We start from the raw sequence: 130,291 nt of genomic DNA, 5'->3' as shown, positions 1-130,291 counted from the left end.
TGCTCTCAGTGCTGATGGCAGCAGATGTAACTAGGAGTACTTACTTAGGGCTGTGAGCATTGCCTTGCGTGAGCAGGGGGGAAGAAAGCATCTTAAGCACCCCCCCTCTTTCTGTGAACGTGGCCACAATATCTTTATTATCCCAGCCTGGCACCACTGCTTCTCAGATGGATCTGAGTGCACAGCACTAATCTTCAGATCATGGACCTGCTCTCACATGGTATCCATGTGTGGTTATTAAGGTAAAACCATGAGAAAATCTAGAACTGTTGCAACAGGGTTAAGTTCTCAATATACAGTAAATTGTATGGGAGTTTGGGAAAGATAGTTTCAGTATACATGCAAAGCAGTGAGAACACAAGCTTCCTATTTGGCAGAGTGTCCCAGGAGAAGCAGAGGGTGTTCACAGGATACAGATGTTCAGAAATCTGTCACCATTACACTGTGACAGGTATATGAAATTCAACCAGCAGGCCTGAGTTATCAAACACTGGGTTAAGAGCATCCAATCATTATTCCAGGCCTTCTCTTAGTTCAGCTTCTGGCTTGTTCCCAAGCTTTTCCTCTGAACATCACAACTACAGCGCTTGCAGTGGGAGCTTTAAAGCTGATATCACCAGCACTGTGCTTCTTCCCCCCCTCATCCCCACACCTCTTTCTTTCTTCCTTTCCTTCGCTTTGCCCAAGTAGGTGAAATATTTGCATTAACTTAAAGGGAAAACATTGGCCTTAAAGAGTTTATCTGTCTTCCTGTCTGCTTCTTGTGGTTCCTTATAAAGCCCTTTCCATAGCTGAATCTGAAATAAGTCAGATGGCACAAATGCTCAAACAAATGTTGGAGGCTGATAACCACGTAAATAATCTGTTACACTGACACAAAAGGAGGCACTGGTAAGCAGCTGAACGTTGCTCGCTCTGCTGTTACACAACCTGGCTGTTTGCTGCTCTCAGACGTATCTCACTTCCTGGTTAGGAAGAGTTCAGCTGCCTAAATTCAGGGGTTAAAGAAAGGTCTTACCTGGAAAATCAGTTCAACTGCAAACGGATCTCCTGGGACTTGGGGGGATTTATTTTAGGCAAAAGCAAGTGGTGTGGCTGGCTGTCCTTTACTTAGCACAGGGTCGAGGACTGCCCAGCTCCCTTCCTGGGGAATGTCCTTTCTCTCAACTTGCTTCCACCCGCCTCTGTCAGACTGCAAGAGCTGAAAGAGGAGGAGAAAAAGAAAAAAAGAAAAGGGTGGAGCACAAGAGCTGGAGTGAGCGAAAAAGAGTGACAGCACTGACTCCATCCACATTCAGAACCTGGTCTTTATTAGAGCAGAGGTTGCCTGACATTTTCATTTGTCTCATGCTGCCAGCAGCAAATCTCGGGCTAAGAAGAAAAGGGGGAGCTTTTTTGTTTTGCTATCTAGCCAAATGCACGTGAGTGATATAAACTTACCCTGGGTACTGGCTTACTGGTTCTTTGGGTACGTGGGAAAGAATCCTTGCATTCATTCTGTCTGAAAAGCAGTGAGATTTCTGCATGGGGTCTTGCACCTGTAAGCCCCTGCCTCAGTCAGCCCACACCCTAACTTCAGAGTTTGCTTAATTCACACTTTTTAATTTACATGCTTGTTTGCTTTTTTTTTTTTTTTTTTTTTTTTTTTTAATTTTATTTTATTTATTATTACAGCAGATTTTGCAGAATGAAATTTCACAGGATAAGGCTGGGCCAGCAGTGTGCCTGCTTTGATCTCAGCTCAGTTTAGCATCTAAGGATGCTGTGGTGGTGAATATGAAGTGTGAACACGTGGGGAACTCCATCCCCTCAGTGTGCTTCACACTGCTTTTCTCTGTACACGTTGCTTGCATTCTTCCAAGTTAGGACTTATTAATTCTCAATGTACACGGATGGATTCTTCTCTGTTAAGTCCCTCCTTCATATTTAGTATCACTAGCAAGTTTTGTTCAAGCATTGATTTATTGTGATAACTGGTAGAGATGGTAAATCAGACCCAAGATGCCTGTGGTAACACAGCTCCACTGCCATATCAAAATGTGCCTCTTTATCATCCCCTCAGCATCCAGTGTTTCACCCAACCAGACAGAACCAATGCCCAAGGTGAGAGATGCTCACCTTGTAGCATTGTTACCTGCCTTTCTTGGGCTCCTCTGGTCATGTCCAACCTGATGAAAAGAGAAGCCTCACGTTCCCTCTGTAGAGCTTGCTGTACATGGGCTATTCCATTCTCTTTTCACATGTCATTTCAACAAAGAGCAGCCCAAGTACAAGCAGGGAAACCAGTAGTGCTGGGGGGAACCATACTAAGAAGAAGTCCAAGGTCCCATCACCGCACTGTGCATGCAAACCCAGCCACAATCCTTGCCTGGAGTCATTGCTCCTTTAAAACCAAGAGTTCTCATCCGGTACTGCTTGCACCCAAGGAGGTCAGAGGACTAAAGGTAAGATAAGGTTCTTCTTAACTGGAAAGCCCTACCACAGACTTTCCATTTCAGCTCTGTGTCATATCATCATGGCTCACTCCAGACTTAGCAGGCCAATAAAATGCAATTACTGCTGCTGTGTAGCATGGCCATGATATGCATAAAGCCCCACTTGAGTCCGTCCTCAAAAGTGACAAAGGGCAAAGCCCAGCCCACGTCACACAGAGCACTTGACCAGCGATGACCCATAACTCAATTTCCCAAACTTGGCAGGAGCTGAAGCTCGTTGAGCATTTTCCAGAAGAGCATCAATGTAATTGCACATAGCTTTTATTTATTTATTCATTTAAACTGCCGCCAGCATTTAATTTATTACTGAAATCTTTCTCTCATCCTGACTCTCCGGAGAGGCTGCATCAAATATTCCTCCCTCCCCCCTTTAGCAGAGCATTACATGCTGCAATGTTTGCTTGGAGAAATACAAGCATTAATGCACCCTGGCTAGGGGAGTGTTGTGCAATTGAGTGTCTACTCACCGTTGAGCAGCTCCCACTGTAGTGCCCTCTGCGATGGGCTCTGTAACAAAGTACAGATTATTATGTTAGCTGGGTGCTTAATATAGAAATGGTGGGGTATTTTACTCATCTAGCTGGTCTGGGGTGGGAGGAAAGAAAAGAGGCTTTTAAACTAATAGAACATCTGACATGTTTTAAATGGAATAAAATCTTAAATTCTTACACAGCTTTCAATTCTTCCATACTGCTGAACTCTCAGTGGCTGCTCAAAATAAAATGCTACACATCCCAAGCTGAGCAGTGTGCCCTATCCCACCATTTCCAGAGGGATTTTAATACCTGTATGCCACTCTAATATGTGAGTAGTAAATAATATTCATGGCCTGCAAGCAATATTTATAATGGTAGAGCTCATGCTTCGTATTCATTGCCTTGATATTGCATATCAAGCAGCTGTGGCTGCGTACCTCCTCTTTGCATCGCTCACATGCAGTCTGGGTGCTGCAAGGAGTCCTCCGATGGGCCAAGGGAAGAGCCTGCAATGGCAGCAGTGACTTTTGCCCGTGGAAGGTGGTAGCTGTGCTTGAATTGCTTGGCTTTCTCTTGGCAGAGAATAGACAAGATCTCAGTTTGAGCATCTCTATCATCTGAGACATCTTTCTGAGAGCTGGTGAGAGTCAAAAATTCTCTCTTCTCTTTATCTTTACCCTGCCAATATGAGGTTTTTCACACAAGCTAACACCAAGCATGCTAATGCAGACCAAGAAGACCACTCTGGCCTGCAGGGCCTTTCGGTCCAGAGGGTTTCAGCATAAATCTCTTAAATGCGAGTGGTCATAAGTCAGTTAAACTCCATTTCAGGGGGAACAATAAGCTTTTCTACATGAACGGTTTTATCTCATTTTAAATAGCTGCTTTGATGAAAAATATATCCATTTACGTGGCTTTTATTTTCCCATGGATCACGACTGCTGTGGTGGACAGGACAGAGTTAGATCCTCAACAGCATGTGTCCCCAGCACCCTGGGCCATCCTACAGTTCCCTGTGCTTCTCCCAGCTCCAGCATGAGTATGGGGAAGCAGAAGTTGTCCTCCATTTCACAAGCAGTGATCACACCCTCAACGCATCCTTCTTCATCTTGCCAAGGCTGAGTGGAGGGGCATGATGGAGGTTGTGCTGAAGACTTGTCTGCCACCCAGAGAGGGGTTTGGTGGCCACAAGGTGGGAACTGGGAAGGAGCAGAGCTCATGTGTCACTTGGCCAGACCCGACTGCTCATGCCCATCTGTCCCACAGCAGTCTCGCTCTGGCCAGGAGCTGCTGAGCATCCTGAGTTCTAGCAATGGCCATGCTGGGGGAAAAGAGGTGCCAGACAGGTAGGTAGGGAGCTCTTCCTGAGCTGGGCAGGCCCTGGCTGGTCTCACACTGCATTATTGGGGTTATGCCATTGGCAAGCTTGCATCCCTCTCCTTACCACCAGCTTCCCCCTCAGCACAGCCTACAAACGCACTGCCCAAAACACTCCTTACCAATTGGGATGTAAAGTCAGCATCAGTGAAGTCACGTGTAAATATTTTCAAAGGAGAAATATATCTAACCAGAAACAAAACCTGAAACCACGGCCTGGACATCCCCATCTGCAGCCACCCCATGGCAAATCCTCCTGGTGCAGTCTATCCCCATAACCACTGTCAGCCAAGAGAGAAGATTTCTTCCCATTCAAACCATTGGAGCTTGGGGGTCCTCCTGCAGCCTGCTGCAGCTCACATACGTGGTGCTGCAGGTGCTCAGATGTCAGTTTCAAATCTCAGCTCTGCAAAAAGCACGTGAGCTCCCTCCTTCCCTCTTCATCAGACCATTGCATCCACTGCCTCAAAAATACTGCAGTGCCTTCCAAAATCAATACACAATATGCCCCCAGAGCACCTTTGGAGACCCAGGGTGTTAATCTTTCTCTCTTCATTTCAACATCCTACCTAGACACTGGATATATTCCATTCTCCCAGCTTTTTTGTGCAGATATATACACTTCCAAGATTAAGCAGTTAATAAATGCCATCACGTTAAGCTGTAATTGCTGAAGGGAAGTGTGACAGTGTAATGTGTAATGGGTCTCAGCGAGGCTGGACCCTGAGCTGCTTTCATTTCACATTTTCTAATGAGAGCTGTTGGTCACGCTGTCAGAGCCACACAGGGCATTTCTTCCCCTGCTTCTCTGGCACAGAGCTGCAGTGGGCAAAATCCACAGCAGAGCCCATGATCAAAGGAGGAGGTGTATGGGGCAGTACTCATCCCTGAAGGACATGGTTGAGATTCTCTCCAATTTCCCTCCATTTTCACCATCATTGGTAGCAGCAATAGCAGGGCAATGCTTTTTGCACGGATAGAAAGGCCTCATCTGACCATAAAGCTGTTACATTGGTCTTAATACAAAAACCAGAAGAGATACCTTTAAAATTAAATCACTGATCACTTGCAAAAACTCTGTACTGTTGCCAAATGAGTATAGAAAACAGTCCGTGACCAACACACGCAATCCAGCTGTACAGGTGTGACCTACCTGCACAAAGAGGGCCTGCAAGGCACCAAGCTCTATCATTGTCAGCCTCTATCATTATCAGCCTGGGTATTCAAACCTGTTTACCATGTGCAAAGAATATTTTTGCAAAACGTTTCAAGAGGAAATTACTCACAGCTAATCCACAGGTGCACTGATGGAAGGAGAAGCATTTACCATAAGGAATACTGTGGGGAAAAAACACTGCTGTGAGCGGGATATAAAGCAACCAAAAGAGCATCTCAAAGGGAAATAGTCTTTAATTGGCCTAAACAGAAAATATACTGGCTTTAATTCATGCGTTTTCCATATAGAGATCTAACTTGTATTACAGGAAAATATGCATATATAGAAATACACACACGCATATATTAGCTGTGAAAAACGAAATCCCCACCTGGCTCTCAGCCTGCTTCTCCAAAAAAATCTCCTCCAAAAGAAAGCTGCTGTTTCAGTGAGAAGGCTCTCGTTGAGTTCAGGGGGAATGACACTCAGCCCTATTTCAGGCAGTCAGCCTGGAAACACACAACACGAGGAACAATTACATGAGTTCTGTCATTCCCGCTGCTCAGATATTTTAGGTTTTGGAAAGGTAGGTGGGAGGGAAACCTTTTATCTCCATGAAGAGCAGGAAACAGAGATGCACAGTGACAGCAGAAACTTGCATCTTCAGAAAACACATTCATTGTAATTCACTATCATGCATCACAGAAATCATGCACGTTTGGGATGACACCACTGTCCTCCTCCCTGTTGCTGAATCAGGAGCAGGGAAAAAACAGCGGAGATGCTCTGGGTTCACAGTGCTACCCCCCAGACTCACCCGAGGTGGTTTGGCTGCATGAAGGAGATCTGGAAGCAATGGGGATTCAGAAGCATGGAGCTGGTCCTGCAGGGGTCTTCTACACCAGCCTTCAGCGTTCAGTAGCCCCAGTGCAAACACAATCAGTATAAATCATGAGCATGGAGCTGGGTGTCTGCAGAGCGATGTATTTTCCTGGTGGAGAAGCAAAAAGTGGTGGAACAGGGGTTACTGTGGCAACCTGCAACTCTTGCCTCTCCTCTCCGCTGTGCTCAGGAGCAGTGCTGAAGGACATGGATGTCACATCAAGGTGGCACTGCAGGGACTGGGCCAGCATGAACAGCACAGACACAGAGTGGGAGGTATGCAGCACCCGCAGCTCCATGGGAGAGCAGGCACCAGGGGCTGCAATGGCTCCGTGCTCCAACACCTGCATTGCTCTCCATTGCATCCTCTGAACATGTTCTCATTTCCCACATCTCCTCTGCAAAATGCCATATCCTGCCCTCTGCAGCACCACCTCCAGCCCCTGACCCACAGCAGCATTATTTTCCCAGCAAGTATCAGTTAGATCCTTGACCACCCAAACTTCAGACTGGCCTTTACTGTGAGGTGACGAGTCTGGCAGCACCACTTCTGTACGTTTCCAGCCCATAAGGTAAAAAGCAGCTAATTTCCATGCTGCATCATCACGCTGTCACAAATTAATGCTACAATCCAGGTCACTATTTCCTCCCAGGCAGATGCTGAGAATGCTGTCATGCTGGAAGATTGTCACCAGCCTTCCCAAAGCAGATATTCAACAGGAGCTGTAGTAAGAAACAGGCATTGAGAAGTGGCTGGAGGCCACGTCTTTGCCCACGGAAGAACAAGGCAAGCACTACAAGCAACCACCAGTCCTCATGCTGTTCTTTTGCCAGTTTTTACCCGCTTTGCTATTGTTCTTAACCAATTCCTACCTTTACCAGCTTAACTAATAATTTTATAGGCAGTATAGTATTGTGAGCTTTACTGCCATGCAAAAGCTCGAGTCTCAGGGCTCATTACTTCCCTCTAGAAGATCACAGCAACCCAGTGGTTAACATGGCTGCCATCTGTAATTTCCTGATGCTGGTGCTGAGAGGCACCAGTGCTCAGAGGCAGCCGAAGTATCCCATCTTTGAATTTGTCTCTCCCTTATGCACCTGAGATCGGTGGCAGTAAATATGCTGCTCTCTGGCAATAACTGAGAGCTGCACGGCTGCTGGGGACTCTCCGAAAGGCCCCTGCCATTGAACAGGAGCTTCCTCTGCAAATTTATCAAAGGCTCTCCTGAATGTTTCATTGTAAGAAAATTTGACTGCTTGTTTACGAGGCCACAAAGCTACCCAATTTCAAACCACAAAAATCAATGTGCTAAGTGCATCAGTTACCACTCTGGGTTGCTGCTCCTGCTAACCCCACCGTCATTTTCCATCACTTTGCACAGGGTCAACAACTTCTCCTAATTTAGCTTCATCTGCAAACTTGCATAAAACACCTTCTAATCCTACATGCAAATCAAAACACAGCCCCAGAGCATGCTGCAGAGACCAATGCTGCAGCCCCAGCCATGTCTGCAGTGATACCCTGTTGCTGCTCATCCCTCTTTACCATCCCTTCAGCCTTGGGCCAGGGCTTGGAAGAGTTGCGCCCATGCTGTGCATCCCTATCATTGCACAGCTTTCATTTTGCTTTCCTCCCCTTGGAAACCGTTGTGTGTTCTAGAAAGCTGCACATCATATATTAGTCCTATTCCCAGCCTCAACAACATCGAGGTGATTTTAGAGGAACGCGCTATGATTTAGTACCATCAGTAAACTCTGCAGAAGCAGTGAGAAATACAACCCCAGCCACGATCCACACAGAACCCACCCACAGCCTCCCCAGTGCTAGCAGCATCCCCTCAGCCCTTTAATTCCCATCATCTGCCCCATTTGTATCCCGCCTCACTGCTGCCCTTGGTTAACGATCTGATTTTGCATGTTATGTGTTCAAAACGCTCCCTGGCAATAAATGTTTAATTTCTTTCGCTTGTGGCACCTTTGTGAAATATTTATGATCACTAGATGTCACTGTAATTTTACTGTCTCCAGCCTTACCGAACCAGTGCGATTCCCCATGCTCTGCTTGCTCGCAGCTCCTCGTGCAGAATGCATCAGCGATGCGCCCAACAGCCAGCTGCTGCCCTGCTTGGGTGTCCTGCATGGCAACACAGCACAGACCTCATCCTGGACTTTGCCTGCGTTCTCCCAGCACTGCAGTTAATCACACAGGGGTAGGAGCCCAGGTATGTCTGCAGAGCATCTTTCTGTTACCTTAAAGATTCTTACAGAATATATTTCTTCCAAGTCAGCTCAAGCGCACACTCTCAATTTCCCTAAATTGTTACTCCTATGATTTCTGAGTTGTACACATCTTTTGCTGTATATAATTTAAATGTTATGGGCCACATTCCTATAATCCATAAACATGCATGGGATCTTTTAAATTGAAAGCAAACAAACAAACAAACAAAAACAGTAACAGAGAAATGTATAGGAATACCCACACCTTGACCACATGTCTCTGTCTGCTGATGCTACACAGGTCACTCACCCCAACCACATCCCATTGGGGAACGCACTGAAAGCAGGACTTCCAAGAAAAATCCATTCTCCAGAATGCAGCATGAAGGTTCCTGATGCAGAGCTGGTGGCTGAGCTGTAAAAACAAAGCTCTTTGCTGGCATCTTTTGGTGAGTGAGGAGAAGGAGCTGAGGGTCAAATGTTCCTGTTCCAGGAGAACTCCGCAGTCAGGGGAGGGAAGATGCTGGTTTTCTCTCTAGTGAATGAATGAACAAAGACATGGAAAAGTAGGGGGAAGAAAATCAGATCCTTTTTGGATAAGGAATCACTGCCACAGCTGAAAGTATTGCAGGGAATGAGCAGTGGGCAGAACAGCAGGCAGAGCAGCACAGAGCAACACACCAGCTTTTGTTGCTGCCTCTTTCACCTGTCCAACATTATTACTACATCTCAGGTGCTTGAATGCATTACATTCTGCAATCAGCACTGTCTCACCTTTGATGAGCTTTTCTATTTGGAATTCATTATAAAGAGCTTAAATGAGCAGCAATGCTTCTGAACAAGCGCTTTATTTTTCCATGTAGCCACCAGAAGAGCTTTGTTGATTCCCCTGAGGTCAAGCTCTTTTCATTTTCTCTGCCAGCCACAGTATAAAAACTCCTACATTTCCTTTGAATTCTGTTGATTATTTGGAACCACTGAGTGCTCTCTTTGGAAACTCTCCGCTGCAAATCTATCCCACTATGATGCACCATATTTTGCCTAATGAGTGAGAGCGACATACAAATCAGGAGCTAAAGGGATTTGAAAGTGCTGCCAATGAATTTAGAAAAACGTTAGGGCTATGCTGCTAATCCTGAAAATGAATGGGAACCTTGCCCATACAACCATCCCTGTGTTAGGGGAGCAGCAGGTAGGCAGAAGCAGCTCTGTGCTAATTGGAGACTTATTAGTTCTGAATTAAAATTAACGTAGAGTCACAGCAGCACTTTGCTTGGGGCAGGAGGAGAGTTTTTGAGGTGAGCACCCTAATCCCAACCCTATCCCTTGTTTGCACTTGTCAATACAATGCTTTAATGGGCACGGTGATGATGGGCTGATGACTGGACTAGATGAGCTTAGGGTCTTTTCCAATCTTAATGATTCTATGATGCCAGCTCTCCCTTGGAGTTCCTCTGCCAGCAACAGTGCTGGAGAGGCTTTCATCAAGATAACTGATTAAAATGGTGAGGAAGGATAGAGAAAGCAAAGTGCTGAAGTGGCTAAGTAATGAAAATGACATCCTGGATCAGGTTTTGTATTTACAGCAGACTCTCCTCAAGTTTCTCAAACTCTTAAGGAATTTTATGAATTTTCTTACATGTTTTGAAGGGTTATAAGTTATCTAGGAATCTGACTGTGCATACATAAAAAGCACTGGAGCAGCTCAATTAAAGGTGGAACGTCTTTAAGCCCCATTAAACATGGGCAGCTCCCTGCTCATAACATCTCTTGTCAGGCCATTGGCTTACTTCTGTGTAATTTGAGCCAATCAGGAGCCCTTTCAGTAGAACCCAACATAAATAATTATCAGTATTAAGTGAGAGACTGCATATTGAGAACTTCCTTCACCCACTTCTTTTTAGTGATTGAAAAACCAAGTTAAGATTACACGGAGCACAACTCAAAAGCTATGCGAAACACCCTTACACAGGCATTAGCGTAAATCATATTTTTTAAGCAGATTTAATTGCTGTTTACCCAGCAGTACCCCAGAAGACTAACTTAAACAATACAGTGCCATGAATTCATAGCACAGATTAGTTAAAGCAGATGGCGAGCCCGTGTGGATGCACTCCGTCAGAGAAAACACAGCCATAATTGGATTTATTTTAATTCACTTATCCTTTGACTACAGGAGAAATGCTAGTAACGTTGCTCACGCAGACAAGCCATGAGGCTAGGGCTTTCAAGGAGCTACTGCCTTCATTGTCCACCACGCTGTGTTAAAAACTGGACCTCAGGGATGGACTCCTTCCACCAAGAAGCCACAGCAGAGCCCAGCTTACAGCTCACCCAACCAAGGCCCTGTGGAAGCCACCAAGGATCCGAGCCCAAAGGGATTGAAATAGCCCATCTCTAAACAGTCACATGAATACTGAATCAAGTGGCAGCCAGAAAGTCTCGCTGTCTCAAAGCCCCAGTTTCTCCCCCAGCCATAAAACCTGCCAGGCAAACTCTCCTCTGTTTCATCACAAACCAACACGCCTTTCCAAAAATTAATTTGTTTTTGCTTGTTCTGGTTGCAATCATTGCTTGCGTTCTTGAGAGTTTGCAAACATGCTTGAATTAAATTATGGGTCTGGTCGCATAATTACATCCTGCACAGTTTTAATTCATTCTTTGCTCCAGTTTAATGTCCTGGCTTTGTGCGCAGCATGCTTAAATGTCCAGAGCCACAGCATTCTCACCCTTTATGCCATTGCAAATTCCCTGCAGCCACTAGATGTCACCACGATTTTATTTGCTTTCTAGTCTCTACCCAGCTGGTAAAGTTAAGAACACAGGAAAATAATTACTAATTAATTACAACAACAACAAAACACCTACCATAATGAACACTTTGCTTAGAGAGAGGAAGAAGTGGTCCGGACTCCTGCTTTTATGCATGCCATCTGTGAGAGTACCCATCCTGCACACAAGGATACGACTTTAATTTGTCTCTTGATGGAAAAAGGACAGTTTTATTTCTTGATGATCCAATTTCCCCAGCTAGACATGAAGCTAAAATTACTTTTTTTAATACGTTTACCAGAGCACTATTTAATTCTCCAGCCTCGCTAGCTTGAAAATTATTCTCCCACTCAGTAATTCTGCTGGAACAAAGCAGCTGACAGCCAGCTGCATCACCTGGGAGGGAAGTGGCCAAGGGAAGAGGTGGTGAGGAGATGAACCAAGTGGCTCCACCACACCAGCCATAATCTGGAGGATAAGGATTAGAAGTGGTGTGCATGATCCCACAGAGCTCCACTTTGTCACACCTCACAAGCACAAAGTCACATAGATGCAGCGCAGAGGTGGAACTGTGGGCCCAACGAGATGCTTGTGCATTCTCACCTCCTTAATTACCCAAATGTCCAGCAACATTAAAGTCCTTCAAATGGGCCTGAGGCTAATAATCCATCTCCTAGATCATGCAGTAATTTGTCAGATCGCTGTGAGACTGCCTGACTGTGGATAAGCCCTGAATGGCATAAATTATTGCATTCCAAGAGGGACTCCTCATTTAACATTTCCTTCCGGATTTCCCAAGTCAGCCCTTACCAGGAATGGCACTAACCTTACCTCTGCCCACCCTGTTTATGTTGTTTCTTCTCACAGAGGTAAAGCAACACCCTCCCACAGCAATAACAACAGGGGATGCCTGTGTTTGTCTTAAGGATCATCCTGTACCTCCAACAGCACCTATTCTTTCAATCTTTAGTCCATTGTCTTCCAAGAAAAGCAAAACAAAGCAGGTCTTACTGCTCTTTGAGTCGAGTCTGTTATTTTCAGTTTTGTTTCAGAACACATAATATAATTAATGTAAGAAATAAGAGAGGCTCAGAACTTCATCCAAAGGTGCAAAAAAGATCTCGACTTCAAAATATTACTATCCAAGTTGTTCATCTTAAGTCTGGTTTATGATTACTTTTTCCAGCAGTGCTGCTGTACGTGAAATTAATTGCACCTCATGTACTTTCTGTAGAGAAAAGGATGAAACATATTATGCATTTTATCAGTACTTCTTGCACAAATATATAAAGAGCAAAGGTTGCTTATTTTAATTTCTTTCATGCAAGTATGTCTGCAACTGTCACTTTATAACTTGCTACTGATTGTAAAGTTGATGCAGGTTATCTTTAATTTCAGAGTTTTCCTTAGGAAGTAGCCTTCTTCTAGGATTAACGAATTAATTTAAATTTAAAATTACCTCTTTTAACAAAATATCTTCAGTTCTCTCTGATAGTAAAACATGTGCAATACCCAGTGGAACTGGCCACATCTTACTTTCATAAGAAAGACAAAAAGAAGTGTGGCTCTATGTAGGTCAAAGTCTTTCATGTCTCATTTCCTCTACTTTTCTCCTCTCTCCTCTTGCTTCCCACACCACCCTGCTCACAGATAAGAGATCCATCTGGCAGACAGGGTAGGTGGTCCTATACCCACATACCTTATCCCTGGTAAGAGGTGATGGATGCTCCCTACAACTCCCTGACAGGAGGTTGCAGTGAGGTGGGGGTTGGTCTCTTCTCCCAGGTTACAGCGATACAGAGAGAAGGAATGGCCTGAAGTTGTCCCAGTGAGGCTCAAGTTGGATATTAGGAAACATTTCTTCTCAGATAGAGCGGTGATGCAGTGGCACAGCTGCCCAGGGAGGGGAGAACCTCACCAACCCTGGAGGTGTTCGAGAACCATGGAGATGTGGCACTGAGGGATGAGGTCAGTGGGCATGGTAGGAGTAGGCTGACAGCTGGATTAGATGACTGTAGAGGTCTTTCCCAACTTTAATGATTCAGTGCCTTCCTGTATGCTGATCACACTGCTGGGTGAGAGTGGCTGTTGTTGGGCTAACTTCTGCCTCAGGCAGGAGATGATCACCTCAGCAACCTGCTGGCAAGTCTTATTCACAATCTGCCCTTAAAAAAGAAACACAGCTTCAATGACAACAAATGGGCATTTCCTTCTCCAATAGATCCCCCCTGTCAAAGTCTCAGCGCAGGCAGATAAAGGATTTGAGAGCCCAGCTTTCCATGAGAACCCCAGGCCCTTGGATGCTTTGGCCTCCCCCAAAGCCAGTGCCAATGTGACCAATGGGTGTTGCAGAGGTGACCGGTGCAGAGGCACCACCACTGCCATGAATAATGCAATGGGGCAATGGCACCTTGCTATTTCTCAGCCTTGTTAGCTTAATATAACTTGTTTATCTATTTACATTAAGCCCGACACCTCAGATGCCCTGATGTATTTTATGATACTTTCTTGCTTTTGATGGTCCTATTTATGATTCAGCATACAGTACTCCAGTAATCAATATTCTGTCTGGTTGGACATTTTATTTATCAACAGAGCCACCATATGAATTCAGTTGGTTTCCTGGAGGTCAAACATTTTTCATCTTCTCCATGAGCTAAAGAAAATTGAAAGATTTAAACTGCCTTTGAATTCCTTTGATTAACTCGGGGAAAATATCTCACTTTTTTTTTTCCCCCCCCAACTCAGAATGGGAAATGTGTTCTCTATAAATCTGCCTCTTTCTGACACATTGATCTCTGCATAATGGCTAACACCAAGTGTTCAGGCATAAACTAGAAGATGAAGAAAGCTATAGAAGAGGTATGAACAATGCTTTTATCAGCCCTCATCAGCGTAGACACGTAGACATTCTGAGTGAGATTTAAAGAAAGAAAGTAAAATCAGTAAGATCTGTATAATTAATTAGCTATGAAAGAATCTGGGAATTGCACTTCTGTGCCAAGAAAACACCTACACTGCATCAGTAAACATTACACAGTGTTATGTACTTACGTCTGTATCACTCCCTCAGTTGGAATGAATTCTCTCCACATGTGTGTGTGTGATGCCATCACCTCCATCAAGCTGCTTTAAAAGTAAGAGGAAGCCCATTGCTTTCCACACACAGGGAGGACAAGAGCAGCTGAAAGCCAGATCTTAGCTCCTAGGCACCTCCCCTGCACAGCTCTGCAGGGCGCTGGACTGCATGGGCAGGGACAGCAGCAAAGAAACCCAATGACTGAACCAATTAATGAAAATATAATAATGAAATTATACTCTGGATCGCCCTCATATAATGTTTTCCTGTTGAATCTTTGTTTGTAAAGTTTTAAAGTCACATCTTAAGAAGTGCTTATGATCCACATAAAGTTGCATCATTTAAAATAAAAGCACGTCATAAAGCCCCTTCAGTCAAACAAGAATATTCCCATACAGACACACTTGCATTTGGTGGCTTGTTCCTAGTTTTTGGATTTGTTTCAGAATTGGTTTAAGATTAATTAAAACAAGCCACTCTTTCAGTGCCTTGCAGCTTGCACTCGTTTAACTAAATTAACTCAATGGGGAAGGCAGAGTGAGGTCCAGACAGTGCAGTGATTAAGAAAGACACGAAGGGGTGGCAAGAGCAAAAGCAGCTCCCAGCTTTCACACCTCCATTGCAACAGTGGTTGTGTGCTACTGAGGTAATATGGCCAGCCTGCAATCAAGGAAAACACTTGAGAACCCAAGCTACTTGTGGTTGGAGGTGAGCAGTGTCCTGGCAAGCAGAGCAAGGCGACCTTCATCTCACAACGTGAGATGCAACGTTCCAGCAATGTTTAGGAATGTTTTTCTTAAAGTACAGTCCTTCACCATGTTAAAATAAAGCCTTCCACTGAACCCGTAACAAACATCTCCTGGTGAGCTGACTCACAGCTCCGTGAATCATCGTACATTCAATCAATCAGTGACTGCTTGCTTTTTTTTTTTTTTTTTTTTTAAATAGCAAATGATGTTGTATGTTATTAGTTTCTTGGCACCTTTTACCAGGCTTTCATCAAAGCAAAATGCTGATGCAATTAGCAAAGGATATCAATTTATGCAGCAATTCGCATTATCCCTCAAAGCTTCATTAGCCCCAGAAGCTAACGCACTGGAGAGAAAATCTGGGGAAGCACTCTGCTACCTTCTGCAGCTCAGCCCATCTGCACTACTGCAGAGTGCAAAGTGCACCCCATCTGGGGAAGGAGAGCTGGCAGCACCCAACTCCAAGCACTGGGGGGCCAGAACAAGGACCGAGTTCTGTCCCATCCACCCCAGTTCAACCTACTCATGTATTTTGCACGGATCCAAGACTTGCTGTGGACACACAGCAGACTCAGAACCACTGGGAGGCTTTTCACAAGGAAAACAAACGAAAAAAGAACCAGCACATTTTCTGTCCTAGAGGCACCCCGCAGCTCCAGCCTGTGTGTAATGCTCTGCTGCCATCGTGTTGTGCCCTGACCTCCTCATGCTTCTCCTCTTGTTCCCTATAAACACTCCTGAGGTCAACAAGGCATTGTAATTGCCCCATTATTTCCTGGAAAAGCCAACGTCAGCAGATGCTGGTGGGATAGAAATCTCACTCAGCTGCCCTTTGCCAGGACGATAATGTGGTCTTTACAACTCTGAACACAGCCATCTCTTTATACCTGTCATATTTGGCCTCCAGATTTCTTTCTCTTTTTCCTTTTTTTTTCTTTTATACTTTCAGCTGAATAATTTTTATTACGCTGATCCACATAGGCATCTGCCTCTCCACAGCTTTGAGTACAAGCCTTGCCCTTGACTGCACAACATAATGAAAGCCTTTAGGTCACAGCTTTTAGAACACTTGATATTGCTTTTTCTTTATGGAAAGAATAAATAATGTTAACCTCTCTGCTAGTGGAGAGCAAAAACAGGAAACAAAAGGCTCTAGGTGCATGACAAACCAGCTGGTATTGGACTTGGAGGACCCCAAACCCATTGACTAGCTTGCACGACTCGAAACAAAATTAAATCATCTCCCAGTTAGCTGAATAACTGAAGTGCATCAGCAGATCTCCAGATAGATCCTTCAAACAGCCACAGCACCTGTGGCTGGGTGAAAAACTGCCTCTGCTGGGGCTGCTCTATACAAAACCCCACAGATGCTGCCCCAGGGCTGGCTGGAGGACGTGGGTCACTCTCATGGTTTCATGGGGCAGGCACAGTTCAGCTGCGCTGGCAGCAGAGCAGGTTTCCTCTGTTGACATCTTCAGGAGCAGTAAATATACTTGAGCCACGTGCAAATCATTAGGCTCAACAAAAAGGATCTGATCTTTCACTAACTAGAGGAGCTAGAAAAAGGAGACAAACTCTTTAGCAGGGTCTGCTGTGATTGGATGAGGGGAAGTGGTTTCAGACTGAAAGTGGGGAGATTTAGACTTGATATAAGGAAGAAGTTTTTTATAACAAGGGTGGTGAGGCACTGGCACAGGCTGCCCAGAGAGGTGATGGGGATTTCCCACCCCAGGAAACACCCAAGGTCAGGCTGGACGGGGCTCTGAGCACCTGATGGAGCTGGAGATGTCCCTGTTCATTGCAAGGGAGCTGGACAGATGGCCTTTAAATGTTCCTTCCAACTCAGATGATGCTATGAGTCTATGATTCTATGCCTATGCCAGCAGACCACACTGCTCTACTTATAGGTCTACAGTAGATGTAATATCTATGGATTTATGGAAAATTACAAGAAGTGATAGAATTTAAGTCAGAGTCTCATTCCTGCCTGGTGTAAATGCAGTACTGAGATATATCAGAGAGAAACTTGTTGGAGACAATTTTACACAGATCCAGTCCTTAGGACAGTTCCCCACATACATCTTACCCACAACCAACCTGTGTCAGCCTGGCTCACTTTCTGTAATCACCCCTGTTCTCTTGAGCTGGGGTCATTGCATTCTACACAAACAACTGTGCAGCTTTCTGCCTCAGTCCACACAGCCAGAAGCTGGCCACAATGTTCATTAGAAGACCTTACCAAATGAAGAGGGGCAGCGAATGCGTTCCTCTGGGAAGGTGCCACCTCATCTCCCATGGTCTACAGGAGCACGGACAACTTCTTGTACTTCACTGGGTTGATAAGTTCAATTCCCAGCTAGAAAAAAAGCCACAATAGTCCTGATTGGAGCAAAATGAACAGCAGAGAAAAACTTTCCCGCCCACTTTTTGGGAAGCGGTCCTCCCTCTCAACAGACCCAAGTGAAACAAAAAGAAAACGGTGCACGTGTTCTTACATATATATGATATCTAATACCTCCCATTAAAAGAATAAGAGTGCTCTGAGGCAAAGACCACCTCTTATTCATTACTCCTTTCCACATCCTTCTACCTTACTGCAATTTTCCAAGAAGAGGTGAAAAAACATACAGTGCAATTAATTGCACTATTTAAATGCCTATCACAGCATGAATTATTGTCTCTCTAAATTTTTTCTAGCAGCTTGAGAAACAGCAGGAATTAGCAGAGGGGTTTTTGACTGAACCTTTCCATTTAAACAGACTGCTTTCTTCTGGCTTCATGTTTGCAAATGCAAGCAAGACTGCTAAAAAAAACACAGTGTTATTGCCACGCCAGAGATGAGAACAGAGCAGTGATGGCAGCATTAGCATGGGGCACAGTAGAAATGCACTGAGTTCCAGCTCTCATGTGTTATGTGAGCTCAGGTACATCTCATACAGCCAAACCTGAGAAGCAGCCACATGCCTCAGTGTGAAGATCAGCATCCTGTGGGACTCACGGGCAGGAACTGGGAACTTGCCTCTCTGAATTGTAGGTTCCCAAGTCATCTGAACTTATTTGAAATTTCTGGCAGGTACAGACCTTTAATTTATGTAGATCTTAAATTTAATTAATGACTATTGTAGAAGAGCAAGCAAAAGGAGCACATATTGTGCTTTGGTGGAAATAGCAGACTCCAAGATGCTCTACAGTCTGTATCATGGGCAGATGATCCCTTGGTCTGCCTGGGCTCAAAGAAACTAAAGCTCACTCTCAGCTCCTTGCAGGGGAACAGTGGATCTTTTCTGAATCTTCATAGCCAAAGTTCAGCACTTGGACATTCAATCATCACTCCCTGACCACCTTATGGCCATCTGCACAGGCACCCATCACCTTTGGATGACCAGAATTCTACCTTACTGTAGCCAAGTGGTGTTTCTGCAGGAAGGAAAGGATGTCAGGCATTGCAACGCTGCAATCACAGTGTAATTCCCAGCCTACTTTTTCATGATGGCAGATTGCAACACAACTATAGCATCTCCTGCTTAGCTGCAGAACAACTTGCCCTTCTATCTGCATAAACTCTGTCATTGTGCAAGTCCTCTGCAGCAGCTAACATGAAATCATGGAATATTAAGAGGCTACCATTCACATTCCTGTTAATCTCTTCAGAATTGATAGAAATTGTATTTCTGGATAAGATCAAGCTTCTTGAAAGAACAAAAGTCAGTGATGGGTAATCAGGGAACCATAATGGAAATATCACGTCCTTGAGAGAAACTCAGTCTCCCCAGAGTGCTTAATTGCCTTTCAGTAAGAGGCTAAGAGGTACAAACACCTACAAAAAATATATCTAATATATCTAACGACTGAACTCACACCACAGTCCTATGTGGAGGATAATTCTCACTCAAAAATGCAAAAGAGCCTTCAAAACGGGTATCTCACAGGGTCAAGAAAGAGAACATGAGAGAAAAATCTTGGCCTGACAAAGACTTGAGAGAGAACGAAGTGAATGCTTCATCCAATTAAGAAACACCAGGCAGTCACTATATAAGAAGAAAAAAAAGTTTCAAGGTAAAAAAAAAAAAGTCAGTCTACAGGTACTTAAGTGAAGACATTAGCAAATCACAACTAAAATGAGATGCTTAATTAATCTTCTTTGATAGAGATTTTCTACACCAGCTACATACAACCTGAGGGGTGTTAATGGCAAAAAGAAGGAAACCAAGAACCCACTGCGAAGAAAGGTGAGAAGAGAGCTGTCTCCATCTTAATGTTGATGCCAGTGAGTTAGGACAAGTCCCTGTTTCCTCACATCTAGGTGGTTGGTTGGTTTGGGTTGGACATTGGCTTGGTTTGGTTCAATTTATACCTATGTCATCTGTTCAGACATTATGAACCAAGAGCTAAATTCTACAGAGGAACTAAAGAGTTTCAAGCCTCTTGTGTTTCCCAGGTGAACATTACATGAGCACAAAAGAAGAAGCTTACTGGTCTTGGGGCTTGCTTTCCTCCAAGTAAAATACTTTGTGTTCAGGATTAATGAACAAGGAGATCTGGCAAGGCTCTGGACAGCCATCTGCACGGCTTCATTTGTGTATCCTGGGAATATTGCACAATATCTTCTGAACTGAATATGAAATATGATTTCATTCGCAAATTCAAGCCCTGTAATTTTTTTCCCCTTGGATGCCATTGTTTGCAAGGATCCAGATTTTAATCAGAACATCCTGTGAGTCCCATTCTAAGAGTTTCTGGCAGTAACCACTTATTCAGGGTGGGAATATTAGTTGCCTCAGCTCATTAAATTCAGCTACAGGAGGAAAGGCTGGGAGGCTGCAAGTAGGTTACATGGTTGGCACTTCTTTCCTTAGCCCAGACAGAAAATTCACAGAGGTAACACCTGTTGAAACTAATTAAAGTTTTAAGTTGGGACAGTGTGTACAGCTTACCAGATTGCAAACCAGCTCCACAGCTCATTCAAATTGGCTCCTATTGCTTTTATCATTAGATTTATGTTCATTGAGTGAACAAGCACCAGCTTTTTTAAAAAGCCCAGACTTGCTCATTGCACACCACATCCTATAGACCTACTCACACAGTGAAAGTGAATTAGTGCTGGTCTGTTATCAGCAACTGGACACACAACCAGTGTCAAATACGTGTAAGAAAGGGACAACGCTGGCTGAAGATGAGAAGATGGATGAGAAGATGGCCAATGAAGGCCTGGTTTGTATCAGAAATAGCATAGGACCAGGCAGGTGATTGCCCTCTTGTACTCAGGTCTGGTGGGTGCTGTGTTCAGTGACAGGCCTCTCACTACACAAAAGACATCGAGGCCCTGCAGCATGTCCAAAGGCTCAGGTTGGGTATCAGGAAACATTTTTTCTCAGAAAGAGTGGTAATGCATTGGCACAGACTGCTTAGGGAAGCATTCAAGAACCATGGAGATGTGGCACTGGGGAACACGGTCAGTGGGAGCGATGGGAACCAGCAAGGGTTGGACTTGATGATCTTAGTGGTCTTTTCTGAACCCAGTGATTCTATGATTTCAGCAAATTAATGTTTCAACAAAATGCATGATACTGAAGCTGCCAAAATTGACACCTCCCTCTTCTTTCCAGAGCCAGCAGATTACCTGGAGTTTGGTCACCTGCACATCACCCAGTTAAGTCTTACAACAGCAATGGTCTCACAAAGACTATAAATCAGCATCAAAGGCATTTATGTAAAGTAAAACATATAGAGATATATGTATATATGTGGGGTTTTTTTAGGGATTCTGGAGATTTCTTCCTATTATTCTGCAACTTTTCTCCCTATCCAAAGAATGTGAGAAGATTCACTGCTAAAATCCAGGTGTAAATACACTGTAAATATTTAGCAAGTGGAGTAAGTTGTCTAGTTGTCTAGGGTCACGTCACTCCCATATACAAGAAGGGGAGCAGGGAGGACCCGGGGAACTACAGGCCGGTGAGTCTCACCTCCGTGCCTGGGAAGATCATGGAACGGATCCTCCTGGACAACATGCTCGATCACATAAAGAATGAGCATGTGATCCGAGACAGCCAGCACGGCTTCACCAAAGGAAGGTCATGCCTAACTAAACTTGTGGCCTTCTATGATGGAGTGACGGCATTGGTGGACGAAGGGAAGGCGACTGATGTCATTTACCTGGACCTGAGCAAGGCCTTTGACATGGTCCCCCACCACATCCTCATCTCCAAATTGGAGGGAAGTGGATTTGATGGGTGGACGACCCGATGGGTAAGAAACTGGTTGAAAGGCCGCAGACAGAGGGTGGTGGTCAATGGCTCTATGTCCAGGTGGAGGCCGGTAACAAGTGGTGTCCCCCAAGGGTCTGTCTTGGGACCGGTGCTCTTTAACATCTTTATTAATGACATCGATGAGGGAATTGAGTGCACCCTCAGCAAGTTTGCTGACGACACCAAGCTGAGTGGTGCGGTTGATACGGTGGAAGGAAGGGATGCCATTCAGAGGGACCTCGACAGGCTGGAGGGCTGGGCTCGGGTGAACCTAATGAGGTTCAACACGGCAAAGTGCAAGGTTTTGCATTTGAGCCGGAAGAACCCCAGGCACCCGTACAGGCTGGGAGGAGTGGTCCTTGAGAGCAGCTCGGCAGAGAAGGACCTGGGGGTCCTGATGGACGAGAGACTGAACATGAGCCAGCAGTGCGCTCTGGCAGCTCGAAAGGCAAATGGGATCCTGGGCTCCATCAGGAGAGGGGTGGTCAGCAGGGACAGGGAGGTGATCGTCCCTCTCTACTCGGCTCTTGTGAGGCCCCATCTGGAGTACTGTGTCCAGGTGTGGAGCCCTCAGTACAAGAAAGACATTGAGATTTTGGAAAGGGTCCAGAGGAGGGCGACTAAGATGATCAGGGGGCTGGAGCACCTCCCCTATGAGGACAGGCTGAGGGAGTTGGGCTTGTTCAGCCTGGAGAAGAGAAGGCTGCGGGGTGACCTCATTGCAGCCTATCGATAGCTGAAGGGAACCTACACCCACGAGGGGAGTAAACTCTTCAAAAGGGCTGACAACAGCAGGACTAGGGGAAATGGATCGAAGTTGAAGGAGGGAAGATTTAGGTTGGATGTTAGGGGGAAGTTCTATACAAGGAGAGTGGTTAGTCCCTGGAACGGGCTGCCCAGGGAGGTTGTGGATGCCCCGTCCTTGGATGTGTTTAAGGCCAGGTTGGACAGGGTCCTGGGCAACCTGATCTGAATGTGTGTGTTTGGTGGCCCTGCTAGGCAGGGGGGTTGGAACTACATGATCCTTGAGGTCCCTTCCAACCCGGGTGATTCTGTGATTCTGTGATAGTTAATATGCTGACAAAGAGCTGTTGGCTCTTGTTGCTATCTAAACAGAGTTACCTAAACAGCCAGGGCTGAGCAGGCAGGAGCACGTTCTGCTGTCTGAAGGGTGATTTTTTTTACTGATGAGTGTTTTCCAGCAGAGACCCTCCACTTCTCTCTGAACACTAACACAGTTTGGACCAATCTTAAGCTGCACGTAACAAAAAGATAGCAACCAGCTCTACTGCCTGAAGGGGCTTGGATTGTCAAAGTCACCCTCAGTATGCGTAGGGAACAAACAGCACACAGGCATGGAGGGGCCCCAGGAGCTAGCAACAGGCACTGAAGCTTCCCAAAAAACACCAGTGATATTTGGCATGGAGAGACTTCTGCAATGTTTAAGTCACTTATAGGACAACCCATGGGAATTCTAGTTCATCAATGGAAAAAAATTGACAGTTGACTTATATTCTTCATTATTAAAAAAAACAAATTGCTGCACCAGGAATTCATCACATGTGGGAACTTCTATTAAGAACCAGGTACAACCCAGGTTACATTCAGGAAGTCAATCAGGGTCAGTCCTGAGGTGGTTCCACTCAGTGCATTGCAGCATGCCAAGAAGCAGAGGAGGAAGGACCTTTTTTTACATCCCCCCCACAGCAAGACCAAACAGAGGCTCTGGGGAACCAGTTCCCACAGTGCCACACGTGATCCCAGGAAATGGAGCCCATCAGACCTCGATTCACAAGCAACCAGAGCCAAACTCTGTTTCATCAGTGCTGTTTTCCTCCTTACCAGTGCTACACGCTGCCAGAACATTGAGCAGTACTTGAAAGCAATTCTTACATCTGCTCCCAAAGTGCACCAAAATTAGTGCAGATGTTGACCAGGAAGATTAAGAAGCATCTGGCACTTCAAACCAACTCCCCTGAAAGGGTGGGTCTGACCATTTGCTGCAGGTTCTGCATGCCTGCACTGCAGTCAGGTACACTGAAGGATGTAAGAACTGTCTCTCAGCTTGCGTAGTCATCCCCACAATCCTCCCCTCACAAATAAGACTCAACTGTCAGACATTAAACCCTTAAGAAAAGGGTACTGAGATGCCAACACTACATATTACCTCTCAAAGGCTCAGATAACTTCAGGGTGCACATCTGCATTTCCTCCCTTTCACCTGGAGGAAGTCTGACATCTCGCAATGTTTCCAATAGACTTCAAAACCAAATCACAAATTAAAAGATCCACAGAAATAACAACCCTCAGCACTGGCGAAGCCATCAGCTGCCCCAGAGCAGGAGCTGCATCCGCCTCCATCACATAAACCCAGCTTGCTAGGCTGCAAGCATTGCCTCATGCATGGCGCATCCATCGCATCGCCCTCAGCCACGCTCAGGCACCCCCTGCTGCTGGATGCTCAGGTTTTGCTGACGCTATTGCTGTCAGGTTGCTGTGTTCTACCCCTTGGACACAGCCATTCATTACGGAGCACATGGGTCTGTCGCCACATCCCATTTGCTCTCCACACCATATGTTAAAGCAGTAGGCACAGCAGAATCATTAATCTTCTTAGGTTCAGCACTTTTTTTAAAAAAAAAAAAAAAAAAAAAATCATCATCCTTTTCCTGTCCCTGAGAATACTTGAGAAATACAAAAGAGAGATGGCATGGCCCAAAGTGATGCTTGCAAGTGACTGGATGTCATTTCCTCCTGTTTTTCCTTTTTGTTTTTCTTTAGTTCCAACAACTGCACTTTCTGCTCAAACATCTAATGCAACTCATCTGCAATCATAGTGACAGCATTTGGAGTGAAGGGAAACACATGATCGCACAGTAACACAGCACTATTTCTGAAGAGCCCACGAAAGAGCCAACTCCCACCATGAACTTTTAATGCAATTTTTCATGATAAAACATTTTTGAAAATGCTGAGTTTTTAAGCCTCTTATTCCCTTAATTTATGCCCAATGTGCAGCATGATTACTTTGCTGTATATACATTAAAACAATAATTATCTTATTTGCTCTACTTTTCCCCATTCATCTTTTTTAATTAAATGAGCTCTTTAAGGATTTCGTCCTTCAAGCTGTGAATTGTGTTTGTTTGAGAAATTAAAGGCATTAAGATGCTTTCTGAGCCATACAGACGTTATTGCTATATAACAGTGATTTCTTACACCTGTTCTGGAAAGGTAAGATTCTCCCACACAGCAGTGGAATAAATCACCCTTGGGTTGCTCTCAGTCAGATGCACGTCTTCTTTTTCATCTTGTTGGCTTTGCACTCTGTGCCATGCATGCAACAGAGCTTTCCACATGCGCGCATGGCTTGGTGTCAGCACTTATTGCTGACAGTGCATGCCCGTAGGGAACATGGCACAGATGACTTCTACTCCCCCAGACTACTGTAATGGAAATTACTATGGCTGAAGGGCAACACATTCCCGCGGGGCCCATTATGAAAAGTACAGTGCGATTTTCTTCCCCCCCAGACAGAATGCAAATAATCCAGTGCTGCCAGCCTTGCGTGGGCTGATGAGCTTTGGCCCACAGCCAACATCCCCTCCCCACTCCCAGGTATGCAGGAACAAACAACCAGGCCCTTTCATCACCACCCAAAGCCAGTGGGAGTGCATTGAGCTGGGAGCATTGCTGAGCAGCTGCCCCATCCCTGCTGCCAACTCCGGTCACGACATCTGTCCCAGGGCTTTGGGGAATGGGATGCTATGAGAGCAAGTAACACTAGAAGGGCTTTGAAGGGGGTAATTTTATAACCACTCATTCAGTCTCTTCAATAGCACTTTCTAAAGTCAGGTGTTGAGGTGATAGAGAAGGTGTGTTAGAAAGAGGGCAGGTCACCATGACCCAGAGCATGGCATGCCAGCAGATCTGAGCCTGCTCAGGCCCTTCTTTCTAGCATCACCACGCTTACTTACTTCCTACACTCCTCTCACTGTCATTTGTACTTACTGCCCTCATGTTTTCTTTAGATCTTTCTTTCTCACATCCCTTGATCTTGGTTTCAACTCTCATCTTCTATTTTGAAATAGTTCAGCACTCTTTCCACAGCCAAAGGCAACAAGATGGACAGGCATATAGACTTAGGCTTGTTTAACCTACGTAACCCAGGCATTAAACCTATGTAGACTATCTATATTACAGCAATTACTTCCACTAAGGTTGTTAATCTAGATTCATTACTTTAGGTTACGATGACCTATACAACACGCTCAAAACCCATTTATCCTATTTAAAGCTTGTCTCCTGCCATGAAATGTCAGCAATGTTTGTTTATGATTTGGGCACGCTTTAAAAATCAAAGTAATTACCGCTCTTACAGTGGTAAAAGCCCACCACAACACCTGTATACACTAATAGCTATAGCCCTAATCCTCCAGTTGGATGATGAATGCAATGGCTAGTGAAATACTGCTGCCTGCGATGGTGCCTGCATACCAGGGAGTTCTGCTGACAAGTTTCAGCAGGAATGATTACACCTCAGGCAGCTCAGGATTCAATGCATTGGATGGCTCCTGGCAGTACCATTACTTTCCATTTATTTATCCTAATACTTCTAAGTGATGGAAAAGAAGGGGGAAAAAAAAGGAAGAAAACTTGTTAATCTGTGTCACCTTGCAAGAGTCAAGACCTCTTGCCTGAACACTTCTCCTTTGAAGAAATCTAAGAAATCTGCCCAAATCTATTTCAGAGTAAGTCTTCTGAGTATTTGTGTTAATGTGATGACTCCATTGGTTCTTGGAAGTCAGTTGGATTCCCAAAGTTTCGCAAAACACAGCCATAGAAAATCAAGCAAAACTTTTACCAGAAAGGTTCCCAGAAGTGGTCTCTCTGCCAAACTCATTTTTGCTCCAAACATCTGTAAGTTCCCAAGGACTCACATACACAGATGGGTGTTGCCAGTTCAAAAGAGCAAAGCATGACCCGTTTTAGTTCTGCATCTGGTTTTGGATTATTTTGATATTACCAAGACCTGAGAGTTCCCTGCTAGCATCCTCTTGACAAAGAATGTGTACAGCAGAATGCGACTTCTTAACTATATGCAAAACCATCCTTCTGCAGGCCAGGGCACTCATTTATAGGAACTTAGAAATCAACCTCTCTCTTCTCAGGATAACAGGGAGACAAACTGGCAAAATATGGAGATTTCTCCAACATTCACATGTGCTTTCTGGTATGAAGTCATTCCAGCAGTCACTTATGTTTTAAATCACTCCACTTAGAAATAACTAAGCTTTTGATCACACACATTAAATGAGAAAAAGCAGCTTCTTCCTCCTCATTCCTGTGTTTAGCCTCTACTAATGAAAAATTGGCTTTAGGATTGTTACATAGAGATGGATGTTATGCTGTTTTTATGGCTTTGGCATGAACTACAAAAGTCCTGCATAAGCTTCACCAAGGTACCAGCATCAGGCAGCCAGATGTGGAGCAGCAGGTCTGCTCACCCTCTTACTCAGAGCATGAAAGCATCTTTGGGATTAATTCCCATTCCCATACAAGTTAATAACAATTCTTAGCAACCCACCCCGGTTCTGGGTGCATAAACCACTAGTTTTACCCAACCCCAAGTCCCTTTCCAAAGCCCTCATTTGAGCACCGTAACTCTCAACACTTCAACTGCCTTCCTTGCCTCCAACCACACACACAGCCTCATGCACCTAGAGATGCAGAGATGGTCCCTCAGCAGATGGCCACAAAATCTCACTCACCACAGCTTTCTCCCACAAAGATGCCTGATATTTCACTGTCTTCTCAGGTTGCAGTGCAAAACTAGAAGCACGTATCAGACATGCTGTCATCAAGGGGCCCATAGAGAGGGAACTAGAATAAAGTTGTTATTAAAAAAATGAAGACTTTATAACTCACCTTTTGTTTCACCAAGGCTACATATCTTAAAACCAATTGCTCACATTAACCAAGACAAGATGTGAGCCAGAGAAGTAAATGCAGACTAGGAGAATGGGAGCCAGAGATGGCCCAGGTAAGAAGTGGCAGGTAGCATTTACTCCTCAGTCGCAACATGCATTCCACAGGCTAGAGCAGAGGGAGGTGTATAAAATGTTTTTAAATCATGATTTTTGCTGAATATAACCTCTTTTAAACTATATACATAGGGCTTTCAATATTTACTTACCTGATTAAGTGTTATTTGTTATCCCCCACTGTCGGGCTGCAGCCACATTCTTCAGTTTTCTGATGCTTTTCATTAGACTTGAATTTGAAAACAGGCTCAAGTTATGAATTTAAGTAGATCAACCATCATACCATTTCCCTTGTTCTCCTCCCACTCCCAAAATAGCTTCATCCCTTAAGGAAGGGAAGGAGCACAGCATCTGGACACTGGTCCCTGAGAGCAGGAGCTGCATCCACATTAATACAGACACAAGCACTTTGGCCACAAACTCCCTTAATTTATTCTCCTGTTCTCACAGCCACCAGCCATTTTCAGCTTGGATTATTCTCAAGTTAAGCCATTAACAACAGAAAAATCACCTTTATTGTTGCAACTGTTAAACGACGAATAATTCAATAATATGTTACAACAATTATCCTTAAAAAACAGAAGTACAGTCCCCATAGGAATGAAACACTAGCAACCTTTGAGCCCACAATCACTTGGGACTGGCTAAAGCACCTTCCTCATTAGGTGAGGAGGTATAAAATAGCTATTTAGAATATAAGTTTCCCAAGAAATAAAAGTTAAAATAATTTAAAAATAAAAATCAAATCCTACACGTGAACACCTAGTTTTATAGGTCTGCAACACAAAAGGTAATATTTCTGTTAAGGAAGCAAAGGAGAGAAATATTTGCATTTTATAACTGCTGCCAAATAACGCAGCAGTGATTAAGGATTATTATGAATATTGCCACATAAAAAGTGAACTGGCTGCCAAGGGGAATTTGGGTTTATAATGTTTGCAAGCACCTAAGGGCCAAACTCCAGCCAACCCAAGTTACAGCTCAACTGATGCAAAGTGGAAAACAAACACCTCCATCCAGGACTGAGACAAGACGACGCGTCAGGCAGTTCCCTCACTCTGAAGGCAGCCAGGATTCAGCCCTTGCTGGTTGTAGCCGTCCCCAGTAGCGTACAAGGTCAAGACAGAGCCAGAAGAGTCAGAGCAATCCATTTTATTATACGTTTTGAGGCAGATCAAAGAGTTTTGGGAAGTAAATAAAAGGTAGAAATGGACAGAGATTGAAACAGTCACAGACTTCCTGAGCGAGAAACATTTGTTGTTGTACTTTCCTGAAAGGATGGCACAAAAAACATCTATGAGTGGGACTGATATAAACCCACAAGGAGCAAAGCCACCATAGATAAAAGCAATAATAACAACAGGGTGTACAGGAAAGGAGGATTTCCAAACCAGGACACAAATTGAAACAGCGAGCGAAGTCTGCAGAGCATCCTCTGGGCACAAAGAGAGTCTGGTATTGCTGTATGAGGCACACAAAGGAGACAGAAGTTTACAAGCACAATTTTAATTGGATTTTGATCAGGACTATGTAATCACAAGTAGGATTATAACAGAAGATGAGAATATGAGGATAGGAAAAATGCTCCTATATTGAAAGCCCAGAACTTAACAGCTTCTCCTCTTCATCACATGAAAGGAAGCAAAGCAAGATACAGGGAACTCAGGGATGGGGCTTGTTCCAGAACATTACAGCCTTACAAAGCCAAGTGATGCTAAGAAGGGGACCAGGTAGGAAAACAGAGTACTGCTCAACTTCAGGTGTAGGAAAGGGTTCTATGGAATGCTGAGGAGGGCAACCACAAATGGATTCAGGAGGAGTGACCAAAAGCACAAGACTCACAGGACAAGTGAAAACACAGGAAAAAACAGGCAAGTGTTCAGGAAAAAGTGAACAATCATGAATCTTCATTAACCACAAAACTGAATAAAGTATTATCTAGAGAGAAGTGAGATCAATTTACTAGTTACTACAGATAAAGAAGCAGAAACAGCAAAATAGGCTAAACAGTGACATGAAGTTAGCAGCCAACACCACTGTTATTAGTAATACACTGCAGGAAAGAGATGGTTGGCATCTTGGTGAAAATCTTCATCTGTCTTTGTTCATTTCCTCTCCCCCCATGCTATTTGTGTTGCTCAGTCCAGAGAGGACACATCATAAACATCACAACAATACTTCACAGAACTTGGGCAAAAAAAAAAAGTCAATCATGTCTCAGGTCCAACAGCAAGAGAACCATAGAGAAAGGAATACTGAAGCTGCAGTGAAAAGGATGTACATTAAACATTTATAAGTCTTTCAAGTGATGGGAATATGCAGCTTCTAAGGTTTAGAAAGGTTGTGAACTAAAAGATTGAAAATCAGGTTAGATATCTGTCCACGTGTTGGTACTGGTTGTTGAAGCAGACAAGGGCTATATAACCTCATAAGATAACTTACACCAAAGACAGACAGGGAAACACTGCAGTTATTCCAGAAAGACCATTCCTGTGTTTCCTATCTGTTTATTCACCATTTTCCTGAACATTGCTCTTAACACAGAGATTTCACTCCACTCACAAGGCGACTCAAACTCCATATACCAAAGGCAGTACAACAATTAGCAGAGCCCTAAAACAGAGTTCTTTCCACAGTGATCACAAATCTGATAAATGCCAGTAGATACCTTAGAGGTCCTCATTCTCAGCTTCTGATGCCCTCAGCGCCTTTGGGATGGACTCAAGTCCCAGCGACTTACTGACTAAGAAGTCATAGAACCAGAGTGGGAAGTAGCAGAAGATGCAGAGCAGCACATAAGCCCCTTTGCCGGGGGTGTACAAGCCGTGCGGTCGCTTGGCGAGCAGTGCATGCAGGATGGAGCTCAGCACCGGGGTGAGGTCAACATCACAGTACATAGGGATACGCAGCAGGTAGTTTTTCAGCCCCAGCAGGTAGTCCCTGCCATAGTCCTGCTGCACATCCACTGAGAGGTGCTCCACCAGCTCTTTCTCCTGCTTCACCCACAGCTCTGAAGTGCCTTGGATACCTGCAGCAGTAACGCCATGGTTGAAAGTGAGTTTGGGGTTGATTATAAAAAAAAATTAAGCCATGATTTGTAGGCAATAAGCACTCCCACCACTGAGCCCCGAGGCACAGTAGTTCTGAACTGCATAAGGGAAGAGCAAAACACCTGGTTAGTTACACCTGCATGGTGTTAATACACTGTTCTGTTACCAGCTCTACTCAAAAGAGGCAGTATCTTTTCCCTCCCATGTCATTCTGTCCTTACTCTTTTTTTAAACAGGTATTTCTAATTAGTGTTTATTAATAGGAGACTTCATTGAAAGAAGAGAGAGGCAAAGTAAGATGGGCAAGATTAAATCGGGTTGGCCCAGTGCCACTCTTATGAGAGGCACTGGTATTTTAATAAGCTGTTTCATGAAGAATGAAGCTGGTATTAGATTAAAACAAGTTATTTTCATCATGTAAGAATGAAAGCAGTTGCTTTCCAATGCATTTATTGCATAAATCATGAATTAAGCACTGCAAATAAAGACCTATCTTTAAATAAATATTTACAGCACCAACACTGGGACTTGTCTTGACAGGTGAAGTTCCCATCTAAGAGTCTGGCAATAGCACAGCAGATTCCTGAAGGTAGAAACCTGGGGATATTGGCAGAGCCCATTGTCACACGGGAAGGGAAGCATTCAAGGGAGAGAGCTTTTATGAAAAGAATACATGTTTTGCTTTTCACTGGCATAGGAATTCTTTGTGAAGTCACCAGAACTTTGAGTAGGCAGTACTGAGCATGTCTGGGGTTTTTTTTTTGCCTCCCCTCCAGAGGGAGGATACAGAGAGATTCTGAAGACAAACTGTGCACTATCACCTGAAAGGTATAACAAGATTACAGTATTGTTTAATACAGACCTCTGCTCAAGCACTTCCACAGCAAAGAGTTCACTCCTCTGCCCTGGATCACAAGGCAGAGATATGAGACCTGGAGGGGAGCAGCAGTCAAAAGTGCACACACCTTAATTTCTGTAATCAACATGAGGAAGAGGAAAGTGCTGAGACTCATTCAGAGCTCTCCTTGAGGACATGAGACTGCGGGAAAAGAGAGGCAGGAACTATCTAAAGTGTCAGACACCAACCTGTTCTGAAGCCTGATGGATGAATTGCAGCAACTTTGATTCCCCATTTGGAAAGCTCCTGCCTCATTACTCCAGAAAACATGGACAGAGCTGCCTTTGATGCTCCATATGCAGCATACCTCGGTAGCGGAATGCCTCCTGCAGGAGCAATATAAACATGATAAAGCTTAACACTGGCTCTTTCCAGCCTTTATTTCAGTGATTTAGAAGGAAGATTATAGCACAACCAGAATTACGTGGCTCTCACTGAGGTTAAAGACAAGTCGGTGAGGGAATCATTTCTTTCTGGAGGTTAAAAAAAGTGCGAGCTGTAAATTAGCAGTTGCTTATAGCATTTATGCTCAGTAACTCCTTGTAAGATATCATCTACAGCAGAAAACATGAAGTGTAATTTGCAGCACTCTTTACCCTCAAATGCAATACAACGGCTGGTTTCCAAAACACAGATAATGCTTTACTTCATAAAAACAGTGAAAGGATAGATTAATACTGCTATTCCTGTTGTCAATAGCATGAATTTCAAGCTCCTATTATAAACTACAGTTATAGCAGAGCAAGTAATCTCAACTCCAGCTTTACAAAACCAGGCACCCCTTTTCCTCAGGCACACCACTCCTGCTTGCATCGGCAGCCCAGCAAAACCTCTGGGACAGCCTCCATTTCAGGCATAACATTCTGTCTGAGTATATTTGAAGCTTTAAAAGAAAATCTTTGAATGTAGGCAAACTTCCTAATCAGCCACCGGTGCCATTTGTTGAGGTTTTTGGTTTTTGTTTTTTAACTGTAAGAACCAGGATACTACAGGAGCTCCACATGCAGAATCATTCCTGGAAAAGAAGTCAGGCCAATCATACGTTAATTTTTCTCCTGTATGCAACTGAAAAAAGATGAGTTTCAATTGGTTTGAGCCAATTGAATCACATATGCTCTCCCTCTCAGGTCAGGGTAACCTCAAATCCAGTTAATGTAGCTCTCTGCAGGCAGGAATAGGCTCAGCACAATCAGACCTCACTAACTTTTCTGCTGATATTTTACCAAAGGACCCTCAGACCCCATGTTGAGAGGAAGCTATTTACCCAAATCAGAACATCTGTGAACATCTATAGTTTAAGCAAGGTCATTATTAACTCCTTTAACAGCAAATTATTCAGAATAGGAAAGATCTGTTTATCCCTGCAAGACAGCTTGAGGACTTGTGCCAAGAATCAAGACATCTGCCACAAAACACCTAAAATACAAGCTTCACTTGGGTGCTCAGAAAGCAGATCTGTCCTGTATTTCTGAGCTTGCAAGGGCAATGGTCCCTCATTAATAAAAAAAATTTAAAAAAAGACTTCATTGCTAGCAATGAGCCATTAAGATGGGTCTGCATGTACAAAAGCATTCCTGGAATTGAAAAAAGACAGAAGATGACAATGCCACAGCCAGGCTGATGCCACATCCTTAAGGTAAGCCACAAGCAGAAGGTAATGCCTTGGCAATACAGCAGGATTCAAGCAGACACAAACTACACACAAGTGAGAACCCAAGCAGACAGGACAAAGGAAAAATTGGAAAGCAGGTGATATGGCAAACTCTGAAGAGGTCTTGCAAGGATACCTTCCAGCATCATGATATCGTGTGCTAGCAGGTCTCATTTTCAAATGAGCCAACAGCAGAGGAGCAGGAATGCTATGAGATACTGCTATTACTCCCCCTCCTACACCTTCAACTCAGCTGTCATCCCAGAACAGAAAGTTATATTATAAAGGCATTTATAGTAAACGCAAATGTCATGAATTTATCCCAAATCTATTTCTACTTGAATTTCAATCCACTGTATTAAAAAAAAATAGCCCAGCTGAGCATTTGGCTGTAACCAGCCTAAGTGGAAGAATACCTGTCCTAGCATAAGTCAAAAAACCTTTGGGCATCACCATGGTGTGGCTCAAGGGTGCACAAACTGAGGTGTTAGCAGACTTCTACTGGAATGCGTTCTAGAAAATTGCCCATCTTCCTAGAAGAAAATCAGAACTATCCCTCACAGCAACTATCACCTACAACACAAGAACAGAGTTTTATAGTTCTATATAGCAGTCTATTTTTTAAATTATTTTAAACTCCTCTTCAAGGGCTGATTTCTGAAAACAGCCTACTCAACAGAAGCCTGCACTGATTACCTAAGTACTAATTCCTTGGGCATGTCTATGGGCGAGACCAACCAACATCTTCCTCAGCCCTTATGCCAAGGACCTCAATTGCTTTTCCTCTGTACCAGACCCTCCCTTGGTGCTCTCAGCTCACCTGTCATGCTGGACATGTTCACAAGCCTCCCCTGGGATTTCCGCAGTAGTGGCAGGAAGGTCTTGGACACCTCTACAGCCCCAAAGAAGTTCACCTCCATGCACTGCCTGTATGTGTTCATGGGCAGCAGCTCACCATCAGCAAGGAAGCCCAGGATGCCTGCGTTGTTCACAACTCCCCAGAGCCCTGGGAAGAGGACAAAACAAAAATACACATGCCTTAGCTGCCACAGACTTTGGGGTGGAAATAACCCACATACGTAAGACACGATGAAGCCAACAGGTAAGAGACAGATTAGTATCCCATACAATGCCACAAAAGCTGTACCTGTGTTTTGCACTTTCTCTGAGACTTGCAGGTAGGCTTCCTTGACCTGGGTGGGATTGGTTATGTCCATCTGTAGGAGAGAGAGCCTCTGGGAACAGGTCCTCCTCAGCTCCTCAGCTCCAGGACCATCCTTGTTCAAAACTCCAGCAAACACAGTGAACCCCAGGTTATCCAGGTATTTGGCCAATGCATGTCCAATCCCAGTGTCACTTCCTGAAAGAATTCAAGGACAGAGAAGACACTTCAAGTCTAAGTCATCATCATCACTAACACAGAGGGAGGCAGCTTTGATTGAAAGCGCATACAGATGTAACCAAAAGGAAGATGAAAGGAAATGACTGAAATGCATGAGAGCAGAAAGAGAGCAGAGAGTGTAAAGAGGTGAGAAGCTGGTCCTTCGTATGTTCAGTAAATACCAACAGAACATCCCCTTCTCACTCAGAGCTGAGAGTAACTGCTTACTCTGTCCCACAGAGATTTTAAGACTCATTCCTTACACACAGAAAAATAAAGTTGATTTAATACAAAACACAAACTGAAACCTGATAAGAAAGTACCTAGAAAAAAAGAAAATCCAGATTTTAATGTGAAATCTCATTTGGACAAAGCATTATATAGGGCATTGCAATTCAACTGAATTATATATCTTAATTCAAGAAGTTGTGTTGTTTTATTCAAATATCTACCCTCTGAATCATTCTGATGAATACTTTCAGCCGCAGGCTACCACCAAGCTAAAGCTAAGCAACTTTGTCTTTAGCTGCAAAAGGATTCAAAGCTTTCAAGCCTTAAGGAAACTCCAGAAAGGCATTTTTAGGCTAAACCAAGTTACACCAGCTATTTGATTTGTGCAAACTTGCATCAGATTTTTTTTTTTTAATCTTCTCTAGTATCAGACTTATTCCTAAACTTTGTAAACGCTTATATTTACATATAAAGCAACAAACTGCCAAATGCACAAGACATCACTAAAGTAAGTACACAGCAACAATCAGGCTCATACATATCCTCCCACTGAGTAAGCCCAACTTCTAAAGCCATTTGCAACATGGGTGGAAACCTTCACATGAAACAAAGGGATGGGACTTCAGTTGGCTTTTTGCCTTTTCCTCATTTGCAAAGGAGGGCAAGTCTCCCCATGTAACCTTACCAGAAAGCTATGAGGGTTAATCTGCAATTGCTGTACACAAAGGCAGTTATTACAACCATTGATAATGGACCAGCTCCTGCACTCATAATCCTCAGTCAACAGAGCTTGAGTGCCAAGGAGACTCATCTTAACATGTGCTAGATCTCTATTTCTGGGTTTTATCTCCTACATGAGACTTTAGTACTGAAAGGTGGATAAGAAATTAATTCCAGGTGATTTGGAAGAAACATGTACTCAGTGCTTGGATCAATCAGCACATGTTGAAACAAATTACTCATGCTCTGTTGAATCCCTTCTTTAAAGAATGCTTTCTGGCATTTTTAAAATCCACCATTTGTTGACAATGTACCAGACCATGACATCCATCACATTTCACTTCTCACGGCCCTGGTCTGGAAGAAATGAACAAATCTACATTCCTGGAAATCCCTAGGAAACATGAGGAGGCCTGCAGATACCTCAAAGACGTGATGGATTTCTGGTTAAGCAGGGGTGCTCTGTCTTTCTCTCTTCTACTGAGAATTAGATTTCTGGCTCAAATCTCAACTCCTCCATCCTCTCCAATAGGGACACAGACATGGAGCTGCATATTCCACAAGAAAAAGCCCTACAACACAGCTTGAATTGGGGAGCGAGCAGAGGAATTAGATATTTCCCCCACAAACAAAACAGCCATCTGTGAATCACTAGAAAACTTGTTTTAAGAGAGGAAGTCAGTACAGACCGCAACCAAGTCATTACTAAGAACTTCTCTTCAACTCACCCTGAGCATCAGGAACACAGGGCACCATTTCCCCCAGGAAGGGAAAGACCAACTGAGCTGGAGAAGTTCATCCCACTCAACACACAAAAAAATCAAGGCAAGAATTTCACAATCCTGCCACCCTGCATCTTCAGTTTGGGTCTATAAAACCCAGTTGTGCCTGGGGCCACAGCTGTGGACAGCAAAGCACTCAGTCCCAGCATGAGGGTAAATAGAAATGTTCCATCTGTGTTTCAGACTGCTCACACACCTGCAGCTGCTTGTGTGAAAGGGCATTTGGACAACCAGGCTGGCAAGTTGCTGGTGTGAATTACAAACAGCAGCAGTACACGATGACCAGAACCACATCTGAAAGCCCCTAGAGAAGCACTGAGGTCACTGTGTGCTCCACCCAGAGGCAGCCGTGGGCAACACGGGGCAGCTGCAGCACTCCATACAGGGATAGATGGTGCAAGGAAATCATTTCCCATGAAATACCTGCCTCAGGTCTCTTCTAAACTGGAGAAAAGGACCCAAAATTGATTTAAGGGCACTGTGCACCTGTGTCTTCTCTCACAAAAGCTGGGGGAGGGTGGTAAGCACTGCAGGCAGAGCAACTGGGAATCGCATTGATTAAAACTTTCATTTTGATTGAGGAGGGTCTGATTGATTGCATACCATCTGGATTCAAGACGACCCAGAAGAGCTTCTGCAGCTGCATCATCTGCCAGAGGTGTCTGAACTTGTATTTGTTTGGGACAGTTGCAGCACAGGTACAAAGAAAGCAGACAGTCACTGCATCGTAACCCAGAGCTCTTCCCTGCCTGGTACTGTTTTAAACTCTGGCCCTTTAGAGATAAGCTCTGAAGTGTTCCCTGAAGAACTGCTCACAGAACTGCTTGACAGCTCACAGAGAGCAGCACTGCCCCTTCCCATGCCCAGGCTTCACCCTGGCTGTGAAAGAAAGAGAGGAAATCCCATGCTTGCCCTGTGCTCCAAGTTCTGTATTTAATCCCCACAGCAGTGCTGTCAGGGAGCTCTAAATTACCTCCAGGAGTCCCTATAAAACACAGTGAAATACTATAATAAATAGCTCAATCATCCAAAGCGACTTGACTCAGCTTTCCATAGGGAAAAACAGAAAAAAATGTGGGGTTTTTTTTGGTTTTTTTTTTTTTTTTTAAGTTAGTGCAAGAATGAGTAGGTGGGCTTTCCACTTCAGAAGACTAATTAACACAGACAGCAACACTGAAAGTCTCAGAAGAAACAAGAGTACAGCCACAAAACTACAAAAATGCCACCCCTGAAAAACAAAGGGGGTTCTGAGTAGCTCAGAGCATTAGAACAGAGCGAAGTCATTAGCTCTGAGCTTCCCCTGCCAGGGGGGCAAATCACTCACTCCCAAACACACTTTGTGTCATAGAGACAGCACCAAAGCAGTGCCCTGAATTACAGGCACAGTGTACACAGTGCATCAGAAGACAGCGGTACCTCAGCATCCAGTGCAGCAAATTGAAGTAAGGCATGAGTGGAGTCTTTTGAGGGCTCCCAGAAATTAACATCTCTCCTCAACAATTAGCCCATTGTAAGTATTCTCGTGGGCTTTCTTTCCAACCAGACATTTTCACAAGCATATCTGAAAAGCTACTTGTAAGGATTAAATGAAATACTTAAAATAATGGCATCTGTTAAGATGTTTTTCTACTTAAGTTCAGAATGAGGAAAAAGAAAGAAAACAAGTCCAGAAAATCAAGTAAAACAAGAAGAGACTAGAAGCACTGCCTATAAGCACACATTTCAGAGAATTCCAACCTGAAGAGCAGAAACTTTTCCAGCACACCTTCATGCAGAGCCCATCTTTGTTCCCCAAGCCCCTTACCTGTGATGAGCACGGCTTTGTCACCCACAGGTAGTGGCCCTGCATCCAGGTATACCGAGCAGCTGAGCCATGTACTGCAGAACACTATGAGCCCCCAGCACATGCCCAGCACGGCCACACACAGCAGTCCCAGCAAGGCAGGCAGCACAATTCGGAGCAGCACATGGGCTTTGTATCTCCTCTTGGCCAAGCAAAGCCCAAAAAGCACAGGGACGGCCACACAGAGCCATCCCAAGGGGCTGCTGGGGAGAACATCCATCACCCAGGCACCAGGCAGGAAGGCAGAGTAGGTGCTGGTGGTTGCAGCCCACTTATATAGGGGCAGGGTGAGGGGTGGGGCGGGGAGAGGGGACTGTAAAGGTTTGACATAATCTCACTCACCCTTGGCATCTGCAACAAGCAGGAGCCTTCTGGCTTTTCTTACCTTTTATTCCTACTGCCTGACAGCTCCACCTTCTGCATAATGTGCTGGCTGGGTAATGATTGACAGCAGTGGGAATGGACATGATGCAGCAAGCACTTGGCTTCGGGAAAAAATTCCCCACTATATGCTCTGTGTGTCCTTAAAGTGCATTTCCCTAGAGATGTTAAAAAAAAAAAAAAAAAAAAAAAAAAAGAAAAAACAAACTGCTTGATTTACTGGGATGAAACCGTATGAAAACTTTGGGTGTAGTTTCTGAGGAGTTGGGTGTGATGGGGAATGGCAGGGTAGGATGGCACAGGTGGTGCTGCCATCAAGTTAAGCAATGACATATGGCACACCTGTGGGGAGCTCTCAGCCCGGCTCCATTAATGTTGATTAAAGCAGGAAGTATCCCTTCCATACCCTAAGCAAACCAAAAATACACATGCAAACAATTCACTGTATTTGAGAGATCTGACATCTACGGTGGTGTACTCTGAAGGTTGTTTAAAAAAGAAAAGGGTGTTGTAACAGTCATCCAGCTACAAGGCGTGAAAAGGACTTCAGGCATGTTATCTCTGTAACAGACCTTGCTAACTGGTCTGAGATCACAACCAGCCCATAGGATGCAGCTATTTGCAGACAGCCCTGCTTCAGACACAGGGAGGTGGAAGCTCAGGGCGCAGAATCTAGCATGGGACACAGGCATGTTTCCATTCCGTTATTCCTCTGTGGTTTTATGGGATGGTAAATCTATTGACTATAAATTTTTACAGCCAGTAAAAACGTTTACATACCTCTATATGCAGTTTACATTAGAGATGAGGTCACTTTCTTAAAGGAACATCACCCAGATGAGGTCTGCTCGTCATTCACTGCACTCTGAGCACTCATCCACCCACCCTTCCGCCGCAACACTCTCACAAAATGCGAGCTATTCTCACTCACCTCTGCCATTTGCTGCTTCTGCTTTTATTAGCATGGTGGCCCATAAGTCAGCTCTACCCTACTCTCTTTTCAAAGATTTCCTTGGAGAATTCTGGTTTTCCTCACTGACTGGTCTTTACAGTGTGATTTAGGTGACCGCCGATGTGGCAGCAGTGAAAGCATCAGCTCGCACGCTGGAGGATACACGAGCTCAGGTTTTGGCACAGCACTGTGCTGTCACAACTCCCGTCTGCGCCCACCGAGGTGCAGAATGAGTGGGGGGTCTGTGTCTGAAGTAATGCTGAATCTGTATTTTGAATGCAAGATAGAAGCACTGAAGGCCTTGGGGCAACTTTTAATGAGGCTGGCCACGTGCTCACCCGGTAGTGGGGGAATAAAATCAAATGCATACATGGTTCACACCTGGGGCAAGTCACTAAAGGACTTCCCTGAAAGAAGGGAATGATCTAGAAATGGCTGAGACGTGTTAACGTGGAGAACCCACCTCAGGTACACTCAGCACGATCTCCAGCACCAGCACAGGCAGATTGCAGCTTGATTTTTCAGCACAGTTTTTGCAGTGAGCAAAGTTTTACCATCTCATGCCCCCGTCCATCTCAAGAAAGCACTCACATTCCTCTGTTTGATTTCAATGTGTCTCTGCTCCTCACAGCTGTACATCAACACAGGACTGCAACTGAGTTTGCATCATTTCCTATTTCTCTGTGCTGTGCCTACTTATGCTGTGAATATTCATCCTTACCTCCCCTCCTTCTTGACAGTTTTGCTGATGAGGATGGGGCTCCATCTTACAAAGAGGATGGATTGGGCTAATTGATTTTGAGCTAAATTTGACTCTCTTTCTTTGCCAGGATATTTATCCTTCTTCCTAGCTTTCCAGAGCCATCACACCATAGCTCAGTGTCCTGTCCCCTTATGCCCCAGAACCCTACATATTCTGAAGTCTGAACACTGCTTGCACAGTCAGCCCACGCAGATGTCAAACAGCAGAATAGAAGTGGGGGTCAAGCATGCCCACTGTACAAATCTTCATGCTAAGTGACCATTTTTGAAGGGCAATTAATTGATGGCAAAAGAAGATGCCTATCACTGCCAAGTGCCTCTGCTTCACATGCTTTGTGCACATTTGCAGCTCCATTTCATGTTCTGCAGGGCAGTTCTTGTCTGGAAAATAATTCCAGCAGAAAATACTTCAGAATTTGTTTCACCAAATTAATCATTAAATGAGACAGGAAGATGTTGTTCAGGATTAAATATATGTATGAGTAGCAATAATATGAAATGATTTACTTTGATTGACTACAGCTTCTGAGACTCCATACATTTGGATTACATACAGTGGATTTAATGGCTGTACAAGCACTTTCAGGCTTACAGTCTGGATGTGGAAATTAGTGAACTTTCCTACACAAAACTTATTTGGGCAAAAAGACTTGGTACTTACAAATACTACCAAACTCCTATACAAAGGCTGAGATAACCTTTTGCCTTCAGCAAGTTCTCTGTCTCTTCATGCACTCAACTCAAAACACAGCACTTATCCCAGTAAAGACAATGGAACTGTTCAACTGCCTAAAGCTAGGAGTGTAGCCAAGTACCTTTGTGAATTAAGATCTCTGAAAGCACAGACGTGTACTGAACAGTGCAAAAAAGGGTTATGTGCATCTGGAAATAATGCTGTGGAACCTCTGCTTTGTCGTCAACTATTGAGATCGTAGACCACAGGGAAAATTATTCCTGTAGAAAGAGGTATGTATTATGGAAAATCAAGAAATACCTCTTAGTTACTGGAAATATTGTCTTTAGAAACATAGTAATTATAATTGTAAAAACTGAGAATTCAGATGTAAGTGGTGATCCCTTAAGATCACATGGCAGTGAAGAATTAGTTGCAGCTCATCCACAAAACCTAATAGTGCTATAGCTAGTGATGGTTATGATAATAATAACAACAATAACTCCCTCAGATAAATCTCCTGTTAACTTTCTCAAGTACAAGAACCTCAGAGTGAGCAACTTCTGTAGCCAGGACTTACAGATTCTTTTGGCAGGTACCCACACCATGCATACCTTAGCTTTATATGACCATCAAAAAAAGCAATTGCAGCCTGAATGAATTTCTCATGTGAATTCAGTGCCTGCAGCAGCTGTACCTGTGAAGCAGAGGGCCATACAGCCATAGGCTGTAAGTTCTGCCTTGCTATTAGCATGAACTCCATTCAACCTCTGTAAATTTTCTGCAATAGACAAAACATCTCTAATCAGAGAAATAATTTGCAAAGGATGTTTTCTACTGTTTCTTTCAAGAACAGTTGAAAGAGGATTGCACTCTTTCCAAAATAAGTCATTTTTTATCTAAGAAAATGCCGCTATCTTTCCAAAAGAGGATGGAATAATTAAAAAATAAAGGCAATTAGGTATCTTAAGGGAGTCAGCCAGGAATCATCTCTACATCATCCCCATGAGAAATGACACTTGCCTGCCTTTCTTCTGTCACCACTATCATGAAACGGCTTTCACTGAACCACCAGTGTTAGAGAAGTATCAGTTTATCTCAGCCCACTTCTCTGACAGCAACAGAGCCTTCCCTAAAATCCCCTTTGCACTGTGCCTCAGTTTAGGATCAATAAGGATGTAAGCTGTACTCTGGATTGGAAGATTAGTTTGTTTTCCCAACTATATTTTTATGATATGAACTCCATTCCTTTCCCTTTCCCTGGCACTGCCTTTGTGAAGTTAATGGTAGCATCTGTGAGCCCAGAATACAAAGAATTTCCACTTTCACACAGCCTTCTTGTTTTATTTTGCTGGTGCTTCAGGAGCAGCCAAGATTTCCCTCACCTTACTATGGAGAGTTTCTTAACCATAGGTCATATAGACCCTACAAGCACTTCAACAGCAAAAAATACTCTTTGCATCTGTTTTCTGTAACTCTTCCTCTCCACCCACACAGAAGTCCCATAATTTTCACCACAATTAAATTCATTAAGGAAGCACACCGAAAATTAGGCATAGTTAATCAAAAGTCTGATATAAAGCAAGAGCAAACAAACCGAGTTGCTAAGACAGATAACTTTAGTGATGGAATTACAGCAGTCCCAGCACAGCAGGGCCTCCAATGACCACAGTAGATCATTAGTTCCCATTGAAATCTGGGCCCTACAGCATGGTTGGACTACGTGATCTTGGTGGCCTTTCCAATCTTGATGGTCCTATGATTCTGTGATCTGTGATGCCCCTTCCATCCATCTGCATACTCTCGACAACTTCTCCTCTAAACAGAAGTCATTCCTTTTTAGCATTTCCTCAGACTTTGAGGTGCACACGGAAATGAAAAGAGATGAAAAAGGAAAGATGATTCAAAAAGCATTAAGTGATCAACCATGACAAAGTGCCACCTGCCCTAAAAGCATTCTGCTTTCTGCCACTTGAAGGACGAGTCCCTCGCTTTGGGAACACAACGCCATGCATTTTTCCTTTTGAGGAAGCACGACCTCAGTCTGTGTTTAATCAATGGCTTACATTGCTGCTTTGATTGAATGTGTTTGCTACATACCGAATGCCACCCATTTCTCCTTCGATGCTGCTGATCTGAAGGGCATTCCTGTGGCTTCTCAGTGATGTCTGTGCTGCTGGTGAACTGCTGCAACTGCTGTCAGTGATGGATGTTCCTCCTTTGGAGCAGGGGACAGGCTAGATGACATCTCAAGGTCCTTTTTGGGGTCTGGGGGAGGTTTTGATGGATCTGTGGCAGGCAGTATTTTAGCTAAACCTCATTTTTTCTCTAGACAAGCAGCTAACTGTGGAAAATCTTACTATAAACGTCATTTTGTTTTGTCTTGTTGTATTTCTCTTCATTATACTATCTCAGATGTTTTATTTTGTGGAGTAACCTTAAATCCTGACTCAAAAATTGTCAGCTTGTAATTGTATCTTCTCCCATTAAAATCACTGTGACTATTTGCTTATATAAAATTCATCAGATGATTTAATAGCTTCCAAGGCTCCAAATGCTTATTAGGTTTAAACACTTCCTGAGAACCCACACCCACACTTGTGTGAATTCTTAAAGATAAACATTGACATCGTGCACCAGTAAAGAACATAAACATTCAGATGCATGTATCTAAATGTGCAAGCCTGCAGAGTTAGAGCCTGTCAGAAAGATCCTCTCCCCACAGATCTGATATGCCCTGATGGATTCATGCAAATGAATACACACCCTAAAATTATTCCCTGCACTTTCTAGGTGAAACAGTTTTCAAGTGCCACCTCTATGGACGTCTCCATGTTTTGCAGCCAGTATTAAAACACTGCCAAGCCCCAGGAGGGGCACAGATTCTATGGGAATCAGTACACATGTGCACCAAACAAATCACTCCCTGCATGAGATTCATTCCTGAGCTGCAATTTATTTTATTAATACTGTAAACTGTCACATGGCTTTATTTTTTTAGTCCAAATCTGCTTTTTAAGAATGTTTATGAAAGCCTTAGGGCAAGCCTCTCTCATGGTTGATCGCATGCAAACTTTGCTTGAATCACCAAGAGCTATGCACATGTAGCTTCAAAGGCAGATTTGGGACCTATAACTTTAATTCATCCACCAAATGGAGCTCCAGAATCCATTAAGGAAAAATAACTAGTAACCATCTGTCTTTATTCATCAGGCTGAAAGCAGTCAATCAACCCTAGTGGACATTTTTACTTTCTTCCATCTCTCAACAGCTTTGAGCACAGATGCAGCCTTTCCATAATTAAGCTGAGCACAGCATTTCCTAGACAGATTAATTCTGGAGAGCTTGTCAAAAATGTCAGATGGCATACAGGTCCTGCATCTTGCCCCCAGAATATATATATATATATAAACTTACGGATACAATTACTACAATTAACAGCGATCTATAGCCCACATCATTAACCCACCTCAATGACCACAGCATTAGGAGAACCTGTTCTCCACAATGCATTCATTTGCTTTTTTCATTTGCTGCAACTCGGGACACCACCTCTACAATGAACAAATGTGTCTGGGAACAGAACTCAACGCAGGATGCACAGTGAGCAGAAGGCAGCTGCTGGCTGCTGAGCTGTGGCTGTACTGCTGAAGAGCAATAACCTCTGCAAAGTCACGGGCTCCTTCTGGAACATGCACAACCTGAGGGTGTTCTCAGCTCTGGGATTTATATTCTAACAAGCTGGAATGTAATTAGACAGTTCACACCTAACAACTCTTCTAGATGTGTTTTTAGGGAAGTTTTCAGATGTGTGAGATGGTTTCTATTAACTTCACAGTGCTATGCGGCTTTGTATCTCCACGACTATTAATAATGAGCTGATACAAGTTTTCAATTTTCTTTTATTTTCTGAGTTATAACATTTTAAAGCAGAGAGTATTTCCAACTCTCAAGGATTTTATGTTACTTGTTAAATATTCTGGTATTCAATTTAACTTTATGATCCAATCTATAGACTGAAACCAGGATTTGCAAGTAGCAGCCTATGAGCAATTCTTGCTTCCCTTAAACTGGGTTTTTATTTTATTTTTAAATAAAGTAAAAACTCGGGTCAAATCTATCTTGGTGCTATTGAATTAGAATTCCAATATCATGTAGAAGTGTAAAAGTTCTTGCCCTTTTATCTGGTGACAAAGAACTGATGATCACTACTGCTTTTGATCAAATGATGTAGTCTGAAAAAAAGTTGTACAAAATAAGGAGAGGCTGTTCCAGAGAATGACTCTAGAGAAGAGAAAGGCACTGTTCTTTCAAAGTGGTCATGAAAATGAGACCACAGGAAGTGCTGACAGAAGTGAGTAGATACTGGCCAAACTTTGGGATCCAAATTGCACACATGGAATCTGCTTGTGTATTTAGGAACATAATTTTGCTTCCATGTGTTTCATTGCTTATCTGTCAGTCTTTCATCCCCACAGATCTATTCCAACTGGCAAATGGAGATGAGGCACCCAAATGTACAGGGAGAAGCAGGCAAGTATTTAATATTCTTAATACCACCTCTGGCAGGAATCTAAACGTCACAAAAGCGAGGCTCTTGTTTGGGTTTGAAGGCGCGGTGTGTCAGAACGTGAACCAACTTGCCAGCAGAAGCTTCAAATCCTAGTTCTTCACCCAGGCTGCACCCATACTATCATATAAATGTATCTACTGATACAGTACACAACCTGCTTCCATTGCACCACAGCCATCTTTCAGACAGAAACTGCAGAAAAAGCACCAGCGAGATGCTAAGCAGGCTGAGATCGTTTACAGGATGCTGTTTGACAGAACTGCTGCAGGTTCAAGAGCACAGCTCATTTCCTGTAACTGGACAGGTCCGTCAACCCATGACTTAAGACAAGTGTAACTGTAACACAAGTCACAACTCAAAGGATGAAAGTGCAGCCACAGAACACAATAGAGGGAAAAAAATGACTGCCTCAGCCTTTCTTAGCATGCTGGTGTAGTCTCAGCATGATGCACTAAGCAGGCTATAGACACCTGTATATCTGTAGTACACTAAAGATATGTTCAGTTTAGCCTTGATTTTTTGCACTTAATCTTCCTCTTCTTACTCCCCTAAAGAGCAAAGTAAATGCAAAGTTCATACTTCACAGCACCTTCATCCCAAGGTATGGTGGGATGCCGTAATTTCAACTGTTGTAGCTAGAAGAAGCCAGTGGGCAACCAGTTATAGAAATTTAACAACTCAAATAATTTCACAATTCTGGCTTTACAAATGTCAATTATGTAACACAACAATGATGTGCCGTTGCACCAAGATTAGCTACAGAAGCTGCAGAGGCAATGGCAGCAGAGAACCCTCCTTCTAGCATAATCTACAATGGTTGCAGGCCTGCCTCAACAATTATGGAAGGCTTTTTCTCCACAGGCAGATAACACGTGATGGAAGGTGGGATGACTCTGCCTGATAAGCTGTCACATGTGTTACTTCCATGTGATTAACCACCTGAAGGACAAAACAGCACGAGAAACACAAAGAGTAAAGTCTGTTTGGCTTTTCTATTAATGAAGTAGGCACTCAATGGATTCAAACTGCTTTGCCAGGATTTCCCAGAATATTCTTAAAAGGCGACGTCAGTGATTGACGTGGGGAAGGATTTTTAATAGATGACACCTTCTCTTAGAAAGTGCTAAAATGACAACTGATGGAACAGACATTCTTATGATAATAATGACTGAGAGCTGTTAGAGCTGAAAATGTAAACTGATTGACCAATTTTGCTCTATGTATGTCATTTTATTCAGCTACTGGATGACTCCTTGGCAACACAATTTGTATGCGTGCATGTGTGACTTCCAGATCACATAACAGACATGCAAAATTGTCATTATACAAGATTCAGTTACTAGAACATATTGTTCTTCTAAGTCATTCAGAAGAATAGTTCAATTTATACAGCTTGTCCACAACACATTGGATGTTTGATCCTTATACGTACATACCTGCAACAAGCAGTGAATTAAGCCATTGTATATTCTGGAATTAATCCAGGACAAAAATCACATTATAACTGGCTGGATACTTGTTAAAAGATAAAGGATAAATACTATAAATGCAAAACTTGGTCAGAATTCTTTACTGCAAAAATTGAACAAAAATTCAAATATTCAGGAATCCAAGTTATTCCGATTTTGCTTCCCTCACAAACGTAGAAAAATCAAAATTTGTTTTAACCAGATGCTGCACCAACAATTTTGTTAATTATGAAAATTCAGAGCAAGAATGCCTTGCAGTTAATTGCATTACTGCCACCCTCGCATACTCCCGGTGGAAAAGTTCCCACTTTGAACATATCCCTCATGTTACCGTTTCAGGACAAAACATGTCCAAATAAGACTTCTGCACAGAAGATAAATGCATTTGACAACTTGCTTGTCTGTGTAACTTTTGTAAATTTACCCCATTGCAGAGATAAGGGATTCATCTTGCTTTGCCAAAGTATCTGTTTACAACCTTCAGCATTTCGGGATCTGAATAAATCCATTTCAGAGGAGACCTCAGTTTGGTGCCAGAACCACTTGGTTTGAAATGGTTCAGAATAGAGTCCTACATCAGGACATGATAAAATATTAACAAATTCTGAATTCTACAATCATTAATTCCACAGAACAGATAAATGGCCTCACAAAAAAATAAGAAAACAGTGTTGCTGTAAATATGAAGATGCCATTAAGTAACCTTAGAGAGATTATCTCATTTAAACATGGTTGAAACAAGAAAGAGATTGCACCCCTTTTTGAAGCTGTTTTCCTTTCCTTTACTTACATGTTCAAATTCTTACTTAATCCTTCCTCTGCAAAAATTAGGTCATTTTTGCAATGCTTTCAAGGTAATTGCAGAACTGAAACAGGCAGCATCGTTTTTAAGCCAATGCCTGTTCTGCTGTCTTGCCAGACAAGTGGAAGAAGAAGTGCTTAGACCTTGAATACAGTTTCATGAAATGAAAGCACAATAAGAATCATTAAGATTGGAAAAGAGCACTAAGATCATCTCATCCAGCCATCAGCCCATCACCACCATGCCCACAAACCATGTTCCTGGTTTTACATCCACCCTTTTCTTGAAAACCTCCAGGAACCTACCAGAAATAGGTTTGAAGACAGATAACATCTCCTCTGCAAATGTTTCCTTTTCCCCTTAGCTTCCACTGAGAATCCCACAGAAATGCTACGAGCTGAGACTTGGGACAGTAGACGAGACACATCTCTTCTACTCTCAGCTCCAGTACCTGCAGAAAATTAGCACAGTACAAGACACAGGCTAAATGACATATCTGCCTCCAGTTTATAGTACATATGATATAGCACATGATTATCTTGTGAAGCCAAAACATCCTTTACATCTCTCTACATGATCAAAGTAGTGTGTCCAACCGTCAGTTGGATGTTCCGTGCCAGTGATTCATAGCACACTGACATCATCTTGGTTTTGCTAGCTATGTGGGTAAGACTTCTGCAAACCTATGGATAGTGAAATTAAATTATAATTTACTACAGCAGGGAACCCGTATCAGTGTGGTAAATCAGGGCAGCTGGATGCACTTGAAAACAAATCAGACAATTACTGAAATGTAAGTGTGTAATTCTGTTCCAAAGGAGTTGCCTACTTAACTTATGAGAAGTCTTGCTTTAAGTGATTGAATTAAAGACATTCAGAATTGCATTCCAGAACCTGTCCTCCTCAATCTGAGAGTAAAAACATCTGTGAAGGTCTCTTCTAGAACACTGTGCTTGTCTTTTCATCAGATGTTTCCCTTAGAGTCCTGTGTGCTTACTCTGCATTACTGAAATCATTCATGAAAGAAAGCCACAGGACGGGCTAAAATTTGGCTTTTTAACTACAAAACTGAATGACAACTTTTCCAGTTGTAGTCAAATCTGCCATTCTGAAATGAGGAATGACTGCTTCCTACTATGTTTTGACAATTGAAAAAAGACCATTCCTTACAATGAGGGATAAAACTGAGAGTGGTTTAAGAGCAGAAGTTTTAGTTTAATTACAGTTTTCTTATATTCATAACATTAACACTAATTATGAGATAAACTGACTCAATGACCAGAAAGTAAGAAAAAGCAGAAGGCAGACAAAGAGGTCTCAGTCCTGCAATCTGCCCTGCATGAATGAATCACAAAGTCCAGAGGATGAACCCACGTTCTAAGGTTAACCTATTCAAATGCAAGGATTTAGCAACATAAGACGGAGTGCAAGGTCAGAAATGCAGTTCAGGAAGTACAAATCTCTTTGAGGTACCAGAATAAAGTGGCTAACATGGAGTTTCCATCCCTGGATATATTCAATACCAACAGAGCTCTCAGTAACCTGCTCTATCCGGCCCTGCTGTGTGCTTGGAATTGAACTGGACAAACTGAGCATCTCCATCCCTGCATCACCAGTATTCCTCATCCCTGGAGACACTCAAGGTCAGGTGGACCAAGATCTGAGCAGCTTGACTGAGCTGTAGATGTCCCTATTCACAACAAGGAGTTGGACTAGATGGCCTTTAAATGTCCCTTCCAATTCAAACATTTCTATGATTCTATGGCTTCCTATCAACCAGTTCTGCAATATTCCACTGAAACACAATCTGTTTTCTCAGAGAACGGAAATCAACTGGCATGACAGTGTATGCTCTGCTCATGTGCAGCATATGTTCTATGCCAGATATTGCCATTTAAGAGTCACGTAGGTTCACTTGCAAGAAATAATAGTTCTTCTTAGAATCTGCTTCGCTTTAATTCTTGCCAGGCATCAATCAAAATAAATCATGGTGTATTTTGTCTACTTCTCTCAAGGTTTTGCAAAATGGAAGCTCACATGTTTTAAGTAGTTTTGACAGATAATTCACTTCTTGTGTTTCCTGACATTCCCCAGGTGACTCATATTTCTCTGAACGAAAAAGGGAAAATACCACAAAACAGACTTTGAGAGTATAATTCTGTGCTGTCTTCCTCTTACTGCTCATGCAGGATGGCTGGTGCGCAACTCAGAAGCAATTCTGTTGAAGTTAGTCACTGTGATGCATTGCTTCCTCACTAACAAAAACTTTTCAACCTCCATGAGATTAACTCTTCCTTTAGTGTATTATGCTGTACAGATCAAGGAATGCTAGAGCCACTGTGCAGATTAGGTATTATTAATTATTCTTCTAGAGGAGACTCAGGGAAAACCTTATTGCTTTCTACAATTCCCACAAGGAGGTTGCGGAGAGGTGAGGGTCAGCTTCTTCTTCCAGGTTACAGCAATAGGATGAGAGGGAATGGCCTGAAGCTGCTCCAGGGAAGGCTCAGGTTGGGTATTAGGAAACATTTCTTCTCAGTGATGCAGTGGCACAGCTGCCCAGGGGAGTCACCACCCATGGAGGCGTCCCAAAGCTGTGGGGATGTGGCACTGAGGGACAGGGTCTGTGGGCAGGGGGGGTGAGTTGGGCTGGACTTGGTGATCCTAGGGGACTTTTCCATCCTTAACGATTCAGTGATTAGTGATATAGCCTTTGTGAAGCTTTGGCACTGAGGGGAAAGGTCAGGCTTCAATAACCATTGGAGACTCCCCGTTTTAAAGCACCCTCACAGAAACAAGCTCTGATCGAGTCCTGCTGCGGAGGGAAAGGGGAAGGCAGCACCTTCCGGGCACACAGCCTAACACAGCCCAACACAGCCCAGCAGCTCCACATCGCTGGTGTTCACTGAGACAAACTCAGCATCCTCTAGGTCACCCCCCGCACCCCGACGCCATCTTGTGACTCGGCACCCTCCCACCGTCCCTGGGAAACTCCATTTCCCGTGAAGCCCCGCGGCAGGGTGGCACTGCGGGAAGGCGGAGCGGAAGGCCGCGGGTTCCGAGCAGGTACGGGCGGGACGGCGGGCTGCGGGTCCGGGCTGTTCAGAGCACCGCCCGACCGAGGGGTGCCGGGTCCCGCGGGTCGGTTCTGACGGTGCTCCGGTCCAACCTGTGCCTCGGAGCCGGCTTTCCCAGCTGTGAACGGCTGGACGCGAAGCGATCTTAGAACTCAGATTGGCGTTAATGTGTGTTTGTACTGCGTCTTCCGTAGGTCAATCTCCTGAAAAGGCACCGAAGCAAAGAGGATGGAAGCAGGAAGTAGCGCCAAGGAAGCGGTGCTGATTACGGGAGGAGGTGGTTACTTTGGCTTCCGGTTAGTGCGCTGGAGAGCGGCGACGTGCGGATCAATGGAGCAGGGCGGGCGGTGGGGCGGCGGGCTGGGACCTGCGTCACCCCGTCCTGTGCCTGTTGGTCTCGGCTCCCTGTCGGCAATCGCACCGCTGCGTTTCTGAGTGCTTTAAGCGAATACGTTGCTCTGATGCCATGCGTAACTTTTAACGGGGCCGATCAGCTTTGTGATGGGGGTTTAGATTACCATCGTTCAGCTACCTCAGGTACCTCAGGGGGCAGAAGGAGAACGAGCTGGGTTCTGCCAAAGAGCAGCTGAAAACACGTTGGTTTTGTTCAGAGCTTTCCCTACTGGCAGTTCACCCACTTTGTTTTGCTTTCCTCTAGAGACTGAGGAAACATTTCTAAACCTTAAGCTAGGCAGTTGACTCATCACCATAGTAGATGGCTGAACTGAGTGCAATTAGGAAAAAAAAGGTATTGAAGTAGTTAAAGAGCTTCTCTTATCTCTGTTGAAGTGTTTTATGCATTTATGTATATAACATATGCTTTCTGTCCTGTTTTAGTTTAGGCTGTACCATATACAAAAAGGGAGTTGATGTGATTCTCTTTGATGTCATGAAGCCTCTTCAACCTGTGCCAGAAGGGATAAAGTTTATACAAGGGAACGTCTGTCGTCTGGCTGAAGTGGAAGAGGCTCTTAAAGATGTGATCTGCGTGTTCCACATCGCTTCCTATGGAATGTCTGGCAGGGAGCAGTTGAACCGAAAACTTATAGAAGATGTTAACGTGAAAGGAACAGAAAATGTCATCCAAGCCTGCAAGAGTACAGGAGTGTCAAGTCTGGTTTATACAAGTACATATAATGTGATATTTGGAGGCCAGATTATAGAAAATGGGGATGAATCTCTGCCTTATCTGCCTCTTCACCTCCATCCAGATCACTACTCCCGGACCAAATCTTTAGCTGAAATGAAGGTGCTGAAGGCAAATGGTACTGAGCTTGGACATGGGAAAGGTGTATTGAGGACTTGTGCTCTCCGACCAGCGGGCATCTATGGGCCAGGAGAGCAAAGACATCTTCCAAGAATAGTTAGTTACATTGAGAGGGGACTGTTTAAATTCGTATACGGAGATCCTCTTAGTTTAGTAGAATTTGTACACGTTGACAATCTCATTCAGGCTCACATCCTTGCCTTTGAGGCCCTCAAAGCCAACAAAAAGCACATAGCTGCAGGCCAAGCCTACTTTATTTCAGATGGCAGACCAGTAAACAACTTTGAGTTTTTCCGACCACTAGTAGAAGGTTTGGGATACAAGTTCCCAACCTGCCGCCTTCCTCTGTCACTTGTCTATTTTTTTGCATTTCTTACTGAACTAGTTCATTTTCTCATAGGCCATGTTTATAATTTTCAGCCTCTCCTCACTCGCACAGAAGTTTATAAAACCGGTGTCACACATTACTTCAGCATGGAGAAGGCCAGGAAAGAGCTGGGGTACGAGCCTCAGAAATACAGCCTGAATGAAGTGGTTGAGTGGTTTAGATCTCAGGGCTGTGGACCAAAGCCAGGGAAGTATACCACTGCACATCTCCTTAGGGATGGAGGACTGCTCTTGCTGTTGATTGCTGTGCTCGTCTCATGGTTTCCATCTGCAGTTATATTTTCACCCTGAAATGAAACACTGAGTATGGAGGACAGGATTTAGTTATGTTGCATACTCTTTGTTTTCACAGCGAATTAAAAAAATACATATGTTTGTACTTCTTGGGTAAATACCTTTAACAGTTCTATCCCCAGTGAATAGAATGGTGGAGCAAAAACCTTTACTTTTTGTAACATATCTTATAATTCTTCTTCAAAGTAAAATTGATCGGGCCACTAAAAAGTTAACTGTACTACTACAAGCAGCATGTTATTGTCTGGTGCAGTGGTACCCTTAAGACTGACCTTTTCTACCCAATAGCATCATACTCTTGGTCCACACCTTTTATTCCTAGGAAGTTTGTGCTATATGATCCAGAGGGGAAAAAGCTTACTCTTTGATCACATTCCAAACCAAGTTCTGCTTTCCATCTTGAGTGCATATATGCCTAACCAATAATTTGGCTTTAGACAATAAATTATTGTTATTTTTTAAATGAATACATTGTGGTGTACTTTTCTGAATAAACTGTGTTACATCTAATACACTTCTGGAAAATGTACAGTTGTGTACCTCAGTTGCAGCTAAGTGCTTGAAGCAGCACAGATCTGCAGATTTTCTAACTAAATATTCCTGTTGAAGATGAATGAGTTAGCTAAAGTGTATTATGAAACAGCTGTGATTTTTCCCAGCATTACTGAACGGTTAAATAATCATATTTAAAGGACTCTTGTTAAGTGATTACACTCATATTCCATTCCTTATAAAATTTTTATAGCCTCTGATAACATTCCTTTAGTGCTTGATATCATTACAACTTTATAGCAGGATGATAAACCAAAAGAAACTAAATGTAATGGTGAAGGGACAGCTCAAGGCAGCGCTCACTTTTCTTCCCCCCCTCTGTAACGGAATAAACTGAGGCAATGTTTGCATCCTAGGAGCATTGAACTCCTTTATCAAAAGCTACTGCGCTTCCAGCAGATAACATTTCACTACCATACCGACTGCAGAAGGGTCACTCACAGAATCCATTAATACACATCATCGTAGTTTGCAGGAAGATTAATCATTTTAATAAAAGATGAAAAAAAAAAAGTGACCTCACAAAAGCTTTGGCCTGCTGTTCTCCTAGAGGGCCACGCTTTTCAAATGAAAACCACTGGTTACTTCCTCCTCTCCATCCTCTGGTTCTGATGCAATGCTAGCAAAAGTAAATTAAGAAATTTTAATGCTAACAAAAGCAACAGGAAAAAAGACAATGTACAAGAATGCAGATGCCTGCTAGCTACAACTATAACATTGGTATTTCACGCTAACTCTTGTAAAAAGCAGATCTTTTTAAGATGTAGAATGCCACTCCTGTGCCCCAGAGGATTTTTTTTCCTATTTGCAATACTTTTTTTGGAAAAAAAAAAAAAAAGAATAAAAAAAAAAAAGGAGCCACTGCCATGTATACTTATCTTAATGGTGGGGTTGACAGAAAAAAATAATCTATGAAAGTGTCCCAAAGTGTAAACATGCTGTTAGTGCTGGCTGAGGTGAAAGTCCTGATAACTGTTTATGTACAAAGAAAAATTGGGACGGGTGGCAAAGACACAAATACCAAAACTGAAGCAGCTCAACCTCCTGCAGAACGAGCACAACATGTGAAGCTCTTCATCTGTCTGGAGTCAAGGACAGAACTCTTCACTGATAACACAGCAAGAGGTGCTATTTTGTCCTAACTGCCCATAACTTATGCTTGAGCACATGGTACTAAATCAGCCCTAGTTGAGAGAAACAAGCAGCCACTTGGCAATGCCTACCCCAAACCAAACAGCAGCCTATTTGGCTCCATCTAGTAAACAAAGCCAGAGTCGTGTTTGCTCTTCAAGTAAACTACAGAAGAGGTGAAGGATACTTTCCCTGTTTTACGTTCCAAAATGAAAAGAAGAAATGTAAGGCTTCAGGAGTTACTTTAAAATTACTTACTCTATGAGAATTACTTAAGACTTAGGTGTGCACAAAGCTAGTCACGGCTGCTCTGTTTCAAGTATTTTTAAAATGAGAATTATTTTTCTCTTATTACTACTTTTATATCAGCGACTGAGAAGATGAAGGTAATTCAATTGTTTTGTCTGTTCCAAAACTTTATCTATTATTTGTTTTCCTGAAAGTGAATTATCAGAAATACACCTCAAAACTCAAAAAGCAGAAATGAAAGTTTGCTAGAGCTGAGTTATTTAGCAACTGGTAAAAAGAATGGCTCTGATGTTTTTAAATATCTCTTGGCAGCTGCTTAATCTTGCATAACGCAGCATGTCAGCATAAAACTAATGCCTGCCAGATGTACATGAACGACTTATGATGTGTGTGTATATATGTTTCGGAAGTTTAAATGTCAATCATCCTTAAGTAGTATGTTTTTTTGTAGCGTCACCTCCTAGGAGACCCTACCAATTTTTTCTTTCATTTCTATCGCTAGTTGCCACATACTTGCAGCAATACAGTGATACCTCAGCAGCATAAATGCCTCATAGATGCTTGATTCCAGCTCAACATGTACACAGTTTTTATTAGAAGACTGAGAAAAATTTGATTCCCAAGAATCCCAGCAAAACAAAAAATCACAATACAAAGACATCAAGCCTTCACCCAGAGACACTTATGCCCATGCAATTAAGATACCCTCATTAGCAGAACGTGTGTTAATACAAATTTACTGTGAATGATGGTTCCAAATGACTACAAATTCCAGCTCTGCCTTCTTCAGACCTCATTTTTTGAGTTGATACAAACCTGATGCTCACTACAGCTGAAGTATCTACCTGTTAGTGGAAAAGGTCAGTTAGGAGTTGCATGTTAAACATGATCTTTGGCCTTTTCCTTCTGCAGTGCTTGTTTGTATCCAGATGAAGTGCAACAATAATGGCTTCATGAAAACGATCATTAAGTCAGTTCATCTTAAAAAATACAGAAATGCCCTTCCTCCAACCTCTGGTGCAACACAGCGTAACATTCCAGCAGACCGCTGTTCAATTAGAACTCATGCACACCACCTGGAGATTTGAAGTCAAGACATTCAGTAAACCACGCTTTAATGAAGAGGCTTCTGGGATCACTGACATCACTGCTATCAAAACATTTTTATTAAAATAAGTTATTTTAAGAATTCAAAATAGTTTCCATAAGAATATAACAATTCAACCGATAACATTCTTATAAATGATTTTCCTCCTAGATTATAAACTTAGCATGCACATTCAAACCTTGTTTCGTATTAAAATAGCTGCAACTGTGAAGAAGTTGCTTGAGTCCACCTTGACAAAGAATTGAGAGATGGGCCTTTGGAGTTAAAACAATGCAAGATACAAGAAACAGTACATAGCCTTGCCTAACACTCAAGTCAACCAAGCAGCCAAAGCAGTAATTCTCTTCTGAATGTAACATGTTCATATACTCAGGGGAAAAAAAAAGTCTGTGAAACTGAATGGATTTTCATAAATGCCAAGGAATACCTCTTATAACTTTAAATATGATGTTTGCATGCAGAATATACACACAACTTTCTGAAGAACTCTTAAACATTTGCACAGCAGCAAGGAACTTCCTACATTCATCATACAATAGTTGTTCTGGGTCAGGTATAGAATAAGGAAAGTAGTTGAGCCAAATGATTCACCTGGGCCATGTGGCTATGTCTGCTCTGGAACTGAGCTAGAAATAATAAAATTAAACCACAGCAGCCTAGAGATCTAGAATTTGGTCTCCCTGAGCATTAGCATCTTGTGGTCCCCTACTTTCTGTAATCAGTACAAGCCCAGCTGTTATTCAGCTACTTAAAAATCCTGTTCCACCTGTGGAAACAGCTTCAGGACCTTTCAGACACAACTTTGGACCACCTCATCTGACCATCACTGACAACACTGTGTTCTCAGGACACTGAACGCGACACACACTGGCTGCTGAATGAAATATATAGCACAGGGACTGATTGTATGACACACTAAAATATGTCCTGGAAAGCAGTACAAAATGCATGTGCACCAAAGGTCCTCACCACCCACAGCAACTGGATCAGCAGGTAAGCCCAGGTTTGTATGGCAGGCTAAGTTATTGCTGTACCTCTAAAATCCACATTTGATGCCCTCTCCCTCCCCCCCCTCAAAAAAAAAAAAAAAAAAAGAAAAATTGCATTCATCTAATCCTTGGATGGACCAGTTGGAACTGGTGACTGAAGAGATTTCAGGCAGGAAGAAGAAAAGAAAACCCTTGAATTACCTTTAACTTTGTCCTCTCCTCTTTTTCAGATGGCTGATTGGTATTTAATTCCTTCGTTAAAAATATCTAAAGACAATCAATTATGGGATGCTATAATAGCATTTCCATCTCAAGATAAGTGAGACACAACTCTTTTTGTAATAATTAAAACCTCAGTGGACTTCCTTAAACCATCAGATGTGAATAAACAACAGCATCAATCAAGCACACCTTGAAACAACAGAATAGGGAGCAAGAGAAACCAAAAATGGCTGAGCCATCTTCATCACACCAGGAATCCCAAATGCATGCCTGTTTTCTGTGATGAGAAATACAGCATGATGTATGCAAACTTTTATGACTTGGACAGTCATTTAGACAGAACTTAACTCCTGTGCACAGCTGTGAAAGAAATTCATTTATAAAGACAGCAAAACGTCACCCATGTAGAGAGAAAGGAACCAGGAATTTGAGAGTAATAAGATCGTGCTAGCACAAAGAACTGACATGCACCCAAATTACCATAACTGGTTTTAAATATGCCATTCAAGGGCTTCCATTTCACTACTGCAGTAAAGCACACTTGCTAATCTACTGAGTTTTCGCATCTGTAGCTCAATGTTCTTCACTTGATTAAAGATGTAAGACTAATGTACCTCTATATTTGTGCATACTATCATTCTTGGATTAGATGTATTTTGGTAAAACAGTCTACATTTACAGAACACTATCATCTGATGCTGTCATCTAAGTAGGACTGCAAGATTAAAAATGGACAGTTCATTAAAAAAAATCATTTCTAAGCACATTAGCAGCTGAAAGGGTTTGCAAAATGATGCTGTATCAAACTAAGTGCTTTTCAGAGTTGAAATGCCTTTCTGAAAAGAAAAAAAAAACATAACAAAACACCACATATTTCTTAGCACATATTTACATTAAAACCTTTCCCTCCAATACCTTAATTTAGGAACACAAGTTCAGAGGGGCTACAAAAACAAGTGCACACACTGTTCTCTTAAACCTTTCACAAGGAAGCATCCAAAGTTAAAGAGGATATTTGATTTCAACAAAAGTAACATATTATCTGCTACTCAAGAAGGGCACAGAGAACTGCTATTAAGAGACAATACAGTATGAGCTATTAGCTGCCCAAAATTCTTTATACAGTTTCAGAAGTACAATCCATTGCCTAAGGTAAGGTAATATACATTTAAAAAAGAAATGTTGGTGCAAAAGTGCTTTTACAGCATTTAATAAATTAAAAACTCACTACCAGTTAATCTTAAGGAGCCAGGTTGTTAAAGTGGTGTGATTCCATGCATGCAAATTGTTGTGAATGTCTTATCTACACCCTGCGTACACAGACACCATGAACAATTTAAACTTGCACTTCAGGTATTGATAAGCAGTGAAGTCTATGCAACTACCCACCTTCAGATTCTTTCATATACAGGAAGTCTGGCCTGCATAGAGGTACTGGCCAAACCTTGTACAGAATATAAATTATTTGGAATTAAAACAGTTTTTCTTATAACAAGAAATTAATAAGAAAATCCATCTTCCCTTCTCTTCTTCCTCTTCGATTCATTCAGCACGATGAGATCTTCACAGAATAGAATGACCAGGATAAATTAATGTCTCTACCTGAACTGCTCCATAAAGCATGCATCAAAGAATGACTGTTTTAAGAGTAGAATTTGCTGTTACTGACTTTCTTCTCCCTTAATCTTTTAGGGAAAAGAAGAAAAAGAAAAAAAAAAAAAAAAAAAGGAGTTAAGTCTCCTTGATATTTCTCAGAGGGGAATGGTTTACTATGTTCATTCAATGTCTAAGTAATGTATCAGCAACAAGGACTGTACATTTTTTTTCCTGCAATAGATGGGATTCATACAACTGTTCAGCACACACAGACACACACACACACAAAGGTAAAAAAAACTATTTAAAGAAAAGTCTTCGTCCCATTTCATTATCTCAGTAGATCCTAAAGATCTACTCAATACTTCCACGTGGTCACCTGGTAAGGAAGCCTCTCTCTTCCTCCTACCCGACCCAAAGGTGGCAGCAAATGAGACATACCCTCCCCTCAGCTTTGGATAGCACACTGACACTTAACTGACAGTTCTGTGGTCTTAAAATTGTTCTTATCTTTTGCAGTATGTGTCTCTGGAAGCATGTTGTTTCCACATATTTAATACACTAAGGACACCACCAGGGACATAACTTTAACAGTGTAGGAGAGGTGGTTTATTTATTTGGCTATATAGCATGTATTTCCAAGGTTTTCTCCTAGAAAGCAGGATAAAAGAACATAAGCTCACAGGATTACACTGTGATTACTGAAACCAGGATTTCACTGAGCAGACATTTCACTGAGTCTGCTGGCCTCTAGTGGTTTGCAGCCCTGCCTCACTTCAGCTATGCCAATCCTGCTCTGACTATTCTTAGATGCTTGTTTTAATAAACCTGAGATTTTCTTAACATTAAGCCATACTTAGATGGAGCTACCTTGGAAAGAAGAATGATTATCGACCCACCTCCGGTTACATGCGTCTTGACATATCTGTAGTTTATGTTCATTCACATTGAATTCTCTTAATAATGCATCTCTGTTAGGATTCCTTAAGTTCATATGGGTATCATAAAGGAACAGCTGGTTATTAACTTCCTCCTGGCGCTTCCGAAGTTGCCGACACGAAGAATAAAGCTCTTCTTCATATTCCTTTGAAAGAATATTGGAAATCAATGTAATAATGCTGGTAATCAGTGAATGTAAGAGATACCCAAAATGATACAGAATCAACAGAGTTCAGGGGGCTATTTTGTTTTCCTAAACACATTCCATTAGCTTTATCTGGAAACACATTTTGGAAAATATTCTCCCATAACAAATCATGTCAGTGTGTTGAGCAAAGGACAGCAAAAGGACATCACCGTGGGACATCAGATTATGTGCTTTAAAATACTTTTTAATTTTGTTGTTCTTGCTTTTGACAGCTCCATCATATCTGTGTACTAGGTGACATTAACAATCTTGGTGCTTTCCTATTGAAATCCAGACCACAAGTAGAAATACTGATGAGTAAATAGGATCCCTAACAGCAGCAAGCACCAGATGACCAAGGGAGGACACGTCCTTTGCACTAAGGATCTATGGCCATTTCATGCTTTCAGAGGAACAGACTAAGTATTTGAAGATTAATTTACAGGGGGTCTGAGCTTCTGTTGCATGTGGCCCACAACAGAATGTCTCAAAATTCTCCTCAAGCATAAATAATCAATATGACTCCTCTCATGACTTCAAATTATTTTAATACTCCAAAACTTTGCACGCACAAGCTGCCTCTTTTCTAGTGTTACTTCTGGGAAACAGCATTGGCAGCAACAAAGTCTTAATTTTCAAATCAGCAGCAAAACAAGATGCGTATCCTAAAAGAAATGACATGCAATCAATAAATGTAACAAATCTAAATATTTTCAGAGATGGCATACTAATAAGAATGCCTCTTTTAGGACTCAGTCCAGATCCACAAAAATTGACAGGTTTAGAAACATGGAGTTTCTCCATGTTTCTAAACTCCATGGAGCCATGGAGTTTTACAGTTAAAGGAACAAGATCCTTTCCTCACCCTTCTTTTTCCTCCCAAAACAAATTCCTACAGTTCCCTGGTATAGGATGAAGCAAATAAAAGCTAAAGAGATTCACACACTTTCTGATGCAAGTGAATCAATTTTCAGGCTAATAATACATGCTTCTAAATGTAAAAATCTCAGTGTAACCAAGTTTCTGCAATGTCAAGAAGACTGGTTAACTTGAACAAAAACTGCATGAGGCCCCACATAACAGGGCATATATACATATATACATGCTTACATTTGCTAGATTCTTGCTACTCTGTTCCTAAGGAAATTTCACAGCCATTCTCATTCCCCTTTATAACTGTGTTTTTCATCTCCAAGAGAATACAGATGGAGTCCTGTATATAAACAGGCCTGTTATTAAATTATACCATTTTGTGAAGGGTCATTATCACAAATAAAGAAAAAAAAAAGGGCAGAAGAACAGATGGATATAGCCCTGATCATTCCTGATGCTTCTTGAATGATCTGGCAGAACTTCCAGAAGTTGATTAACCATGGCAAACCTTGATTTGCTACAGACTGCCAAACAAAAGCAAATTTGTTTGCAAGTTCTCCTGCTACTGCATTACCACCCAGAAACATCAGACCTTGCAAAAATACAGAGCAATGCTGCATCTTCCCTTGGCCTAACAAACTGAAGGTGTTTCAAGAGTGTGAAATATGCTACCACCAAAGAACTTAGTGCTGACAGACCGGGAGACACGCTGCTGCTATGAACAAGAGATACACTGGCCCCAGGCAAAGAATGAATTTCTGAAGAGGAATCAGCAATATATCTAGCACCATTCCCATGCTCAACATTAGGCAACAGCAAGTTGTTACCAGTATTCTCAGAGGCAACAAGCCAGAAAATATGTAAATATATGAGTTTATCTGGTCTCCTGGATCAGACTCATGTTCATGGAATACGAACATTTCAAATGTTATCTTCATGCCTCTCTTTTCTTTAAACATACACTCTTTGTCTCAGCTCCTAGCCTTCTCCTTCTCTCAGCTATGGCTGCCAAGAGCTGATTACACACAGCCGTATTACATTATGTGTTTATTAGGTGGCTTTGCAAAAATCTTAACAAGAATGTTTGAAAAAGGCTGCCACTCCTCCATGAAGAATGTGACTGAGAATTCAGTGATTTCCATTTCAGTGTCCGTAACCGTAGGGACAAATCTCTCCAGAGACATAATAACAGTATGTCCAGAGACATACTGGACAGAGACAGAACCTGGTGTTTTAATCATGAAAACTAACACATATTGGTGTGAACTACAGCATTAGCTGAACGATTGTGAACAACTGCAGATGAGTTGCACTTCTTCCTCCTCCTCTGAATAAGAAGGGTACTGGAAAGCACCCAGAAATCCTCACTTCCCAGAAGCACTGTAAAATTTCATTACTTGTTCCCTGTGCCATTGTATTTAATAAGATACAATAAAACATAGATTCATATATAGTTATAATTGAATATTTAGTTATATATAGTTATATTAATATATAAAATATATAGAATAAAATATTATTGACATATAAAGAGAGTCTGAGAATAAGCCTGCTTTAAATTAACATAGAAAGGAGCACCTCTGAAGCACCAACAAATGCTCTTCACAGACCAGGTATTTGAATGTGTGGTTCCATCAGCAAAGGATGCATCATCATCATTTTTCCTTGAATGTGTAAAAACACTAATTAGAATTTCAATAGGCAAAAAGCCTGAATTTCAGAGGTGAAAGCCTGAATTTAGCTAGCTAGCTCTGCATGGCATCAGTCAGTTAATAGGAGAAATGCAACAACCATGCTGGTACAGCAAAAAACAGTGGAGGTAATTAGGCTTTGTTTGTGCATTATTTATTTTAACAAATGAGTAATTTGTCTCCTCAGTGGAAGAGTAGCTCAATTTGCATTACTGGTCTTCCCCAATACCTAAAGAAGAAAAATCAGATAATACCACACCATAAACTGAACAAAAACCTAAATCCTTGTTTCCTGGTTTCCACAAAGAACTGCTAACACATGCTGTGAGTGCACAAAACAAATGAGAGGTTCTCACCAGAACTTGCTGCATTTCACAGTGAATCAGAAGTGAGGCTAGCTCTATGTCTTCACTGTAACCATTCTTGAGAGGAACTGATCTAAAACCTGAAAGAAAAACAGAAACAAAGCATATACAAAGAAGTACTAGAGTCAAGGCCATCAAAAAATGGTGCAAGTGGGCCTAAGGACCAAAAGATCCCTCACTGTTCAAATGCTTCACTGCTAAGAGCAAGCTTTCTTATGTGAATTATGTGAATTACAGAGAAACAAAAGACAAGACTGGTAGAACCAAGAAACAGAAGGTTTCATATACTCTTAGAAACTAAAGCCAGATGCAGAGAAAAATCAGCAAACTTACTCTGCATATGCCCATGTCTAAGGCAATGAATTAAACAAATATTCTGACACAAAATCAGAAAACAAACCTTCCCACATTTTACCCAGAGCACATAACTCTGTTGCTGAAATGGAGTCCATGATAAAGATAGTTAAAGACACAGGGATCATATCAGTAAGGAGATAGGGATAATATCAGAACATTGATCTCGTTGCTTTCATCTGAAAAACAGCTCCAAGTGGGAGTGGAAGGAAGAACTTCAATGGAATCTCTTACTTTCAGAACAAAGAAACCCCTGGGTTTATCAGTACACAAGAACTATATTTAGCTTTCACAGAGTCATGGCACACTATTAGTAGCAGTTCTAAAACTGTCTTTGTTGTGATTTGTTGCTGCTGCAAATTTTCCTATCCTATCTAAACAGAATTAAAAAGGAATAAATAAATAAATTCAGAAGGCAAGATGAGGATCATTTTACATGCTTTTCACACTACACAGCTGACATAATAAACAACAAATTGAAGGAATTCAGGTCAACAAAGCACTTCTCATTTGGCGTGTTATAGCTGCCACTGTAGAGCGCAAACTCTTAGCACAATAATATTTAACGTCATTCTGACTTAGCCCCTTATCATCCCTCCTATTCTTACCTGATTTGATTCCTTTGATGGGAAAAGTGGCATGTGCTAAGAAATTGGGGTCACTGAACATATCCTCCTCATAAACAACAAAGCGCAAAAATGCTAGATTTGGATCATAAATTTCAAATTTCACTTGCTCCGGACAAGGTGCCCATACTGGATTAAGGCCATTGTCATCTGTAATGAAAAGGAAGCATTTACAGTATGAGGGAATAAATTCACTTCATTCATATACGGGTATGTATCCCAGGCCATTTTCTGGGCATACAGAGGCCAAAAAATCCTATTTACCATCTGTCTCATGTTGTAACCTCACTGCAGACAGTTTGTATTTGTTTATTTGTGAGTGGAGATAGGAGGAAACTTGGCATGGATGGAAATCTATGAAGAAAAGCTATTATTTGTCTTTATATATACAAAACCTCTGTGGACCATATTCATGAGCCTCTTGTTCCGTGTCACAGGAAAAGCATGTATGATGTTCAGTGCCAGTGTACGACGGCCCAATTCATTTATGGAACACTGAGTAACTTGGCACTTGCAAAGCAGCTAGGAATTCTGCTGTCTAAGGTCTTGGTCACTCCTGACAAAAATTTAAAATCATAATCCTCTTCTCTGAAGTACTGAAGAGCCACAATGTACATTCTGCTCCTAATTTTGTATTTATCTTCCACTGCTGTCTGAGCTGTAGGTTTCAGTAGCTTAGATAATTAGATTCAAAGCCTCTTGTCTACCACAGGAACACTGCTGCATCCAGATATATTAAATTGTGAAAAGACAGCCAGTCAGTTTATTAAAGATTGTTCTGTCTTATCTTCTTACATACAAAACTTCAATAATCAATTTTTGTCTGACTGCCACTTAGATATTGTCCCATTTCATTTGCTTACACGATGTTCATGTACACACACACACACACACACACACACACACCAGGCACACACTCCTTATCCAGAACTCACCAGGAGTAAGCTTTGATCAAAATTTTACTGCATTGCAGGTTATACAACTTTACAGCCATCTCTACCCAAGCTGTCTCTGAGGGGATGCCAGCCTTCAAACCCAACTTGAAATAAACACAGTCTGGATCTCACAGCACTAACTCCCCATTTCGGCCAGAATTTTGGCAATTGACTAACTCTGTAGGAAGCACTTTCAGGGCAGCAATTAAAAAAAAAAAACACGCAGACTACACAAAGTATTGCATAGGCCAAAACATAACACAGTCACAACTTTCTGTGAACAGTTCGGGTTTTTTCCCTGAAAAATCAAGTTTTGCAAATTAACTCAGGAAGGCAGGAGAGCAGGTTACCCAATTACTCCCCATACAGGTTGCTGGCCAATTATAGACATTATACATTCATTATCATCACCCACTTTATGTGCACTAAAAGTACAACCCCACTACACAGAAAACTGATACTCACTCACAACTGTTGTCTTGAATTTGTTATTATCATACTCAGCCCCACATATTTCTACCTCTACAAAGGGACATGCAATGCTTCTACCAAGCTTTGGGAGATGACGAGCACCTAAAACCTTCAAAAGAAACTATGAGTTATAACCACATCCAGAGGAAAATTCACATGGAAAGGTGGCCTACAGAACTAAAAGAGAATTTCACTAGAGAAAAAAGAAAATAAACCCAGAAGAGTATGCAGAAATGCACACTCCCTCTCTTGAACGTGTTTACATCTATTAAACATGCTATGTCACTCATAATGGCACTCCAAATTGTCTGGGTGACTTAGTGATTTTCATTGAAAGATATTATGGCTGACATTCGTTGTACACACTATGCAGCTCCAGATCAAGTTTGTAACATTATCTTCATTCAGTCCTTATTACCTTAAAACATTCCTGCTTTATTTCACACCACCTGTTTACCTCTCCTCTAAACTGTAGTAAAAAGCAATTAATATGTTTCTGCCTTCTCAAAAGGCATATTTTTAAAGGACATCTCTCTTACTGAATAATAACTGACAACAGAAACAAGCTCATCTCACTTTTGGCACTAGAAGACAACAAGGTATAATTTTCAAGCGATACATCCATTTCTCCATGAAAGTGAGACTGACATTCTGATTAAGTCACAGCATACCCAATAATATGATGAATGGGGAAAAAATAATCAGTTTATTATTTTTTCTGTTCAGTTTTTCTCTTTCATTATAAACGTCCTTCATCCCCACACTGGAAATTTTGGAACTAGTTAGTCTGCTGCTAATCAATCTCCAATAGGACATTTCTACTAAGAAGTTACTAGGTTGGAAATGCAAGTTAGTACATTTGGAATCTTTATTAGCAATTACATAAAATTATCCCAGGATTGTGTTTTTAGTTCTATAGCATGTGCTTCATTAGCATGATAAAGATATGTATTCCCTATCAGGAACCAGTGAAACTAGTTTTATTCTCAAACACTCCGACATTTGAAAACAGCATTTTGACAATCTGTCAGGTCTTGCTCTGAAATATAATAACTTAATTTATAGTTTTATAGATATTTATGACTTGTAAAAAACATAATTTACAAAAGAGATTTACCCTCACTGTCATAATCATCTGCAATTTCCTCTTCGATTCATTTGGCATTGGGTCATATTCTTCATTTCTCATGCTTTCTGGCTGCAGAACATAGCCAGTGCGTCCATTAAGTGAAAACAAGGCATGGTTCAATTGCATGTATTTATCTAGGAAGAGAGTTAAACAGTCACAACAGAAAGATCCCTATCTGAATAAAAGGAAGTACCAGATCAATGGCTCCTCTCTGCAATTCTTCCTGGTTGATGCTTTCCCAGAAAGAGTTGGAGAGGTAAGTTGGAAGACACAGTTACTGAACTTCCCTTCAGTAACTGAACCTGACAGGCCATTTTTCAACAATTTTAATCCTAATAAACCCATCTCCATTCAAAACTAGTTTCCTGTGAGTGCCATTAGCTAGCTTCCCTTACTGGGAAGTTGTGTACTGCTTTCCCTGTGGGTGAACAACTGTTCATCCAATTGAACTTCACTGCAGATATCTCTGCTTGCTTATCATGAAGAAATCAAAGTGGAATAAACCTTTCAGAGGTAACAAATGGGCTCAGAGATAGAGAGACTGATTTTTTGTGGATCTGCTCTTAACAGAGGATTCACACATTCACAAATTCTCAGATTTATTTCTTTTATCTCCCTTCTCACAGTGAATTACAAATAAATACAACAGCCACAGTGACTAGAAGGCAGAGGCTCCATTAGTGGTGAAATAGAATATGGGCTAAATCCTTTTTAAAGGGAATATTACCTGGAGTCTGAAAGTTAAGAGCCACCATCTGAGAGCCACAAAGCCAGAGGCGAAATGGGTCATAGTTTGATGAGTCAACCCTTTGTCCTTTAGGATAGACACGTGTCAGTCCCTTCAAGTTGTATTTCAGCAACTCAACTGGCTTTTGCTTAACAATACTTTCTGCCTTGGTTTCCACAAAGGAACGAATTTCTTTGAAATCAGGATTTTCTACACAAGGGAGAGAGAAAAAAAAGGGCTGTTACACAGGAAGAAAGAAGTTGACATTTATGCCTTATTTCCAATAACATTTTGTTTTACTTTGGTTTGCTTTGTCCTGTAATGAAATAATTGGTACTGTTTTAATGCAGACACAATAGACTGGTTGAATGTCAGGTCTGAAAGTTAAAATTGCCTGCCTGCCACATGCTTTGCAACAGGGCAGATTGTAGCCATGCTCTTATCTCATCATTGCTAATAATGCACTTCTGACCACTGCAGGACACATTTAAACCAGACATCTTTTCCTGGGTTTAAATGGGGAGAAGAAAGGGTCAGCCAGGGTTACCCAATGCTTCAAACAACGAGTGTAATTACAATGTCTTAGCCACAGTGACAGCTTATTAAAAGCATCTGCAAAGAAACTTAAGGAGGAAGGGCACATTTGCTGGCTTCTCTGGAACACAAAGTACATATTTCAGTGTCAGACTCTATCTGCACACTTATGTAGATCCTAGTTCTCATTTATATTATGGAACTATATATCATTTCTACAGCTTACATCTATGGCAAAGGTGCTACAGAACCATTTTGAGAGTTCTGACAAACAAATGTCAAATGTTCAGCCAGATTTTTTAATCTCAGAAAAAAAACACCTGACGTAAAACTAGAGAACTTCCTTACTGAAGCTGTATTAAGATGATGTCTCTGATCAGTTAGGTAAGAAACCTGGGACAGTTTCAAGATATCTCTTCTTTCAAAGCCTCCTTTCTAAAGGAAATTCACCAAGCCCAAGAAGTTTCCAAGTCTTTACTGTGATTGCACTGACTACGAAAACATGGTGTGGGAAATGAGAACAATGAGAAATTACCCAAGCCTTCATCTCCTCATTGATGGCCTCCCGTTTGTCTCATACCATTAATTAGTTCCGCATTTGGTCCCACACTTAAACCAAAACAGATTGAGATATGTGCTCAAAACAATTCTGATAAATTAGGGTCTTTTACCTGATACTTGATAGCATGAACAGCTTCAAGCTCCCCTACTATTGCACAATTCAAACTGTCACTGAAAATTCTCCATGGGTGAGGCTCAATATTCTCTAGTAGAGAAAGAATAGATTCTATCTCCATTTCCAGAATTTCAACTAACATCTGTACAGATTAGTAGAAAAGTTAAAATTCAGATGTAACATTAAAGAAAATACCTAAATTGTCCTTCGTTTTGCTTGTTGGCTTGCAGTAGATTACCAGATCAGATAATTCAATGGCAATCAATTGATTCTTTTCCCAGTATTTCCTCCTGTTCTCCTGTAAAATGTAATAAAGTTTTAGATTATGGACACACTAGGCAACATGGTACAGTAACTCCACTCTAATAAAATGACAAAACTGATGCATTCTTTTTTGCCCAGATTCTTATTTGATACTTAAAACACTTCCATAGATGTAACGTATTCAATTCAGAGAATGGATTAACCAAGTGCTTTTTTTTTTTTTTTAAAGCATGTGTTTCAGAGTGTCCCCTTAATCAATCCTACTCAGAAGCTTGGCAACATTTTTTTTTTTAATTTTTAAAAATATTATCTTGTTTGTACTCCATTTTCATTAGATTCCTGACTCTATACCTCATGTAAATGCAAATGTATGAAGGAAAAAATGCAAAATATATAGTGAAGTTTCTCTCTATTTACCATCTTAAGCAGGACCTACGTCTTGTTAGTAAGTCCCAGACAGCTAAATTCAATCCTCAAGAGCATCATTCCTGTAATTTCCTGTTTGCACATGAAACTAGAAATGTTACTTATAGAAAATCACATGCAATCATGTAGGCCTCACCAATTATAAGCCCTCGATATACTTTCCTGTTTGTAAGCACCTGCTATGTGGAAGCTGAGCCAAGGTCCTTGCAGCCACAGACCGGAAGCTACTGAAATCAGCAAGACTTGCCCTGAGCAGAGATGTTTTGGCTGGAGGCTTTTCAGACACAAGAAGCAATTACAGGACAGAAAATGTTAGAAGAGCCCCATACCAAACAGCTACTAGCTTTGGTACAAGAGATTATGAAGCAGCAGCAATTAGGAAGTCTTCCAAAAGAATCCTCTCAACAAGATGAACTGAAGAGGAAAGAAAATCAGAGAAGCCAATGAGTTGCTAGAATGTTTCCCTGAACCAGAGATTACATTGAAGTCTAAGAAAGGCAAGGAGGAATACAGCATTAAGAACTAAAATAGACTTGGAAAAAACCCCAAACCTGTAAACACAAGTGTCGTTGTATTTAGGGATTTACTGGTTTCCCAGACATAGCTCAAGAGTATGCAGTGCTCCATATAGCAGTGGAGCACTTCCACAGTGTTAGACATAACACACCAGAGATACTCAGCCAGGAGAGCTAGTAATGAATGAAGTACAGGAAGCCTTTTTATGTACATTATGTGCACATCTCCAAAATAAACTGAAAACATGTCTGTGTCATACTGCAGGATTATACTTTTTCCTTCCCGAAATTTAGACTGTGAATTGTACTGGCAAAGAAGGCCTTTCCTTGCCTTTTTCCTCTCCCCATGCTGCAAGGATTTCAAGAGGCTACACTGAGAAAAGCCTCCTGATTGACAGAAATGAGTTTAAAGCATCTTTGAATGCAGGCTGTTTAATAGTTCCCTAAATGTACAGAGGGAGAGAAAGCTGCCAAGCTCCTGAAGAGCCACTGATGTGCTATGAAAAACAACCCATTTAGAGACACTTCTTTCTAGACCAGGTTTCTCTTTTTCTCATTTTTATTTCTAAACAGAAGCCTGGCATAAGAACCACATCTCTCCTCCCTCAACAGCAGTTCCTGCTGTTTTTTCCCTTGCTGAATTTGCTGGCCCCACTGCTTGAGGTATTAACTTGCTTGCTATAAATGGGATTCTGATGACCCTCGGAATATTGCTGCTCTAGATGAAAGATAAACAGCACAAGCCAACACAATACTGAAAAATATTTTCCATCATTCATAACACCCACTCAGTAATAAAGAGTAGAAACAGCAAAGAAAACAGTATAGTCAACTTAAGCATAGTCAACACAAGGGCATTTGGACCATGTCAAAGACTTCTTAAGTACTAAAAAAGAGAACAGGAAAGTAAATTAATACATGAGAGAAGGAAAAGGAAGTCCTGAAGAATGTTTTTAAGTGGAAGTAGTAGTACAGGTACATAGATTAGGTACAGAGCTTAGCAAGGTTTAGCAGTATAAAACAAATCCTATTGTAAACTTACAGCACTACATATTAAAAACCAATAAAGGGGTTTATTTTTAACAATACCTCTTCTGCAGTTTTCCATGTGATTTCACGGACGCTTTGGTACCATTCAAATAGTTCTTCTACTTTATCAGTTGCAAATTCAACGCATGGATCTTCTGGATTCTTAGGTTCCAAAATGAAGACAAAAGGCTTTTTGTGTTTCCCTTGTGGCATTTTCACTGTTAGGTAAGTAGCAAGAAGTTTACACTAAAATCCAGCTGTTCTTCTAATGCTGTCATTGTTGAATTGTTGCAACAACTAGTGGCCAAGTCCTGGCCACTGCAGTAAGTGCTTTCATGGGGCTGGAATAATTAGTCTCAGAACATTTTATAATATCAATTGTATTTGCCACATGAATACAAATAGTTTTCAAAGCCAAGTATTTTATGCTAAACACAAGGGACCCTCTTCAGCACAGCAAGTTCAGGAGTCAACATGTACAAATCAGAAAGTACATACCCACATTGTACGTATTTAGTACCAATATGCCGTGACACAGAGAGCCTAATGGATTGTCCTCAATAATCTGTGAAAAACAGGAGATACAGCTGACACAGCCTTCTGCACAGAATATTAACAAACAATAAATACCACTAAATCTAATTACTTTCATTGAAAGCACGTGCACTCTAATATTTAAAAGGCAAACTAAATCTAAGTTTCAGGCAAGTTATAGCTTAGATGAGCTATCTGAAATAAAAATCCATACCGGTATAATACACAGGAAAACAGAACCTCCTACAATCCAAGCAAATCAGTTATCTCCTTGAGTAGGTTTCCATGATGGACATCCTGACAAAAACGCTTGACAGCACAAAGAACAGCAAAGAATGCATTCATTTCTTTATTCTGCATTCCCTTGAACACAGCATCCTAATTCCATAAACCAGATTTCCACGTCCAGCAGGCAGCTTGTTCTAGGAAAACACAGCAGACAAACCTTAAACCTCACCTGGCTTTCAAGCTCAGCAGAATTATCAGATGACAGGTCTTCAACGTAATTGGATGGAAAATAGTGTTGGACTTTTTCTCCATAATCCCCCTTCCACCTGAATTTAAAAAGAAAAGCATACATAGAGAAAAAAAAATAGGTTAAGAGTTTCAACAGGCCATTAATAAAGAAATGATACCGTGATTCTATGAAACAATCCTCAAGAAATTGGTCATTAATACCCAACAATGGCTTCTCTAGTTGGCAATCACCAAAAATATAAGTGATTAAGTAGTTGCAAGATCCAACAAAGTGATCATTAACTGTAGTAACAGATCATTTCAGAGGGATTACAGTTACTGTATACCACAGTTAATGACTTAAGAGGCATTTCCCCTTCCAGTACTAAAAATACTATTATGTGGTTGATTGCCCTGCAGAAACTAGAGGGAAATATTAGATTCCCAAGCAATTTGCAAGGCAGCTAAGAAACAAAACCACTTATGAAAGGAAACTATACTGACAACTAAATAAAATGGATTTCATTCCAGAGAAGTACTAAACAGAGCAAAAGAAACACAGTACTGATGACAAAGATAGTAGATGCAGAACTTCTCATAACACACAAGTGTTAAGGAAGTATGAAAGTAGTAAAGGAGAAATAGGGGATACACTGGCATAATGAAGATTCTGCAAGGTGAGGTTAGTTCTGTAGGGCCAAACAATGCAAAAGACATAATAGGAGACTTGCATTTGAGTTTTTTTGCTTTCATTTAGTATATCAGCTTTAACATTTATGAGGCCACATTTAACAAGCAAAGATTTTTAAAAACATGCCACTCAAAGTTTAATCTTTCTCTCCCATCCAGTAAGTCACTAGAAGTTCTCCTACGAGGAATCTTTGTCCTTACCAGCCTCCAGTTTCCTTTGTGACATTATGAATTAGAGCTCCTCGACAGAAGCTCAATTCATCACTTCGTTTGGCTCTGTAGTCATACAAGGCTTTCACCGTTCTCTGAGGCTTTAAGAGAAACAAAGCAAACAGGTCATCTAGGGGGACAGGTCATAAAATGATCAATAATGCAATTTTATTTTTTTTAAGAGGTGGAGGAGAAGGTGGAATTGGATCCTTTTTTGTTGTTGTGAAGCTCAGAAAACGCAGTACTGAAGTTCCATAGTGACATCTATTGTTGGAAGCAAGTAATGCTACTTAACTGCTATTTTTCAAGTATCAGCTTGAAAAAAAATGTTTTGTTTGTTTTTTGAAGAGCACTGCAATGTAATTACTGTAGGAAAAAAAAAAAAAAAAAGTGAAGTGTCAATCTATCACCATTCCATGTATTCAAATGCAGCTGGAGCACATAGGCTTAAGAAGCAGTCAGAGAGCTTGCACTTCCAAACCACATCAGCTATCCTGCTGCTCACGTTTCCTTTAGGAAGGCATCTAGTTTCAGTAGAACAAATAATTACTTTACCTTGAATTTATTAGCACTCAAATTCTTCAGTAGCAATGTAAATACATTAGCCAAAAAGACTGAAAGAAAGTTACAGCCACTGAATTAACAATCAGACGAACTTTCAGGAGAATCTAGTAGGAGACCATAACAAGAATTAGAGGTAAGGTAAGCTGTGCCACTTGTTATTAAATTTTGGAGCATACCTGAATAAGCACATGTACAAATCAAGCCACCTCCACAGACTAAATAGCAAGAAGTGCCTGAATTCCCATTACGGGTGAATCAATACAAGATTTGCACAGAGAAATTGTCGGTACAAATTTTGAGTAGATATTAGAAAAAAAGTCACACCCTTCAAAAGTTCACCTGTCCAGTCCCCCCATAAATCAAGCAGCCTAACACTTTCAGTTAACCTTTTCATTACTGATAACAGGAAATCCACAAACAATTCTCATCATTTTCAGAAGTCTAAGAGAAAACATGAAGGCCATCTCTCCTAAAACATACCACTGTAGGGGTGATTTCACTGGGTTCCACGTACATCTTGACATCATAAAGAGAGTTTATATCTTTTTCCTAAAAATGGAAAAAAGGAAAAAAGGTAAATTACAGTAATCAAAAATTAGAAAAATACCTTTCTGACAATAGAGATGCAAACTGAAGATCATAATACGGGTGTCTGGCTTCCCTCCTCATCTCTGTAGTTGAACACAGCTGAACAGCAATATTAACACAACGAGATCTAAAATTCTTTCTGCCCCTTTTAGCCTCTCCAGAAGGAACAGAAAAAAAAGAGACCTGAATTTCCTGAAAGATGGCAAATTTGTTTTTTCTTGCACCTTCCAACACCCATACATTTGAAAACAGATGAGGTCATCTCAGGTTTTTCAAGTCAGTTACCTGTTTGAAGCTCTCTCATCATGAAATACATCCATCCAAAAAGTAGACATCTATCCTAAGCTAATTATCCGGTCTCCCCTTTTAGTCAGCAAACAGACAGGTATCTCTGGGGGAAATCTCCTCACACTTATCTCAAAGAGTGAGCCTTCAGAGGTACCTCTCACTTTTTACCACAAAGGCAGCAGGACACCCCCCTGGGAAAGCTCCAAAGTGGTGAAGTAAAAGCTACTGTCTGTACAGGATGACAGGCACAGCAGAATCTTTAAGATTTCTGTCTACTCCAGAAACAGAAGAGAGGGCCAACTGCAGGTAAGGCTATTATCAAAAACAGAGCAATATGTCCTACTTCATGGAGGAGCTTTTCTAATCAAATCATGAGGAAAACAGAAGCCACTCCATTGACAAAGATGAAGCTTTTTCCTTCACATGTCTCAAAAACTTATAGAGAAGTCAGCGTAACCATCTTGATTTCACAGACTGCTTAAGCTTCCCTGAAGGACATCTATCATAGCCAGAACCAAACCCAGCTCCACCAGACCCAGACTTGGGACTCCATCTGCTAAAACACCTGGCACTCATACAAAGGACATCACTTACTGTGCTGTAGCGCTCCAGCAGCTCCTCAGTCACGGGATAACGCAGTTTCATTTTCCTGTACAGAGGGTGCTTCTCATAGTATGTGACCAGTTCCACTAAACTCTCAAAGTAGGCTGATGTTCCAAGCACAAAATGGCGACCTTCTTGCTGAATTCGGAAGTGCTTCACCTTCCCCTCAGCTCTGTGAAACAAGTACAAGTGCTGTTAAAGGTATTGGTACTTGGCACAGAGAAAGCACCAGTGCTGCAAACTAGACCAAAATTGCTTTATGCATCTTAACCATGTGAAATAGTTTCTCCCTCTTCCAAAACATCTTTTATTCAAATAGAATTCCATTTGCTTGATTAAATCCACCAAAAGATATTCTGACTTTCCCACAATGTGCAGGGCCTTGGGAAAAATCCATGTTTTTGCCTAGATTAAATTTCCCTATTTTGTTCACCTACACAGGGGTATTCTGTCACTTTCAGACTAAATAAATGCCTAGAATCAGACTGAGAGTCCCATTGGAATCCACTGCTGCTGATCTGCTGCTGTCCCTAAGCAATGAGTCAAACTCACCTCAAACACAATTTCATTTGAAGGCACAATGGAGAATACCGTAATTCTATACTTTTTATTAATATTGTTATAGGCACCAGAGCTTCAAAAATATTTTCCCTGGCAATAAAAGCCTACAAATAGATAGAGAACAGTGCTGTTTTGACAGATACCAAACAGATTTGAGTCAGTTAGATGACAGGGTGGAATTTCCAAAGGGTAAGGACCTAGAATTATTGCTGAACCAGCACCAGAAAGAAGTTCAAAACAGCACTCTGTTGCAGGGAACATCAAGGAAGTAAAGAAGGGTCATGCACAGCTCTGCGCTGGGAAAAAGGGGCAACTGGTGCCCAAATACTTTCATAAAGTTATTAAGGTTTATTCCATTGACAATTTACTGTTGTACACTTTCTCACACCTTACTAATTACTCAGAATTTGACAGCATGATTTTATGACTCAAAAAAGACCATTGTTAAATGAGAGATAAAAAAACACAAACAAAAAGAACACTGCTGGCTATTAAATAACGTATTCATACCTGACTTCTCTTACCTGAAAGTCATGGCAAATGAATCAGGCTCATCTCTCTTTCTAATCAGAAAGGCTCCATCTCGAGGAATTCGCATCAGCATGTCTTCTGCCTCTCCTCGACTCAAGTTGCTATAGTACCAACTACAGTCAAGAATCAAAATGCACAAAGGATTACAAAGCCTGTCTAATGTAATTCAGTAACACTAACAGGTAGCGTTACTAACAACAGAATCTCTAACACTACAAGAAGAATTATGCATTCAATTTTCCACACCTTGCCATCTACAACAGCATCTTATTACAAAATAACACAACAGCTTGTTTTGGATTAAATCATCAAGAAGGCAGCAGAACACCTTGCCTCCCTGCAATGATAAAACATAAATCAGCATTTCTTCACAAAGCAAAGTCACTCGATTCTATTTCTCATCTGCCATTCAGTTTTCAGTAGTTACAATCACAGTTTTGACACAGTATTTTCATTTATCTGTATTTGGGCTTTTCCTTAATCCTGCTAGGTAATTGACTCTAAAAGGGAGAGACATGAGATTTGACAGATGGACCACTCAGTGGATAAGGAACTGGCTCAGTGATTGCATTTGAAATGCTGCCCGATGTTCAGGTGGAGACCAGCGACAAGTGGCATCCCTCAGGGGTCAGCACTGGGAGCAGTGTTATTTAACATCACGGTTGGTGACGTGGACAGCGGATTGAGAAGCTTAAAGTCATAGGTCTATATTTTTCAAGCACAGGAGAATTCTTTTTTCTGATTGCAGGGAAAACAGATCAAAGGGCAGTGATGAGAGTGTTCTCCCATCAAACAGGAGCAAGCTCTGCCTGTGATCTATGTCAGGTAAATAGCAGCTGGAAATAAACATCAAGCTATGCTACTTCCAATTAGCATGGGGCCAAGTCAGCCTAACCAATTCTGACAAGGGTCAGCTGGAAGTGAGGATTAGGGAAGAGTTTCCATATGGCACAGTTGCTATATCACAGTCAACTACTAAATATCTAACCCAACCCAATGGGTATTATAAATCACTAAGCAGAGAAGGAAGAGATTACACACTTCCACAGCAATACAGTTCTCACTGATTTTTCTAGTTGTTGTTAGTAAAATTGCTCTCCCAGTGTCTGCACTGTTTCAACAGGTTCTGACAAAGTCAGTGATCTTATTTGCCATCTCTCAAGGAGGTTTTACTCTTCTAACATCCACAAACAACCCACACTCAGGCATGCTCTTGAATTTGGAGAATCTTCTGAGCAAAAATCCAAGATCATATAAGAAATGCAAAATACTCTGTAGGATCACAGCCCTGCTGCTTGCCTTCTGTTGTACGTACACTTTATTTTCATGAGGGCTGGGGTTGGGCACAGCGTCAGTCAGACGCAGCTCAAATTCAGCACATCTCAAGTGGACCTCCTTGTAGTGTTGAATGAGATCATAGATGCTATCAAAAGTGACGTTGTCTGTCAGGTAGTATTTCACAGTGTCCCCATCACTTGAAGAACGGATACGGCAGTGCTGGACTCTACCTGATCTCCTGAAGAAGCAAAGAGGGGGATAAGAGGAAAGAAAGGCATTATAACAGCTTTTATTCTTAAGCATTTCCTCACCCATTAATAGTTATCTACTTGGTAAACTTGTGAAAAGGCAAGAAATCTGTATTATCTCTTAAAATAACCTAAGCAGCAACAGCTACAAAAATCCTGACAAGTGATATCGCAATCCCCAAAATACTATTTGTCAGTACACAGTTGTTCAAAATGTCGCAAACACTCCTTCAGAATTTCTTCTGACAACTCTGATGGCTCAGAAATCCACGTCAAAGACTCCTCAGCAAAGAGCAAAAAAAAAAACCAAAACCAAAACCACACCCAACAAATTATCATGCAGAATTATTTATTATTTTCCCTCCAGTGGATATTTTCATTGAAAAGAGAAATCTCTGCTAATAAAGGCCACGAGCGTGGAAATGGCAGATCAGTGTGGAAACTTGTAATTTATGCCAGATCAAGTTTTGGCCTTTTGTAGAAGTAACAAATCCTGCATCCTGACGGAAGAATAGAAATGTGAGAAAAGGAAAAATAGATCAGAGCAGAAAGTCCCCTCTTGATAACTGCAACCCTTCAAGTGCAGCCTGCTCTGCTGTAAGGCGCTATTCTGTGCATCAAAGTTCAATGCAGCAATACTCTGTCAAATCCAATCAGTACCATTCTGATAAATAAAAACTACTTATTCTCTTACTTCCTCTCAGATACAAACACATATTTACAAGATACAAATTTTTATGCAACGCAATATGATAAACAAAATTTGTACAAAGTTTTTATGACAGTCACCATACCAGAATGACAGGGTGCAATCATTGGGGAAAGCCTCGCTCTCCCTAACTAGGAATGTCCCATCCTTGCCACCCATTTCAGCACAATATTCTTGGAGCAGCTTCTCAGCAGTTGTTCTCCCCTCTTTCATTTTTCCATGGAACCATTTCTCTTTTAAGTGCAGTTCAGTACGTTTTACCTCCTAGACCATAAAATGAGAATTTTTATTGTCCATTTCTAATTAATAATACTTAGTCAAAGGCATATAAGAACTTGGACTGGATACATCAGCATTAAAATTTAACTATCAAAATCACTTTTCTTTGTCTTTGTACTCGTCATTTGTATGTCCTCAATTAGCCAAGGGAAAAAACATATATTTTTTATTAAAAACAGAGAGAACTGGAGTACTTGGCAAAGATCCCTTTTCAAAAACTTATTTGTAGATACACATACTGTCAGATACAGATTCTCTCAAACTTCAATAATGTCAACATAAGAAATACATATCTGCTAACAATAAAATGAGAGATTAAAAAGAAAACAAGTAATAAAAAATAGCCATCACCTTTGATGGATCCTCCTCTGCATTCTGTTCTATGACATCACTGAATGAAAGCTTTCCATCAGCAATAGCACAGTAGTGCCGAGTCCACTGCTAAAAGTTGAGAGAGATTAAAACTTATTAATAAAATAACAGTCAGACTCTAAGTGACAATTTCCAGCACCAAACAAATTTCCCCTCAATCATATCATGAACTGAGGATACAAATACCAAGAAAACTCATGTACACTTCCTCCAGTATTACACAGCACAGTAGCAAACCATAGCAAACATCATATAAGCTGTACCTGTTCTATTGCATCCCACATGTAAAGTTCTCCTTGTTGCTTCTTTTCTTCTTTCTTGTCTTCCAGGTTGACATCAATGTCTCCCTTTGGCCCCAGTTTTTTGTGCTAAAAAGAAAAGGAAAAAAAGACAGTGTATAAATTACAGTCATACAGAATTACATGCAAAGGTGATCACACAATCTCACATACTCAGTATTACTGGAATTATCTCCCTCCTTTGCTCAGCTTTCTATAGTATTACCAGAACAGCAGCTGTTCCACAAAGCCTTACTTAACAGTAGTGGAATTTATCTTTAAGATTTAAATGTCAAAGCAAGGATTTAAAAGATAGTACAGGTATCATTCAAGCAATGAAGAAACTGATAAGCTTACAATTCCTTAGGGGACACTTGCATAACAAGAAATAAGGACCAGATAAGACAGATTCTGCATAGATCAGGAAATAAGGAACAAAAACAAAACAAACAAAAAAATAAAATGAAGCACACTGTCCTAGAACAAAAGTTATCGGAAGCGAAATATTTTATGGAAAGGGATTAAGTTCTACCTTTTTCTCCTTGCCACCTAAATCCTAGTCTATGGAGCACACTATTACGCCAGTGCAGAAAGAGGTAAACCCAGCAAAGACCTGAGTAGTGCTACACAATTTAGCCCAAGCAGAATTACTTATTCAAGTAACTTATTCAAGCAGTATGAAAGATACTAGATGGATGAACAAGAAGGGCAAGTTACTGCAAGGTCAGGAACAGCACCAGTGCTTGTAGGGGGTGGGGGAAGACAGCTCTCAATTCATAGCTACTAAAGTTCATGGGGTTTTCATGCAGCACACAATTTGGCTGACAGAAAAGCACAAGCCAGTACCCTTGAGAAGTATTTCACATCTAACTCCCGCTATATACACACTGAAAAAAGTCCTCAGTTTCAATGAAAAATGATGACATGACGCTTTAGACAATCCCAATGCAGCAATGAAAAGCTTATGACAGGGCATGATAGGAAAGAGAAGAAAGCAATCAAATACAGCCCACAGAGCAAATCCTTGGAGAAAAGGTTGAGCAGATGAAATTGCAATAGCTGGACTATTCTGAAAGCAGACTGTAAAAGAAGGAAAAGGCTGGCCACAGCATGAAGAGCAAAAAAAACGAAAAAAACAAACCACAAAAAAAATCAGAGAGCAGTACTTGTTGCAACTTCTGTAATTTCCTTCTTGTAAGAATATTGTTTCTTTAAAAGTACAATAGAAATAGCTGTAGGTGATCAGTGTGCTTTCAGTACACTCTCATTTAACTACATGCTGAAACAACACAATGCAAGCTACGTTGAAGGGTGAGGCTCAGCAATATCTACTATCTTTAAAGGGCTCATGAAAAACAGAGGCTCAAGGGGCTAAAGATAATATCAAATACTTAAATTGTAGTTAATGACAAGATTAATCCTCTCATAGGTAGTAGTTCTCAAATACATTCAGTTCTGCAAACTCTACTATAGGAAGACTTCAATTTGACAGGCTTATCTGAAAAATCCCACAGGCCCTTAGAGCAGGAATCGACTCTGTTTACTGACAACATTTGCCAGGCAAAAGCCAAATAACACAACTAGCTTACTGACAGGTGCTGATCTGTTTATAAAAACTCTCCAATGCTGTTTTAGAGAGGAAAGAATGATATGGATGTTCTCATGCAAAGTTTGAAATTCCCTTTAAATCAGATCTGTCACGTTATTTATTCATGTGTCTATACAATTCCCCTTCTATGCTTTGCATGGTAATAAGACAGTTTAAACAAAGAAAAAAAAGAGAAAACTAAACATAAATTTAGACTTTCTACTTCCTGCTCTTCTGCACCTCACAGTGGGGTTCTATCATTTCCAGTCCTACTTTAAAGAACTATGCTTATACCCATCTACCCTTGTTTCTTTTGTTCTGCAGTTCAGTACATGGGACGTAGTACTGTGACAAGAGCTGGAAAACAAAAACATGGGCAAAAAGCAATTTTTATTTCAGTGAAAAGATCAAGAGCAGCCTCAGATTATCCACCTAATTTTGCCTTTCAAAAAACTTTCAAAAAAGTTCTATTGCAGTTTCAATCTAAGACAACTTCTTTCAATTATATGTCTCACGTTGTTGCATTAGACTACCAAGTAAAACATCAGTATTGCCTAGCAGGTAGGAGACCCTCACAGTGAATGCCTTCCAAGAGAAGCACTGCAGTCTTTAAGAAGTGGATCACAAAACTGTATGTGTAAAAACTGAGTTAGTAAACACCAATCAATTTTTGCAGTTTGCAAAGCAAGCAATCCTGACAGCTTATATCAGCCTGCAAATGCTTTAGGTTTCATGTGAAGGTCAGGCATTCTTTGAAAAAACAGCTGACCTTAAGCCTGCTTTCTATCCAAGAACATTCTTTCAATATTTTTAGCCCACTACTAATTGTTTAAGAAGTCTGTGAACCTCTGCAGCAATTAAGTCTTGCTAAAATTTAACAATGGCATTTCAGAAGGCGGAAGACCTTTAGAAAAGAGCTGACATTCCATCTTGCACGTAAATTATCGATACTTGTAAAGAAAACTACCAGCAAGCACTTCAGCATGCATTTTTACAGAACTCCATCCAACACAGCAGATTGGAATGGGGTTTCTTGTCTCTTCAATAGAAACCAATGGTTAAGCTGCGAACTCAAAAGAAGTACTCTGGCTCCAGCTTGTCTTCCCCCTTTATCTACTAGCACACAATACAAACTTACCTTGATGATGATTTTTTCTTTCAGTTGAGTTGGTGACGGTAGCTGATCTGCACTAGCCTCAACAGGTTTCATTAAAAGCTGATCCCCAAATACCTCCTTGAACACTTTGGCCATGTGTCGCTGCTGTTCCACACTACAGTGCTCTTCAATTGACAGAATGACTGGGTATCTTTGAAGAAAACAGACGAATAAAGTCATTCCTCTTGCTCCAACTGAGAAGGCAAGGAAAACACCACCCTATCTCAACTCCCAAATAAAGAAAATCTTTAAAGCAAACAAGATGGCGAAAGGAGACGTTATACACACAACAGATACGGTCAGAAGGTACCTCTGGAAACCACCTACTCCAAACCCTTTCTTTAGGAAGGCCCAATTCCTAAGTTAGATCAGGCTGCTCAAAGCTTCGTCCAACCAAGTTTTGAATAGAGGCAAGGACAAATATTTCCTAAGTGTCAGAAGACAGCAACCAGTCTCTCTCATTAATCTCTTCTACAAATTAAACAAACTTAATTCTGTGAGCCTACCCTTGGACATCACGTGCTCTGACTCTAATATTGAAAACTAAGGCAAAGAAGATATAGAGCACTTTAATCTTCTCTGTAAGTCTCCTGTCCAATTCAGCAGAAGGCTCAGTTTTCTTAATCTTCCTTTTGTTGCAGTTCTACTTGCAGAAGTTTTTCTTGTCCTTCACATTTCCCAGTGCTTTAATCTCCAGATGAGCTTTGGCTTTTATAATTGTCCCTGCACATTCAGAAAATGCTTTGATATTCCTCCTGAGAAGCCTATCCCTTAATGAATGTAGGGAAAGCATCACACCACTCTAATGGTTTGATGAAACCAACTTGCCCTACAATTTTCATTAACACAAGTATGCCTCCCGTGTTTAAGAAATTAATCCTTGTCCTCTACATCCAGTTGATAAAGAGAAAAATCAGAAGACTGGTAGCCCTCACTCATTCCCAATTTTCTTGTTAAGGACATCTCAGCACGAGGTTTAGAAGAAGTGCACAGCAGAAGTGCAGATTTAAACTCACATTGCCAGTTCAGGAATTATGAGTTATGGATCAATGAATTCTATCATCTTCCCTACAAGCAACCCAACAGATAAGTAGCTTGTCACTTCTTGTTTTTTGTTAGTTTAAGACATACTATTCAGAATTTGAAGTTTCATATTTCAATTCAATAAAAGAAGACCTAAGCAAAGAGACTGGTACTCACTTTACTCAAAACTGAATCAATTAAAAAAATCTATATTTGGCAGTAACGAGGAAGACTACGATTTCATTCTTCCTTTATTTCTTTTTTCTTCAAATCACAGATGGAAATAGTTCAGGAAAGTCTCAGCATTCAAAAACAAGATTAAGCAAAATAAATCAAAGCTTACTCAGATGCAACAAAAGCATGATCTTTGATTGCCTGCACTACATCATCAAATTTGATCTTTGTTGTCCGTGTCCATCCATGGTAAATGATGGGCTTCCCATCAGGACCATCCCAGCAGTCCACTAGGAAAGACGAGAGGAAAAATGAAGACATCAAGCAGTAGAAACAATACAGTGCACATCCAGTCCTTCGGTTTCACACACCGAGTCATACACTGAGTTCTAATAAAATATTCTATTTGTTGAATTAATCTTTCTCGGAGAGGCAATTAAGTTCACTAAGAGCACTACCAAGAAAACAATATACAATTTTTTTCACAAAGCATTCTTACCTGGGAATCTGAAAAAGGGAAACTCAGGCAGCTACCTGTATTTTTACTAGATTACATGAGCTTTCCATGGAGAAATACATCCCAATAAGCTAGGAGCGTATTTGTTTTGATGACTTCAACACCAAAGCTCTAATTTGACATGGTATTGTACTTCTCAAATTGAAGGGGGCCTCTTGTTAATTATTACAAATGTTGACCAAGAAACTAGCATATCAAGAAACTGGTGAAATAACATGAAATTCTAGTCAAACCTTTCAAAAAGATAAACAAATACAGGGGTAGAAGAAGGATAATGAGTTAGTGGAGAACAATACCAAGATATCAATTGCTTTGCAAGCAAATTAGACAAGCTGGGAAATGCTACAAAATTATGAAAATCTGGAGATTTAGGATTGTCTGTATTATGATGAAGACCAATAAACTTTTTATGCATCTACACTGAACAACAAGTAATCCAAATTTAAATCTTATGCTTTCATACTGTAAACAAAGATTGAATAGCTTGTGTACAGTGAGATGAGATTTAGACAGACTGTCTTGGAATTCCAAGGGAAGAAGAACCAAGCAAGTAAACAGGGTAATAGTGAGACATGACAAAAATGAACTTAGGGAATAGGTGTTTGAATGTGACTAACTTCAATTTAAAAAAAAAAACAAAAAAAACCCACCTAGTTCTTTATTTCAGTTCTTTTTTAGTAAACAAGAGAAACAGTGCTTATAAGGAGAACTTGTTATAAACCACTCCATGAACTCGTTACTTACACTCAATACATCGGCATCCCATTCTAAGACACCTGACGTAAGCTTCAGTGGAGGATTCACTTCGAAGCTGGTCTCCTGTCAGATATCTAAGGAATAGGGGAAAATTGCAAGAGAACACAGGCAATTAATTTCAATCAGTTCCCACTCACCCACTAGGCAAAATGTTTTCTTCCATTATGAAGGCAGTATGTTGATTTTACTGACTTCTTTTTCAAGAATTTGCTGCAGAATAGCCAGATTCTACTGAACCAGATGCTCTTCAAGTCATAACAGTAGTACAGAATTTTTCCACAGGACAAGTGGATCATTACAGCATTTTTAAGTTCAGGTACAAATAATGTTAACATGACCTCAAAAAGTCTGTCAGAGCTTGGAAAAATTGAAGCTCACTCAATATCTTTCATTTCTGGAACAGTTTGAGCTCAAGGCTTATTTTGTAACAGGATTCAGGATTTTTGCAGAAGAGCTCAATCATATCTCAAACCCTATGTAAGACAGTAAAAGAAGAGGAGAAAGGAATCCCAGAAGCTGTCTTTGCCACATTTACACCACACTTCAGGAAGATCTCACACAACCAGAAAATGCATTTCTGGATATCATAATTTAAAAGTTTTACTTCCTCCTAACGTGTGCCAAGTCTGCTTGAATGGGGATAAACAGTGGGACTTCTGGTAACTTACGTGTTATGAGAGGAAGAAATCCAGTAGTGGGACAAAGGATTATTCATGTCCTGCACATCTATTGTATCATATTTCTCATCCCAAATACTGTTCTCTTTTGCGAAAAGGTAAGTGAGGAACTAAAATACAAGGAGACAGAATTCAAATGTTTTGACCATACAAGACTAAAAGAAATCCAACAATGTAGCAGAAGCATCCTAAAGGTTCTGCCAACCCATTAAGAAACCAATTGCTAGCAGTGAAAGAAAAATGTTCGTAAGAACTATTAGAAAGCATCATCATCTTACCTCATCAACAAAGAGGAAGGGTTCAGCAGTTTCTCTCATAGTGTCATCTACAAACTCAGTCATTCGCTCTCGGACTTTACTCAGATCTTGTGCCCAAGATTCCTTCAAGTTATAACAATAAAGTAGAAAATAGCTTTAGATGTGGTGATTTGCTATATAAAATTCAATAAATAACAGGGAGGCCTACAGATAGACATAATTAACCACTCAGCTATCTTACTGCCAATGCATTTTGTTGTATGCACATATTGAAGGAGTTTCTCAGCAGTTGCTCAGGAGAGAAACAAGTTTTCCAGTCAAGTACATTTATGTATACTGAATGCCCACGACTTACACACTACATATACACACATACACACAGGAAAATGTGGCCTCCTGTGAGTATATGCCTAAACAACCTCTTTTCACTTCTAAGTGCAATCTGAATGCCCTTTTAACACAGTGAAATAAGAGAAATAGAAACTAGCAACTTTATACAGGAAGTGCACCTCTGAATTTTCAATCATATTTGCAAATCTGGAATTTAGCAGTGACTAGAAAATACCACACTATGTAAAAGGCATAATGATAGAGAACCAGAACACAGACTGATTCCAGCAGTAGTCTCAGACTCATTGAATGGCTTGGGTTGGAAGGGACCTCAAGGATCGTCAGCTCCAACTCCCCTGAGAGTCACTCCATCATATCCTTTTATCAATGTCTAGCCTTGAAGATTGGCCTATATATTGAATTATAATTTTTCTTCCACAATGTCTGTGCTAAATAAGATCACAGAAGACTACGAAGACAGATCTAATTCCTGCCTCCATCGTTATCTGCTTGCTGGAATTGAACACCAGACTAGCCTCATTCAAAAGAAAATTAACTTGAATGTAGGCAGTCAGCTCAGCTTTTATTTATGAGCTGACAAAATGGGGCCATGGACACGGTAATACCCAGATGAATCCATGGTGACAGCTCTAACTAGGTCAGGCTACCATGCAGTGTTTATTTCCAAACTTTTCTGTTTATCTACATGACTAAATGAAGACCCTCATTTATCCTAATTTCCTCTAGTGCACCCTTAGAGTCTTTACATGGATAAACAATAGTTCTTGTGAAATTCAGTAGCAATGAATAAAGAGAAATCTTTCCAGTACCCAGAATTTGATATATGTCAGATGTAATACTACGACATAACTTTTCCGTGGGTTGTTTTGTTGTTGTTTTTAAAGCCACGTGCAATTCTGAGAGACAACCTCAAGAAAGAGTAACTCACAACTTCTACAACTTTCCCACCTGCTGCTCATGTAGGAGAAACCTCTGAAAGTCATGGAGATGAACTGCTGAAGCATCTGGACGGTCAGTATTTCTTAAAAAAAATAAAGAAAAGGAGTAAGAAAGAAAAAGTGAAGCTAAAGAAACAACAGAAAAAGTGCCATCAGATGTTACAGCAGAAGATGACTGGGATTTCTATTTTGCATTTGCAGTATAAATGTGCAGCTAGCACTAAGAAACTTTTTATAACCACAGTGGAATTTAGATTAGGTTTGTAATGTTGTATTATCACTACATTTTGAGCCCTTAAACCTCCTACATTGTTGATATATTTCTGATAGTGATTCGCCAAGAAAAGTACTGAATCTCTGTTCACTGTTTTGTAGCATATGGACAGCATTCACTTCACAGGGGTATTAAGTTTATTTGAGGCATATGGAGAGATCATTCTTTTGAATTACCACAGAGCCCCACTTCCATAAATAACTCCTTCCATGTATTATTCAGATGATCTACTGTGAAAGGCAAAACCTTCTTGAAAAAGGAGGCAAGTGTCAGCATTCTGCTTGAGTCCAGGCAAAGCCTGCGTACCACAGCTCTCCAGATTAAAGTTTTTCCAGCAAATTGTCCTATACAAGTTCCAGTCTCTTTTTAATAAAATCTGAAGGTAGGTCAATTTCCTTGTTCAAATCCATGCCATTTTTCTAGCCAGAAGGTATCATAGAATGAATCGCAGAATGGCCTGGGTTGAAAAGGATCTCAAAGATCATCTATTTTCATCCCCCCCACCACAGGCAGGGTCAACAACCACTAGATCAGGCTGCCCAGAGCCACATCCAGGCTGGCCTTGAATGCCTGCAAGGAAGGGGCATCCACGACCTCGCTGGACAACCTGTTCCAGTGCGCCACCACCCTCTGAGTAAAAACATTTACCAAACAGTATTCAGAATGTACTTCCATGATAAATTCACTTTTCTGAATGCAATAAGATGCATCTTTCCTTTTCACTTACTACAGAACAGGAACAAAAAACTGTGATTTAATTAAAAAACATCTTGCAGCACTGCAGCCATGTGTATACTTGGAGAAATAATACAAATGAGGAGTCTCACCCAAGAATGAACACAGAGGAATCTTTTTTGAATTCATCGAGAATCTTAAAGAAAAAAAAAAGAGAGAGTGGGGAGAGAGAAGAGGTAAGGAGGTAAGATAAAAAATAAGAGAATATGATATTTTCCATCTAATCCCATCCAAGGTGGACAATTGCATATCAGCCTTCATGAACTTCATCGTAAATATGTCATAAAATCATTACAATATGGAACAGACTTGAACTGGGGTTTGACTATTGTACGTGCAGCTGAGATTTTGGCTCATGATGGCCCAAACACCAGCAGCAGAAAATGTGCTATTGATAAAGGACCTCACACACACAGCCAGTCAATTTTCTGGGGAGCTCTTATTGCTCTATATCCCACATAAAATTGAATTGCATATCTTCCATCATATTTGTTCATTTGAATTTAGAATCTATATTGCTTCCACCTTGGAGCAACCTAGCAAGAGATCACGGGAAACTTATCAACTGAATCGTAGCAGTTGTTGAGCAAACAGAGGATTTCTTTGAAATGATCCACACGGGATGATAACCAGAGTCTAAGAAGTCAGGTAATCTTATTTTGTGTTTTACTCTTCAGCTTTCTACTCAGGCTAATTAACTAGATTTTCATGACTAAACCCAAAATCCTCGCAGTAAACAGAGGTTATTAATTCGAAATAATTTCAGCATCACTTTTAAGTTGCACAAGAAAGCACTGCTGCCAAAAAGAAACAGCACTGATTCTCAATGTTTCTGTTTTTAACAAGTGGAAGTTGAATCAACAATACATTCATCATCAGTAAAGACATGCATGCAAGTAATTTCAAATAGGTTGACTTCACAGTTGCAAAGAGTTCCTAATTTTCAGAGGCCCTAAATATATGCAGGTTTCACCAGCCTTATCAAACTATGCAATTAACACAAGAAAATGACAGTCAGGCAGTTATTCCACCGCATTCATATTGCCCAAGCACCACCTGAAGCATGCTTGTAATTTCTGAGCATGAGCCAAAGGAGAACAATTGCTGTTATTTGATATTTAGGATACATCCCAGTGATTTACAGAATGATGTGGTTCAAAATCACTAGAAGTATGAAAAATCATTGCATCTATCAGTAAAGAGATTACCAAACTCTATTTGGAGACGTTCTGTTTACCATAAAAATCTCACAAGAAAAGTTATTCCTAGAAATGCCATTATTCATCTTCTTAAGCCAATTGCTGATGGTGATTGTTGCCCAGACGTCAAGCACAGTACTATATTGCTTTCTGCTGTTACAAGAATAGCATTCCCTCTTTATTCCAATCAATCAGTTTAACATTATGAAGACTACTCATTAAAAAACTTACCGATTTCTGTTGTTCAAACATGATCTTTTTGTAGAACAAATGAAATTGTTCAAAACTAAGCTCTTCCTTGTGAGCACCTATTTCCTACAACAGAAAGTTGCATGAAACGAATTGAGAGTTCCATGAAATTTGCACAGCATTTGCATAGCATACAAGTTACTTCTACTTTCGCTGCCACCATCACACACATTGAATTCCATCTGATTTCCTTTTTTTTTACATTTGGGGATTATTACTTTTTAATACTGGGGGGGAAGAGAGGGAATTGGATTTTTTGTCCTTTTGTTTTGCACCCTGACATTTGGTTTTGTACCCTTACTGAGAATGAAGTAGTGTCTGCAAAGAGAGTGAAAGTTATGTCTGTATTTTCTTAAAGACTTACATGCAGGCAAAGTCAAAACTAGAAATTAATGAACAATGTGAATATAATGTAATTATCTGTACACAATAACAAAAAAGGGTATAGAGTTACTTGAACAGAAATATCAACATTTATCAGACAATACAAAACAGATTAAAATTAACAGGTTATTACCACGAATTTATCTTTCAAGAACTTCATGCTGCTCACTTTGAAGTTTACTTGGGGAAGGATAGCTTTCAGCTCTCTAAGACTGATACTGAAAAAGAGAAAATATAGCAAAAAAACTGAACAAAACAATAAAACACTTATGTTGTATCTGGCCAGCTATCGATATATTTTTAAATCAACACAAAAAAGTTACTAATGAAACATTTTTGGTAGGACATCTTTTATGATTATAAACTCCAGTAAATATAACAACTATATGGGAGCAAGCTTGACATTTTCTAGTTAGAGGGGACAAACAGGCATTTCAATCACATTTTTCCATTCTCTCATCAACCTCAGACTTTACTCCAGCCTTGCAGCTACTATTACTATGGCCTTCTACAGTGCTGTCTCAAAGCAAATTACAATTCTTCTAGTTATCCTCATGGTGTAAATAGGAGCTAAGGCAATACTATTATAACTCTTGGTTGACGTTTGACTTCCAAAGGGGCTAGATGCCTAAACACTTTGAGTGTGCTGCTGGTACAGGTGAGTCAGTCTGACTGTACCCTGCTGATACAAGAAGTCACTCCAACTCCTCTTGTTGTGCTCCTCTCTTTCTTTGCTTCCACTGACCAGTTCTGACTCTCATCAAACCTTCAGTTAATATGACTGAACTTGTTAGGCCGGGAAAAAAGTCTAAAGCTGCAGGGAGAGCAAGTATTCACATCTTCCACTGGCTTTGTGAGCTCACCCAGCTCCATAACAGCATCATAGCTGGAATAAGCAAAGAGTAGTGAGAGCCTGATTAGAAGCTCATAAAGATGGTGGAGAAAAAGGAAAGAGCATGACTTCATCCACCCAGCAGCACCAAGTTGATACACCAGATAATCCATTCCATGCAGCTCCATATCAGTGGCCTGCTACTCCATTTGTCCTTGGATAGGAAAGAACAGAAATTAGGCTGCGTGTCTTAGTACAGAGTTTCATACTTTGGGCAGGTATGAGGACTCAAGGAGGTCACAGCATTAAAATGGGATGTGTGAAGGGCACCAGGGCAAGTCCTAGGCTGGAATATGAAGGGAATAAAGATTCATAGCAGCAAATTGAAGTAGGGAAGAGGTGAGAACACAAACACATCTATAGGTGCTATAGCCAACATCAGTTGGGTACCAACAGTACCCAAGAAAACGACGCTAAGGTGCTCTGCCTCTACCCCGACTGCAATTCATAAGCATTAACTCTAGGCAAACATGGGATCAGAACAGAGTAACCTGAAAGAAACAAAAGCAAGAAGCATCTAGATGAAAATAACACTTCTATTCCACTGTGTCCCTGCAAGCAGCTGCCCTGTGAGAGATCCTCATCTCCACTGTGCACAGAGAGAAAACGGCAAAGCAAGAAGGAACTTAGCCAAAATCTATGCCAAAGCCAGATTAGAAGTCAGGAAATTCCTGGCTTTCCTCCCTGTCGTCAGATCTCTGGAAAAGAACTCCTTGTAGGAGCAAGAATGAGCATTCCGCTCGCACCCCAAACACCAAGAACAAGCAGTTTACTCTGGCTGAACAAGCACAATCCAAAACAAAGAGCTGAGGCTTCATCACCACTGGCAAAAACTCAGCACAGTAAATAGGACTTGCCTGGAAGCATAACCTTTACAATCAACCTCCTTAGAAACTGCAGCACTAAACAAAAAGAAGTCCAGCTCACACTCCTTTCCTGAAATTCTCTAAATGAATCATCTGCCAGAACAAAGAACTGCCCTCTCCTCCTGCAAGCCCCCTTGAACCTCAGCAGACTGTCTTACAGTGATGAAACAACCCTTAAGCACCAAGCGAAACCTCTTTAGCAGGCATCCTGTCAGCTACAGCTTCTGTACCTTAAAGTTTGTTTTTGCTTCATGATCCCCCTCCAAATACCTCAATTGTGAGCTAGTTTTACAAAATGCATCAGGAGGTGTAAGCCAGCATCCAGTCAAGGCCCTTCACTGTTCTGAGCAGTTTTGAAAACACCATTCCTCAAACTGTCTTGGTTCACACCGAAGCCAGCTGCACAACACCACAGGCTGTCTGCAGAAGGGTGTTATTTCCTGCAATAACAGTCTTAATTCACACAATGAAACATCACACTTTATTTTGTTTTAAGGAAAAGGTCTAAATGAGAGGAAATGTATGTTCTTTTCCAGACTTAGAAAAGAAATGAACATTCCAAAGAGCAAAATCATGGTAATATAATACATATGGATGAAAAGGGGTTAATGTTCTTCCCAGTGTTCTACATGTTCTGGCAACTTTAACCAGAAATGTGCAGCTGACTACATTTAGAAAGTCCCTTTTGTTGAGCAAAAGCTGCAAATCTACTGCACATACTGAGCTGAAACAAAGTCCTGAAACTCAAAGTACAAAGCAACACAGTACAAGGGAACCTACAAGCCCATGGCATTTTTTTCCACATGAGAATCACAGCAATGCTTTGGCCTATCTGCATATGTGGCAAAGACAAACCCAGGTATCTAGCCCAACTGCACAAAAATTTCACTCAACAGCAAGCCTTCAAAAAGCAGAACAAAACAAACAACCCCCCAAAAAACCAACATACAACCTAAGATTTTTGTCCTTATTCCAAATAATTAACTTCGTTTCTCTCTGTAGCTATCATCAAAAGCGTCTTTGGTTTCCCACTGTTAAAGGAACTTTTTTCCCACAGTATTACCCTGTCACAACAATGTCTTCCCCAATACACTCCTCAAGTATCTCTGTTATCTCTCCATCCTCTAAATACTTTGTTCTGTTCTTGTCTGAGCTGTGACACCCTGCAGGAAAGAATTCATGTTATTGCTTGGGACAGCCCTGTCTCTGGATGTATCTGACACTGCTGCCTTGATTATTCTCAAACCAGATACCACACACACTAACCATGGTCTGAAACCAGGGAAGGCTATTCATTTAAACACTGACCCTGGGTCTTTAGCAGCCCATGCTGAACACTCCTTATGCAGTCTGATTGTTCCAGGTGCCCAAGAAGGCTTTTAAGAGCTGAGTTTAGTCTGTCTACAATAGATCATAGTCACTCCAGCACTCTTCACAGCAAGTCTGCGCAGGAAAACGAACAGCAGGCTATGCAAACAATGCTGCTGGGGGCCAAGCTGGCTATTAAGGGGTAAAGACCTCTGTAAAGCAAGCAACTTAACAAACCTGCACAGCTGAGCTCAGTCTCTGCAGAAAGAATAGGAGGAGGCGATTGCCTTTCCTTATTCTAGCAAAGTAATTCTAGGCTAAAAGCAAAAGCATTTATTTCTCATCGTTTGTTTCCTCATATCACATACATGAACCTATTGTTGCATCTAGCAAAAGGCAACACTCAAGTTGTTAAAGCAAGAGCAAACACCATTTCAAGGGATGTCATATTTGTCAACTCTGGTGAAGAAATATTTATTTCTCTTTGCTCTATGTTAGGGCCTGCAATAAAAGTTCATTAAAAACAAACTGAACATAAAGAGAGAGTTTCTTACCTATTTCTTCTAGTCTGATCAACAGAATAGATCTGCTTTCTCAGCCAGCTTGGGGGAAAGGAGGAAAAATGGGGAAAATAGATTTAATCTGAGAATAATAAAGAAAATATAACAAATGAAATATCAAAATCTGGAGACAAAATTCAACAGAAGCATTTAAAAATCAGAAAATGCATGTCTTTTGATAAAGCAGAAATATTTTCAGCACAGCATCTAAGCTTTCAAACAGTTTTGTAACTGTATTTGTAAATACATACTTTTTTCACTACATAATACTGCATTTTAAAGCCAGATAAACAATACAGGAAAGGGAAGGGTGTGCACAGCACAAAAGAATGAACAGAAACTATAAACATGTTACTTGCTACAGTGGGCCTAGACTTCAGCTAACCCAAACTAGAGTTACTTGACCAAGTCAATAATTTATGATTAGGCTCCTGACTCAAAGTTCTGTTACCATGCATAAAAATTAAAAGCAGGGGGAAGGGAAAAACAGCTTAGATAATTTTTAAGAAAAGCCTCATTGGAATGCATGTCAGCTTTAGCTGCCCAGCAAAATACTGTTAGCAGTATTAATAGTAAATACCTACACACACTACTGATCTTAGGCTGCTCACAGCATGTTAATGTTAAGCTTATCCTCAATTCTCTAAGGACATCACTTTGTCCACTTCACAAAGAGACTGAAACCTAGCAACACTTTGTGTATCAGCTCTCTGCTGTATTATACAACAGATAAAGGGAGGATTAAGTGAATACTTTCTTCCCAGCTTGGAATTACAAGCAGGTACAGCCAACATCAATGTCAATGTGGCAATTTGGTTAAGTAGACTTTGAGGACCAAGTATGTCCATAAAACAGGTAACAGTGACACATTCTGAACAGAAAAGTCAGCAGTGATGAACAGCAATCAAATGCAGAAACAGTTTTAGAAGCTTGTCATGAAAATTCACATTCTGAATATAAGTAGTTTCAAGTGTGACATCTTCAGAAGCTTTAAGGGTGCCACTGCACCATCATGCTGGCGGCTGCTACAAGGTAAGCCTTCAAGATGTTTGTTTTCAGCCCATCTACCAAGTGAACTAATCACAATGCCATGTGATGCAATGGTATCAACAGGAGAAATCACAAAAGTGCACGTGTGAATCACTGGGACACAAGAGCTGCAACACACACCTACCAGATCAAGCCTACTGTAACTGCCCAACGTGAATGTTCCAAGAACTTAGATTAGATGCCCTTGAGATTTCATTCAGAGACCTTGTGTGTGTGTGTGTGTGTGTGTGTGTGTGTGTCTGTGTGTCTGTGTGTCTGTGTGTGTCTGTGGCACACAGAGCAAGGTAAACTGCAAGTTCTTAACAGCAAATCCAGAACATGCATATAGAAAAATAGGCATGGAGAATTTCCATAGGATCTTTTTGTATCATCAACTAACTGGCAAGTTGTTGTTTCTTAAGGTAAATGGCAAGCACCACTAGTTGCACTTTAAAAAGTTCTTTTAGGTATTCTTCAAATTCCGAAGAAATGTTAAATCCCACAAAGTGAAAAAATGTCTGCATACCTCTCCGTGATTGCAGGTGTTGGAGCTCTCATGACCTCTTGATACAAGATATTCAAGCCACACAACCATTTATCAGCATCATCTTTAGAATCAGCTGAAAAAAATAATATGCTATGAGAAAGTAGGACATAACTCGTGAAATCTTGCTAAACCCCAGTATACAGAGCTGCAGGTCAACCTTTCTTTTTGATCAATCTCATTGCATAGCTTCATGTTGCTAATTCTAGAACTAATAATACAAAACAGCATAAATTTGAGGGTGACCTGCCTAATCCTAGCAGCACTGTCTTTTAATGGGAGAACAGTTTTCTACATCATTTAGCATCATCGCTTGGTAAAGTTTGAACACAATAGAAGATCTTGGACTGCATTCTGGATTCCGCTTTCCCTGGCAAATACCAATCAAACTGAAATCAGTTTTGGGGGGCCTTGGATGAGATGCTATTTTTACAGCTTTCATTTGGGCAAAGAAGAGTACTTCTTAGAATGCTGGTTCTGAACCAGCATGATGGCATTCTTCAATTAAACCAGTTCTGACAAAACAAAAAAAGAAAATTAGAACTGGGAGTTCTAATCCGTGCAAATTATTTAACTGCCTTCAAAGTAAAACAGTTTCTCAAAATATGAAGCTTAACTTTTATCTAAACACATTTTCAAACAATGCTTTATCCCCTGGGATGAAGCCAGAGCCCAGCATGTTAGCATATATGGGCCCATATGTAGCCCAACAGTTCCCTATGGAAATGTTTTTGACTTAGTTACACTTTTGGAAAAAACAAACCAATTCCCTCAAGACAATTCTGGCCACCGTTCACTTCTAAGTGGCAACTATTCAATATAGTTTAAAGAAACCAAGACAAAGCCTTAGCAAGGAAAAGGATTTCCCCCTTACTTGAAAGTTATATCACTCATACTGTTATGCACATCAGATTGGAAAGGTTTTCAGAGCTGCAATCTATAAGCTCTTAATTCTCAGACATACATGAAAGCTCTGTTAGCTTACTTGGAGTATATAGCTTCTATAATAAAAAAATGATCATTAAGTAAAAAGGAAGGTACTGTTAGTATCACTGTGCTTAGAAAAGCACTCCTCTTTTCTCCCATTAAGATTTTGCAACAACTTTGATGAATGAAATAGGTGGGCACATTTCTGCATGGCAAGGACAGAGAGAACTACCACTGTGCATAAACTCTCAGTATGATTCTAAAGTGAGTTCAATTACAAGCTTTTCAAAATAGAATCTCTTCACAAACAGAAACCGTATTCAGCCTGCACTATAAAAACTGATATCCTTTTTCATTTCAAAACCTTTGATTTTGCCATCCTAAATAATCTCACCTGAAATAAGAAATGCTCCAAACCTTACCCAAGATATAGGACGCACTATTTCTTTATTTCCCATCCACTTCTTCACTTTAAATTTATCATCTTCCAATGTTATTTATGGTCCCCTAATCCTTCTTTAGAAGAGGTTTAGTATTATCAAGTGACTCAACCCAGACAAACTAAACTAGAATTTCATTTTCAAATTAGCCTGCTCATAGGTAATAGGAAAGTTTCTGCGATACAGACTTAGTGTAACTCTATGGATACTGATTCCAGAATTGTTTGGCCATACTGAAAATGCCAGGGCAATATTTTGCTCTCATCTTTAACGCAGCCAGATCTTTTGCTGACTTTAAAGAGGACAACATCACCCCTGCTCTTCAGCACTGAAAACTTTACAAGAGAGATTTAACCATCAAAAGTTTTCCTTGCTACAGATGATTGAGCACATCAGAAACTGTGCTAAAAACCTCTGTCAGTGTGACGTTGGGAAGTGATATATTAATATAAACATATACTAAGAGACATGTCATTTATTAGTGCTTTAACAGTAGCTGTCTTCTGATAAACAAATATGAAAGTTACTAAAACACACACAAGTGTTGGCCATTACAGTGCAAGACAGACTGTGGCAACTGACTCATGTACTACATCCACAAGTTATACAACTGTTCTGTTTAGACAATATAAGGAAAAGTCTCATACAATACACTTGGGCAGCAAAACATTACAAAGGCGTCAGTTCACAGATGTTTAGGGCCAAGTAAAAGGTTTCAGGTTTTAAGCATTTGGTGCACTCCTGAACTGCAGAAGTCAAAAATCATAATACTCTGCATGCATTACTATCCATTAGTGTATTTGGTTGTTCAGTAGTTAGTTCAAAGAGCAAACAAATGAAAAAAAAAGTTTACCTGCTAAACTTAAGGTATTGAGGACAAATTGGGTACCGTAAAAAATAGTGAAGCAGTGTTCTTCTCTGTGTTTTGCTTTGCATCGTTCAAAGTCCTTTGAATTCTTTCCTGGGCGAATTTCTTTTATTTCCATCAGATCCACTGAAAGGAAACAACAGTAAGTCAGTCAGCAGAACTGAACTTACCTTCCAGCAGAGTCTGAAGTAGCAAGACAAAAGACTCAAAACATGTATGCATGTATTATATATATGTGTATTATTATAGATGGTTATATGACAAGGAAGTCAAATTGCAACAGCTTGCAATCCACAAATAAATGACTCGGTGTATTACTGACCAGAAGATAATAGCAGGGAAAGACCAAAAGAAGAAAAATAAATTCTCCTGTTCCTATCATATGCCTTTCAGTGTCTATCAATGGACAAAGCTTATACACATAGTCCCTTTGGAGTACAGAAGACATGTTTTCACAAATGGAATTTATATTGAACAAGAAATTTCCAACTGCCAACTGGTCAGAGACAGAAGAATGATATAGGTTCTAATTTACCTAACTAAAAAGTATCCAACATATCTCAGAAAGTCAGCTTGCTTCAGTACATTAACCAAGTGTGTCTGGCACCCTCCAGAAAGTAAAGAGAAAATGCAGCCTGATAATTAAAGCATTTACGAGCCTTTTCCCAGCCATCTCCAAACAGGTATCTGTCATGCAACATAAGCTGTTGTAGCACCTTCGACTTGATTACAGCATAGCCAAGTGGGAACAATGCATAAGCATGCATTTTCTCAAGTCAGCTCCCTTTTTGTCCAACCCTCGTTATACTGCCTGCATAAGAGCAGCGAGATAGCACTGAAATAGAAATATGTGCAGTCTCAAGATAAGATACTTATTAAAAAACTAAGGAAGTGGTTTGTTCTGCCTGTGAACCAAACAAGTGGCTCTTCCTACTTCTGGACAATCTTGAGTTATGAGCTGCAGAATGAAGAGTGAAGAGAAACATTTAATGGCTGTTCTTGAAACGTGTTTATCAAACCCAGCAAGATCCAAGGAAAATAACTGAGGATTTCTGTTCATGCACTTAAGAACTCCATAATAGAAAAATCAAGTTTTAACTGAACACCTCATCACAGTTAATAACACATAGTCAAAAAGAAACCCGGCTGCCAACAGGGTGAAGGAGCTAAACATTGGTTAAAGCTTTGGCCCATTATCACTGGGTTTCAGTGTGAAAAGGCCAGTGTGAAAAGGAGGGGGATACAAGCTAGGACATCCATCAAAAGGATGCTGGTAAAGAAACATTCATTTATTAATTCAATTTTTTATTCCTCACAAAGTATCCTAGGCCAAACTTCCCACCTAATACTCCTTATTCTTTGACTTCTCTTGGGAAAACAAGACCTTAAATGTCAACCTAAATTGTTCCTAATACACAAGCATCTTTCTTGAACTTATTTTTCCTAGTGTAATATCTTCAAGATAGAGCACAGCTAATGGCTCAACCTCTTTAGTCACTCTTTCAAACTACTAGATCATCTCCTAATATCTGGATGGACAAAAGCCCTAAGTTTATGTGTAACCTTCTAATATAAATTCATGATATAACCATAAATGATCCACAACCAGAAGCTCTCACTGACGACTCAAATCTTCTGACAGTCTTACAGATCCCCAGCAGTGTACCTGGATATGCATCCCAAAATGCCAGCATCTGAAAAAGATAGGCTAAGCCCGCTCAATCACATTCATCACTCAGGATGCAAAGAAAGAGAGTAGTTTAGTGGCCACAATATACAGCATGGGACCGTACACCACGCTAGCTCATGCTGATAATGAACAAGAACAACACCAAGTACATTTTCTTTCCCTTCAACCAACAAATCTCTGCTGAGAAACACAGTTTTAAGTTGAAAGCAAAGTGTACCCTTCATTTCACGCTCCCATAAATCCACGCAGAGAAAACACCACACAACAAAGAGACCCTCAAAACATAACCTATAAGCAGCGATAGAACAGTTTCACAATCTGCACTGCTGTTGTCATTTCAAGTGCTTCTTACCTCACCCAGACCTCTGAAACAAACACGCAGCCTTGCTTAATGTCTTCCCTCAGTTACATATGCACTCACTACACTCCTCTGCTTTGCAGTACAATCTTTCAGCCCTACCATTCCACTCTCTCATGTGAATGTATGTGTTTACATATATATGCACAAGGATTTTTGCACACACAGCTTTCATGGTGCTACTGCTAATCTTACAGTCTTCTTTTACTCACGCTGCTTTAAGGACTGGACTGTGGGAATAGATGCTGTTAACAATAGAAGAAAATAAATGTAAACTATTTTTCTTATAAGGGTAATCAATTTAGAGAAAGCTGTATCATTAATGTGTACCAATACTGAAGTGTTGGAATTTGTTCATTTAATAAGGCCTTACAAGAACTATATTGCTCTTACGGGATTTCTCATGTGTTCTTTAGAACAAGCTCGATTAACATGAGTCTACTTCGTACTACTGATAGGAAAGTTGGGGTAAAAAGCATCAGAGGGGCAAAGAGAGAGACGTGCACAGACAGGATATATTCGGGTCTCAGCTAAGCCCTGCTGTCCCCCCCACAGGGACTAGAGCTGCCAGCACCCTCCACCCAACGCCCATTGCATCCGGAATGGCTGATCCCAATGATCCAAGAAGGGAACAGCCAGGAAAAGCAGCAACATGTTTCAGACTCAGATTAGTAAATCAACTGTACCAAGTTGCCTGTTACTGTGAACTTATTATAGCACAATCCGTCACCGAACAATTAAAATACAACTTCATGCCTGTGCTAGAAGTAGCAGCACAGTGTCTCGGACACTCCATCTTCTTACTGCACTGATCTTATGGAGCCTTTCTTCTTCTCAATCCTACATGCAAATTGCAGAGTCATTTTCTGACCTGGCTTCATGGACTGATATTCCTGGCGCCATTTATATCTGAAAAAACACAGATCTGAACATATGCAGCTTGCAAATTGTAAGATTGAGTGCTTGCAAGTGCAATTTCCAAGTAACAGTATAAGATTACTGAATTCTCCAAAGAAACAGTTCAAAAAGCGTTCTGTAGAGAAGCTAACACCCAACAAGATAAAGAGGACATTGTTAATGCATTCATTAAGATGCCAAAGAGTTAAGAAGCTAAGTGCCACTCAAAAATCCTACAACGCCAGCTCACATTTCATCTGTTCTTCTACGTCATTTTTTCCATGGGTTTAAAGAATCTTCTTGGCAGTCTCATCAGTCTTCAATTGATTCTGACAACTCCCTCAGGTGACTGTTTAACCAGACTGGACTCCAAAGCACCCTCAGTTCCCATTCTGTTTCAGGCTCCTATCTGGATATGCACTTTTCACTGCATTTGTGACAGCTGCACATCTGCTCTTGATGCTGTGTCTGTTTAGTAAATCAGTAATTCAGTGGATCATTACACCACTACACAGCAACTTTCCAAAGACTGCACAGATTAAACAGCACTGTGCAACTAAGAATGCCTCCGAGAACTCTTCACAGCCACAAACTTAACAACCACCTTCTGATCCATAACATCTCCACTGATCTTCATTCAAATAACTTGGCAGCAAAAATCATGAATTGCTGTTACCTTTCTTTCAGCTTCCCCGAGAGGCAGATGGGAAAACAGAACTAGGAGGTGCAGGAATGACGCAAACAGAACTGCAGAAAACATTACATTGTTGTATATGACAACACTGTGCTGACCATTCCAGGTAAGATTTAAACAGGAACAAACAAGAACTGCTACCCAAAGGGAATGGTTTGCCTCCTTCCAGCCCTAGCACTCACACATCACTCATTGCTTGCAGGAAGCACAACTATTCAGTGGCCAAGCAGATAACTGCACGAAGGAACTGTGCTTAAAATCAGCCAATGCTAACAGTAGAACTGTAATATGTTAGCTGGAAGCGACCATGTAAGGTCACACTAAGAAAACATGCAATAATACATTAAATGCATTATTTTCTTCATTAGCTATTTTCAACAGCAGGCCCCAGAAGTCTACCAGGAAACTACTGGCAATGTTTCAGAAGGGAAAATAAGGGACTCTGATCATCAAACGGCACAGACCCAGACACAAGGGTGGGCATTCTCTGTACGAATATTTTTGCATTTTTATGTGTATACATAATCATGTTCTGCACAAGCATTTCAGAACCAGTTTTTAGAATCCACATCTTCTCAACAATTTGCATTACAAAATACTCTAAAGAAGGTTTCATTTCAGAAAGGCAGAAGCTGCCTCCTTCCAGATAGGCAATGTGCAAATGAGCACCCATTGAACGAAGAAGGCCTTCAGTATCTTTTTGCAAATGGATTTCACTGCGGTTTGTGAGGACAATGACTTTGCTCTCAGTTTCACAGAATTAAAGATTAACTACACAAGGTGTGTCTCTTATTTTATTCAAAACAGCAGCGAAACACTCTGCACTGTTCTAAAGAGAAAAAAGTGAGGCCCCTCTCACAGAAGGGCAAAGTCATATGAAGGAAGAAAGCTGAAGCGCGTGAGTACAGCAGTGGTATGCAAAGTGATTCAGCACATACAAATAGTGAAATTGAATACGACATGCCGTAGCCGAAGGAATTACAGCTAAGTCACAGGAGTACCTGAAAGCACAGTTTAAGGAGGCAACATGAGAAATGGTGTGGTGGATCTTGGCACAGCACCTGAGTACCTTCCCAAGGGGTCCTCATGTCACACAGAGGCACCATCTACAGAAACAATGAATTACCATCCTACCAATGATAGCTGCACCTTGTGGATTAACAGCTCCCTGCTGGACGGCTCAGCAGAGCAACAGCACGTTACAGCTTTTCTCAGTTTGATGGGCTCTGAATTCAAAGGGCCACAGACCTCAAACGGCTGTTGGTTTCATATTAAAAAGAAAAAGGCACCTTCAGAAAATGAGAAAAAAGTACATAGGTGCCTGTAGAAGTTGATGGTCTACTCCGTCAATCAAAACAAAAAGGTTGCCATGCAAAACTTTGACTTTGGGGATAATATACTGGAGTATGTACATCCCCCACTCACTCCAACCAACCCTATTAGCAGCTCTGGTCTGCAAAGATCACCATGCTGGATCTCCATTTCACTAGCCAGCCACAACAGGAACTCTGGTCTTTGTAAGCTAGCATTAAACACCACAGAACTGAATTGCTGAAAAATGATTTGAAGACAGCTAAAGGCTAAAACACATTCATTTTTTTCATTTGACCACAGAAACCATGGTCTAAGTTCTCAGTTGGATGCTTACACGAAGATCCCCTAGGTAAGAGAACAGAAAAACATCAGTTTCAAATTAGAAAAAGGTGAATTTTAATATCCTTCTGAAGTGATACTCTGCAAAGAGCAAAAAGTAGATTCACTTCTACAATGACATTTTGTTCTTTTTAGAATGCACAATAGAACGAAGATGACAGAATACGATTCTCGAGCATTCAGTGGGAGTTATGTTTGTTCCTGCTGTTTACTTCTAACTACATGGCTGAAAGAGTACAGAAATTTAGAGAGAAAAAAATAGCGACAGCTGAAAATTAGCAAGATGAAGTCTAACAGTGCAGCCAAAAGAAGCATTTCACACTTCTCTGCAGAATATGTTGATATTCACTACTTCACCCAGAAAGGTGGAGGTACTGTAAACATTCATACCATTTTCTCCAAAGAGAAAGAAAGAAAGGTTTCCCAGAACAGAAGGAGTTCCCATTGACATTCAAATTTTACCAATTAAATGACTGTGCGAGTTAACTTGGCGAAGAAAAAAAAAATCCCTCAACTATGCTTAAGAACGCGAGCCACTTCCACAAACAGCCTCTTAGGTTCTGGCTGGTCCGACAGCTGGCAGGAATGCTGCATTCAGAACCAAAACGTGCTTCCTTCTGCACCTCATTTTAGCAGGGATACTAAAAGCAAATTCAGCAAAATTTGATCTCAGGGATAACATGCTGCAGGATAAAATTCACAAAATACAAGAATAAAGATCTAAATAAATACCTTGTTAGCTAGAACAGCACCATCTGTGGCAGCGCACATAAGTTTGCCATTATATTAGTTACACATCCCTGCATTTCACCTCAACCTGTAAATTACACTTGGCCTGCTATGCTCCAGTTATCTACATGACTGCATTATAGATGCAGTCTACTGCTGCTTTAGGGAATGTTGATCATTATCCAGGTGCAGTGTTTCTGCAGAAATGTGGTTTCTACTTGGCTGTATGACAAAACCTGAAAACAAACACAGTGCAATCCTGCAGATAAGGAAGAAACAGAGCAGTACTCACAGATCTAAATTCTATGTACAACATGAATTTACTGAGTTAGTTCTTTGTTTTCTTTCACTCCCTTTCTTAATACATCCCTGAAATACGAAAATTCCACTTATGGATTTTTAATTCTGAAAAATCTCCTATTTGAGCAGGAAGTAAAGCATAAGTGATTTTTAACAGTCTCTGATAATTCTTTCTATTTTCACACATTAGACAAATAACTAATTCAGTTAGTAACATTCAGTGAACCTGAGATGGTAAATATATTAAAGAAGCGGGCCACAGCCATTTTGTTCTACAAACTGGAAAAAAATGGCAGGAAAAAATCAAGAGAAGAAAGATAGCACGAAATTAGCAGCTCATGTGAATTCTAAAAGAGTGAGTCTTACGTGTTAATTAAAAATGAAAAAGGTATAAGGTATTCCTGCTACATTAATATACATCTGGACCGAAGATTTGTTGAACCAAAGTACATAATTAGTTACAAAAGCTCAGTTTCAGCAGGCTTTATTCCTGTTTGCTGTGGTGGTGCCACGGACATCTCAGAGTATAAATTCTCCTAGCTATGAATCACCATTTCACACAAGGATTGATGGGGGAGCATAAAGAAACTCCCATGTTTTCCAGTGACTAATCAGACTCCAGCTGTCACAAACTTTCCCTTAACAGCTCTCCTTAAAGCGCTTCCCATCAGTAAAGAACAAAATATCCATTCCAGCTCACCTTTCAGAAGGCCTACAACTCATCAAGTACTTGCTACACCAACTTAGATACCATAAACTCTTTGTGCCTTAGTTTATCCACGTGCATCTAAGTACGTCCATCATGGCACAAATAAATATTGGGTAGCACTGAATACACTCCAAGTCAGCAAACGCCAGGTGCTGGACCCCAAACACATCTCTTGGCAGAACACTGACATCAGCAGTTCCCACTCCTGGTCACCCTTTCCTTCCTCTCTGCTTTTCACAGCTGCTGAGAAGTTCTCCGTGCTGCCACCTCAGCTATGACAGTGCAGCTGCTTGTGGGCTATGTGCTATCCCAGCAAAGACACAGAGCAGCAGGGTCATTGACATGGAGGCAGAAGTGACCCCAGAAACCACAGCAACACTCAACATACCTATTGTGTGGTTACAACTTAATTGTGTATTGTGTATATTGTGTGCAACAACTTAAAGAGGACAGAGCTTAAAGGCACAGGCACGACCGTGGGGCCACCACACAGACCCATGCACTGCTGTAAAGGGTTTATTTGCTCCACGACCACAGGGCAGAACTACAGGAAGTGACATGCTGAGCAGTGCATCACAATAATGTCACAGCTTCACAGTCATGCACACAGCATGCAGAAATTAGCGTTTGCCAGAAAAGAACCATTACAAATTAAATAAGCAAATCAATTCCCTCCATACCAGGAAACTGAAACTTCATTTTCTGATGTGTTGATAACACATTAGTTTAGCTCTGTTCCAGTCATCAAGATCAGTACTTCTGAAGTTGCAAATCCATAAACTCAGTCATAGGCCACTAAAACCTATGGGTACGTGATCCATGGATGTGTCATACTGGGTTTCATTCAAGGCACATGTATTAATACCACACTGCAGTACAAAGCACAACAGGGAAAAGAAGTAAAAGAAGTAAATAAATAAAAGACTCGAGGGCAAAAACATTCTCATCAGAAGTTAAATCAATGCTTGACCACTGATGGCCTGGTAACTTAGGATTGAGAGCTCTGATATTCTGAGCCCCACATGCAGTCCCATAGCCCTCCTAGCAAACATTATCCTTGTAGTTTAAAACAATGGAGGACAATGCAGAATAAAAATGAATGCCTTTAATAAGTAGAACGCAGAAGAAAAATACCCAACATTTTGCACCTACAAACGTTTCCCTCGGATGACTCCAGAGCTATGAGGGAAACATCTCTCTGTACAGAACTATAGCAAGATGACAAAATAAGTCCAAGCATGGATGAACATAGTGATATCTAGCACAGATTTGTTCCCCTCAGCTTTTTGCGTAGCTCTCTGCAGACCCATGTGAGGAAGCACATGTCACTTGCATTAATTTTAATACATTAATGAAATCTTGCATGCCAAACATCTGTGATTACAGCTCTTCTAAAAGGTGCATTGCTCCCTTCTATCTATTTCAGTTTTGCTCAATGGGTTCCTTGGACCCAAGCGAATCCAGGAAAGGCATCTATAAGATGACATAGAATGGCAGCACTAGGAACCTTCTTGACCTCTACTAAACCTAGGAAACTTCAGGTCACACAACTCCACTCTTTCCATTGCTGAGCCTTCCCCTTCCATTTAAAAGACAACTTGATGCTTCCAAAGAATGTAAAATATGGACAAATTGTCATTATTTTTTCTTGAAAGGTGCTCATATAGTAGTCTCTTCAAACACTGCAGGCCATAAAGAAGTCATCTCACCTAATCTGTGTGTTTGGTCCTACACATGTTACATGTTCCAACAGCAAAACCACAGTAAACCCAAGAAAGGGAAGTCTCACAAGAGGATCTGAGTTTCCATACATAGAGAAAAATCCACAGCTTGGACAAGCTCAACAGCTACATTGTCCTCATGAAAACTGAGCCATCACTCAAGAACAGCTGCACACAGGTTGTCCACTGCGTTAAGACAACCACAAATGGGCACCTTTCCCCCCCTTGCAGATGGGCAGGGAGGACTGAGACTAAAAGGAGAGGTGGAACATGAGGCTCCTCTAAGGGAAACAGTGAGGTTACGATGTGTGTTGTGCACAGCCTGATGTGTAGAGCTAAAACAAAGCACCAGCTGAAATAAGACTTTGTGCTTGCAAAATTGAGAAGCTGTGTAGCACCATTCAGCTCCAACACAACTATTAAAGTAAGAGAACTTCCAAGAATGTAGCAGTTGAAAATCTGGCTCCCTGATCTACTGTTGAAACAGCATATCCTACTACAAGGACACCTGCACTATTTTGCACAGGGGACAATACGGAGATTTCACACCAGTTCCTTTTGTTAGAAAATGTCTTTTGTATCTGGTGACCCAACTCTCTCATATGGCCACTGCAAAACCTCCAATACTCTAGCACTGTGCAGTTTAAGCCACATAGCAAAGAAGAATGCTTACACCAGATTTTCCTGCCTTTGTATATCATCACTTGTTACCACAGCAATGGCTTGGAACTAGGAGTTTTATAAAGAAGAGTAGCTCCATTTTAACCTACTCATCCAGAGTAACACATCTACACTGAGCAGAAACAGCTCTGATTTTAGCAGCTCTTTCACAGAATCATAGAATAGTTTGAGTGGAAGGGAACCTTTAAAAGTCATCTAGTCCAACTCCCCTGCAATGAACAGGAACATCTATAGCTAGATCAGGCTGCTCGCAGCCCAGTCCATGCTGAACATAAAGGCTGATAGCCTTCTCTGCAGGTAATGCAATTAAGAACATGCAGAACTACCACACTGAAGGCCACAGGGTTGTCTAAACATTTCTATCAGCACAGCTAATACTATATCTCTCCTGAGCAGACCTATTTAATCCAAATATAAGTTGCTGCCTAGTCATGAGCGTGAGGCTTAACTTAAATCCCTTGCAAAACAACACTAACCAAACTGAAAAAGTTCCTTGTAATAACCTGAGGGTTCAGCCACAACAAGCATGGAGCAGAATCACCTCCACTCATTTGTGCAATTATTTCCCCCCAAATCCACGGCTGCAGACAGGCATCCAACACACAGTGACACAGTAAATGATTACTGTATCTATCCCTACCATGCTCTCCTGAACTGCTACAGTTACTGTTCTACTCTCACCCTTAATAAATACCAATTCTTACTGGAGTGCAGCAGGTGGAAATAGCAACCATTAAAATTCACATCACAAAAACTATGTGTTGAAAAGCACTACTCAGTATTAAAGCACAGGATACTGAATAGCAGAACTTGAGATCCTAATTCCCTCTGCCACTAAATATATGTATACATTGCAAATGTATAAGGTTTTTTTATTCTTCACAAGGTCAACACAATTCAACAGTGAATATTTGGGGTCATTCATGTGTACATTTATATACACATAAGTGGAAACCATTTTTCTCTTATCATAAAACTGGTTGTATTGTTTCTGTACAGCTCCAGAGAAATAAAAACTTGAATTCCCCCTATCACCAGTATTCAAGCAGCCTATGCTTTAAATTACCAAATATATGTAAAGTACAAATCCATAAATACTCCAATTTTCAAGCAAAAAAAGGAAGCCTGAGTCTCAGTCAAGAGACACAATAGCAAATTTATTAAATAAATAAATAAATAAAAAGATTTCCTTCCTCTTCAGCAGAAATACTGCCAGCGAGTTAAAGCTGCAGTGGCTTTCAGTTCAAGTAGATAGAACCTTTCCAACAGTTCACATAGTTTTCTGAAGCAAAGCCTGCAAAATAATTCTCAGGGTTAGGGAAGGTTCTTTAAAATAAATAAGTATAAATAATGTTGTGCACATTTGTGCAAATGACATGCTCTCAGTAGGTCATGGTCTCAGATCTAAAGTTTCCATTGTTGTAAAGGTCACTTGCATGTTGCCAAATTAAAATCCCTGCTGCAGCACTGGAACTTTCAGGCAGAGGGCTTTTGGATAAATTGCAGCTCTACAGCTGAATTCCCTGTGCTGGTAACCAGTGCATCTGGAGGCAAGTCATTACCCTGCTGGATTACCCAGCTGTCAGTTAACACAATATTCACCTTCTCTTTAAATTGTCAACATCTCTGCGTAGGGCAAGTGATTGGATTGATGGGACGTAGTTCTACACACACATCTCTTCAGGTCTGGCTACTTTGTACAACTGGCTGCAGCAGTCTTTTCCTCCATGATCCCATGTTATTTTTGCCAGAGGACTCTAAAGCCTTATTCACCCACTACATGGGCATTTCCTAATTTGTTCTAACCCATGCCTCACTCTAGCTTTTATATACCAGGTACACTCCAGCCATGCTCTCATAACCGAATTACTCCTCCACACAGGACTTATTTTCAGCTTGCCTCATTCCAGGATCTGAGCATATCAGAACTACTAAAGTACTTGCATTCACACTCATAATTATAGGAAGGGAGATAATTACCCTCAATTTACATGAGTAACTGAGGCACAGCAAGACAGTTAATCAATCTTAATGAACATTTCCAGATCTGTTTGCTTTTTTGCAGATCACTACATACAAGCACATTTTCATCACCAATGACAAAACCCATTCTCATGATAACCAGTCCTTCATTCCATTCCAGCAAGTTTCCTGTTGCAGATCCAGGCCATGCAAGGAACCAGACAGGAGCCAGCAGAAACAGTAACAAGTAGAAGTTTAATGCTTGGAAGTAGCATGACATGATGTGGCACAGACAATTCAAAAACCACGTACATTCTCAGTGCTCATCTTCACAACCTCACAGATTGATGCACTTTTAGCTTACTGTAGATTTAGCAAAAAAGAAGTTTCTAAAAATCCACAAATCAATAGTCAAACCCCATTCTCTTTCTCCCCAGTTTCTCCCACATTACAATGTAATTTCCATCTCCACACTCACGCACCTCCATATCTGTGACCTCTTCCCTCACCCCAGTTCAATTCATTCTCAGTTTCCCTCATGTTCTTAACCTCTCTTCCTTCTCCCAGGCCTGGACTAATTTTTTTCTCATGAGTTCTGGCTCTTCTCACCAGGTTCTGGTCTCACTTCTGAGATTCCCCATGCTATACTTAATTTCTTCCTACAGCCTTGAGAATTCTCCACCTCCAAACTCCAACTTCTTATCACAATTTCAATTCCTAAATTCAGCACCGAGCTTCTCATATTATCTGAGGCTGAGCAATAAATGATTCTGGCGACTCAGACAAACAATTCAATTCCTTTACTGAAGGCATTTAGCAGCTGCATAATAAAATAATGTCCACAACAGAATAAAAAAGTAAAATAAAATAGCTGCCATGTGCTCATATGCAAACACTGTAGTTACATTATAACAACGGGAGCTGCAAGAATCCCAAAAACTGCAGGCTGAGCTTGGTTGATATCAGCCTTGTTCAGTAAGAACTGAAAATTAGTTTGACTTTATTTTATACCATGGCTTTTGCAGTCCTATGACTTTATTTTATACCATGGCTTTTGCAGTCCTATGACTTTATTTTATACCATGGCTTTTGCAGTCCTATGACTTTATTTTATACCATGGCTTTTGCAGTCCTATGCAGCTACAAACTCCACTTTTATTTCCCCACCTAATTACAGACAGTTTAGATATCAGCCAAACAGGCTCCATCAACTCAGGATCTTCAACCCATGCCTTATACCTCACACCTACACCCCCCGAGACACTGGTACTTTCCAACAATGGTCCTAAATAATGATTCCTATCCTGATACGGCAAATTCCTCAAGAAAACAAACTTTAATTCAGTTTCCTTTTATTTGGAGCTTTTGCTTTTGGAGAAAGAAGAGGTAAAGAAGAACTGATCATTTCAAGCTACAAGTCCTCTTGAGCTTAACTGTGGAAAATAGTTGCCACTCATAGCAGAGAGCAAAAGCACCATCATACTTAAAGATGAAAAAGTGGAGAGCAGGATTTAGAGAAAAAGCATGTTAACCACATATAAGCACAGCATTATTTATCTAACTAACGAGCTGCAGAAGATCCTTCACCAGCACTGCGACTATTCAGCACATTCTTGGCAAATTACCAAACTCTTCTTAGCCAAAAGCTTAATCATATTAATAAAGGCTCACTAAACAAGTATTTGACAATTACATTAATTTATTAGAAACTCCAAGTTCATGGACGCTTTGAAAATACTCACAGAAACCTTCGATCTTGTCAGCTGTCTTGCTCCAGGCTACCTGCCTGGTTTCCATTATAACCTGAATAGTCCTCCTTTCTGGACTACTCTTCTTAATACTGAATACTGTCATAACAGTTCCCAGCTCCAATGTCCTTTTGATCTGGCTTTTCTCATACTCCGGCAGCTCTCCATAATCTATACTCTTTCTGGGCATTGTTTTAGGTTTCTTTTTCAAACAAACTTGTATGGTTTTCACTGCGCTGAAAAGAAAAAAAGAAAGAAAGGAGGAAAAAAAAATAATCAGTATTTAAGACAGTATTTTTATTCCTTTAAAACCACATTTATTAAAATTAAAGATACTGGTAGATCCATATGTAGAGTAACAAAGCTCAAACCCTGACTATATTTATCTTGATTTGATGACTTCAGGAGTTTCATAAGACATCAAAAAAGTATCACTTCAAGCTTAGGGTCCTGTCAAGTATCAGATCAGTTTTTACTTACCATTTTATAGCAAGTAAAATACCAGCAAGTCTCTATTCATGGGCATTTTTCTATTTGACAGAGATAGAACTGGCTGTTTTCAGTCATTCCTACAGAAGTTTATTGTTTTAGAGTACTTGCAGATTTGTGTGCTATAAAAACTTTGTGAGTTCTATGTTATGCTAGAAGCTAAATCTTCACTTCTTGATTGAAACTGAGGGTAACTTAACTTCTGGAACTGCAAAAAATATCTGGAAAATGATTTTGTCCTAAGTATTAACAATCGAGGTATCAATATGGAAAATAATATTTAATAATACTTGCAACATTTGAAGCACAATCAAAACCTTTTTCCTCTCCCTTAGTTGTTCTTTTTTATTATTATTTCATTCACAGTACCAACTTCAGACAGTCAAAATGCTGCACCCCTGGTGAACTGCAGCAGGTTTGATGTTTCCCTTGCCTTGTCTTAATACAGAAGCATTAATTTCCTGCTTGCAGAGAATTCCAAAAACCTAACAGCGAATTACAAGCTTGATTATTCCTCAGCAGGATTATCTACAAACAGAAAGCCCTAGACCCTGCTCTATCATCCACGTACAAAGAAGTGATACCATTTTTGCCACTGTTGCCACGCAGTTCCTCATGACTCCCCTTAATTTCACCCTTGGGCAGGACAGGTCTAAGCGTCCTGCATGATTTTCCCTCAGCCACAGCATCCCTGCTGTTCTCCTCCTGTCTCCTCAGCCCATTACCCTCCATCACAGTTTCAGTTTCTGCACTGATAACTAATTTGTCCGTGTCACTTCTCGCTTCCCCCTTGCTAACTTCTTCCAACCCTCCTCCCCCTCACCCCATGTCAGTCTCCTGACCTGTGCTTCACTAAGGAGCTCTCTTTTCTGCTCTCTCATCAATACCACAGACCTGTCTTTCAGTGCTGTCACTAACCAGTTTCAGTCCCATCTGTCAGGCTCTGAAGTGGTCCAGTGCAATCTTCCCAATCTCTTTTTAAAATCTACAACTTCAATGAACACTGGGTTGGGTTTTTTTTGGCTATCAGAGAAGCAAACACGAGGCCCTTCTTATCTGCAGTGGCCTCTTCTGCTTTGCCTGCACGGAGCCTGAAGCCCATTTAGTGTTCTGCAAAGAGTCACACAGATTATACCATGTTTAATTAGCTTGTTATTGTGTAAGAAAAGGGTACTCCTTTGTCCTACTACTACTTAAAAAAAATACATATATGCCAATGCTACAACTGAGACTTCTGGACAACTTTTAAGGATTGTACACAGTGTCAGATTTCAGTCAGAATGCGGCTGATCCTTTCTGACTCCCTGGAACAAATCCAGCTTGTCATTGAAATCATCACCAGTTTGCATCTAGCAATTTAGGCACAGTCGTCCAGCTACAACAACATATATAATACAAGGAGAACAGAAATAAAATAAAAAATAAGTCTTTAAAAAGCATACTGTGTTGCAACTGTAAAATGAAACGCGTCTTTAAAGAACACAAAAAGGAACTTCTAAACATACTAGTTAATAAAAGGCAATGAAACATTTTTTGAGGGATTAGCCCCTTAATACAAAGGAACTGCCTCTCAGAGGTGGCTTCTTAAGCAGTTTCCGCTGAACATAATAGACTGGACTTCCTCTTTTAAAGTAGCTCTTTCTTTAAAAAAGAAAGTGAACACTGCTTTTAGCCTACCTAAAATCTTAAGCTAGAAGCCAAGCTTTTAACTTACAGTGAAGCAACACTGTAGCTGAGGACACCAACTTCATCAGTAAGAAACAAAAGAAAAGAACATCATAGCACTTCATCAACCTAACCAACCATCCCTTTGTCATCCGTTTACCTGTTCCATAATTTAGAACAAACGCCACAGAAAGCTTCCTAACCATGGAACACACCAGACCTCCCAAAAGAACAAATGGAACACATGATACCAGACCCAACCTTCTCAACATTAAGAGGCCTCCTAGACACAAGTATGTGCCCTTCGGCATTCTTACAACCTTCACTGCACAATGACTTGAACCTACAATATTTCTACCCATTCACCCAGCAGAACTCCGTTGTAATCCTCACCAACACAGTACCTGGCTGCCTCTAAATCAGTGGACCATGAGCTACAAGACACCTCTGTGTAAAGCAGAAGCATTACTGCTCTTCTACGGAAAAGTTCCTGAAGCCCAAAGCAGAAAGAAAGGTCTAAATGATTTGGTGAGTGATCTGGTAATCACAGAATGGCCAGGGTTGGAAGGGACCTCAAGGATCATGAATCTCCAACCCCCCGCCACACGCAGGGCCAACAACCTCCACATTTAACACTAGACAAGGTTGTTGCCCAGGGCCCCATCCAACCTGGCCTTGAACACCTCCAGGGATGGGGCATCCACAACCTCTCTGGGCAGCTGTTCCAGCACCTCACCTCTCTCTCTGTAAAGAATTTCCCTCTGACATCCAACCTAAGTCTTCCCTCCCTCAACTTAAAAGCATATTCCCTTGTCCTGCTGTTATCTACCCTTTCAAAGAGTTGATCACATAACATACAAGATCTGGTTTAGGCACAGACATGAACATATGACTCTCTCCCTTCAACTGTAAGCACCACAGGAGCAAAACTTCAATGCTGTCCTGTATCAAAAGCAGAATCAGCGTTACCCATTACTTACTGTGTTGTGACACAACAGTAATTTCTACGTTGCCTTTCAGTGAAGAGCCTGAACACTTTGTACCAAAAAGGTCAGGAAGACCCACTGCAAAGAGCCAAGTGAACACAGACATGGAGAAAGATGTACTTGATGCCATCCAAGAACCTGCTTATTTAGTGCTAGTACCTCTCAATTTCAAAACCAAACCTTTATCTGAAGATCAGTCTACAATTTGTACCATGTAGACATTTGATAAAACACAGAAAGAGCTGCAGACAGGTGAAATTACAGATGTGCAGGCTGGCAATGAACGCTTCAGATGAGCACAGCAGAACCGCTCCTGAGCCACAGGACACCGCAGGTGCCTTCCCTGCACACAAAGGTCGCTCAAAAAGCGGAATCTGAAGTCAGACTCGCCCCAATTTCTACACTTTCCCATGAGCTCTGGGCGCTGCCGGCCCCATTCTGCACGCCTCGCTGCACGCTCTGCCCCAGCCCTGCCTCGGGACAGCAGCTCAGCCAGCCGGGCGCAGCACCAGCAGCAGCACCACCTCGCTAACAATTAATCGCAACCAGCAGACGGCTGTTGGCACGGAATTTTGCCGAGCAGGGGGAACCAAAGCGCTCGGCCGCAAGGAACACCTGCTAGGGACGAAAGGCGGGCCCAGGCTGCGGCCCTCAGCCGAGCCGCGCAGGGCTTCTTCCCCCTCCAGCAGACCGGCCAGCAGCGCTGACCAGCAGCCAACCGCGGGGTGCCGGGCGGCTCCGTCACCTCTGCGAGCAGCCCGAATCCTCGCCCCCTTCCCCGCAGCGCCTCGCGGCACCTTCCCTCCCCGCCCGCCTCCCGCTGCCCACGACGCCCCGCGCACGGCCGGCCGGCCGGCCGCCCAGCAGCCTCACCTCCGCCGGCCGCGCGGACGACGCGGCGCTGGGCGCTGCCGGTGTCAACACGGGGTGCTGGTGGCGGCGGTGTCGCCGCGCCCGGCCGCGTCTCTCCGGGGCTCCCACTTCTGCTTCTGCCGTACCCGGGAAGGGGCGGGCCACGTGACCCCGGCGGCCACCTCCTGGTGCGCGGGGCGGGCGGGCGGCGCTGCCCGATCGGGTTCCCGTCCGCCGGCGCCCGCATCCCCTCAGCGCCCGCGGGGCGGGTGGCGTCCCGCCTCCCTGCTGCCCGCTGGCCCTCAGCCACCCTCTGAGGTGGGAGAGAGCCGCCGCGGCCCCCTGAGAAGCCCCTGTGAGGAGTAGCGATGGCCTTTCTGCAAGAGTCATCAACCTAAGCACCGAATAAACGATGATGGGTGACTTTAGGTGGAAGGCTTAAAATGAATGGGATCCACGTCCATTACACCACAACAACCTCAGCTTGCAGCCCGATTGGTTTTGACTAATAATTTCAGCTTCTCAGGACCAGGAACCGAAGAGTGCATACAAAACGAAGAAAGCCCCAAACCTTGTACCTCTGCTCTCCAAATCCCAGCCGTCAAATCCAGTGTTAATGTGGGTATGTTGGCGGTGAACTTAAGCCCCAGCAGCCCCTCCTGGTTCTGCTTCACGGGGCTCAGTACCAGCATGCTCCTCACCAGTCATACATCATCGCTTCAGCACAGGAACCACCCTTGAGCAACCCGCAAGCCACACAGGCACGGAGTTGACCATCTTTGTGATAGTCAGTCTTTGCTGCAGAAGTGAAGCAGCACTGCAAAATGTAGCAGCCTTACGTGTAGATGCACTTCAGTGTGGTTGTCCTGGAAGGAAGATTAAACCTACCAGCTCTCAGTGTTGCGCAACCTCAGGCTTCACTGATAGAACTCTTACAGCTGGAGGGCTGTGTAAAAGGAAATAACCTGTGGAAGCAAATCGTTTCTTCAGTGGAGCGTTTTAGCGTGGAATCCTGTGAATTGCTGTAACAAAACCATATCAACATAGACATATAAATGGGGTAAGCAATTCTTTAAAAAGACGCAGCAAAATAGTGACTTTTGGAAACATTGGCTGTTGCTCAGTGCACCCAGAAGCACGAGTACTTGGCTGCCCTCACCATCAGACAGAAGATTAAAAGTCATAATCAGCAGCTCCTGCCATCCGACTTGAAGGCTTTTACACTTCAGTCATAAATACCTTGAAAAGGACATTGACATTGACACTTTTTAATTACAGTATCGAAAGGTTCAGCCCTGTCTTACTGCCTTTACTTGGTGCTGAAGTGTTGATTAATTCCCCTTAAGAATAAGCAAGGCGTCAAAGAGGATCACAGGCCTGGCTAGGTGGCCTCCTGCATGCAATAAAAAACGGTCACAAAACTAGTGCCAACTACTACAGGAGCCACAAAGAAAATAAAGCTTTTGTGCAGAGGACAAAGTTGAATAGTTTTATCCTGTCGATTCCCATTGGAAATACAAATTAGAGAGCCATTAGCACAAGGAACTTGGAGGATATTGTCCAGCTGTAGCTGCACAACTCAAATAATGAACTTCCCAAGCAGCCACCTTCAAGCAAGTTCACTGATAGCTGTGGCAGCCTCAGCACATCTCAGCCTGGTGGAGTTTGGGCTCCTGGCAGTGCATTTCTCATGAAAAGTGCTCCGGTGCTCACTTGATTCCACTGTTGAAATATTTTCATTATAACTTTGGTAAATTATTGTCACCATCACAATACTGTAAATAATAAAGTAAATATTGATTTAAGGTAAACTGAAGTAGCTAGCAACAAGCTGACAGGAAGGAAGGGAAGTCATAGCTCTGGCTGGCCTGCTGCAAGATCTGAGCCGTACGATATTCAGCTGCTTCTCGGTTCACTGACTTTGCCCCTCGTTACTTGCAGGCCCTACGTTTAAAAAATCTTTTGAGAAATTACTGCCTTCTGTCCTCGTACACTTGGTACAATAACATCTCTTAGCATTTCTGCAGCGGTTTTCATTTGCAGGTGTCAAAACATTTTTTAAAACAGAATAGAAATTATTTTTTTCACGTTTCCAAAGGAACCGAGGTGTGGAGAGGGAGGTTTGCAGAGGTCCCCAGCAGCAGCCAGCCTGGGGCAGAGCACATCCCCAAGCTTCACACCATGACCTCCTGTACTGTGAGGAATGGCATTTCTGCACAGCAAAACTCCCTATTGCAGAAGAAAACTTTCATTTCTCAGAACCATGTTTTTTTAAAGTTCCAATTTAGCAGAAACTCTGTCATGTGATTTGGGCTGATTGATACAAAACTAAAAGCAGATGTAAAAACACATGAACTAAGTGTGGGTTTTTTGCACACCTGCTAACTCCTTGCTCAGTGACTTGGCCTGGTTTGCTTGGCTACACAAAACACCACTATACTTATAGGGCCAGCAATCATACCTTCAGCTGAAACATGAGGCAGTGTAGATATTTCCTCCACAGCCCCAGTGCCAGCAGCTCTTCTCCAGCACCATCAGTAGAGATCAATTCAGTCTCAACAAGGTCTCAGCAGGACATGGAACCACTACAACTTTCCTCCTGTGGTTTTTAAGCCACAGGCTGCTGTCCTGATGGAGCACCATGCTGTGGGAGCAACACTGAGAGCTTCCCATTTTCCTCTCATCCTGCTAAAACCTTCTTAACACTGACTTTGCTGATGCAGGTGGAAGTCCCTATGGGACCATTAGAAAGACATAGCCCAGTCTTTTTTTTTGTTGTTCTTTCCATGGCTGACTGCAAGGATTTACTACTGGCCAAGGCCTTCCCTCAGGGCACACAGGAAGGGAAGAGAAGTTTCTTGCATCAGTGCTCACTCATGCAAAGATCACCTTTAATCTGTACCACGCTACATCAGAAAAGTTTTGGAGAGCCTTCCAGACAACCAAAGCTTTAGCATGAGCTGTGGAACGAGAAGAGCACATTGCTATTTACAGATAGGCATGAAATAGTGCAAAGCACACATCAAAATCTCACTGAAATGAAAATAAGATTGAAAACTTTGTGAGGTACTTGAGTGATTTATTTTCTGAATAGGGGTAGGATGAGAGAGACTCAGATGGGATATGCATTGCAGGCACGTGTGCCTTGGAAGAGCATCCATCTGGTGTATCTCCAGGATCAGCATGGTTGCATAGAATGCAAATCATAATCGCAACGGCTGTTATCCTTATGCACTGTAGTTATAACTGAGTGAGTCACATAAAAGGGTCAAAACCTTCTGTTCTACTTGTGATGATAAGCATCTTCCTGATATACAGCATGAGAGATCTGTACGTCAACAGATCAAGGTGGGAGTTGGTACTGAGTGAGCTATGACAGACCCTGGCTTGGGGGCCCAGTCTTGCTAACGTATTTATTAACAATTTAAAGGAGGGGGTAAATGAAGGAGAAAATACAGATAATGTATCTACTAATGACTAAAAACCTGAATAAATTTGTATTCTTGCTTGTCAGTGTCAGCAGTGTGCTCTGCTAGCTTACACTGCAACCTGTGCAACTCCACTGAGGCTCATGTACCCATGCTGACTCAATTTAACTTCACCTCTTCAGAAAAGCCTCTGCAAAGGACCCATTTTTCAGAAATTCAGACGTGTATCACCTATTACATGACATGCTCCGTTTCCCAAATCCATGCTTTCATACGTTGGTAGAGTCATATTATTTCACATACATTAAAAACCATGTGTAAGAAGCCTCCTGCACCTCCCAGCACATTTTATTTGTGCTATGAATTCACACACTTTGCGGTACATCTAGAAGTACCAACTCTACCAACACTTTCTCAATCAGCAACATTTGACTGAAAAATCTAAATTTATACGTTGTGTGAACTCTTTCAAGAGCAAATGTTACTTTTGAACTTTTCCAACAGAGAAAAGAACATGGAAAACTGGGTAATTTAAACCCCAGTCTTCACTCCAGAGCCTTCCTGCCACACACTTGGAATTATTTGCCCCTGTTGTGAAGGAGAGCTGCTCCACTGAGTCTCAAAGGCAGCACTACAGAGCTCACCTTCAATCCTGGGCACAGTAACGAGCGATGTACTGCTGAGATTAGCTAGGCAGCATCAAATGGAAGTTTCTTCCTCTTTGTACTCTGATTCCACCTGGGTAGAAGCATACTGTTAATAGCCCTTAAGCATACAAAATCTCTGATCGTGTTTTCACTAGCCTGAGCTGTTTGTTAACACTAAATGTGATTTAAATAAACCTGCCACCTTTTATGATGCTCTCTTCCTCCTTCAGGAGCACAGATTTGGTTCTGGCTGTCACTAATAGAAAAAAAGAAAAAAAAAGGAAGTTATGAGAAGGAAAGTGGAACACATGAAGTATGTCACTTTTAACTAGCAGGACACTATTACAATCTTCATGGGCTGAGCTCTTTCATGATGTGTCACTAGCATCAGACATTAATAACTCATTAATAATGCCCAACCTGAGATAGGTGCAGCAATTGTAACAGGTTTCATGTTCTCTGGGCAAATTTTCAATTCTTTGCTTTCTGCTTTGTAAGCCCTTGCAGTGCCCTCTGTTCCTGATTTTAAGACGTATGTAACTAAAAATGATCATAACTCACTTTTTTGACAAATGCTGGGAGTTTCGTGGGCTCTGCCAATGCCAGCAGCTGAGCTTGAGGTAAAACATTTCATATCTTTAATCCGGAAAGGAACACATGGAAATTAAAAGCTCTTATTCCTGGTTTGAGGTGTGTGTTTAGCAAACAGCCTGCGTTCAGCCTCATGCTGTATGGAAACGAATAGCTACACATGGAAACTGGGATTTCAAGGCTGTGCCAGAGGACAACTCCTTGCTTGTCAGCTCAGCTGGAAATAGGCTGAAAGAAAAAGGAAACATAATTCTGACCAAAATTTGTTCCCACTGAATACAATGAAAATGTTGAAGCTGAATAATGCTAATTTTCTAGTGATCTGTACTCAAATAGCAATCAGATGTTATAGATTTACAAGTAAACACATATACGTAGGTATATCTGTAAATAAATCTCAGCTGTTGATCAGATTAAAAACAAACTCCACTGTCACTCCTAGCATTGCAAGAGCAGTATTGTTGCAGAAAGGATGGATTTTGATAAGAAAACAGCCAAGCAAAAAATACAGCGGAAGGAAATTCCTATTAACAGGGAAAGAAAAACAGAAGGTTTTCAGCCTCCTCCTACAGGGAATATCAGAGAGTTCTTTGGTGGGGAGATCAGGACCCAGGCTGGAGAAGTGGGTGTTCTTTAGCTTTCTGCCTTGTTAAGAGCAGCTTGAAAATGAGAGGTGAGCTAACTGGGAGAGCAAGGTGCTACCAGATCGTGGGTTTGTCTGTGCTTTTTTTTTCTTTCTCTTTTTTTTTTTTTTCAAAGAGAGGAAATAATGAGTGCAGAGCAGCAGAGGTTTGCAGTGGGTCAGTCAGGAAGTCTGGGGCTGGGTATTTAAAAGACAGATATTTTTATTATATGTTGTTCTCAGGAAACAAACGCAAGCAAGAAAACCATTCTCTTAGATTAAAAACATGCAAAATTAGAACTCACCTTTCAGTCTAAACCACTCTATGATTCTATGAATACAACTTGGAGTGGAGCTTTCACCCAGCACTTGTAACGGAAACAGGCAGTTCCTTCTCCTGCTGCCCCTGTCTGCAGCTCTGCCCTGGTGTCTGGTGCTGGCACAAGTGTGTGCAAGTGCCATAAAATCGTCCTGATCTGCCAGAACGCAAACATGCAGCAAAGAAGGAAGCAGTTTCAGGGTTGTCTCATGAAGATAAGAAGAGGGCGAAGGTATCTGAGAACACAGATTGACAGCTGGCATTAAAAACACTGCAAGTGGAGGAAAAGAGGATTGGCTGTATGTCTTTAAATTATGAAACAACTTTTAATTTGGCCTTTCATGATCGTTACCTATTAACCTTAAGCTAGCTGATAATCTTTACTGCTGTAGGTGCTCATGAAAAATGAATGCAATAAAAACACACAGAAGAGTTCAGCAATAGTCCTTGAGCAGCATGGTTGGCTGAGATACCTGGAACTCAAGCTGCATGTGGCACAGGTTGGTTACGTCTGACTTCTGATGAGGAAGCTGGAAAATTGACTTGGTTGTTACCCAAAGCAATGTGTGCTTTCAAATTTGACTGAAGAATCCTCATGGTCAGCAGGCTGGTTCTTACTGTGGTGGAGGGAAACAGAAAATCTGTGTTGCTAAGGCAGCTATGAATACCTGAAAATGAATTAAGCCACATCACAATTGATTTGCAAGGAGAAAAAAAAAAAGGTGCTAATTAATCACTGTATCGAAAGTCAGGCTCTACAGAAGAAGTTGCATCAGCTGAAGATAAAACAAAATGCAATTGCTTCTCAGTGTGTGTAGAGCTCCCATGTCGTGCTGCTTTGACCTTTCCTTCTTTTCATTTTTACTGTTTGAAGCAAAGACAAATGGTTTGGGGACAGACTTGTTCCAGCAGGACACAATGGCTATGCTCTGTAATCAGTCTTCTCTTGAGACGGAGAAGGCCAGCAGTCATAGAATCATAGAATCACAGAATCCTCCTGGATGTGTTTTTGTTTAGAAAAGGCAAGGACAAAAGGGCCATGCTTCTTGCACTGAATGCTGGGCTGCTACAGAGGGAGAAAAGAGATCTGCCAAGGCTACAATATTAGTTTACTCACAGAGGAAGTTTGTTTAGAAACTGTAGGCACGTTTCAGCAGCTGACTTGTTGTTCTGAAAACATACTCTCAAACCTCAAACACAAGCACTCCATCTCTGTAGGGTTTGCTAGGGTCCTTGAGAGCAATAGCTCAGGCTGTGCTGCGGTTTTGCAGCATCAGATCAGACTGGAAGCACTGCCAGATCCAGGACCACCATCGAGCCACTGCTGCCCATGGGGGCAGACATCATTAGGCTCATTTTCTTTGCTCATTTGAAACCAAATCTGAGAGAGTACAACACTGCAGAAACCATTTGCAGTTCTGAGGCCAGTATGCCAGCTTACTCAGCTGTGTTTCTGGTTTCTCAGCCACCATACGATGGAATCGTGTTAGCAAAAAAAAAGAATGTTTTAAAACATTATTTGTTTATATCAACTTCAATGTTGCTTTTGCTGGTTTCCTGAAGGCAAAGGATTATGTAATAAAAAGAAAGTCAATATTAAGCAGTGGGGTTTGAAATTACCGTGATAAATTGAATTTTAAAACAATACAGGCCTTATCATGTACTTACAGATAATAAAACATATCAGAGGGGATGATATGCTGGCACTGCCATCGAGAATACAACACAGAAGGAGGCTGTCCAAGTCGTGCTCCTACTCATCTATCTCCCGTTACATTTATACATCCCTCCTATTGCTTTTCCTAGGATGAGAAGTTATGAGCTGTGTCCTGGCAGCTCAAAGCAGCAGACGTGCTGCAGCCCAGCCCCTCCTGCCCCTAGTTCTCAGGTACAGCTCCTCTTACCATATTCTCTTCCTAGAGGAAAGGTGTTTGCTTTGTTTCACTGATATGAGTTTGGTTTTCTGAACTGAAGAGAGGAATGTAGGCCAAAAAAAAAAAAAAAATCATTGAAAAATGTCACTGTGCAAATATTCTGCAACCAAGGCCATAAAATTGAGATGCACAGATAAATACTATCCAAGACACCCCTCTGTGCTCTGGGCCAAAGTTCCCGTTTGTCTGTGTGGGCAGCTCAGGTTCCCTTCCCTTCTGCCATCATCACCTTCACCAACACGTTGCGTGATTCAGATCCATAAAGTTCTACCCGCAGTACCTGAAGTATCACAAGTGCTATGTGCACACACCCCAACACTTCTTTTATTACACGCACCAGAATCTGTACCCATTCTTTCAGCACCTCCTACAGTCACTCTTTTAATGCTAAACCAGCGACTCCAAATGCACCAAGCGATCATCATCAGGTTCATAGAACCATTAACGTTGGAAAGATCACTAAGATCATTAAGTCCAACCCCAGCTCACCCCCATCTGCCCACTGACCACATCCCCACAGCTCTAGAGCACCTCCAGGGATGCTGACCCTCATCCCCCTGGGCAGCTGTGCCACTGCATCACTGCTCCGAGAAGAAATGTTTCCTAATATCCAGCCTTAATCTTCCCTGGAGCAATTTGAGGTCATTCCTTCTTGTGCTGCCACTGTTACCTGGGAGAAGAGGCCAATCCTAGCTCTCCACAGCCTCCTTTCGGGCAGCTGTAGGGAGCAGTGAAGTCTCCCCTGAGCTTCCTTTTCTCCAAACCAAACCATCCCAGTTCCCTTATCCACTGCTCATAAGACCTGCACTGCAAAGCCCTCACCAGCTTTGTTGTCCTTCTTCAGATGTACTCATGACCTGTGCTAGCCATTTCTAAGAACAACAGAGAAGGTACAGAGCTCAGTTCACAGGGGAAAGCACAGCTGCTTTTCTGCTCTGCCTCTGTTGTGTGTCCAAAGCAGCAGTTGCTGCTGCTGCACTGCTCCATCCACAATACCACGATGCCACTCACTGCCTGCATCCAGTACTAGCAGACTTTCTGCTTGGAATTCCTCTAGTGTAAGTGTTGCTACCTCAACAGAAGCTTGCAAGTCACTGGCTTGTCTTCTAAGCACCCTTATTTGTGCTTTCAGACTAGTTGCTCACATAATTTAGCAGCTGAGTGTAACTGCGTTAGGAGTTCTACCTCCAGACGCTCAGCAGCAACCAACACAGGGTCAGCTCCAGCCCTCCAGCAGCTGGAAAGCCTCACAGCAGCCAGCAAAACAAACTCTTTCCTTCCATGGCACACCCACAGAGATGGAATTGCACGACATGATCACATTCACCCCACCTTCACCACTGACCTCTGCTCTTCCCAAGGGTCTTCTCTGGCTGCAGAGCAGAGGCAGCCAGGCACGCATCCCAAGCCTGCAACTGCTGAAAGATCCTTCCCAGCAGTTGGGTTTGTGTTAAGCCAACACCTTCAGGTGGATAAGCCTCCCCTGGAGCCAGCTCAGGATCACAGATCCCCTTGCATCGCACCATCACTTTCTGGTAGCTCAGTTTAAAATGAGATCTTTTCAGGGAAAACTGGAAACCTCTGAACACCCTAAGAGACACTGAAGTATCTCCTTGTGCAAAACAGCTCAGCTGAAACTGGAAAAAGAAAGAAAAATACAGAAAGAAGCACGTTTTCTTTCTCCCTTGCTGTGAGCAGCCTTCCCTGACACAGCATTTGTACAGTGCACTGGATCAGGAACTAATCCAGATTAACACCCAGCTTTCTGCTTGCCTGGCACCAGAAAGTGAGGGCTGCCTTCCTTCTGCCTTGCACTTTGTACAGACATGCCAGCACTGTGCTATTTGGGCTTCAGAATCTTGTCTTCCTGTGTTTCTCAGTGACTTGGTGAGCGTTTCTCATTTAGCTCATGCTCACAGCCTGCATACTGCTTGGTGATCTTTCAAGATAGTTTACAGCAAAGATGGATTAAAGAGCAAACTCAGCTATTAGCTCAGCTTCTTCAATCTGCCAGCTTGAGATAGGCTAGGTTAGCAGCTTATCTCCTCAAATCTGCTCTTGCATATGTGACCTATCTGTGAGCACGGCCCATATCCCACGATACGGTGATCTGGCATTTGGGTGCTTCACATCGCTAACCCTTTCACAAGCTTCCATTTCCAGTTTCCTTCCCCGATTGCGCCGTGTGAGGGCAGCAGAGATTGTGCTTGGCCATGTGCAGGCAGCTCGAGTACAGCCACCGATTTCACGTTCCCACACTGAACATCAGCAGGTGAACAGGAAAATGGTAATGTTTGAAAATCTACCTGAGAATTGATTTCCCTCTCGCCCTGTTGTCACGCACCGGTTGACTTTTAGCAGAAAGTTTACCTAAAGCAAAGAGTGAGCCTGCACGTTTTCATCCTCCCTAAAACAGATGAGCAAATATTTATAAAGGCATGAAAACCATAAGCAAACAGGAAGGGCTGGGTAGCTGTACCAGGGGGTAGTGATACAGAGCAGCCAGTACCCTCATGGGGCTTCCATGCTTTGGTCAGAGAGAGCTCAGCAATGAGATTTCAGCTGCACCTGACCAACGAATTTCAGCCTGTTGGATTCAGCAATTATTTTACGAAGAAAGAAACGCTGCCACGCAGCATCTCACCAGGCCAAACCGCAGCTGGAGCTCTTCCCTTGCATATCAGAGCGGCTGCCAGGAGATGGAGCACTGCACCCACTGCACATCGCCACCGAGCACCAACAAGAGCTCCCAGCTCTTTCTGCTCCAGCCAGGCTGACCCTAAGCCTCCATCCACCCCAGGTCAGCTGCTTGCTGCCACCTGCCAGCAAACTAAGCAGAAGGAGCTGCTGCTGATGTTGCTCCTTACTACCACATGGTGCAGGTGGGCTCTCTGTTTGCTGGCTGCAGGCATGGGCTGCATTGCTCCGGCCAAAAGATGCCTACAGCTTATTGGGGGAAGTGCAGAAGCTCTAGGGGCAAGGCACTTGGGCATGAAGCCCGTATGTCTGATGGCAGCACCAGCAAAGATGGGCAGATGTTTTAAACTGGTCAACATCAAGCACTGTAATTTGGTTTCCTTTGGATCATTCCGCCTTGGAACTACTCTGATCCTGGTGTCGTTTGCTTAAGGGAAAACTGAAAAACTGCACATTTTCAAATTTTTCACTTGAAAAAGAACCAAAAATGCAATGTAGGAAAATTCCCATGAAGGTCTACTCAAGCAGGCTGTAGAACTGACAAGCAAAACCCTGTGATTTTGTCTTTCCACACCTGTGGTCCATTTAAGCAATAAATCGCATCTATTATGAGCAAGGGTTGCTATTGAACATCTTGATGAGGTTAGAGGTGAGATTGGTCTGCAAGTACAACATACTACGATGTTTCTTAATATTTGGTGTAATAAAGCCTTCTCCTGCAAACATTGTCATTGGTTATTTCACCAAGGCGTAACTTGCTGTTGGCAAATCTTCCATAGGAAGGTTATAATAACATCACTCTCTGGCATCTCTGCCAGATATTCAGCTCTTTATTTTCTGTTCTGTCATATAAGCTGAGTAATTTATATGCCTGTTCCATACAAAAGGTGGTTATTATATGTTTGAAGAAAGAGGTTTGACAATACCTGCCTTGTAAGAAATACCAACGGAGTAGAAGAGAGGAAAGGCAAGGGAAAATGCTGTAAATCAAGAGGTGATGAGGCAGTTTTCACATGGAAGATTAAAACATCGTTAAGGGTTCCACAAACAAATATGTTGAGTTATAGACAAAATCCTATTTTCTCGCATTTGCCCTCTGTTTTTGCAGCCCTTTTATGGATGTAATTCCAACTGAAGTCAAATCACGTCTAGAAACTAAATTCCAAAACTAATCCATAAGTAGAATCTGTCACGAGCGCTTATTATTAGGTTGATTTGTACAAGATGTATAGATATGATTTCAAATAAAAGCAACATTATGGAAAAAATGACGTCAATCGCCGTTTTGTCTGGGTAAGGAGCACAGTGTGAATGCTGTCCCAAAATAACACGTCTGCAGTGATCTCAGTGCAGCACAGCTAGCATTGCCTGCACTGCATTTTCACACAGGTGATTTCACATGAGTGCTCACCCACTGCTCTGAAATGCCATCAGTCCCCCCAGGCTTAGAAATGGACACCTGGCTCTGCCAGAAGGAGCAGGACTGGACCCTGATGATGCACCAAGACTGCAACAGTGCCTTTTCTTGCTGCCTCCACTGACCTACTTCTTGCATGCAGCTTTGGGCAGTTCCTAATTCGGTGCTGAAAGCTCAAATGGTTGGGCAGGGATTGCAACAACAGCTGCCACGTGGTGGTGAACCTGGTGGGAAGCACAGCTGTCCCATGGCAGTGCCTCGTGGGCAATACTGCACGTGGCTGTGGGGCACACACCTAGAATCACAGAATCAGAGAGTCATAGCACCATAGCATTATAGGATGGAAAAGGGACCTGGTCATGTGCCTCAAGGTGAGCACAGCCAAGCGAGCAAAACCATCAGCAAGATGAGCACACCAGAAAATCGAGCCTCACCTGTGTGCATGTCACAGCTCACAGGAGCACACTGCCCGCTGTACATCACCTCCTGCTCTGCAAATCCTCCCTACCTTTGTTTCATCCCATATTCCAGACCCTGAGAGTTGCAGCTAGGAAGCAAAGGGTCCTTTATTTCCCTGGCACCCTAACTCACCACAACACAGCCCATCTCCTCTGCCAGTCGCAATCAACTCAACTCTTTCTTTGCAGCACAAAGGAAATCACATTTCTTTGAAACACCGAGGAAATCTGAATGTGTGTTCCTGTTTAGCATGATTAAGGTGTCACATAGCACTCCCACGCACCCCGACACAGAGAACTTCTTGCCGGCTGCTGATGTCAAAGCAAATCAGCTAAAAACACAGAGGGTTTCTGAGAAGCACAAGTAGGACACAGCAGGCAGCTGACACTGAGCTGCATGGCCTGTATGAACCGGGCAGCCTCAGGGATGGGGACAGCACAGTGGCATCCCACCCCAAGCAGGATTTTGGGATATGCATCAAGCATGTCTTCACAGTGCGGATTCCTGCATGTGAGATGCTTGTTCCTCCTGCTTTTCTCCAGCTCTTTGTCTTGTTTGTCTTGTTTATTTTTGCCTATGCCCTGTGGTTTGTCCACTATTAGCATTAATAATTTAGGGAATTGCCTACTTCTGCTGAAATCAATTCCTGTGCTACTGCTGGTAAGTGCTGGGCCTGAGCCTGAGAAATGCTGTGATGGGGTCCAAATAAAGCGAACAAAATGAAATGGAAGCAGAGGAGAACAGAATCTCCATCCCCCACAGATTTAGGTGGGGATGCCCAAAGCCTACAAAATATGAGCACCACATCCCAGCCAAAATCCTTTACCCTTTCTGAAGCTCTCCCATGAGAGTGCTGTGGCCCAGCTTTGACTTCCAGCACCACAGTGGCAGCCCCACAACGTCCATATCAGCACCAAGGCAAAGCTATGTTGGTACAGGCAATGAGGCTGGCAGTGAAAAGCACAACATTTAATGCCTCTGCAGTGCTTACTTCATGGCTAAAGAAGAGTGTGTGAAGCCATGGATCCAAGCTGATCCATGTACCATCACTCCTCCATCCCACCTCCAGTACATCCTCACCCAGAACACTTTTGCTTTAAGCATGTTCACCATCGTGATGGAAACCTGCTTCCTTTGACTCATGGTGTTTTAGGCCGTGGGGATGATCTTCTCCTTTCCTCACCAGCATCACACTTAAACTGCTGAGGGCCACAGAGGATGAAATGTCAATGCAGAGGTCATGGGCCTCGTGAGGGAGACACTGGCCCTCTCCAGAGCTGCAGCCATTGCAAATCAGCAGTGACACCCTGCAGGCTGGGGTGCGGGGATGTGTGTCCCTCACCCACAGGTTTTTGGAGCACATGGAGGCCGGGGAACAATGCAGTGCCAAAAGTGTTGAGGCATGGAGAGAAGCCAGAGCAGCTCACCGTCGCCACGTAATTAAATAACAAGAAGGGATTAGGCAAGCTCCGTGCTTCACGTTGACAAGCTTGAAAGGAAGAACAGAACATGTAATCAAATGAGGGGAATTCTTTCTTGCTTTATTTTGAAGGAAAGGCAACATTACAGCAATGTAAGATGCAGTGGAGTACTCACTAATTATGCTGCCCTATGCTATTTCTCTCTTGAAGGTTTGAGAAAAAGACAGATTGAAGCCCAAGGAATGGGGGGAACAGACATGCACTGGCAATTAAGCACTCAGCTCATTTAACACTCGCTCATTCACCTCTGCCCCTCTCTTTGGCTGACCTGTGTGCATCTCCACCTGAAGTGTTGCCTTGCTCTGAGAAGAGACAGTTACCTGCATGGTGTCCTTAATGACGGAGCAGACTGAATGAAAGGTGTGCATTCACACCCAGCTCCCAGCAGACACCGAGCTCTTCCCCTTTGCACATTTCCTGCAGTGCTTCTCCTGCTGCATCACTGAGCTCACAGGGCCATGTGGCCACGGTGCTGCAGGAGCCCACCTGGGCAGAGCCATAGCAGCACCTGGAGACATTCTTTGGCCAAAGCCACAATTAAATTGGAGCGAAGAGACAACCTGAGCCACGCGTGAGGCTTTGCAGCAGCATTGCTTCCCTGGCTGAGCAGGCAGCGAGCCTCCCGTTCTCCATTTCCCAGACTCAGGGACGTAATTGGATGACTCACCAGCACTCAGGTACCAGCAATGACAGCTGAAGTTTTTCCCCCAAACAACCGATTTTAGAGACATAATTCGTTTGGATCCTGTTAAAAAATCCGCTCTTGATTTTTGTCTCTATGGTGCTTCGGATACCAGCATCACCAACACCTTCTGCAGCAGTGACCCGGGTTACCCTGCTTTTGGGAGCCATCCAGACAAACGGGGCTGTTTGCCGTTTGAATCACCCTGCAAATTCAGCCTGAGAAGTGCCAGCCCTGCACTGCTAACAAACATCCTCGGGCTCCAGCAAACCCGCTCCGAAGTGCAATGACATCAGCCCAGCATCTTTGCTTGGCACATGCAGGACCGAGCAGCGACCACATCTCTGCATGGATGCGGCGAGGCATTCCGCCCTATTTAGGAGATTGCCAGCTGCATTACAGCCACTGCTGTTTGCTGGCGGTGCCACTGCCCTGACACCTTTCTGCACTGCGTGCAGCACCGTCTTATTTATTCTACCAGAGTGCCATGAATCACAGTTGAAGAGTGCAGCGTGCCGGAGCGCTCCCACGGCACGACTGTGACTCACACAGAGGGGAGATCCCACCAGGGTCCCTCCTGGGCGACCCCACATTGCTCAGCGTGCTGGAAAACCCACAGATAAAAACAGCCTCAGTGACGCACGTGCAGCACGAGGCCTCCAAGCCTTTGTGGGAGGCTCCCAAAGCACCGCCACCCGCTTTCCATCAATAACCAAACTGGCGGGGCTGGGATCCGAAGCACCGCAAGGCCGCATGGTTCCTTCTTGCTGCTGTTTCTCCCTGGGAAGGCAGCAGCCAGCACAGGTTGGGAAGGATTTCCCCTCCATTAAAATGAGCTCTCCTGTAATCATGGAGTCACTTGAGTTGGAAGGGACCCTTAAAGGTCATCCTGTCCAACTCCCCTGCAATGAACAGGGATGCCTACAGCTCCATCGGGCTGCTTACAGCCTGGTAAGACCTTGCAGAGATGATGATGCACAACGTGAAAGTGCTTTTGGAATCATTTTGGAAATCTGCAGTTAACTCTTTCCTATCTGCAATAAATAAGTTAACATGCAATGTAAGTCCCACCTCAACTCCCCCATCCAATTTCCTTTTCCCTCATATTCTCCTTTTTGCCTGTAATAAAGCCTCTCGTGGGTGATCACAGGGATTCCTGCACCCACAGCTCAGCTGTCCCAGCGCTGATCATGGCGAGCATCCTGGCTCTGCAGCCATCACACTGAGGTCGCCGTTTTCCTCGAGGATGATTTCCATGCTATTGTCCTGACTCACACTACAAAGAAAAAGGCACTCACAGGAATATTTCCAGATAAAAATCTCATTAATTTCAACCACAGGCAGCCATGAGTCACTTCCCCTTGGCTACGCTCATCTCTTGTGACCAGAAATCATGCAGTGGAGATCTGGTCCTGTGTAAAATTTCTGATTTCAGAGGATATCAATAATTAACCTTAAAAATTCAGGCCTAAAATAGCCTTTTTTTTGCTATGGAGATCTGCTGTCTATTAGTTCCCCTTGCCCTTACCACAACTGTAAAATAAAAATGAATAATTTCACTGTAAAACCATTGGATATTTACTTTAAAATATATTTCGGAATTCAAGGAGAGGGTTGGCTTAACCTGGATCTGCCTCTGAGTAAATCATATCCTTTCTCCCTCAAAATCATGGCTTTTGAGCCAGCACCGAAGCAATGCAGGGCACCACGGGCCACAGCAGCAAAGCACCTCTGCTGCTCAGCGGCCACTTCAAAACAAAGAAACACAAAACTTCAGGCGCTTAGTAAACTCTCAGGCGGCCTTAAAATAAGCTAAGAAAGAACATTTTTCACCACCTTTGGTGCTTTGGCTTCTTCTCATTGGATGTGAATGCACAGCAGGACTTTGCCCTGGCCCACAGACTGACTGACAGCCCCTGGGGCAGGGTTGGCCTTTGGGATCCTCCTGGCCACACTGTGCAGAGCCCCAGGAGCAGGGGACCTGCTGGTGATGGTGATGCTCAGCCAGATCACCGAACACCAGGCAGGGCGTCTGCCCCGCTCCTTCCCTCCGGCCCACGGTTCACTCTGGTGCCTACTGACTGCTCCTGGCTGAGGGCAGCGGGTTACGGGGCAACAACCGGGTGGCAGAAAGCTGCGGCAGTGCTGGCATGGGGCAGGGCGAGGAGGAGGAGGAGGAGGAAGGCGGCGGGGCCATGTGCGGGAGTGCGGGGCTGCCTGGCGCTCGGCGGGTTTCCTTGGCAGCCGCAGGCTCGGGGCTCACCATACCTAAGTGAAGATTTTGTCTCCATGGCAACATTGATGTCATCGGCTTTGCGGCGGAGAGCAGCGCTAACCTCAAGCACAACTTTTTTTTTTTTTTTTTTTTTTTTTTTTTTTTTTTTTTTTTCTTCCCAGCCCAGAGTTTCTCTTTATTCAATTCAGGAGGAGCTCAGGGCGCACTACTGAATTTTTCTGACTGCTCTCCTTATCCACAGCCCTCGTGCCGGCACCACGGTGAATGTTTGTTTCAGGTGTCACTGGGATTTCTACCAAGGTTTGATCTGCTCCACTGCAAATACTTAGCAGGCACCCAACCTCCATACTAAGCGTCAAGGCGCTTATCCCCTCAACACATGCATCAATAAGAAAGCAATCTTCCCGGTTGTCATCACCTTGCATAGCTCTGGGGATGCTCAGCCAGCCCAACCACTATCCATC

General features: G+C 41.9%; 4 protein-coding genes across 16 annotated transcripts in view; 1 reads left to right on the top strand and 3 right to left on the bottom strand.

The window, feature by feature from the left end:
* The window catches only part of LOC122161930 (arylamine N-acetyltransferase, pineal gland isozyme NAT-3), a 19,979-nt gene extending 2,434 nt beyond the window's left edge, over positions 1-17,545 (bottom strand). For 4 of the 12 annotated variants that reach the window (XR_006169349.1, XM_042821726.1, XM_042821737.1 and 1 more), the window contains exons 1-9: positions 13,078-13,261; positions 11,475-11,556; positions 8,917-9,141; positions 8,421-8,520; positions 6,322-7,109; positions 5,896-6,013; positions 5,635-5,686; positions 2,963-3,002; positions 1,019-1,201 (exon numbers count right to left, since the gene is read on the bottom strand). The gene's annotated coding sequence lies outside the window, so the exon portion shown is untranslated. Of the gene's footprint in view, positions 1-1,018; positions 1,202-1,440; positions 1,502-2,962; positions 3,003-5,634; positions 5,687-5,895; positions 6,014-6,321; positions 8,142-8,420; positions 8,615-8,916; positions 9,142-11,474; positions 11,557-12,389; positions 12,607-13,077; positions 13,262-17,445 lie in introns of those variants that run through there. The other 8 variants (XM_042821727.1, XM_042821732.1, XM_042821729.1 and 5 more) reach the window with 8 other exon arrangements.
* A 12,572-nt stretch (positions 17,546-30,117) lies between these two features.
* On the bottom strand, positions 30,118-38,274 carry HSD17B2 (hydroxysteroid 17-beta dehydrogenase 2). The gene is made up of 5 exons (XM_042821725.1): positions 38,016-38,274; positions 34,245-34,457; positions 33,918-34,103; positions 31,635-31,772; positions 30,118-30,526 (listed from the first exon to the last, which is right to left on the bottom strand). The coding sequence occupies exons 1-5, from the start codon at positions 38,272-38,274 to the stop codon at positions 30,168-30,170; spliced, it is 1,155 nt and encodes a 384-aa protein (XP_042677659.1). The 3' UTR covers positions 30,118-30,167.
* Positions 38,275-50,656: 12,382 nt separating this feature from the next.
* Positions 50,657-53,158, top strand: SDR42E1 (short chain dehydrogenase/reductase family 42E, member 1). 2 transcript variants are annotated; one of them, XM_042821350.1, is made up of 3 exons: positions 50,657-50,732; positions 50,938-51,039; positions 51,581-53,158. In XM_042821350.1, the coding sequence occupies exons 2-3, from the start codon at positions 50,972-50,974 to the stop codon at positions 52,686-52,688; spliced, it is 1,176 nt and encodes a 391-aa protein (XP_042677284.1). In that variant the 5' UTR covers positions 50,657-50,732; positions 50,938-50,971; the 3' UTR covers positions 52,689-53,158. The 2 variants fall into 2 exon arrangements, with proteins under 2 accessions (XP_042677284.1, XP_042677285.1); XM_042821351.1 differs by lacking the exon at positions 50,657-50,732 and adding an exon at positions 50,738-50,807.
* A 2,609-nt stretch (positions 53,159-55,767) lies between these two features.
* On the bottom strand, positions 55,768-114,012 carry PLCG2 (phospholipase C gamma 2). The gene is given in 34 exon segments (XM_042821349.1): positions 55,768-58,627; positions 59,438-59,622; positions 62,585-62,673; positions 63,556-63,723; positions 64,974-65,088; positions 66,097-66,242; positions 66,836-67,045; positions 68,241-68,343; positions 70,340-70,497; positions 70,778-70,844; positions 71,271-71,367; positions 72,161-72,270; positions 73,214-73,282; positions 74,204-74,384; positions 75,298-75,417; positions 76,620-76,820; positions 77,625-77,803; positions 78,170-78,259; positions 78,454-78,558; positions 81,195-81,363; positions 82,579-82,699; positions 83,671-83,756; positions 84,351-84,469; positions 84,638-84,739; positions 85,916-85,988; positions 87,007-87,050; positions 88,345-88,428; positions 88,880-88,964; positions 92,367-92,414; positions 93,928-94,021; positions 96,166-96,306; positions 109,317-109,539; positions 109,541-109,558; positions 113,893-114,012. Coding segments are annotated over 34 exon segments (3,957 nt in total). The 5' UTR covers positions 114,007-114,012; the 3' UTR covers positions 55,768-58,584.
* Between the last annotated feature and the right edge of the window lie 16,279 nt (positions 114,013-130,291).

The sequence above is a fragment of the Centrocercus urophasianus genome, unplaced genomic scaffold (assembly GCF_019232065.1).
Source record: "Centrocercus urophasianus isolate 14NV4802_14NV808 unplaced genomic scaffold, USGS_Curo_1.0 seq_2, whole genome shotgun sequence".
Lineage (NCBI taxonomy): Eukaryota > Metazoa > Chordata > Aves > Galliformes > Phasianidae > Centrocercus > Centrocercus urophasianus.
Note: the sequence above shows the minus strand (reverse complement) of the source record. Positions and strands in the feature narration are given on the sequence as shown.

Excerpts from the sequence above, each read along its gene's own strand:
- HSD17B2 (XM_042821725.1), bottom strand. The coding sequence starts at position 38,274 with ATGGATGTTCTCCCCAGCAGCCCCTTGGGATGGCTCTGTGTGGCCGTC. Across the intron at positions 34,104-34,244 it reads AGAGAAAGTGCAAAACACAG|GGCTCTGGGGAGTTGTGAAC; the intron begins GTACAGCTTTTG and ends TCCTCTTCCCAG. Across the intron at positions 30,527-31,634 it reads TCCATCAGGCTTCAGAACAG|GTATCCAAGGCACTTCAGAG; the intron begins GTTGGTGTCTGA and ends TTACTGCTGCAG.
- SDR42E1 (XM_042821350.1), top strand. The coding sequence starts at position 50,972 with ATGGAAGCAGGAAGTAGCGCCAAGGAAGCGGTGCTGATTACGGGAGGA. Across the intron at positions 51,040-51,580 it reads GGTGGTTACTTTGGCTTCCG|TTTAGGCTGTACCATATACA; the intron begins GTTAGTGCGCTG and ends GTCCTGTTTTAG.